Source organism: Miscanthus floridulus, chromosome 8 (assembly GCF_019320115.1).
Source record: "Miscanthus floridulus cultivar M001 chromosome 8, ASM1932011v1, whole genome shotgun sequence".
In the NCBI taxonomy this organism is placed as follows: domain Eukaryota; kingdom Viridiplantae; phylum Streptophyta; class Magnoliopsida; order Poales; family Poaceae; genus Miscanthus; species Miscanthus floridulus.
In genome coordinates, this window is record NC_089587.1 from 5,503,560 (window position 1) to 5,626,545 (window position 122,986).

Below are 122,986 nucleotides of genomic sequence, written 5' to 3' on the forward strand. Positions count from 1 at the left end.
AACCTCAAAAAGCTAAAACCTAAACTCCTGCTGAAAATTAAACGACGGATGGATGCTCCTCCTCGAGGCAGCCCTGGTCCCCAAATGGGAAGAACCTATCCGGCGGCTGCTAATTGCTATGGAGCTTGTTCGCACGATATGAGCACGGACGCACAAGTTGACTGATTTGTTGAAAATTTCGTAGCACCTCAAACCTTTGACATCGACAGTACGGTAGAGCAGCGTACAGTGACCGCGACATATCTATCCACCACTGCTACAAGTCTGCTAGGAACGAAGAAGTTGACATATGAGTCATGTACATTATTGTGTTAGATGATCTCTATCCAAAGGCCAATTGGACCCGGATCCGTGCTCTGATCGGGGGCGCCCAACCCTACATGGTTGGTGGGCCTCCGTCACACTACGCTATAAAAGAAAGGTGGGGGCCGACAGTTCAAGTCACGAGGTTCACCTGAGCTACAGTCGTCCACCGACACAACCCTAATCCGATCTAAGAGAGGGTGCACAGCTAGTGACGGGAAGCACCACCACCACCGGCCAACGCCGCCACTACACCGCCGCCCTTTGACATAGCACCGCCACCGGATCTTCACCAAGAACCACGATGGCGAGCCCGTCTTCCTCGAAAGCGGCCGATGGTTTGCACCCCCTTCACCCCTCTCTCTCACTCTATCCATTAATCATGTACTGGTAGATGTTCTAGGACTCACTGTTTATTCCAAAAGCAAGTAGACACGCTAGATCTATAGCTAGTGATCCTGTTTTAGGTCTATCAATGGTATCAGATGCCTAACTAGGTGTAGATCTAGCCTATCGGAAAAGAAAACCGAGTAGCAGCATTTAGAAGGAGATGATAGATTCGTTTAGGGATCTAAACAGAGGGTTCATTGAACCCTAAACCCAATTCGGGTAAAGAAAAGAAGTAAGAGAAGGGTCTCGATTTTAAAAAGCAACTCAAACCCTAACCCTAATACGTGCAAACCGCTCGAGGAAGATGAACAGTAAGGAAACCCTAACCCTAATCTCGATCCTAACGCCATCCCCAACCCTAAATCGGATAGATCCGAGAAGAAAAGAAAGAAAAATCCAATCAAAGAAGAAAAGGGGAAGGGGAAGAGGCCTACTTCGCCACTGCACTGCGTTGCCGCCTCGTCAGCGCGCGAGAAGAAGGGTCGAGCCACCGCTGCACGTTGAGCGGGCACGTGCTCTGGCCAAGGGCACCGTGGCTAGGCCGCTTGACGGCGGCGCGCTCACCCGCTGGGGAGCGCGCGCGCCGGCGAGGAGGCCAGTGGCAGCGCCGTCATCGCCTCGCCTCACTCGGTGTCGTCATGGGGCTGAGAGAGAGAAGGTGGAGAAGAGGCCGGTCAGATCTAGGGTTTCGAGAGCTCCTCACCGCAGCGCGTGTGGGGATCAGGGCACCGCCGCCTAGACCGCTCGACGGCGGCGCGCTCACCCACTGGGGAGCGTGCACGCCAGTGAGGGGATTGACGATGGCACCATCACCGCTCGCTTTCGCTCGGCTGCTGTTGCTCGCTACGCTGAGGAGAAGAGAGGGGCGCGATGAAGAGAGAGAAAGGGAGGGAGTCGAATGAGTTAAGGTTTGGGAACGTGGCCGACCGAGGGGGTTTTGATCTCCCAAAATCGACGTCTGGCCATTGGATCTGGATGGACGACTAGAGCGCCTCGGTCTAGTTTGAGCCCAGGCGGGCGAGAGCTTTTTCGACCCAGGCCTAGGTTGCGGCCTGGGCGCAGGGGAGGCACCGCGAGCGCGTGTGCGCGGGCTGCCGCTGCTGTCGGGCCGAGTACTGTCGCTTCTGGGCCGCTTACTGCTGCTGCAGACCGGGCTAGAATGAACAGTAAATAACGTTTGAAGTTTATTTAATTTTCAGAAGCAGATTTGAATGAATTATGAAGGTTTAAAATTTCTGGTAAAATTATACCAACGTGTTACTTTTTTCAGAAAGTAGATATGAACAAAAAAAATGCTTCTGAAAAGTAGATAATTATTATTTATTCATGTTTCCGTTGTAATGTTAAAGTTTATAATCTTCTAATTAAATTCGAACCAACGGGAAAATTTAATTTCAAGAGTAGTCAATTTTAATCGGTAAATTATAATATTGTTATTTTTCTGACCAACGTTGATAATAGCAATATTATAATGTTTAATCATAAGTTTTCCATGCATTAATTCTATTTCTGCCCAACGATGATATAGAATTAGTGTATAAGAATATTGTATGTTTTAATTTTTGACCAACGTTAAATTAAAGCATGCAATTATAATGTCATATTTTCTCACTATCTCTGACTGTGTTTTTCAGGACTCAACCCAATGGCATTCATCTCACACATACCACCTCTAGAAGGGGGCAATTATAGAGTATGGCGAGAGAAGTATGAGCTCAAACTTGCGCTGTCCGAGAATGACTTAGCGCTAACCTTCCCGTGTCCTACTGAGCCAGTGGACCCGGTGAGGGAAGAAAATGAGTCTAATGCTGATTTCACTGCTCGGCAGCGAGATCATGCAGAAGTGCGGATGAAGTATGATCTCGAACGTAAAAAATGGGACATATCAAACCGTAAGTGCTTGATGGTGTCTAAGTCCGAATTTTTAGATGCTATAAGGGGGTCTATCCTAGACTATGATACCGCCACGGAGTACCTTAAGAAGGTGGAGAGTTAGTTCATTGGCTCTTCAAAGGCTTATGCTAGTATATTGATCAAGAAATTGTTTAATAAAAAATATACTGGTGGCGGTATCAGAGAGCACATATTGAAAATGAGCAACACGGCTTTGAAGCTGAAGCCAATGGATTTGGAGCTCAAGGATGAGTTCCAGATTCATTTGGTTTTTGCTTCCTTGCCAAAGGAATATAAAACCTTTGTTGTTAACTACAACATGCAGCCTGACAAGTAGGACATAGAAAAGCTCGTCGTAATATGTGTTCAAGAAGAGGAAAGGCTAAAGTCCTTATAAGGTGGCTCTGCTAACCTTATGAAGGACCATAAAAAGAACTTCAATAAGAATGCCAAACCTCAAGTGAAAGCCCCTTAGACTGAGCATCATTAGAAGAACAATAATGCTCCAGTTGAGAAGGATTAGTGCAAATGGTGCAAGAAGCATGGACACTATTAGAGGGATTGTCCAGACTTCCTGAAGAGCCTGCTGAAGAGAGGTAAGGATTTCATTACATTCATAGATGAATCCTTGTATTTAAGTTATGCAAAATCTACTTGGTGGATTGATTCAGGTACAACTGTTCACGTTGCAAATTCATTACAGGGATTCCGTACAAGGAGGACCCTGCAAAGAGGAGAAAGAAGAATTAAAGTAGCAAATGGAGTTGAAGCCATTGGAGATCTTTCTCTAGAATTAGTTGATGGTTTTCTACTTAAGCTTTTAGATGTTCTATTTGTATCCTCTTTGCGAAGAAACTTAATAAGTGTTTCACGTTTAGATGACGATGGATATGATTGCTATTTTGGTAATGGCAAATGTCAGATTGTTTATAATAATAAATGTGTTGGTCTTGCCTTCTGATAAGACAAGCTTTATTTATTATCACTTTCTGAGAATGTGAATGATGTAAGTACTGAGAATGAGAATGCTTCCTCGTCTATGAATGCAATAAATTAGCGAAAGAGAGTGTATGATGTATCTTCAAAATTATGGTACTGTTATTTAGGCCATATTTCAAGGGAGAGAATAGAGCGATTGATTAAGAAATCAATTTTTCCGCCTTTAGAATTTTCATATTTAAAACAATGCATAGATTGCATAAAAGGAAAGTATGTTAAGAAAATAAAGAAAGATGCCAAACGAAGCATAGAAATTTTAGAAATAGTTCACACAGACATCTGTGGTCTTTTTCCTGTGAAGAGTGTGGATGGTTATGATTCATTTATAACATTCACAGATGACTATTCACGTTTTGGCTATATTTATCCAATTAAGGAAAGATCGGAAGCATTAGATAAATTTAAAATATTCAAAGCTGAAGTAGAAAATCAGCATAACTTAAAGACTAAGATAGTAAGGTTCGACCATGGAGGAGAGTACTACGGTCGACACACCCCATATGGCCAAGTTTCTGGACCCTTTGTAAGGTACTTACAGAAAAATGGTATAGTAGCCCAGTATTCTACACCGGACGAGCCTCAGCAGAATGAAGTAGCTGAAAGACGTAACCGTACCTTAATGGATATGGTAAGAAGCATGATAAGTTACTCTACCTTACCGATAAGTTTATGGATGGAGGCGTTAAAACCGCCATTCATATTCTTAATCGAGTGCCAAGTAAGTCGGTGCCTAAAACACCGTATGAGTTGTGGACTGGAAATGAACCCTCACTAAACTATTTACGTATGTGGGGCTGTCCAGCTAAGTCAAAAGTATTTAACCCAAACATAGGGAAGCTGGACTCTAAGACAGTCAACTACCATTTCATTGGCTATCCAAAAAAGTTAAAACGTTATCGCTTCTATTATTCTGACAGACAAACGAAGTTTGTAGAAACAAGACATGTTATCTTCTTGGAGGATGATATGATCAAGGGGAGCATGGTAGCGCGAGAAATAAGTTTTGAAGAGAAGCGGGTATATGTGCCCACTCCTATGGTTCAGGAGCCATTCTTCATGCTACCTGTTCTTGTTGTACCAACAGTACAAGGCACTATAGTAACAGCACCTGTTGTTAGTTCTCCTGTAGCAACAATGAATGAACATGAGGAACCTATCCTTCAGGATCCTCATGAACCCGTTGCCACACATGAGGAAGAGCAACAACAGCATCATATAGAATAAGCGTCATCTAATGAGGCTCCTAGGTCTTAAAGAGTCAGGAGATTGTAACACCCTAAAATTTGCCTCTTTTGAAATAGAGTTAAAATAATTTAAGTTTAAATTTTTGTGCTCATAAAATATAGGAAAATAAAAATTTTCATTAATTTCAAATTCATCATAAGGTTTAGCAACTGGTTGTGCATACATGTTGGTGCATAAAGTTTATCGTGATGAGTGGTGTTGATCCAAAACTCCAAAGTAATTTGGAATGTTTTTAAAAAAGGGTTTGAAAATGGCTTTGAAATAAAAGAAAAGAAAGAAAATAAAATTAGAAAATAAAAGTGTTTGGAAAGTCTAACAAAATTATCCATTTTTATTTGAATAGGGAAGAATATTTGAAACTGTACTTGAATTTGATTTGAATTTGGCTTGGGATTTGAAAACTAGAAATAGAAAAGGTTTTTATTTGAAAATCTTCTATTCTTCTTTTTCAGCCCAACCCTAGGAGTTGGCTTAGTCTTCCTTTTCCTTTCCCACGCCCAGAATCTGGCTCAGCCTGCTGGCGGCCCAGCCAGCAGCCGCCCTCCCTTCTTCTCCTTCCTCTTTCCTCTCACGTCGGCCTGCCCCGCTTCGGCCTCCGCCCGCACGCGCTTCACTCTCCTCTCTCTCACTGCGTCGGGTCCCACCCGTCAGCCGGCCCCACTCCCTTCTTCCCCTTCCTTTCTTTCCCTTGCCCCTTTCCTTTCTTGCTCCCGCCGATGGTGCTGCCCCTACGGCAAGCCACCGTGCCCACATGGCAAGTGGCCAATCACCCGACCGCCCCGCTTCCCTTCCATCTATAGTGCCCATCAGGCCTTTAAAGCCCTAAACCAAGCGCTCCTTCTCCCCTTTCCTCTATCCACGCTCACGCTTACCAGTCGCCGGCGGCCATTCACCGTACCAGCGCCCCAATTCTCGACGCCGAAGCCACCCGAAGATCCACCGTGCTTCCCCGCGCCTTTAGGTACCTCCGATTTCATGTTTTGGTCACGGTTTCCTCGAATTCATCCTTACCCACATGCCACTCTCTCTCCAGTTCACCGCCGCTGCCGTCGAACGCGCCTTTGGAGTCTTTCTATACACTGCAACCACCTCCATACGAATCGCGGTGAGCTCCTAAACCCCCTCGTCCCCTTTCTTGTCGAGTTTAGCGCCTTAGAATGCCGAAACAGCGAGCTTCCGAGCCGCCAACAATGGCGCCACCGTGGGATGCCACCCCGACGTGCTCTCCGTCCCCGTATCGGTACCCCGTTGAGTTCATGAACACCCACAGATCATTTCTACGCATTTGGTTTCAGTAGGGGTGGCCGGAATTGCCTGAACCATGGACACCAGCGAGCTTTCCGCCGCTGCCCATGGCTGGCCGCCGCGCTTGGCACTGTAGCCGCCGGACGGCTCTCCCCTTCTTCCCCGTGATCTAATCAGCGTCATTCGATCATGATCCGACGGTCTAGAATCCCCGATACCCCTTCGCGTGGCTAAATTTCAGAAGAGCCCCTTGATTTCTTCAAAATAGAACCCACCATCCATTTCATATTTATCAGTTTATGCTTTCTTCTTTTAAAAGCGTATTTTGCTTGGTTGGTTCAAAAAATACGTTTTTAGTTCTTTACAGTTTTGCCATTCAATTTATTTAGGCTATAACTTTTGCGTTTTAAGTCCGATTTGACCCGTTCAAGTTGCGTTAGATTCATAGCGATGAGATCTACATGTTAGTAATAGTGTTTACTATATTGTTATTTATGAAATAACATGGTTTAAATCATATCTTGATTAACAGTTATGCAACTGGATTTTATAAATAAAATATGATTTGTTTTACTTTACTTTTATAATTCAAATCTAAAATTGACTTAATTCAATCTATATTATTTATGAAATATCTTATATATATATGAATTTATATAGTTAAAATAAATGAAGCCTATAGTTTTCTTTTTCCACGTATAAAGCAAATCTTTCGGTAGATGTATCTTTTCAACTGTAGCTCCGATTAGAGTGCTTCTCACGACTGTGTGTTCGTAGCGATGCGTAGAATCATGTTTCAAACCCTTTTACTCATTTTCTATGATTGGTGTACTATTCTGATATAGATGCAATTGTATGCTATGCATGTATGTGTATGGATGTTTGCGTGGTGTTCTACGATTACGTCCAGCCGGTGAGATATACGTGGTGATCCAGAAAAAGAAGAAGGACGTTGAAGATTAAAGCTTACCGAAGGATCAGTGTTGTAAGGCAAGTATAGCATGGGACCATCCTTGTTACCTATTCACTTTTAATCACTTAATTCATATTGCATGTGTCTACCTTGTTGCCAATAAGGATATCCTAGATATTTGATATCTTGTACCTTGATACCTTTGGGTTATTGCATTGGGTAGTTTTGCTAGTGCTTAACTAAACCATGATCTTGTAACTTGACTAATGGTATATGCAATAAACATTAAAACATGACTTTTTAGCAACATGGAAACAGGGGGCTAGAGTATTTGGCTACTTTCTAAATGCTTCAGATTCCTCTCTCTAAGGACTTATCTGTAAGCGATCATCCGGGACTTACAGTACAGCTATGAGGGCTATATGGCTCTGGCTTTAGCTCAGTATGAGGACCTTTTCTAGCTTGTTAGTGGTTACCTTTATGGCGCAAGAGGGTATGTTTCCTTTCCTACTAGGATGTGTGTACCATGCTGCGTGCCCACGCATGCCACTCCTAGAGAAGGGCCACATACGCCTAGCGGCCCTAACTTGTTAGACGAACCTTTGAAAGGCTTCATAGTGAACCCTGCCGACCTTCCTTGGACGTGGGTCAAGAGATTAGCTACCTCGGGCGAAAGGGTAAATCATGACTCACAGTGAAAGTATACAAGCTCTACAGAGTGTAAAACTGTTATAACAGCCGTGCTCACGGTCACGAGCGGCCTTGGACCCTTATGGAATAGAGATGATCACTACTGGTTAATTGTACTAATAATTAATTGTTTATGCTATTCATTATTCATGTTTATCTGATCATGTGTTTATGGGAATGATAAATTCTTTGCTACTCAATTGCTTCGAAAGATGACCTATTAAAGCTAATCGTAGTGAACCAGTGTCAGTCATTTTGAGCCTCATGAACCCCATGTTATGTTGTTGAGTACGATATGTACTTACGCTTGCTTTACTTTTCTATACTTTGGATAAAAATTCCGGATGGGTACTAGATTGCTGGTTTGGAGGAGTTAGGCTTGTGGTCAACCAGTCAATCGTCCCTGTGGATTTGGAGTCTTCGCCTAAAGATCATAGTCGACTTTCCGTTGTCTATACTCTAAGGTTATATTCCTTTTACTAATGCGTTATGTAATAAGTATTGTCTCTTGGTATTACCCTTATTTGTGGCTATATGTGAGATTTGCCTTCCTGGGCTCACATATAGTGTGTATCTGGTTTAGTCTTTAAAACCAGGTGCTACAGAGATCAGCCATTCCTGATGATTATGAAGTTTATGAAAGTGAGGAATTTCAAATGGAGGGTGATCCCACCTCATTTGAAGAAGCCATGAGAAGCGCTCACTCATCCAAGTGGCTTGAAGCCATGGAAGATGAAATGAAATCAATGAAAACCAACGGAGTTTGGAACTTAGAAATAATTTCTAAAGGAGCCAAGACAGTAGGCTATAAATGGGTCTACAAAACTAAACATGACTCCAAAGGGAATATAGAAAGGTTTAAAGCACGACTTGTGGCGAAAGGTTTCACGCAAAGAGAAGGCATACATTACAATGAGACATTTTCTCCAGTCTCATGTAAGGATTCTTTTAGAATCATAATGGCGCTTGTAGCACATTACGACTTAGAATCACATCAGATGGATGTAAAGATGGCGTTCCTAAATGGGGATTTGGAGGAAAACGTTTACATGGCACAACCGAAAGGTTTTGTTGTGGAAGGAAAAGAACGCATGGGATGCCGCCTGAAGAAATCCATTTATGGATTAAAGCAAGCTTCAAGATAGTGGTATTTGAAGTTTGATAGTACAATAAGAAAGTTTAGGTTTCAAGAAAATGTAGAGGACAATTACGTTTATGCAAAGTTCAAGAATGAGAAATATATTTTTCTAGTCTTGTATGTGGATGACATCTTGCTCGCTAGCAGTGATGTTAATCTACTACTAGAAACAAAGAAGTTCTTGTCCTCAAAGTTTGATATGAAGGATCTCGATGAAGCTTTGTTCGTCCTAGGAATAGAGATTCACCGAGATAGAGAAAAGGGGGTTTTAAAGAAGTTCTTGTCCTCAAAGTTTGATATGAAGGATTTCGATGAAGCTTTGTTCGTCCTAGGAATAGAGATTCACCGAGATAGAGAAAAGGGGGTTTTAGGACTATCACAAAAGGCATACTTAGAAAAAGTACTAAAGAAATATAGTATGCAAAATTGTAAGTCATCACCTACTCCCATAGTCAAGGGCGACAGATATGGGGAATTTCAATGTCCTAGGAACCAATATGAGATCGATCAAATAAAAGTGGTTCCATATAGTTCAGCTATCGGAAGTTTACAGTATGGTTAAGTGTGTACTCGCCCTGACTTAGCTTTTGTTACCGGGTTGCTTGGCAGATATCAGAGTGATCCAGGAATATAACACTGAAAATTAGTAAAGAAAGTTTTACGTTACCTGCAAGGTACGAAGGGTCTCATGCTAACATACAGAAGATCTTATTCTCTGCACATAGAGGGGTATACAGATTCTGATTATGTCGGAGATGAAAGAAAGTCCACGTCAGAATACATATTCACTCTCGTAGGAGGAGCTATATCATGGAAAAGCTCAAAGCAAACCATCACTATATCATCCACAATGTATGCCGAGTTTGTAGCATGTTATGAGGCCACAGGGCAGGTGAATTGGCTAAAGAAATTCATGCCTGGGTTGAAAGTGGCAGACGACATACATAAACCACTTAAGTTATATTGCGATAATAATCCAGCAGTATGTTATGCTCACAACAATAAGTCAAGTGGTGCTGCCAAACACATTGACATAAAGTATTATGTTGTGAAAGATAAAGTTCGGGATTATATAATTAGTCTTGAGCATATAAGAACAGAAAAGATACTCGCGGATCTGCTTACAAAAGGCTTACCACCCAGCGTGTTTAGAGAACACTTAGCCGGCATGGGTTTAAGGGAAAGCCTATGATTTCTGGACAATAAGGGCCTAGTTAAGAATCTGTTTCAAAACAGAGATACGCATTGTAGTTGTTTAATCTAATAGCAACTGACCGTGACGATGAGGCACGCTCTATGCACTGATCTGTAATGGAATGGGAACAAGATAAAGTAAGTAAGTTGAGTTTAAGTAATAAGGTGAGATCAAGGGGGAGAATGTTATATGATCTTTATCCAACTGGCCCAATGGCCAATTGGGCCCTTAGATCCGCGCCTTGGTCGGGGGCGCCCAACCCTACATGGTTGGTGGGCCCCCGTCACACTGCGCTATAAAAGAAAGGTGGGGGTCGGTAGCTCAAGTCAAGAGGTTCACCTGAGCTACAGTCGCCCACTAACACAACCCTAATCTGATCTAAGAGAGGGTGCGCAGCCAGTGATGGGAAGCACCGCCACCACCGGCCAACGCCGCCACTACACCGCCGCCCTTCGACACAGCACCGCGATGGCGAGCCCGTCTTCCTCGAAGGCGGCCGATGGTTTGCACCCCCTTCACCCCTCTCTCTCACTCTATCTATTAATTCTATACTAGTAGATGTTTTAGGACTCACTGTTTATTCCAAAAGCAAGTAGACACGCTAGATCTATGGCTAGTGATCCTGTTTTAGGTCTATCATATTGAAGTGGCCTTAATAATCTATTAACGACTTGCATGATTTCCTTTTTATTGACTTATGATGATGCTTATGCTAATTTGTTGACTTACATGATTTCCTTTTCAATGACTTACATGATTTCCTTTTCACTGACTTACATGATTCTCTGTTCGTTTCGCTGAAATCTGGCTTATGTTGATGCCTACGGTGATTTGTTACGAGAGAAAAACATGGTTTGTTCACTGCTGAAGAACTAGGCGACTCTATATAGTAACAGTTTTAGCTGTATATTAGAAGAAATACATATATTTATACCTAGTATGAGAGAAAATACACTCCTCTTTCATCATTTTGGTTTGTCATATCTCAGTCTCACCTTCTTGCTTTGAGTTTGGAGCCGTAAAACTTTCATTAACGCCACAACACTCATGGTCTAGTCGCCTGACCCTATTCATGTTGTGGCACGCGTGTGAACGTGTAGCTCACCATCCACCCTTTCTTAGAATCACAATAAATGCGCACAATAGCCAAGCAAAAAAAAAGGGATCCCATCATTAGGTGGTGTCAGAATTTTTTTCCTAATGTTTGTTTTCCTTTTTCTTCTTGGCTTTGAGAGCCTTGTAAGTTGTACATGCTGTAAATTGTTTTCCATATATAAAATACCAAAAAATCTGCTGACTTTTCAAAAAAAATGCACACAATGGACACCAATTATTTAAGTTGAGTCAATCTCTTGAGATTAATTTGTTATTGCACTAGCATTTATTACTGGACTTGAATTATTTGGTTTAAAGTTCAATCATACTCCCTCCGTTCCTAAGTCTCCGTCGCCTGAGCGTTTTTCGTTTTTCTACTAGTCTCCGTCGTATTAGCTTCTTTCCCGGTTTTCTCGGCAGTGCAGGCTTCTTTTCCGGTCTCCGTTGCCTCGTTTCATCTGCGCAGTCTTTACTACGCCGCCAGCTCTGTTAGCTTTTATACGAATCCGACGTTTCCTCCGTTTGCCCATGTACTGCCTCTTCCGTGACCGCGACACCGCGTCATCGAGTGCCCAAGCCATCATCGAGCCTCAGCGCCATCGTGGCCTCTTGAGCCATGGATGGCCTGTTCGGCACCGTCGACGAGAAGCTTGTTCATGGTGTGAACTGGGCGCCGGATTCATGCGACGAAGAAGAAGAGGATCAACAGGAATCGCCCGTGCTAGAGAAGCTTGTTCGTGGTGTGAACTGGGCGCCGGATTCATGCGTCGAAGAAGAGGATCAACAGAAGATTGCCCCTGCCGAAGAAGATGATGCTGACGTCTTTCATGCTCTAATGCAACTTGCATCAACTGAAAAAGCACGACCATGCAGGTACGTACGTGAGCGCGCGAAATTACGTGAGCGCTGCCGCGCAGGGTTACGTACATGAGCGCGCGGAGTACGTGTGCGGGTTAATGGTGTTTTCAGCGGCATCAGCGCGTGATTAATTGGGCAAACGAACGGACGCCGGGACATTAAGAAGACTGCGGCGATTAAAAGCAAATCGGCGCTCCTTTGCTGATACTTGGTCACTGTGCCGATGGTTAATACGTTGGAGACTTAGGAATGGAGGGAGTATCTAAGTAAGGCCCTGTTTGGTTCCTACGTGACCTCCTAAAATTCCTGTCACATTGAATGTTTGGACACATGCATGGAGTATGAAATATAGACTAATTACGAAACTAATTACATAACTTGCGACTAATTTACGAGACGAATCTTTTAAGCCTAATTAGTCTATGATTTGACAACGTGGTGCTACAGTAAACATGTGCTAATGACAGCTTAATTAGGTTTAAAAAATTCGTCTCGAAAATTAGCCTTCATCTATGTAATTGGTTTTATAATTAATCTATATTTAATGCTCCTTATTAGTATCTAAACATTCGATGTGACATAAATTTTAGAAGCAACTAAAGAACCAAACACCCCAAATCTAACAAAAACAGTTAGGTCACTATCATTCATACGAGCACCATGCAATAAATTGTACCTCCCGTTATAATATAATGCATTGCCATCCTTGCTACTTTTACCTGTCGATAGAACACCAGGGCATGTAGTTTAGTGATTGCAGTCATACGTAACTGGGAACAATTTGCTTTCTTTTCTTTTACAGAAAATATACCAGTAAAATTCTCATAAAAATACTTGTATAAAAATAATTGTCGCAGTGAAAGGAAAAAACAAGAAAAATACCATTTATTTGTGCCATAACTTGTTAGCCAAGTGTGAGCAAAATTCCACGTAGGACAAACTGGAGCTAGCAGACACAGTTGCAAATTCACAGCACGTGTCATTTAAAATCAAACAGATGTTTGAATTTTTTATTTTCTGCTTTGAAGTCGTAGCTACTATTCATCCTTTGGTTTCATACTGTTTCTTTGGTTCCATGTAGGACAAACTGGAGCCAGCAGACACAGTTGCAAATTCACACGCACACAGGAATAGAGACCTAGGGTGTTGTATGTCCTGAAGATTCAAACGCAACACAGTTGCGAAGACCTACACTACCGGATTCAGCTTCTTTGTCGAGTGCTCGGCAAAGGCCGATATATACTCGGCAAAGTCACTCGGCAAAGGGCGTCGGTAAACAGTTTATCGGCAAAAATCTCTTTGCTGAGTGCACTTTATCGGGCACTCGACAAAGACTTTGCCGAGTGCCAATTCGATACTCGGTAAAGAAAAGTGGTCATGACGGCGTGCGCCACCATGACGATGGCTTTGCCGAGTGTCAAGGTCAAGCACTCGGCAAAGGTTCCCGCTTTGCCGAGCGCCGTTGACTTAGACACTCGGCAAAGGTGGCCACTGTGCCGAGTGCCGGCGGCAAGACACTCGGCAAAGCATGTGATGTTTGCCGAGTGCCTGTCCCGTGGCACTCGGCAAATCTGTGATGTTTGCCGAGTGCAATGGCCTTTGCACTCGGCAAAGCATGTTCTCAGATAGTTCCCAGGTAGTCACTTTGCCGAGTGTCATGGCTATTGCACTCGGCAAAGTGACTGAAAACAACATTTTTAATTTATTTTTTATATCCCATCCAAACAAACAAAAGATATATATAACAAACATCACCAACATCACATATATATCATCAACAGCACATATATATATCACCAACACCATATATATATCACAAACGTCACATATATATCACAAACATCACATGTCTCACAATATATCACAAATAAGTTTACAAGTAATCTAAGTGCTCCATCATCTTCAATCACCTGCAATTAAAAAGAATAAACCAATAAGCACAGATAAACAAGAAGTACTTAGAAAGAGATGCAAAATAAACAAAACGTAATTACAAAATAAAATAGTATTACATATATTAGAAATAATCTTCATGATCGGGATTAGCTGGATCATAAGTCTCATCATCACTATCAATCATGTCGAAATAATCAACACTATCCGAATGAGCAATGTTGTCATTGTCATTGTCTAAATGTAATCGCTCAAGCATTTGTAAGTCCTTCACATTTTGCACCTCATCTCTAGCGTCCTCTTCAATAACCGTTTCATTGTCTACTTCCATTCCGATCGCTTCGGTTAAGTCTATCTCAAACCTTCCTTCTGGTCCCTCTTCTTGAAAGAACTCTCCGTCATATGTGTTTGGGTTTAAGTTGTAATCTTTATCATTTGGGATAGGCACTTTACCGTGTGGCGATACCCTATGCACAATATCCCAACCCTTAAGATGCATTTTGGTTTGACACGCATATGAGAGATAATAAACTTGTGTGGCCTATTGGGCCACAATATAGACATCGTCTCCTAGTAAGACGGAATCCTGTCGAATTTTGACTAGCCCAAGATTAGAATATGTCCGTCTCGTTACTTCAGAATCAAACCAATGGCATTTGAATATGACGGGATTAAAAGGTTTGGAACCATGAAACTTGAGTTCGCATATTTCTTTAATTCTTCCATAATACTCGACCTCATCAACGCCGGGCGTAAAAACTCTAGAACTTGTGGTTCTTCGATTGGGCCGACTCTGCTCGTAGCTTGTTGTGCGAAAGCGATATCCATTCACGTCATAACCAAAAAATGACCTGACCCTATAGGCAAAGCCATCGGCAACCTATCTCAACTCAGCACGCATAGACGCATCCCTCTAGCCCTGCAAGCTCAAGCAGGATACATCGTTATATTATTCGCACGTACGAGTAACTTAGAATGTCAAACTAAGTACGAGCTAAATTGGACGGTACCTTCAGTTTGAACCAAGAAATGAAATCGGGCATTCCATTTTCCGCACCCTATCTAAGAAGGATATCTAGCTGCTGCGCGGTAGGATCCCTTGATTGACGCCAGAATTCATGAAGAAATTCCCTGTACCAACGAGAAACAAGGGGGTTGGATGCAGAATAGTGACAGCGTATTTAACAAGTTTGTTGAGAACTTACTGCATGTACGGCGCCACTTCGTCAAGGTTGGTCAACACGTATAGCATGATATGGCGCCACTCTTCATGATTCAAGGTCTTGGGGGTTGATGCACTTGCGCTTCCGAGTTACCCTCGGAAAAGGCTAAGGTTCGATTCATTTTCACCAGCATTATAATGAGGGAGTGGATTATGCACGCTAGGGAGGTTGTCACCATAGTATGTTATTGTGAAGTTCGCCGCCTCCTCCAGAATGTATGCCTCTGCAATGGAAGCCTTGATTTTGCATTTATTTCTACATTTCTTTCGAAGAACCTTTAGACATCTCTCGATTGGATAGCACCAACGGCCCTACACGGGCCCCCCATTCGTGCCTCATACGGAAGGTGCAAAATCAAGTGCTGCATCGGATTGAAGAAGCCGGGTGGAAAGATCTTCTCCAACTTATAGAGCAACACGAGTGCCATTCTTTCCAAGTCAGCAATCACGGTCCGAGATAACTCCTTGGCACAAAGCTGGCGAAAGAAATAGCTCAACTCTACCAGCACTAGCCAGACATGCTCAGGGACATAGCCTCGAACCATCACCGGAATAAGCCGCTCAATCCATATGTGATAGTCATGACTCTTCATCCCTAAGACTCGCATAGTAGATAAGTTCACTCCCCTCCTCAGATTAGCTGCATACCCATTAGGGAACATTAACATCTAGATCCATTCTAGTACTTCCCTCCTTTGGGGCTTGCTTAAGACAAAATCGGCCTTAGGCCTTCTCCATGTCTTGCCGCGACTAGGAGGCTTCATATGTTGGTTTGGTCTATCGCATAACATTGCCAGATCCACTCTAGCCTTAACGTTGTCCTTTGACTTGTTAGGAATGTCCATGATTGTTGCCCAAAGTGCCTCAGCGACATTCTTTTCAGTGTGCATTACATCAATGTTGTGTGGAAGGAGACGGTCATCAAAATAGGGGAGCCGAGTCAAGCCCGACTTATGAGTCCACATATGTTGTTCTCCATATCCCATAAAACCACCTTCTAGATTGACCATGAGACCATCTATCTGTTCACAAACCGAGGCACCAGTCATTATCGGTGGTGAAGGGTCTGTCACTACGACACCTTTCGTAAAGTTCTTGATGTCTCGTCTGAATGCATGGTCAAGAGGGAGGAATTGCCGATGTTTGTCGAACGATGAATACTTGCCACCCTTCTACAACCAAATGAACCTCAGACCTTCCTTGCATACTGGGCATGGGAACTTCCCATGAACACACCAGGCGTAGAATATCCCATACGCCAGGAAGTCATGTAGGGAGTAGTGGTACCAAACATGCATTTTGAAGTTTTTCTTTGTAGCTCAGTTGTATGTCCATACCCCTTTCTCCCAAGCACGGACCAATTCATCAATCACAGGCTCCATGAACACACCCATATTATTCCCTGGGTGTCTAGGAATTATCAACGATAAGAATACGTTCTGTCATTGAAAGCATACGTTGGGGAGAGATTGAGGGGGATAACGAACATGGGCCAACATGTGTATGGGGCAGCCATCATTCCATAAGGATTAAACCCATCTGTTGCTAGCGCAACACGTACATTATGAGCCTCTTTAGCTTTCTCATGATGAATGACATCAAAGTGGGTCCATGCTTCACCATCGGATGCATGTACCATCCTGTCAGGATTGTATCGTTTGCCATTTTTGTGTCATGTCATCTATTTCGTGGATTCCTCGGTCATGTATAGCCGTTGGATCCTCAGTATGAACGAAAGGTGCCATAGGATTGTCACGAGAATATCAAGCTGCCTCTTCTGGCCATCACCAGAATCTACCTCTAGGAACCTAGAGGATTTACACTTTGGACAGTACTTTGCTTCCATGTATTCTTTCCTAAATAGGACGCACCCCTTCGAGCAAGCATGTATCTGCTCATACGGCATCTTAAGTGCATGAAGGAGTTTCTGTGACTCGTGCATGCTCTTTGGCAGAAGGTGACCCTCTAGAAGCAGGCTGCCAATAACTGTCAACATACCATCGAAGGCGTCTCGACTTAGGCTATACTGGGACTTTAACGCCATTATGCATCCAATGGCATCTAGTTGAGAAACCTTTGTCTGGCCGTGAAGGGGTTTCTGTGCTACGACAAACATGTCGTAGAACGCCTTTGCGGTTGCCTCTGGCTCCTCCTCTGTACGTCCTTCAACCAACTATGCCTCGTGATAGTCATTTAACATGTCTGCTACCCCGGCATCAGCATCATAATCCTCGACGCGTGGTCTCACCACCTCCTCTCTCATACGATCGGCTTCACCATGGTAGACCCACCGAGTATAGTCTGTCGTAAATCCATTCTTCCAAAGATGTTCCCCTATGACCTTCTTCGTTTGTCTTTTCCTGTTTGCACATTTGCTGCAGGGACAACAAATTTTATTTGCTCCTTTAGCAGCCACGCCAAATGCTCATTCCAAGAAAGCATCGGTCTTGTCGATCCATTCATTGGTGACCTAACCCTGACTTGCGTGGCCCGTGTACATCCACTCACGGTCCTCCATCCTCTAACATATATAGAGACGAGTAATATAAACATCAATTGCATCTACACGACATTCCTACTATCTAATAGGTGAGGATAGGTCATAATCCCACGCGAGGATCCATAGATGAGGTTAGTTTCCATGCTCTACTCCTATCCGAGATAGAATTTCGGCAGCACCTTCCCGTTGTTCTCCAAATACACGTCCTGCTAGGGAGAGTGTGTATCCAGAGAACAAAAGGGAGATGATGCTGAAACTCTGTCTCAGATTGGAGTATACCATGGAAACTAACCCCACCTACGCATCCACGGGCTATCCAAAAAACGTGGATAATTCAAAATAGATACGGTTTTAAATATGGAAATATCTGCATATTTCCAACCATATCTCTTTCGAACGGGAGACGCCTAACCGGGTTACGTGATCTACGACCATGATATGGAAAGAGGGGTTATACCTAGGGTGGCAGTGGAGTCAGGCTAGCGGGGCTGTGGCGGGTCGGTGTAGTAGCGAGGCGATGCGGTGCAGGCAGACCCGCAGCGGCGAGGAAGGCGATCGGGGTCGCCGAGGTACTCCTGAAACATCCTCAATTTTCCGCGAAGGGAAAAATCCACATAATGAATTATAATATGATGAAACCAATAGTTGATTCCATCATATTATCATATATCGGTCGATATCACAGTCATACATCGTAAGATTACAAGAATACAAGATATTACATCACTGGGGAACACACCTAATACAGAGTTAATCTAGCGGAAGACTATCGAGTGAAGGCTCCTCCTTCACGGGTCATCATCAGAGTTGGCGTAGTGCAGTGTAGATTCCATCTCTGAACCAAACTTGAGCGTAGGCACGAGACCTTCTAATCCTTCTAAAGTCAGCATCTCTGAGAAGCAGGAAAATCTACACACCGCCAGATGTGTGCAGGCCATGGTCAGCACCAATGAGATTTTGTGGAAAAGATAAAACAAGAGGATCTGATGATCCTAACATTTGGCTGTGGTTTGCATCCTTAGCGCACGAGAAGTAACATTAGTAATGTAATAATAATATCTAGTTTTTAACACATTCTCAGCCACACACATCCACATCCATCCATATCCATCCACCATCACATCCCAACCATAACCATACCACCATCACCATATCTCCTCTCACACACTCAGGTCGACAGGCCGACTTCCTCTCGGCACTTGTCTCAACGGCTCGCAGCCCCCAAGGCTCATGACCGGGAAAATACTCCAAACCTTGGAGGGAGAATAGAAGGACTCATCTCCTATCTAGTTTAAGCGAAACCCAGGAAAGGTCCATAGCCGACAAGTCGGCATATGTATCGATCGATCAACCAAACACTCTGCAGAGGTTTTACATACCCACAAGATAGCCATCCTCGACGGTGCCCCGTCTAGGCAGATTCCGGCCGCTTGCTAGCCTAGAACGATGCCACCCTACCTCTCAGCCCTGGTACATCCCAAGTCTAGTCTGGGATGGCTAATACTGTGAGTCGTAGACAGAGCCGGGGCCCTTCGGGTGTTAGGAGCCAGGTCCACAAGGCCTCCTAAAGTCTCGGAAGGGTGTGGGGGCAACCGCGCACCCCGTACCTCCTTGCACACGTTCGCCTAGCAGTAGTGGCATTGTTCTACCAAGTAGTCCGACCGTCCCGCACCATATAGGGCGAGTGGGATGTAAAGGATTCCTGGTGAGTCTGAGTACTAGTAAGTCCTTAGGGGTTGACCAAGCCAGGATGTCTTCATCAGGGTTTCCATTTTACGTGCTACCACAGCACCCCTACCCCGGGCTCCACCTCTCTGAGGTTCACACCCAAGGACACCTCCAATTACCATTTACCCGCCACAGGTATTCCATATCCAAGTGCCCAGGTAGCACCACATTGCAAGACTCGCCCCAGGCTCGTCGTTATTCCAGCTCGGTCGACACAACCCTCACTCTCCACGCACCCAAGACACACGTAGCACGCTCACACACCACCAAGTCTGGCACCCATAGCCAAACCATTCCCCGGGGGTTCACCACCAGCATCACATCCCCGATATAATGCGAAGTGGAGTTAATAATAAGTATAGTGGTATAATATGCAAGCAAGTAGGCAAGTAAGCATATATAAGCGAGCGAATGCACAAAGCAGGGTGACGTGGTAGAGTGGGTTGCATCAGGGTAATAATGGCTCAGGTAGTAGCATGCATCAAAGTACTATCAAAGGAATAATTATAAAGCGCTAGCAGTTCTAGATATTATGCAATGTCTAATATGATTCTCTAAAAGAGGGTGCTACCATGACACATGCGATGTAGTTGTAGTAGTGGTATATTTCTCCATCCGTTGGTGTTTAATCAGCGGGGGTCACCTCCTCCTGAGCTGACTCCATTTCGTAGTCCTTGTCGTCGCCCACGTTCTCTTGATCCGATCGTCAGCTACTCCGTGAAGCGACACGCAAGGCAAGAGAACACCCAACACCTGAAAAGACGACAAGACGCAGGAAGATCCAACAACACCAACAAGACGCAAAAGACACAAGGCTTAGCCCTCTCGGTGGTTGTCCGATCTCCTCGGGCCAAAGAAATACAAGTAGTGGTTTGCTAAGCATCAGCTTAAGTCATGGCCAAGCCAGTATGGCTTTAGGACAAACGGTTTAAGCCAGAGCTTATCCAGAGCAAACACCACGGCTCACGATCTTTCGATCCGGCGTCATTGACTTGACGGGGATTGGACGTCGGGCCTCAAGAAAGAAGAACGTCGGGGTTCAGCTCCTATAGCCTTAACCCGCAAGTCACAATTGGACACGAGTAGTAAACAAGAACGATAACACTTTTGTGACTTGGCTCCAATGTACTTCGGCTCGCCCGCTATGGTAGAAAGCGGTAGCGCAAAAAGATTGGACAGCAACGGGTTCTCTCGATCCTCACGACATAATAACGTCGGGAGCCGAGAAGAGAGTTGCTCAGCACAACAAAAGAAGTGGGGTTAGCTATGCACATCCATGTCATGTTCTCAGACACATCTTCAGGAGAGATGGTTCTAGACGGCCGATCGGGTCGACACACACGGGTCCGAGGGACGACATAGACTATAGCTTCGCTAACTAAAAAGAGATAGTCCGGTCTTTGATCCAATCGCCATGGACAAGGCAGGATCGAACAGAGCGGGCTAATAGGGCAATAACAGCATAAAACGGAGGTCTACTCCTTCCAGCACACACGCCATGACAGAAGATAGGGCATCGGAAGGAGCGACAAACACCAAGTGCGCAGACCACTCATAGGGTACCCGACCTGGGTGCACTGGCACTGAGATACCTCTCGGATCCGAAGCGGTGCGATTGTCACCGTGAGAATCGGAGAAACATGATGGTCAAACGGGGTACAAGCATACAAGGTTTTGAGCACGGAGAAGCAACTAAAAGCAAATGAGTGGCGTAGCTCCATGGTCATGGCAGGGCAAACTCGCGGCCACAAGCTATACCAACATATGTTGGCATCCATCGTTCTACGATTGTTACCTCCCAGGTCATCTCCCACAGGCTAAGTCGCAAAAGGCTCGATGTGAGCGGGTGATATCCGCATCGATATCGATATCGATATCAAATCTATCGCGACCATGTTCAAGGGCCAAAGGAAGGAGCTAACACTCGTGGTACTATGAAGCCAACTAAAAAGCGACGGGTCGAGTTACACTCGGCATCACGGTCATGGCGAGACGGATCCCGCGATCGTAACGTCCAAACGAGGTACGATCCCTCAGCCGGCTCGAAGGCTCGGCACACAGGCAACAACACCAACAATCAGCGATAAGAACCAAACATGACCGAAGACGCAACAACTCGACACGACTGAGGAGTAGCACATTCTATAGTTGGGGATAGGCAGACCTGCACAAGGGCATGGTGTAGATAGATATAGATAGATCAAGATCATGTATTGTAAGTGGACGAACGAGTATAAGAATGAGCAGGAAGGGGCTTTTGTCGGTGGTCGGAGATGTCACCGAGGTGGTCGGTGAGATCACCGTCGTGGTCGAAAGGATGGCCGAGGTGGTCGGAGAGCTTTGCCGACATGGTCGGTGAGATCGCGGAGGTGGTCGGAGTGATCATCAACGTGGTCGGTGAGATTGCCGAGTGGTCAGAAAGGTTGCCAACGTGGTTGGAAAGGTTGTCAAGGTGGTCGGAGACTACTTAAGGGTTGGTCCACATCGTGGTGCTTGTCTTTAGAAAAATTATGAAACTGGTTTCATAATTTTTCATCAACGTATGAATTTTCTACGAATTTCGGAGATTAAATCCATTCCTGAAAAAGAAGAGGGAGGCCACGGTTTCTACTGGGCCACCACTGGGCTACTGCCGGCCTTGTCTTACGCGAAGAGGAAAGGCAGGCCGGCCTATTTGTTGGCCCAAACTGCAAGGAAGAGAGAGAGGGCCAGCACAGGGCCACTGGGCCGATGTTGCAGCTGCTGCAGTTGGCCCAAGAGAGAAGAGAGGGTGCTGGTGCTGGGCATTGGGCCGGCTGGCCTTGGTGCTTTCCCGCAAGCCGCTCAGCAAGGTAGGGTCTAGGACTGGGGCTGCTCGCGACGTGCGTGTCCTCGGTGATGGTGTCGCGCGCGACGTTCTCCGAGGCCTTGGGTGAGCAGCTCACGACCGTGCCCAGCGGTGCTTGACCGAAGAGCCTAGGGACACAGACATAGTGCACGCTTGGCTCGCCATGACACTACTCCGTGCATGAGTGCCAGCGTGGCCAAGGTCGGCCTTTGGGTCTGTGTGTGCGTGCATCCGAGCGGTGGCCATGGTCGTGAGTGTGGTGGCAGGGTCCGAGGTCACGGAGGTGTAGGGTCGGCTGAGCTCACCATGGTGAGGCCACGATGGTGGTGCCATGCCATGGACGTGAGGGTGAGGTGGTATGTGTGCAGGCGTGGTCATGGCCACGACGAGGTTCGTCGACGGCGTGGCGTCGAGGCAAGGCAGGGTTTTATTAAGCGATGGCAGTGGCTAGTGTGGGTGTGAGGCTGTGAGCGCGTCGTGCCCAAGCTGTGACTTCGAGAGCTTGGCTCGAGGGCCAAACAGAGGGAACGGAAGGCGGGCAAGGTTGTGCCTTTGGACGGAGCTGTTGTGTGCACGGGTTCTTCGGGCAGCGGTGCTCGGCCGGGGGCTCGGAAGAGTTTGGCACGGCGTGTCCGTGAGGTGTGCGCTTGCTGTGCGAGTGCGGTTGCCTCAACCCTCGGCGCCTGTGACCGGTATGGACGAGGGAGCAGAGAGGAGGTTGGAAGGCCACGGCTTGGTGCCTATCTTGTGTCGCTGTGCGCTACACGCGCGTGTGATGGCGCCTGGCCGTGGGTGGCTACCGGTGCGGCATCATGCCCCCCGCAGGATTGGTGCTGGCGTGGTGCAGCGCATGCGACATTCGCGACCACGGCTGGTGTAGGGTTGTGCGGCTACGACGCGTGAGACGGCGGCAGCAGCACAACCATCCAACGGTGCCCGGGCCATGGCTTCATGGGCGCGCCTTGAAGGCTAGGTAGGCAGAAATGGCAACCAAGGGCTGAAAGGCGAGGCTTTGGCTCATGGAATGCTAGGGTGACGCGCATGCAAACCAAGGATGCCGTCATGGCATGTGCTACGTCCAGGTTGGGCCTGTGTCCGAGCGGTGGCCATGAAAGGCACCACCTTGGTCTTCTTGGGGCCGGTGTGTGTGCGTATGGCATCCCGGCCGTGTGGCGGTCGTGTGTGGCCACCAGCGGTAGAGACACCGTGCTATGCGAGCGTGGCAAATAGAGCCGGCGTCGAGGGCCAAAACAGGCAGGCTATCGAGGCAACGAGTAAAGGCGAGGGCTTTTAGGGTGGACAGCTCACCGGAGGGCTCGTCAGCGACAGATCGCACGGTGCCGGTCGGGCCCAACGCAGGCAGTCGTGCGCGCTGGTGTGGTGAAGGTGTCTGCGTGGGTTCGTGCGTCCTTTGTCCACGTGGGTCTCGGTGTCGCGGAGTGGAGCGGCTTGGTGTAGAGGAGAGCTGGGTGAGGCTGTGACGGGGTCGCTGCTGCGGCTGTGACTTCCCCGAGCGCGCTGGGTCGTCGTCGCCGTGCAGTTGCGGTAGGGGGTGAAGCAGAGGAGGTCCGGCTTCCATGGGAACACAAATCACGGCACGAGGGCCGATCTCAGTCAAGGACGACGACAGGGAAAGGGGGAAAAATGGGAGCTTTGGCAACGACGCTACTCACCGGTGAGCACGGAGCGGCATCGAGGAGATGTCGCGGTTGACGCCGAGCCAGAGCGGGGTCACGACGTGCGGGCTCCGAACGGCGTGGCTCGGCGACGGGGTACGATGGCGCGGTGTCGATGGCAAGGTGGCTCGCCGTGCGTGCTTGCTCGGCATCACGCCGTGGTTGCGTTGGCTTCTTGGGCTCCCGTCGCGGCGTCATTGGTGGGTGCGGAGGAAGGGAGAACGAGGTAGAGGAGGTAGGGCTCTGTGGCGGCCGGGAGAGGGAGTTCGGGAGAGGTGCCGGATGTCAGGGTACTTATAGCGCGCCAGCTAGGGCTGCCGGGGGGTCACGGATGGCGGCGATCCTCGGGGTCCGTGCTTCCTACCCACGCGGCGCGCATCGAGCGGGGGGTGCGGAGCTGGTGAAGCGCGGGTGTGTGCTTTGCCACCCGAGCGGTGGCGGCGTGGGAGCAGGTCACGGCGCGCTTGGCCTAGGGTTCCAGAAGGGGCATGCGGTGCGCGTGCAGGGCGCATGCGCGCATGTCCGAGCGAGCGGTGGCGGCTGGAGGCCAGGGCACTGCCCTTGGGTTGGGGCTGGGGCTGCTGGCCAGGCTAGGCCGTGGCTTGCTGGGCCGGCCGGCTGACTGCGCCGGTTGGGCCAAGGCGCTGGTGGGGCAGGCTGGGCCATGGCCAGACGGGAGGAGAGGCTGGCTAGGCCTGCTGCTTTCGTGGGCCAAGGTGAGGTGAGCGGGCTGACTTGGCTCCTTGGGCCGAAATGGCTTTCCCTATTTTCCTTTACTCTTTTCCATTTTAGATATTGTTTGATTAATTCCATAATCAAGTGTTTATATGCTAAACTTGATTAGCTTAGGTGTGGGCCCACTTGGGTAATATCCAAGGGTCTCTAGGGTCTACTACGGGTCTCGGAATCCAATGCCAAGGGTTGGCTTCGATGGGCATTGATTTACAAGGAAGGTCGATTGATTTTATGAATTAGATCCTAGGATTCGAATGAGGTTCAAAAGCAAGAAGATGAATTGAGAGAGAGAGGAAAAGGGGTTCTTAAGATAATCTAGAAGGGATCAAAAGGATTTGCTACGGACTTGTGCTCTCCAACTCAAAACACTAAACCAACAAAAGATCTCCGGCAAACTCCTACAAGTAATTCTATATGCATACAACAATTTATTTATAAATTGTTCTTTGTTTGACCTAGCATCTACATGCTCCACATATTGCAGGAAAATTTTTAAAAAGTTTGTATTTTTGGCTTCTCCAAAAACCCGGGTTGTTACAACTCCGGCTCCGCTCCGACGGGCTCTTCTCTGCAAAAAAAGAAACATAAAATTGTCAATACAAAATTTCGGCAGCACCTCCCTTGCACGATGAGGTTTTCAAAACCTACAAGAAAACCAACGGCACGATGGCCGACATGCATATATATATGAACGGCACGATGGCCGACATGCACAAGATTATGTAAGGAACACCTAGCAACGTAATCAGGATAAGCAAGGATCAGGAATTACAAATTCAGGATCTATATCCCATTACTAATATATTCCATAAGCTATATTAATTTATGACAAACATCAATCCATGCATCCACAATCCATCCATGCTAAACCTTAGATTTGCAACTATGCACCATAACCAGCGTCCACGAAGGCACCCTAACCAGGACATCTTAATCTATTCATGCATCCACATCCATCAGGCGGAGATGGCATAGGAGCTCACCACTGCAGAATGGTGACCGAGATGGCCAGATGCGGGTCGCCGCTACTGTGGGGCCGCCCCGCACCCCGGCGGCGTTGCTGCGGCGCCGCTGCATGAGCGCGCGAGGGCGAAGGCGCCGTTGCTTCGGCGGCCTCCTTCTCTTCCTCCTTCTTCCTCCTCTCCTCTCCTCCTCCTCCTCTCTTTCTCCTCCTCCGGCGGCGTGGCGCTGGCGTGGGCGCACGGGCAGGGGCGGCACTGGCGCGGGCGCGCGGCCACGCGGGCAGTGACGGCGCTAGCGCGGGAGGCGGGCAGGGGTGGCGCTGGCGCTGGCACGGGCGGTGGCGGCGGCGGCGCTGGCGCGTGCGTGTGTGCGGTGTGTGTGGGCCGGCCCAGACGACGGGGTTAAATCCCCCCTTTGCGAGTGCCCCCGATCTGGCACTCGACAAAGGTTTTTTTAATTTTTTTTTAATTCTTTGCCAAGTGCCACTTGGCATGGCACTCGGCAAAGAGGGTTTTTTAAAAAAAAATTAAAAAATCCTTGTCGAGTGACAGCCATCCTGACACTCGGCAAAGAGGCTCCTTTGCCGAGTGTCATTTTTTTGACACTCGGCAAACCATATATTTTTTTTATTTTTGACCTCCAAACTTTTTTTGCAGTCCTCGTAAAATATCTGGTACTCCATGTTCTAATGTGGCACATTTCTTGGACTTTTTCTATATTTCTTTAATTTATTTCATTTAATTGGATTTTCTTGGATAATTCAAATTATAACTACTAGTTAGTCGAATAATGAAAAAAATGAATGGAAAAATGATATTTATGTTATTTAGTATAATGTGAGGCCGTATCTAGGAACAGACCACCAATTTCGAACATCTTGTTCACGAAACATGACCACGAACTTGCGGTCGAGTTGTTTTTAAATTATATAAAAAGCAAACGAAGTCTGAAAATTATGAAACTTATAGAGATGTCAAGATATCATATGTGGAGGCTGTGATAAAAAAAATTGAGGAGGTTTCGCGCAAGTTTGTCATGTACGATGCTTACCACCTCGTCGGCCTCTTCACGAAATCATGAAACTTCTTCGGAGATTCTTCGGTTTGCAAGCATCGTACGTGACAACTTGCGCGAAACCTTCTCAATTTTTTATCACAGCCTCCACATATGATATCTTGACATCTTGACAAGTTTCATGATTTTCGGACTTCGTTTGCTTTTTATAGAATTTAAAAACAACTCGACCACAAGTTTGTGGTCATGTTTCGTGAACAAGATGTTCGAAATTTGTGGTCTGTTCCTGGATACGGCCTCACATTATACTAAATAACATGAATATCATTTTTCCATTCATTTTTTCATTATTCGAATGACTAGCCGTTATAATTTTAATTATCCAAGAAAATTCAATTAAATGAAATAAATTAAAGAAATATAGAAAAAATCCGAGAAATGTGCCACATTGGAACATGGAGTACCAGGTATTGTATGAGGACTGCAGAAAATGTTTGGAGGTCAAAAGTAAAAAAAAATATGGTTTACCGAGTGTCAAAAAATGACACTCGGCAAAGGAGCCTCTTTGCCGAGTATCAGGAGAAGACACTCGGCAAAGGATTAACAGCGGCTGCCGGCCGTTAACGGAGACGTCCCTTTGCCGAGTGTTCTGGTTTGCCGAGTGTTATTGTTTGCCGAGTACTCGGCACTCGGCAAACCACCTCTTTGTCGAGTGCTAGTTTTTTACCGAGTGCTTTCTCTCTTGCACTCGGCAAACAACCTCTTTACCTAGTGTCCGATAAAAAGCACTCGGTAAAGTCTGGGACACTCGACAAAGAAGCCGTCTCCGGTAGTGCTACTAACTCCACACCATTTGGACTGCAGTTTGATGCTGGCTTCGGAAGCTGCATGCAACACCACCACAGAAAACACCGTATATGCTCCTCTCTCTCTCTCTCTCTCTCTCTCTCTCTCTCTCTCTCTCTCTCTCTCTCTCTCTCTCTCTCTCTCTCCTTATAAATTGTAGGGCATGCAGTCACCTTGAATTTTATGCTCACAACTGATCACAGGCAGCAACGAACTGCTCACAAACAAGATATATATACATAAATATATACGCCGACTTATCTTGCTTGTTTTCTGCTTAAGTTGTATATATGTACATAGTACTTTACTTCACGCACCTTTTCCTTCTCCTCCGTGGAGCACCTTCTCCTTTCAGCTAGCTTGGCCGGCGGCAGCAGCTGGAAACGGCCGGCGAGGCCGCCGCCGTGGCAATTTCATCCGCCCTGCGGCGGCGGTTTCCAACACTCCGCTGAGTACGTGAAGATTTTGACCTCCAGGTATAGCTTAGCAAGCCATATATATCCATTACTTTTCATGATTATATATAGATTTCTCAATGAAACGTAACCTCTAATGCTCACTACTCTCCATGAAACATACACCTGTAGGAGGGCCTGACGGAAGTACAAAAGATTCTCCATCAACGTCAGAAGGACGACCGGGAGATGATGGTCACCATCGATAACCTCAAGCGCCTCTGCGTCGACCACTACTTTGAGGAAGAGATCGAGAGCGCCATGATGAGTGCTTGCATGGATCTCCTCCACAGAGATGATCTCTTCGATGCAACCCTTGCTTTCAGGCTCATGAGAGAGGCCGGCCATGATGTCTCAGCATGTCAGTGGATATATACTTACATGTAGAGAGAATCGTATTGCTAGCTAGTACTCTCAAACATATATATACGATGTTATATCATTTTGGAAATTAGAAAGGATACATATGTTCATATGTCCAAAGTATAAATGGTTTCTACCATCAATCGATGTGCGGCAGGTGATGTTCTATGGAGGTTCACCGGCAGCGACGGCGAGTTCAAGCTTCCTCTTAGCAAGGACATCAGAGGGCTCCTGAGTCTGCATGACATGTCTCACCTGGATATTGGAGGAGAGGTCACTACCGGAGACTGTGCAGTTACCGAGTGCCCAGACAATTACCGAGTGTCAAAAGTCGGGACACTCGGAAAACATTTTATTACCGAGTGTCAACACTCGGAAAACATAAACACCCGGTAGTAGACATCTTTACCGAGTCCGAACACTCGGTAACCTCAAACACTCGGTAGAACTACAATTTTACCGAAGGGGCGCACTCGGTAAAAAGAGACACTCGGTATTGAGCTGCCACGTCTCCTAGTGTACCAACCGTGCGCCAAACGGCATCACGGCATGACATGTTTGCCGAGTGTAGAAGTATTTGCACTCGGTAATAATAAAGTTTTACCGAGTGTAAGTTCACAACACTCGGTAAACACTATCTTTTACCGAGTGTAAGTTCACAACACTCGGTAAACACTATGTGCCATTATAAAAGTTCAAAATGACCTGTGTACCATTGAAAAAACGGAATTGCTTGTTTGAGGCCCTAAATGAATTCAAATCAAAAAGTGGTCAACTACAAAGTTTCAAAACTTTTTGAGATCTACAATTTTCATTTAGTAAGTTTTTCCATCCGAGGTCGTTTGAAAAATTTGAATTTTAAATTTGAGAGATTCAAACGTAGTTTTGCATGATAAGATGATTTCAAATCAAAAAGTTGTCAACTACATAGTTTCATAACTTTTGCAGATCTATAATTTTCATTTAGGAAGTTTTTCCATCCGAGGTCTTTTGAAAAATTCAAATTTTAAAATTTTCAAATTCAAACGTCGTTTTTGCATGACAAGATGATTTCAAATCAAAATGTTGCCAACTATAAAATTTCATAACTTATCAAGATCTACAAAGTTTATTTTGGCCGAACTCAGACATGCCCCTCCACTGCCATCGCTAGAGTTCCGGTCGTGCCCGCTCCTGCCGCTGCACACCTTTCCCTCTCATTCCACTAGTTCCCTTACATTTGAGAGATCTACATAGGCTGCAGAGTACTTATCCATCTTATCCCACTAGTTTATTTACTTTTAAGAGATCTCATAGGAGTTGGTCAAGCCCAAACCTATGAAAACATAGCGATGACCAACTCGCACCCACTCAGACATGTCCCATTAGACCACCATAACCCATCATGTGTAGTTTTTCCTAGTCATCTAAGAGTTACATGTAGAGTACAGAGTACTTTCTCCTCTAATACTACTAGTTTTTTTTACTAGGGCCAACTTTCAGAGTACTTATCCATCTTATCCCACTAGTTTATTTACTTTTAAGAGGCCTCATAGGAGTTGGTCAAGCCCAAACCTATGAAAAGATAGCAACAACCAACTCGCACCCACTCAGACATGTCCCACCAGGCCACCATAACCCATCATGTGTAGTTTTTCCTAGTCATATAAGAGTTACATGTAGAGTACAGAGTACTTTCTCCTCTAATACTACTAGTTTTTTTACTAGGGCCAACCTCTAGTACAGAGTACAGAGTACTTTCTCCTCTAAAAAAGTACTCTGTACTCTACATGTAACTCTTGTAAAAAAGTACTCTGTACTCTACATGCACAAATAAAAAAGTACTTTACTATTTCTCAAATTTTGGTTCGAACTTGTTGTTTTTCAAAATTTCAAATTTGAAAGGTTCAAATTTTGTCAAATGACAAGATGACTAAAATAAAAGTTGTAGAAATTAATGAGTTGAACAACTTTGGTATTCATCACTTTTTATGTTGAAATCATTTTGGGTCCCAAATTTTGGTTCGAACTTATCATGTTTTAAAATTTCAAATTTGAAAGGTTCAAATTTTGTCAAATGACAAGATAACCAAAATAAAAGTTGTAGATCTTGATGAGTTGAACAACTTTTGTATTCATCACTTTTACATCTGAAATCATTTAGGGTTTGAAAATTTGGTTTGAACTTATCAAATTTCAAATTTCAAATTTTAAAATGTGTAAAACATTGTTACATCCGAGTTTGATCAAACTTAAATGCTGAAGCATGATTTTAGAAATTTTTAGAAAAAAAAACATCACATTTAGAGTTAGTATGAGGGAGAACAACTAGTTACAAAGTTTACCTACAGATTAAAAAGAGAAATCACACTGTTCTAGATGATCCTTACGTAATCATAGTAAACAGTGTGATTTCTTTTTTTAATCTGTGGGTCAACTTTGTAACTAGTTTTTCTTTCTCATACTAACTCCAAATCTGATGATTTTTTCCTCAAATTTTCTAAAATCATTCTCTATCAATTTATTTTGTTGGTTTTATATGAACCCACCTGTCAGAATTTTTTTGTCCAGCCCGCCAACACAGCGCCTATCTCTATCCCCGCCTGGGCGCTCAGCCCAATTCCCCACCCTAGCGCACACTTCACCTCCGCCGCACGCTCTTTCGTCAAAGAAAAAAAAGCGACGCTGCCGCCAGTCCTGCAAGCGAGCCCAGCCGCACGCTCTGTTGATGGTGTTTGTGGACTTTGCATTGTGCTTGTGACATTTGTTGTAGCTATATGTTGGTTATAATGAGTGGATGTGACATTTGTGGACATATATGTGATATATATTGTCTATCTGTTGGTAACTGTGATATTCTGTTATAATTGTTGTTAATTGTGGCTGGATATGCACTGAAACAAACAAAAAAAATAGTGTGGACAAGTTTTACCGAGTGTTACACTCGGTAATGGTCATGTTTACCGAGTGTTACACTCGGTAAAACAGAAAACAGAACCAAATTGGTTCTGATTCTGTTAATTTTGCCGAGTGGTGCCATTTTTTACCGAGTGCCACGACCCCACTCGGATATATGTGCCATTTTTTACCGAGTGGAACACTCGGTTAACGAGTTACATGTTTACCGAGTGTTACTGGTACACTCGGTAAACTATATTAGGGAAAAATATTTGCGGAATTGTTTTAATCATGAAAATGGTTATCTGTTTACCGAGTGCTATGTCTAACACTCGGTAAACGACGCCGTTAACGGCAAGCTTGGGGACTGACGACCGTCACGTTGTAGTTGTTTACCGAGTGCCGGCTTAGCACTCGGTAAGATTTATTCTCCGAGTGCCCCGTTAGTTGACACTCGGTAAACTAACTTTACCGAGTCGTTGTTTACCGAGTCATGTTTACCGAGTGTGGCACTCGGTAAACAATTTACCGAGTGTTTCTCCATATTTGCCGAGTGTTTATCACACTCGGTAATTAATCAGTATCCCGTAGTGGGTGTTGCTGTACAAGGCAAAAGAGTTCTCAAGCAAGCACCTTGCATCTGCCATTAGGTACCTGGAACCAAGCCTTGCAGAGTATGTGAGGCAGTCCTTGGACCACCCTTACCACCTGAGCCTGATGCAGTACAAAGCCAGGCATCACCTCAGCTACCTGCAGAGCCTGCCGACCAGAGACACTGCAGTGGAGAGATTAGCAGCTGCAGAGTTTCAGCAAAACAAAATGCTGCATCAGAAAGAAATGCAAGAGATTAAAAGGTATGTAAATGAGTGCCCTATTTCTAGTTAATCACAGGCATGTATGCTTTTGTGCTAGACCAACTATGTAAAAGTGTTTAGAAAATGATATTCTACCTTTGTTTATCTAAGAGAAATTAAAGTGGTGATATGCTTTTCATTAATCATAATTGTGAAAGATTTTGTTTATGTGATGTAGATGGTGGATGGACCTAGGATTAGCTCAACAAATATCAGTGCCGAGAGACCAGAAGGTGCTGAAATGGTACATGTGGTCCATGACAGCCCTCCAAGGATGTTCCTTCTCAGATACCGAGTTGAGATCACAAAAATAATCTCGCTTGTCTATGTTGTGGATGACATATTTGACCTTATTGGCACACTAGAGGAGCTCTCACTCTTCACTAAGGCAATCAAAATGCAAGCTTAGAACAATAGTCTCAAACTTGCACAGTAAATTAAATGATATAAAGTAGTTGTCAAGTACACATGCATATGCACATTTTTTTTAGATTTTGGTATTAATAGTTGTTGGCACGCTGTAACTGATTTACATAATGATAAAATGCAATTGTAGGTGGAATACTGCAGCTGCTAATTCACTGCCTAGTTGCATGAGATCATGCTTCATGGCTCTTTACACCATTACGAATGAGATCGCAGATATGGCTGAAAAGGAGCATGGACTGAGCCTTGTCAATCATCTCAAGAAAGCAGTATGTTACCAAATTGCCTTTTCTTATACTTCTCAAATGGATCTTCATAAACAGTAATCGATTTAAAAAACACTGTACCTCCATCTAGGAATGATGTCCTATATTGCTGAAATTTCAACTTCATTGGTTAAAAACTTGTGCATTTCTAGAAAAAATTGGTTAAAAACTTGCTATATTTTTTCACAATGAAACTTATTGCAACTATGATAATTGGACCACACTTAATAACAATCACTAACATAGGAAACCTTTTCCACCATTCTATGCAGTGGGTAGTGTTGTTTGATGGATTCATGGTTGAGGCAAAATGGTTAGCAACAGATCAGGTTCCTACTGCAGAGGACTACCTAAGAAATGGTGTTGTCACTTCAGGAGTGCCACTTGCATTTGTACACCTACTTGTGCTGCTAGGGTATGATCAAAGTATTGAAGCACTCATTGACCACATTCCTTCTGTCATCTCTTGCCCAGCCAAGATTCTGCGACTTTGGGATGACATGGGCAGCACCGAGGTTAGCTGAATATACAGCTCTTAAATGTTTTTGCCATTTCCATATTAAGATTTCCAAACCCAATAGTTCTGCAAATTTAGTAGAAAACACTCGAACAGTCAACAATCGTTTGCAGGATGAAGCACAGGAAGGATTTGATGGGTCATACAGGGACTTCTACCTCATGGAGAACCCTAGATGTACCCCCAACGATGTTGAAGCATATATGCGTAGCTTGATTGCAAGAGAGTGGGAGGAGCTCAACAGGGAGTGTTTCTGTAGGAGGACCTTCTCCGCCAGCTTCACGCGGATCTGCTTGAATGCTGCAAGGATGATCAGTGTCATGTACTTGTACGACAAGGAAAAGAGGCTCCTTGTCCTTGAAGACTATTCGAGGATGCTGCTACTTTGAAGCTATTTTCCATGAAAATCCTTGTTTCATGATATGTCTCTCTTTATTAGTTGACACCAGCATACAAATGATGCTTTGTAAATATATTAAATATCCAGAAATAAAAAAAATGAATGAGCAAGATGATCAGCAGAGAAGGCCTTATTGACAGTTGTGACGTGCAGAATAAGAAGTGAATAGGCATTGGACCAATGCCGAGGAATGTATGCAAAGCGTCAATTACTTTTGAATCATGAAGAATAGTTAGTTGAATCTACAAGCTTGAATTATTATGCAAAGAAATCGTTCAAATCACAAGCTTAAGATTGTGTAGCTAGCCCTTGTGAAGAGATATCGAGAAGAAAGGCATACGAAGAAAATTAACACAAGTGGTTTCAGTAGATTTATGTGATTGCCAAGCAGCAGCTTCTTTTGCCAACGGTTTTCGGCTTTTCACAGCATGTGTCATTTAAAATCAAACAGATGTTTGAATTTTTAATTTTCTGCTTTGAAGTCGTAGCTACTATTCATCCTTTGGTTCTTTCTTCTTTGGTTTCATACTGGTTCTTTGGTTTCATACGGAAGAGAGCAGACTCTGTCCGCTCATGCATTGGATCAGACGCTTTTCTTGTACATGCTCGGCTAGCAATTGTAATCTGAGAATAACTGTAACCATATCCATATCCATTTATCTTAATTTCATCTCAAACCTTATGCTGGCCAAGAAAGTTAAGACTACGTTGCAACTGTTATGATCATGTCACCGGATTCTGTGTCGGTGTACATGCTGACTTGGAATATCAGTCAACCCAACTTAACATTCTCAATTGAAAACGCACGTTGTCCAGATTTGGAAACTTCAGGCACCACAGATATAATACAGGCAACCATACCAGACTCCTTGCTCGTTCGAAATGTCTAGGTAAATTTGATACTACCAGTATTACAGAAAATTTCGGTTCCACTTCCCAGTGCTAAGAGGGATTCATGCCTTGATTGTTGCAACTAAAGCCTTTTGACATCACAGCAGTTACATCCGGTGCAGTCGCTGAAATTCGTTGTGGGCACTGTCTACATGATTGCAACGCTCAAGTAATCACCAATCTGCAGAACAAGGCAGCACAGATAAATATTTTGTGCACTGACCAAAAACGTAATCCGAAGTAGCACAATACGGCATTCGTACATACCTGGAATCCGAGCTCTGCAAGAGTTTTGGCATCATCACCTCTTCCATGACCATACGCGAAGGTCGAACCCACCTTCAAACGTTCAACAAGACAGGTTATGAAAGGGCAACAGCCAACAATGTACAAAGTAATGGGCAGCATTTCAGAAATTTACGCAAGTAGGACAGTAGACGGCCATTTGAATGAACGAACAAAGTAATGGCCAGCATTTCAGAAAAAGTTCATGACCATCATGATGTTAACAGTAAACTTGCTTTAACAGACAATGGATAGGGCCTCGAGTTTTGTTAATGCATTCAGCTCATGCCATGTGTTAGGTGTGTAAACCTAAGAACACAGTTAAGACAACATAGTTCAACATGCTACTAATGTAATAGAGGTTGTGAAGAGCTAAAGTAGCAAATAATAGTTCAACAGCTCATGACCCAAATAATTGTTTCATGGCAAAAGTAGCAAATAGTTCAACATGCTACTAATTAAGACAACATAGTTAAGAGAAACAAGCGATAGATTCAACGGGCCTAAGGTCATAATGATAAGCCAACACATCAGCATTACACCTAGGGGGGCTTAATATTTTAGCATTTTAACTGCATAAGCTCATTTTACATCAGAATTTTGAATATCTTTTTTTAAAAAAAAAGTGGCAATTGTACCTGCATCTAGACTAATGTAAAAAGAACTTTCAGCTATGTGTGCTTTGAGAAATAATGTTTTAAATATTAGTTGCAGTACTGTTCCTAATAATCATGCAAATTCTGAGTTGTCATGTGTAGGAGACGACTGAGAACTGTGTGATGTGGCAGCCCCAGAAAGTGGAAGGTCTCTATTTCAAACAGAAAATACAGAAGAATGGGAAGGCGTTGATTCTAAGGGAGATGCATCATGAGCGCTGTGCACAAAGAATTAACAAAAAACATAGTTTCTAACTTCACAGGGAAACAAGTCTGCAACAAGTACCACAAGCTCAAGGGAGAATGGAAGGTAATTGTAGATGCAAAGTCTGCAAGTGGAATAGACGTTGTGAAATAATCCATGATGAAATAGAGGTTGTGAAGACAAAATCTAAGTATATCTGTCTAAAATGTTTCGTTAGATACAGGTTTTTAATTACACACTGGTGACTAATAAGTAATAATGACATAATATTATATGAATGGCAACAATAGAGCCAAGTGCAACAATGCTCCAATTGCCTTCTATGATGACATGAAGTTTATCTTCACAGGAAAACACCCACCAAGACAGGACGATGATTCCAATGGCAATGGGAGTAAGAGTCAAGAACAAGTAGATGTCAATGATCCTTCTCAGCACTATGATTCTGATACTATACCAGGTAGTCCTAAGGGGAAGGCTGAAGATTACTAGAAGAACAAAAAGAATGATTATGCCATGGTTCAAGACGTCACTGGTGCTACGAACAAGTCTGAGTCTATGCGCTTCACTCACGTCACTGACCCAAATAAGGGAATTTACAGGATCATCGATACATGGAGTATCTTTTGCTAGTGCTCCTTGATTTGCAGACTTATCTTGCTGAAAATGTTAGGATTGCTAGCATTGAGGGGCAGCCGGAGGAAAGCATCAAATAGTGGGTGGCACGGTGGGTGATGGATCACTATCCTATGGATTAAATTAAACTCTTTATATAACTTTGGTTAATGCTCATGGTAGTGACTGACTAGTTTACCTTCGCAAAACAAAACAAAAAGTTAGCTTTTAAAAGCATGGAAGCACTATGACATACTGTGTATTTTGGCACTTTGAAATTAAAGATGCACGGTATACATTTTGGCCATATGGACTATATAGGGCATAATGTATACAAGTCATAATATGCATTTTGGACGTATGAAACAATATATGGCACGGTGTATTTTCGGTGTATGACATGTGGAAGATTGTGTAGATGGTAATACTTGTGATGGCTCTCTTGTCTTGTATTGTATATATGACTTGGTATGGTACGTGTTCTGCAAATTTTCAAGCAGTTTGTGTTCATTTAGATGGATGGAGGCAAATCTCACCTATAAGGCAATTTGGTGAGTGTATCTCCATGAGCAAGAGTACCAAGCAGTTAAACCAAAAAGCTTGCCAGCAAAACCATGTTTTTAACTAGGAAACCAAACAGAACCTAGTAACCTTGCCCACACAGGGAAACGAACAAAGCATCCATCTTGCCTGGCAAGGCTAGTTTGCTCAGCGAAGCAAGGTGAGGTGGAGGCCAAAATTCTTACGGTTTTACCTGTCTGACAACAAAACGACCATTCTTGTCTGGGTATACAAATGCAAAAGAAAGCCTCGCGTTCCTTTTCCTTGCTGGAAGAGCAACCTCTTTCACCTGAAAAAACAATCATAATGCACTGATAAGATTTAACATGTTATTGACATGCACGCTCAGGCCCCACTAGCCATTGCTCAAACCCAAAGGTATGTTATTATGAGACACAAAATCCTACTTTCCTCAAGGTATAAATAAACATCTTTTTTTTCCCCTTAAAGTGGCACAGGCAAGTAAGTCTGTAGAAAGGACTTACAAGATCAGTGAGCTCGCGGAGAGTGGCATCCTTCCATGTGTAAATCTGAACTTCATCCTTTGGTTCCTTCCCTCTCACAGTAAACTCTTCATTTTGATGGTGACCAGCAACCTGAAAACAGTAACAACGATCAACTTTCTGCAGTAAATGGTGTTTTATTATCAAAATCTACTGCAAGACTTGTAAGATAAGATGTGCACAATATATGTAGCACTCTTAATGGTACATCTGTGCAAATCACCCACATAAAAAGTATTCCCAGCTTCTAGATTCTAATGTATCATGAGATTACCACTGTGCTTTCTAAGGGGTTAGGAATGACAAGTGGCCCACCTAGAATCTAAATAGGCAAAACAATTTCCATTGAAGAGCTCCCACTGACCCAGTAAACCTTCAGGCCAGCTAAATAAGAACTGACACTAGAAATGTGCTAACAGAACACCAAAAGCACAAATCCTGGAGCAGTGGATGGCTAAGATGTATTACTACACTCAACAACTCTATAAATAATTAAATATAAAGTGCAGGCCTGTCAATAAGAAAACATTTTATCCCTTGATTTAAGCATGTTAACTTTTTCCAGAATCATCCCAAAACAGGTAGACCGGATTATGTTTGTTCCCCGCTATGACAGTAACTAACTAGGGCCTTGTGCTTTTTAACTAAAACATCGCTGGTTATTCATTGGTTCCACCATCAAATAACTTTTTCCAGAATCATTCCAGAACAGGTAGACCGGATTATGTTTCTTCCCCTTTATGAAACTAATTAAGGCAGAATAGCCGTATTATTCCCTGAACTATTACTCAAGGCTCACTTTCATCCCCAAACTTTCAAAAAGGCCGTATTAGTCCTCAAACTCTACTTTTAGGCTCAATTTCATCCCAGAACTATGAAGATGATCATTTCAGTCCTCAAACTTTGCATTTTGGGCTCAACTTGATCCGTAAATTATCAAAATGTATTTCAGACTTTAAACTTTTATTTTTCAACTGAACTTTGTCTATCGTCCTACGTGGAACGTTGCACTGTTGCACCTGTTCATCTCCAACACCACCAGCGATTGGAGATAGAACATATAATATTCATAAAAAACTCTTTAGTGGCCATTAATAATCCCAAGCTGTTATGTTACCTTATAATGGTACTGTTTATATATATATCCGATTAAATGATTTTTGTGGGAGCAATTACAGTTGCTTGGAACGCTATTTATTCCCTAAGAATACATGGATATATAATGAAATAATAGCAAATCTATAATTTTTTCCTTAGCTACTTCTAGAGTTAGGCTCAACTAAAAATAATTAGTGTATAAAATAATATTTTTTATCCATAGGCTAAAAATAGTTCATATTTAAGAATATTTATATCTATATGCATCTTAGAATATGAATATAAATGTTGAAAGTCTGCTATCCTATTCGCTAGCTGGGACGACACTAGGGACAATAGTACCTAACAATAACCGTCCATCTCAAAACGTGGGTGGTGCTGGACCTATAACCCTATATTATTATAGTTGAGCCAAAATGCATTTTGTAATTCATGGATGAAATTGTGCCTAAAATATAAAGTTTTATTTATAGACAAAGTTGAGTTGAAGATAAAGTTTAAAGACCGAAATGCGCTTTGATAGTTTATGGATCAAATTGAGTCCAAAATGCAAAGTTTGAGGACTGAAATGATCATCTTCATAGTTCTAGGATGAAAGTGAGCCCAAAAGTAGAGTTTGAGAACTAAAATAGCCATTTTGAAACTTCAGGGATGAAAGTGAGCCTCGAGTAATAGTTCAGGGACCAAAACGGCTATTCTGCCACTAATTAACTAAGGTCTGTGTTTCACTAAAACTTCACTGATTATGCAATTTCACAATCAAATAATTATACTGTTAGCTATGCAACCATCTTAAAGCATAGACTTCTAAATAAATTCCAGTGTAAGTAAACTGCATTTAAAAAAAGCATAGTTTGGTGATGAAAAGCTTTCTGCTGATTCCACCATGCACCATAGGTACAACAAAATCGACTTAAAAGTTGCAGCAGTAACACAAACAAGTGAATCAATACTACAGACTCTCAAGTCCCACTCAACACACTAAAATAAAGTGCTAATCAGCACAGGTAACCAATAAATAAATTCGTAGGGACAGATAAGCATGCTTACCCTTGTGAAAACCCTGAGCAGCAGAGGACAGGTCTGCACACAAAAGAAAATGTTATCAGTAAAATTAGTCAGCATTCACATTCCTCTGGACGCAAGCAAGACCTAACCTAATGCTGTGGAGTTGCATATCTGTGTTCACCTACTTGTGAAATCGCAATCGACCATAAGGGGAATCCCATGAGTTACTAGAACTTAGAAGACTGACACCGGGAGCAAGGGGGGCAGGGGTAAAGCACTGACCTTCTCGCGGTCGATTGGTTCGGGGCGGAGGCGCGCCATCGGCGGCGGCCCGCGGTGCTGCATCGGCGGGCCCGGCCGCGCCGGCCTCATCGGCATATCGCCCATGCCCGCCATGTCCCCTCCTCAGCAACGAGGCTCTGCGAGTTTGAACAGAAGCATACGCATCAAACCAACCCTATTGGTTGCAATTAGACAAGGTTTTGCCAAATCGATCAGTGGGGAACGAGGAGTCGAGTTGACCTGCTCTACAGCCGGGTGGACTTCGACAAGGGAAGGCGCTCGCCGCCGCCGCCGATTCTTCGCGGGGAGAGGTGGAGGTGGGGAGGGGAGGAGCCGACGGCGTGGGTGTGCCTGGAAGAGAGGCGAACAAACCCTAAATTTTGCAGTTTCCTCCCTTGAGATCAATGAGAATTGCATAATTGCAATTCGGTCCACTTTAGATACCCATCACCGCTGCGGTCCGTTTTGGCGGTTAAACGACTCGAGTCTACGCTTTCGGTCGGGACAATGTATGCAAACTGCCCAGGATTACTAGAGGCTGATCTATTGAATAGGATCAGAGGGGAAGATTTTTTTGCGTTTAAGTCCTCCACCCGCCGTCATGTTTTTTTACGCTTAAGCTTCCTCACCTCATCCATTAAATCAGTATCTAGTGATTCTAATGGATAGTTTCTAAATTTGTACAGATTGGCTAGTTTGCACATGATATGTTGATGTCGGTTTTCACACCATTCTTGCCCTCAAATTCAAAAATTGTTTGAGAAAATAGTGTTGTCACTGCTTATGCAGCATGTAAACAGTACTACTCATCGACATGTATATCGTACAGTTTATATCTAAATGATTGATTACATACGGTCTACGGTCCTATGTGATTTTATACAGGTTCACGTATCTTACAAATTATGTGATGGACTGATTTGATGATGGGGTGTTTTGGCTCAATCGATGCATCGGACTAACGCATTGAGGCGTGCATGCTAGTACACGAAACTTCCATATGAGTGAATATATGCCCATCACCATGCACGAAACTTCCATATGAGTGAATATATGCCCATCACACACTTATGATATATAAGGTACAGGTACTCATAGTAGATTGATGTTTTCTTCTATCATAAATATAAGTTCATCTAGTTTGTTCTAGGTCTACCTTTTCAAATTTTGTCTAATAATATCTATAAAAGTATATTGTCTTGAATTAAAATGAGTATATTTATTGAAAGCATTATTCATGATAAATCTAATAATGTTAGTGTAGTGCTATCAATGTATGCATCATTCGATATGGTGATGACGGTCAAAGCAAAAAAAAAAGTCAACTTGGAACAAACTACATAGGCTTATAGTTGTGATAGAGATAAGGGTATGTTTGGTAGGGATCCAAACTTTCGTGAAACACTTCGAATACGGATTATTCTCTCAGAAAATATTTTGGATGATGTAACACCCTCGGTGTTACACTGTACAATCTTTTGTTAAAACACTGTATTTGCATCATGTTTATGTGATAGTGTATGAAATATAATGTGTAAATAAATTCATGTGACTTGAAACGTTTATCGGAAACACGAAACGAATGTTATATTTTATGTCGCATTATATCGCTTAAAATTCTAAACGAATTTTTATTAAACGAAAATGTTATAGAACGCATACCCAGCACTTTAGTAAAGTTTGTAGTACAAACTTCGTAGGCGGCGCTAAAATACTTGCGGTCGAGAATGGGATTCGCTAGATAGCTTACTTAATAGCTTGGAAACCGAAGTTGACGCGAATCCGAACAAAAACTTAGTTATTTTCTTAAGTCAGAAAATGGGTCGACGAAGCTAAGTTTGGGTATTTTTATAGGAGAATCGGGTTAAGTAGTGGCATGGTCTTAGGGTTTATTTTAGTAGTTTGATATACCATCTCGAGCGTTAAATAGTTAGTTTAGCTACTAGATCATCGAGTTAGATTTCTGAGCAGCTTTAAAAAGCGTGCACGACACGGTTGCAACGTCTGGGCGCGATCACTGCGCCGGCACTCGGTGTCGCCGCGCCCGCTGTCCAACGTGCACGCCGCACACAGGCCACCACACTAGCCGGTCCTGCCGCTGGCTCCGCGCTGCAGGCCGCGCCGCCGTTGCTGCGCCCCGGCACGCCACGCACGCACACGCACGAGCATGCCACGCTCGACCTGGCCGCTCGGCCACCACCGCCGTCGTCGTGGGCCCGCTGCTCTGGCCAGCCAGCTGCCACCGCTTTATCGCCCGCGCATCGCGTCACTACGCTGCTACTAGCCGTGGTCGCTTGTGCGAAGTCGCCATGTGCGCTCTACCACCACCATCGCGTCTGCCTAGCCGCTCTGCCGCCTCGCACCCCTCTGGCGGTACCGTGCGCGCGTGGCCACATTTGGCATTGCCCGCACGTCGCCTTGCCCCGACTGCCTTGCCATCACATTGGCGCTCGACGATGCTGCGCTGCTGCCTCCTCAGACCGAGGACATCCGCTGCGACGCGTAGGGCCAAGCCGCCGTCGTCGGTTTGCGATTTATGGCCATGCGACCCACCATCCTGAGCACGTTGGTCATTTCCCCATCGCCCTGTAGCCGTATATGTTTGTGCACCGATTGATAGCCGCGTCCTGCCACGGCAACGTCACGCCAAGTCATGTCGGTCGTCCCCTGTTCCTCTGTCGCCTTGGTCGCCGGTCCCGCGCTTGCAATTCAACCTGGTGAAGCCGCCTCAGCCCAATTAACTCCGTCCATAGCTTCGTGGTGTAGTCAGCCAGCCGCTCGACCCCATCGCATCATGATCCGAACTATGCCATGTTCTAATTTGGAGTTTTCCTCCCGCCGAGTCGTTAAGACCGTCGTGGCACGCGTCGACGGCAAAGCCCCACTTCAGTGCTGCTCGCGTCCAATTCGTTGCACCGCCAGCTTCGCCTCCACCTGCTAATCACCCTACGCACCTTTGCCTAATTGCTTCCACCTCCTAGCCATCCCTGACGAAGCCTTGCCACCGCCCGTGCACCGCCGCATCGTCCGCGCACACGCGGCTAGCTCGGCTTGGGTTGTCTCCGGTCGAACCACTGTGTTGTCTATGATCATGACGAGTTCCTTGAGCTCACTCGCTACCCTAAGTCCTCCGGTGTTGTTGTAGCTCATCGGAACGTCGTCGTTTTAGTGCAGGAGCTCCACCGTCGTGGACTGGCCTTACTGTGGCGTCCTAGCTCACGCTTCCTTCGCCCAGTGCTTCGCGTTCAAGCCTAGTAAGGTATCGGCTTCGTAGATAGGGCAGGGAGGGACTGGTGTGGCCGACGTAACCACCCGGTGCCAGCGCCGCCACGCCAGTGCGCGTGCGGGAGGCCGAGGGTATGGTCGTGGTAAAGAAGAAAAGGGGGAGGGGTCGAATTGTAAGTTAGCTGACTATTAGAATAGTGCGCTTAGTGATCATGCTATTACTGGAAAGTCTGAGGGCATTTTCGTAAGATGATCGGCGTGCGCGGGCCTCCCTGTCCTGGGTCGTTGTCGCCCGGCTGGGCCGTGCCCCCGCGTGGGCCACGCCGTGCGTCGCGCGCGCGCGTTGCGCTGAACTAGGCCGAACCGCTCGCGTTTTGGGTCGCACGGTAGAATTAGGTTTTCCATTTTCTAGTAAGGTAATAAATGCTTATTCAATTTAGTTTTGAGCTAAACTTTGATAATTTGTAGTAAATCTTATAGATGTCTAAAAATAGTGAAACAAAATTTGTTAGGTTCACAAAAATGCTATCTATCTGTTGGTGTAGTTAGTTTATAGTTATCTATGATAATGATAGGTTCATAAATTCAATTTAGAAAGCTTTGTATTATATAGCTAATTTTTTGTAGGGATTTTTGTGGCAAATTGATGATGGCTTTAGACATGAAATTTTTATAGTAGGTTCATTAGAATATTATGTACTCACTAAAAATTTTGTAGCACTAGAGTAGGTTGATAAATAGAGTAGCTAGTACTCCTTGTTTTATCATATATAGAGTAAATCGGTATTAAGAGTAAGAATACCCTTAGTTGTTAAGATGATAATATGTCATGCTTCATACTTGTTAGTGGTAACAGTAGGTAACTTAGCACCTTAGTCGGTGGAACTAGCTTAGAAGCTTGATAGATGTGTTTTATTTTAAGAGTTGTTGTTGTCGTATTACTAAATGTTGCATTATCATTTCATGTATGTAGATCACGAGTTGGTAGAGTTCATGCCTGTGGATGAATAGGATTATGAGAAGGTTATTAAGGAGTATGAGGAGGAGATCCTTGTGTAGGAGGGAGCCCCGGAGCCGTTCGGTGCTGACTTTGTTGACCCACCGCCTGCCCAAGGCAAGTCATGGTGCATAACCTCTATTTTTTAATGATTATTGAATATATATATGATGTGCAATTATGTTACAGGCATTTTATGAAAACTACATGCATAAATATATGCTTACCTTTGAGTCCTACTAGTATAGATCCTTGTTTCTTATCGATAGATGTTTATTTATATTCCGCTGTTTAATCTTTCGCACTTTGAATTTGGCAATGTAATAATGAATTTCTAAGAACTCTGGATGTATAAAATATATTAAGTATTGTAACTCGTTCTCATTATTGGATTCTTGGGGAAAATGTGGATCTTTCGGGCTCTTCCTTGGGGTGTGCCCAATGGATACCGCCTGTTGTAGCTTGCTTTCAGGGTGCTTAGTGTCTGGTGGAAGACGAGCGCCTCCATAAGTGTGTTATTTCAGACGGTTCTACCACAGTTGGTACCAGAGCCAATAATGAGTTTACGAGTTCATCACTCTTTTCCAAAACTTAAAATTTGACCAACAAAAGTTTTGCGAAAAGTAGGATGTGATAGAATTATGTAAATAAGTATAAACCCTAGCAATATGGTCTATCTAGGATAGCGGCACTGGTTTTATCTAATCAGTTTTTGTAGGTACATTGACTTACATTGTGTAAGAAATCGCATAGCATACGGAAAGTGAGTCTGCGATATGCCGAAATTTTGTGAATGTCGCTATATTCTGGCTAGAGTGAGCGTACAGGCCGATGCATGCATCATGATAATAGCATCTTGCTTAAACTAAAGTCCCCCTACATGTGTAAATTGGATTAGTAAATTAATAGGGTAACTAAAAGAATGCTTTAATAAATGTCTTGTCGTTTCTCTAATCTCTTGTTTTTGAATCTAGAGGGTTGTTCTAAAGGGATGGTTCCTATCTCTTACAGATGAATCTGAGGTCCAGACGTGGGAGCACCAGTGCCGGGGCGGGCCACGATCTTGGTGAAGGCCAAGGCAAAAGTGGTCAGGCCAATGAGCACAGCAACTGGGAGAGCCATGAGGCTCCACATCTAGCTCCTCCTCCTCCTCCTCTGCCACCATCGCCTCTGATGACTCACGCGGAGATGATGGCAGAAATGATGGCAGCTCGCCACAAGTTAGCCCGTCCTAGGGAGCTACTGGCACAGGCTGTCACTGGCTTCACCCGTGGAGGCCATAGGGGCAATGGTGGGAACGGGGGTGGTGCTCGTGGTCCTAAAGGACCCTGCTCTTACCAGGATTTTCTCAAGACCCACCCGCCCACTTTCACACCAACAACTAAGCCCCTAGATACGAAGCATTGGCTTCACATTCTGGAGCAGAAGTTTCTATTGCTCACCATGATGGACGAGCAAAAGGTGCGCTTTGCAACGCAACAGTTGTTGGGGTCCACGAGTGCATGGTGGGATACCTTCAATGCCATGCAGCAGCCAGATCACTGGGTGACCTGGCAGGAGTTCACCGTAGCATTCAGGAAATTTTATATTCCTGCTGGTGTCCTCAATAGGAAGCTAACTGAGTTCCTAAACCTATGGCAAGGTAGTTTGTTAGTGATGGACAATGTCAATAAGTTCAATCACTTGTCCTAGTATGCTGGAACTCATATGGATACAGATAGGAAGAAGAGGGACTACTTCTATCATGGCCTCTCTTACAGCATTTAGGAGAAATTATATACTGGAAACTATCAGACCTTTGGGGCAATGATGAATGCTGCCATCGCCATGGAGGGCTCGTAGCAGGATTCCTAGGTGGAATGGAAGCGAAAGTGGGTGGCTACGGGGTCTTCTAGCCATCCCCATACTCAGAAAGTACAGGTTGTTCAATGGATGCCCAATCAATCATTAGGCGAGCATTCGTTTCGACAGCCCCAGCATACTTCTCAGGCTTCTTCCACACAGTACTGTGCACCTACTCAGCAAGTGCCACATCAGCAGCCCTAGGGACAGTAGGTCCCACCTCGTCTAGGATAGGGAAACAAGCCGGGTGCTTGTTTCAAATGTGGCAAGGATGGCCACTATGCCCGTGAGTGTCCTCAAAACCAGCCAGTCCAGTCTGCTCAGCCATCGGCTAACTTTAGGCTAATCAAGCGAACAGTGATCAAGAAGAAAGTGTCAGCCAGCTGATCTGGACAGGTGAATTTCACAGATGTGGAGCAGATATTGTAGCAGGAACCGATGATGGTTGATATGTTTACTATTGATTCTCATCTAGCTTATGTGTTGTTCAATTCTGGTGCATCATATTCATTTATGAGCATGGGATTTGTAGACTGGCACAATATACCTCTTATAGCTATATCGTATGCCTATAGAATCAATACTCTAGGTGCACAGATGTGCATCAATACTCGGATGGATATAATGAGCTTGGTATTAGCCACCCACACTTACCGTCTCCAGTTCAGGATGCTACCTCAGCAAGGCATTGATGCAATTCTAGGAATAAACTGGTTGCGGGTATATGGGGTAGTATTGGATCTGAAGCAAAGAGTTGTGGAGTTATGGCTTCCTTCTTCTGAGGATAGGATGTCTCTTCTGGTACCCTTAGATCCAGTCTTACTTGTTGCTGCTCATGCTGAAGCCTCTCCTGATCTTACCTTTATTCTGATAGTATGTGAGTTCCTAGATGTTTTTTTCTGAAGATCTACTTGGGTTGTCACTAGAAAGAGAGGTGAAATTCTCCATTGAGCTAGAGCCTGGTACTGCTCCTATCACCCGACGCCCATACCGCATGGCTCCGAAAGAATTGGTTGAAATGAAGAAGCAGCTGAAAGAATTGTTAGAAAAAGGCTTCATTCATCCTAGCTCTTCACCATGGGGTTGCCCAGTCATTTTTGTGAAAAAGAAGGATGACACTCTTCGGATGTGTGTGGATTACCGCCCTCTTAATGCGGTAACCATTAAGAACAAGTATCATGTGCCTCGCATAGATACTTTGTTCGATCAGCTAGCTGGTGCCAAGGTGTTCTCCAAGATTGACCTCTGTTTAGGCTATCATCAGATCAAGATTAGACCACATGATATACCAAAGATAGTTTTTTCTACTAGGTATGGGTTGTATGAATACCTAGTGATGTCTTTTGGTCTCACCAACGCTCCTGCATTCTTCATGTACCTAAATAATTCGGTCTTTATGTCGGAGCTGGACAAGTTTGTTGTGGTGTTCATTGATGATATCCTGATATATTCCAAGAACGATGAAGAGCATGTCCAACACCTTTGGATTGTACTAACTCGATTGAGGGAACATAAGTTGTATGCTAAATTTAGTAAGTGTGAATTCTGGTTAGATCGAGTGCAGTTTTGGGGGCATGTGTTGACACCTGATGGTATTTCTGTAGATCCCAGCAAGGTACAAGATTTGTTGAATTGGAAGTCTCCCAAGTCTGTGCACCAGATTCGTCAGTTCCTTGGTCTAGCTGGGTACTATCAGCGTTTCATCCCAGATTTCTCCAAGATAGCTCAGCCAATGACCAAGCTGCTCCAAAAAGAAGCCAAGTTTGATTAGAGCCCAGCCTATGAACAAGCCTTCCAAGCTTTGAAGACATTTCTAACCACTGCTCTTATGTTAGCCCAACCAGATATTGACAGACCTTTTGATGTATATCATGATGCCTCAAAGATGAGGTTGGGATGTGTGCTTATGTAGGATGGGCATGTGATAGCTTATGCTTCATGCCAACTAAAAAAGCATGAAGTAAATTACCCTACTCATGATTTATAGCTAGCTGTTGTGGTCCACGCTCTAAAGATTTGGAGGCACTATCTATTGGGCAACCAAGTGCATATTTTTATAGATCATAAGAGCCTCAAATATAACTTCACTTAGTTTGAGTTAAATATGAGGCAAAGGAGATGGTTGGAATTGATTAAGGATTATAACTCGGAGGTACATTACCACCCAAAAAGGCCAATGTAGTAGCTGATGCTTTGAGCCAACAGTCACATTGGGTTGAAGAAACACCTTTGTCTCTCAACCATGCAGAGGTGCTGGCTCACATTGCCTTGACCTCATAATTGCTGGAGCAGATTATTCTGGAGCAGAGGCAAGATACTAAAGAAATTCCTCACATCAGGAAATTGATTGCCGAAGGGCATGGCCCTGATTTTAGTATTGATGAGCAAGATGTAGTGAGGTACAAAGATAGATTGGCGGTTCCATCAAATGAGGAGCTGAAAAGGAAGATTTTGAATGAAGCCCATCATTCAAAGTTGTCTATCCATCCTAGCAGCAACAAGATGTACTATGATTTCCGCCACTTGTACTGGTGGTCCAACATAAAAGCAGGATATCACTCAGTATGTCATGGAGTGCGACACTTGTGGGAGAGTTAATGCAGATCATATGCGTACCCTAGGATATTTACAGCCCTTGCCCATTCCTGTTTGGAAATAGGAAGATATTTCTATGGATTTACCCCGCATATCCAAGGGCTATAACTCTATTTGGGTCATTGTGGATCGCCTTACCAAGTCAGCTCATTTTCTCCTAGTGAATTCCAAATATTTTGCCCGCCAGAATGCCGAGTTGTACTTGGACCGGATTATGACCCTACATGGAGTTCCCCTTACTATTGTCTCTGATAGAGGATCAGTTTTTTATCTCTCGCTTCTGGGAGCAACTCCAGGAGTGTCTTGGTACTAGTCTCCTCCGCAGTTTAGCCTATCACCCCTAGACTAATGGCCAAACTAAAAGGGTAAATCAGATACTCGAGGACATGTTGAGAGCTTGTGCCATTTCTTTTCCTAAGAAGTGGAATGAATGCCTGAGGTTAGCTAAATTTTCTTACAATAATAGCTACCAAGAGAGCATTCGCATGGCACCATTTGAATCTCTATATGGAAGGAAATGTAGGATGCCACTTAACTAGGTTGAAGTGGGAGACCATAGATATTTTGGACCTAATTTCATCAAAGAGGCTCGAGAGCAAGTCATCATTATTCAGAGTCATTTGAAGGCAGCTCAGAGCCAACAGAAAGCCTATACGGACAAGCGAAGAAGGCCCTTATAGTTTGCAGTTGGGGATTATGTGTACCTCAAGGTGTCTTCTATGAGAGGGGTGCATCGGTTTGGTATCCATGGAAACTTAGCTCCTCGATACGTGAGTCCTTACAAAATTTTGAAGCAGTGTGGCCCAGTTGCTTACCGTTTCTAGCTTCTCGATATTTTATCGGTGGTACACGATGTGTTTCACGTCTCATAGTTGAAGAAATGTTTGCGGGTCCTAGATGAAGCTGTAGAAATTGAAGGACTTTCACTCCAGCCTGATTTGACTTATATTGAGCACCCTGTCAAAATCCTAGATGAAAAGGAAAGAGTGACAAGGAATAATATGGTGAAGTTCTACAAGGTGCAGTGACAAAACCACTCTAAGGATGAGGCCACGTAGGAACAAGAGAGCTACATATTGAAGCATTACCCCCACCTTCTCTCTAGTTCTGATAGGTAGTTAAGTTGAAATGTAATCCCTATCTCCTTTCTCACACTAGGCACATGAAATCTCGGGACAAGATTTTATTTTAGGGGGGTAGATTTGTAAGGTGTTACACTGTACAATCTTTTGCTAAAATACTGCATGTGCATCATGTTTATGTGATAGTGTATGAAATATAACGTGTAAATAATTCTTGTGACTTGAAACGTTTATCGGAAACACAAAACGAATGTTATATTTTATGTCGCATTATATCGCTTAAAATTCTAGATGAATTTTTATTAAACGAAAATGCTATAGAATGCATACCCAGCACTTTAGTAAAGTTTGCAGTACAAACTTTGTAGGTGGCGATGAAATACTTGTGATCGAGAATGAGATTCGCTAGATAGCTTACTTAATAGCTTGGAAAGCGAAGTTGACGCGAATCCGAACAAAAACTTAGTCATTTTCTCAAGTCGGAAAATGGGTCGACGAAGCTAAGTTTGGGTATTTTTATAGGAGAATCGGGTTAAGTAGTGGCATGGTCTTAGGGTTTGTTTTAGTAGTTTGATATACCATCTCGAGCGTTAAATAGTTAGTTTAGCTACTAGATCATCGAGTTAGATTTCTAAGCAGCTTTAAAAAGCGTGCACGACACGGTTGTAGCATCCGGGCGCGATCACTGCGCCGGCACTCGGTGTCGCCGCGCCTGCTGTCCAACGCGCACGCTGCACGTAGGCCACCACGCTGGCCGTTCTTGCCGCTAGATCCACGCTACAGGCCACGCCGCCATTGCTACGCCCTGGCACGCCACGCACGCACACGCACAAGCATGCCACACTCGGCGACCTGGTCGCTCGGCCACCACTGCCGTTGTCGTGGGCCTGCTACTCTGGCTAGCCAGCTGCCGCCGCTTCATCGTGTCACTGACCCCGCGCATCGCGTCACTACGCTGCTACTGGTCGTGGTCGCTTGTGCAAAGTCGCCACGTGCGCTCTACCACCACCATCGCATTCGCCTAGCCGCTCTGCCACCTCGCGCCCCCCTGGCAGTACCATGCGCACATGGCCACATTTGGCATTGCCCGCATGTTACCTTGCCCCGCCTGCCTTGCCGTCACATCGGCGCTCGACGACGCTGCGCCACTGCCTCCTTAGACCGGGGACATCCGCTGCGACGTGTAGGGCCAAGCCACCGTTGTCGGTTTGCGATTTATGGCCATGCGGCCCACCATCCTGAGCACGTTGGTCATTTCCCCATCGCCCTGTAGCCGTACGTGTTTGTGCACCGATTGATAGCCGCGTCCCGCCACGGCAACGTCACGCCAAGCCATGTCGGTCGTCCCCTGTTCCTCTATCGCCTTGGTCACCGGTCCCGCGCTTGCAATTCAACCTAGTGAAGCCGCCTCAGCCCAATTAACTCTATCCATAGCTTCGCGGTGTAGTCAGCCAGCCGCTTGACCCCATCGCGTCGTGATCCGAACTGTGCCATGTTCCAATTTGGAGTTTTCCTCTCGCCGAGTCGTTAAGATCGTTGTGGCACGCGTCGACGGTAAAGCCCCACTTCAGTGCTGCTCGCGTCCAATTTGTTGCACCGCCAGCTTCGCCTCCACCTGCTAATCACCCAACGCACCTTTGCCTAATTGCTTCGACCACCTAGCCATCCCTAACGAAGCCTTGCCACTGCCCGTGCGCCGTCGCACCATCCTCGCGCACGTGGCTAGCTCGGCTTGGGCTGTCTCCGGTCGAACCACTGTGTTGTCTATGTTCGTGATGAGTTCCTTGAGCTCACTCGCTACCCCAAGTTCTCCAGCGTTGTTGTAGCTCACCAGAACGTCGTCGTTTCATTGTAGGAGCTCCGCCACCGTGGACCGGCCTTACTGCGGCGTCCCAGCTCATGCTTCCTTCACCCAGTGCTTCGCGTTCAAGACTAGTAAGGTATCGGCTCCGTAGATAGGGCGGGGAGGGACTAGTGTGGCCGGCGTAACCGCCCGGTGCCAGCGCCGCCACGCGCGGGAGGCCAAGGGTATGGTCGTGGTAAAGAAGAAAAGGGGGAGGGTCGAATTATAAGTTAGCTAACTATTAGAATAGTGCGCTTAGTGCTCACGCTATTACTGGAAAGTCCGAGGGCATTTTCGCAAGATGACCGGTGCGTGGGCCTCTCCGTCGTGGGCCGTCGTCGCCCGGCTGGGCCACGCCGTGCGTCGCGCGCGCGAGTTGCGCCGAACTGGACCGAGCCGCTCGCATTTTGGGCCGCACGGTAGAATTAGGTTTTCCATTTTCCAGTAAGGTAATAAATGCTTATTCAATTTAGTTTTGAGCTGAACTTTGATAATTTATAGTAAATCTTATAGATGTCCAAAAATAGTGAAACAAAATTTGTTAGGTTCACAAAAATACTATTTATCTGTTGGTGTAGTTAGTTTAGAGTTATCTCTGATAATGATATATTCATAAATTCAATTTAGAAAGCTTAGTATTATGTAGCTCAATATTTGTAGGATTTTTTGTGGCAAATTGATGATGGCTTTAGCCATGAAATTTTTATAGTAGGTTCATTAGAATATTATGTACTCACTGTAAATTTTATAGCACTAGAGTAGGTTGATAAATAGAGTAGCTAGTACTCCTCATTTTATCATATATAGAGTAAATCGGTATTAAGAGTAAGAATACCCTTAGTTGCTAAGATGATAATATGTCATGCTTCATACTTGTTAGTGGTAACAGTAGGTAACTTAGCACCTTAGTCAGTGGAACTAGCTTAGAAGCTTGATAGATGTGTTTTATTTTAAGAGTTGTTGTTGCTGTATTACTAAATGTTGCATCATCATTTCATGCATGTCAATCACGAGTTGGTAGAGTTCGTGCCTGCGGACGAACATGATTACGAGGAGGTTATTGAAGAGTACAAGGAGGAGATCCTCATGCAGGAGGGAGCCACAAAGCCATTCGGTGCTGACTTTGTTGACCCACCGCCTGCCCAAGGCAAGCCCCAGTGCATAACCCCTATTTTTTAATGATTATTGAATATATATATATATGATGTGCATTTACATTACAGGTATTTTATGAAAACTATATGCATAAATATATACTTACCTATGAGTCCTACTAGTATAGGTCGAGTAGATTCTATGCTCAGGGTATCGGTAGCGTGAGTAATCTGCCGTTACTCACAATAGGTGATAATTATGATCACTCATGATAAAATGGTGGAAAGAAAAAATGGTGATCGGGCAGGGATATGGTTTGGATACTGGTGGGTGTAAGAGGTTGTGTCCTGTGACTAACAGTGCATAGCTTGGTTACACTTTTTCCCTGTCTGTATTGGTTAAGGACCGACCATTGCAATGGACGCTAGGCATGTCACAGATTTATTATCCCGAGCACATACTTGAGTATAGGCGCAGGGATGACTTGTTGCTCTCTTGTCGTGGGTTCTGACTCTTTTTGGACCGACTGATTAGAGGAGAAGATGGTGGAGGTCCTTACACCGCATTAAGTCCGGGACTTAGGAGCGGGGGCTTGGAGTCCAAGTTTGGATGGGGACCTGGACCCCTTGATAAGAGGGTGATGGGTTGATCTTGCTTGTGCCTAGGGTATAAGCGAAGCGTGCGTTTTCGAGGTACCCAGCTGGGCACATTGATTCGTGAATCGCTGTCGTGTCGGTACGACTTGTCTTTACTCTAGCATCGTAGTAAGAACTGAAAGATGAAAGGTGATGAAATAGAACTGATTGCTCAACTCTTACTTGAAAGTAGAACATGTGCTTACATAGAATGACTAGATAATAAATTAATCATGGCTGCTGATAATAATATAAATAAGGATTCACTATTAGTATTACTTTCTACAAAAAGAAACCTAGCAAACCAATAAGCTTATCATATTCCTTAGAGTCGGGAAATTATTCTCACTAGTCGGATAAGTCTTACGAGTATATTGTGTACTTAGGGTTTATTTACCCCTATTGCAGGTAATGCTTGAGGAGTACCATTGTGTGAAGGATTTTTCTGGTGGACACAGATGGATCCTTGTTTCTTGTCGATAGATGTTTATTTACATTCCGTTGTTTAATCTTCCGCACTCTGAATTTGGTAATGTAATAATGAATTTATAAGAACTCTGCATGTATGAAATGTATTAAGTATTGTAACTCGTTCTCATTATTGGATCCTTGGGGAAAAATGTGGATCTTTCGGGCTCTCTCTTGGGGTGTGCCCGATGGATACCGCCCGATGTAGCTTGCTTTCGGGGTGCTTAGTGTCTGATGGAAGACGAGCGCTTCCGTAAATGTGTTATTTCGGGTGGTTCTGTCATAGATGACAAATTAGAATTCCTTTATGAGGCCGTTTGGCTAGAAGGCCATATTCTAATTCAAAAGAAAATGTATTTTCACAAAATCGTATAAATGAACTTTTTATGGCGGAGAACAACTTAAATACAACCTATATTAGCTTATTGCACATATAAAGGATTAACTAAAAATATGACGTTAAAAGGAAGCATTAGAATCATTGTGAAAACCATGTTTTCACCATCACATTCGTAGGCAACGCATCACAGATCATTTTGAGCATAATTTTATTCACTGTTATGCTATTTGGCTCTCATTCTACCTGTCCTCGTACGAATCTGAAACAATACATGATGTCAAACGCACCTTAAGTATCGTCACAGTCCCTCTAGCTATAGATAATTGATGTTTTAAGGGACGCCTTGAGTCAGTCATTCTAAACTTTCATTGCATGGTAGTTTTTCGAATGGCGAGTTTGGATATCTAAATACCATATGAATAGATTTTTCTTGAAATGTAGTTTCATAAAAACACTATACACTTGTTGAATTTTATAAAAACCTTTTCTGCAAAATATCCTGATATGTTGTGCCTTGGAGATTGTGTCGATATTATGGCCCCGTTCGTGTGCCCTTAAACCCGGCTTGATCCACTTATTTTTTTTCATCCGGAACAGTGTTTTTCTCTCACAAATTCCTCCAGCATTCCTCCAAAATTCAGACAAGCGTATCTTAAATGTCACTTGTGTTTAATTAGAAGGCTTCTTTGAGCAAGTATAAGTATAATGGAGGGTTGTTAGTAGATTTTTATGTTAAGGTGGAGAAGAAAGAGGGGGAGAGAGAAAGGAAGTGGATTGTAAATTTACACCTAATGCACAAGAACAAAAAAAAACTTTATGAGAGAAAAGATACTCCTTCAGTTCTAAACTGTAAGTCGTTTTGACTTTTCTAGATACATAACTTTTATTATACACCTAGATATAGGTACGTAGTAAAATCAATATATCGAAAAAGACAGAACAACTTACAATTTGAAAGAGAGAGTAGGTTCATAAGTGAGCCGACTATTATATGTGGCTATATTGTTAGCCTGCTCGGCAGTATAGACGGAGTATTTATGATTTTTTATTAATATTTTAATAATAACTCCATTTAGTTTTTTTAAGTAACCATTTGATTTAGTGGAGCCCAGAGATCTAGTACAATAAAACCACGTGTTATTGCGTATGGCCCGATAAAACATGCCAGTGTAGCACATGATAGCCCTACAGCGCCAACACCAAACCGTCTGGCACATAAGGGGCATGTAGAGAGAGGCTACACCACCAACCCCTTCCTCTTGCCTATCCCTCTCCCCTTCCCCTTTCCTGTGTCACCGCTGATAGACGATTTTGATCGACGAAGATGTTAAAGCTAAAAAAAATGATTTTGGATAAACCTAAATAGGTAGGGCTGAATCGAAGTATCATTATACTCCCTCCAACCACTGAAAAAGTGTGTTCAGAATTGCCTTTGATTCCACCATTACCAACTTTGATTGCATTTACTTGTTTCAAACGGTGAGTTTTAATATCTGAACACCACATGCTTAGATTTGTCTCGAAACGTATTTAATATATGTTTATATTATTTTGTATCAAACTAAGAAATGAAATTCTGGATCCATCGGCATACCCAATGACCATTCACACCGATGATCTCAAAAGCACCACTAGTTCAGTCTGTGGTATTTGCATTCAGATGAGAAACATATTACGACGCTCAGCTATAGCTATGAATTTAATTTCAAACAAGTTGATGCAAGGCCGTGTTTAGTTCACGCACTGAATTGGCGCCGCCAAAATTCAGGCGGTACTGTAGCTACAGTACCGTTTTGTTTTTATTTGGTAATAATTATCCAATCGTTGACTAATTAGACTCAAAACGTTCGTCTCGTAAAGTACAACTAAACTGTGCAATTAGTTTTTAATTTCATCAACATTTAGTACTCCATACATGTACCGCAAGTTTGATGTGACGGGGAATCTTCTTTTTACATAGTGTCAAATTCTGGAATTGGGGGAAACTAAACATGCCCAAATGCAGATACGCAATGAAATCATGGTCATGATACATCGGCACACCTAACGCCCATTCACACTGCTGACAATCTAAAAAACACACTAGTTCAATCAGTCTACATTTTGCGTTCAGATCAGAAACACATCATGGCACTGGCGTGTTCATGTTCACTCTAGCTGTGATGAATTTAGAGGGTATTTGGATTCGGTGACTAAAATTTAGGAGGCATGTCGGAAGGACGTTGCATGGGGTATTCGGATACTAATAAAAAAATAAATTACATAATCCATCAGTACTCCACGAAACAAATTTTTAAGCCTAATCAATCCGTCATTAGCACATGTTTACTATAGCAAAACATTGTCAAATCATGGACTAATTAGGCTTAAAAGATCCGTCTCGCAAATTAGTCGTAAACTATGCAATTAGTTTTATAATTAGTCTATATTTAATACTCCGTATATATATCTAAATATTTGATGAGACACCTACTAAAATTTTGGAGGGGCAATTTAACACAAGTCGCTACAAATGCAAATGTGCAATAATAATGAAATGCAACTGCTTTGCCTATTCTTCTGCGAGAAGGAAGGCAGCAGGTGGGGTGCGCGTGGCGTGGCGGCCCTTTCAAAGGGCGAGCGAGGGCCGAAAGCCGGCAGCTGCTCTGCTCTCCTGCCCCCACGCCCCGCCCGCTCACGCCTTCCTCGCCCACGCCACCAGACGAACCACCACCTCGCCTCGCCGGCGCCACAGGTCACAGCACAGCACCCCATATGGCCGGCGGCGACGACGCCGAGGGCCACGCCGCCGAGGCCCCGGCGCAACGCGCCCCGGACCCCTTCCTCCGCTTCCTCATCCCGGCCCCCAAGCCGCGCCGGGCCGCGCCCACCGCGCTTCTCCAGCCGCCGCACCGCCTCATCACGCCGCCGGCCCCGGTCCCGCCAGCGCTGCTGCTGCGCCCCGAGGAGCGCCTCTTCATCGTCCCGCCCACGCGCCCCGACTGGCTCCCGCCTCCTCCCCGCAGTTACCATTCTCCCTCCTCCTCGCCGGGGCCGGGCGCGGTGGTGGTGCGCCCCCCGCCGCCGCCGCCGCCTTCTTCCCGCCGTTACCATTCTTCTTCCGCCTCGCCGGGTGCGGCGGTGCGCCCGCGGCCGCGGCCGCCCTTCCCGCCGTCGAACGACCCCAGAGCGCGCAATGCGGGCCGCTTCGCTCAGTTCGCTGGTGTGCATGTGAACGGCGCGAGGGACAGGAGGAGCCCCGTCCCGCTCCCGCACGACGGCGGAGCCCGCTTCCTCCCCGTCACACTCCCGCACGACGGTGGTTTCCAGAGGCCCAAGGCGACGGCGGCGCCGTACAAGGAGAAGGAGAAGAAGGCGTGGGTCGCCGTGCAGAGGAAGGCCGAGGGTGGTGCCGGTGACGAGGATCGCGCGGCGCTCAGCGAAGGCTGCTCCGGCGGGGACGAGGGGGGCGCTGAAGCCGAGGACGTACTCCAACCGGAGGGCGATGGCGAGCAGCAGCAGGAGGACGACGGTAACCGTCGCCTGCTTCTCAGTGACCAGCAAGACGACGACGTGAAGCGCCCTCTGCCCACGGATGGTATTCAGGACTGTTCCCCCCGCGCCGGCGGCGGTGATCGGCCAAGCGAGGTACGAGAAATCAACAAACTTTCGACAATGGCAGTTGAAATGCAATCCATTCATCGGAGCAATCACATTTTCTGAAACGCTGGCATTTGCTTCTGTTCATCTCTTCTCAGGTCACGCCTCGGCCGAATCAAGTTCCAGGCCTGCAGGGTAGAACTCGCAGGCCACCGGCGGAATGCCGCCACGACATCGACGCCTTCACGCCTGGCTTGCTCGCGCTCTACGAGTCTCTGAAACCATCGGAAGAGCACATGTCCAAGCAGAAACAGCTTGTCGACTCCCTCGCCAAGTCTGTCAGCAAGGAGTGGCCCAATGCTCAGATGCATCTCTACGGATCGTGCGCCAATTCGTTTGGAACGTCGCATAGCGACGTGGATGTCTGTCTCGAGATGGAAATCGGCACCGAGGGCGCGGTTGAGGTTCTTCTGAGATTGGCAGATGTGTTGAGGACCGACGGTTTCGAGAACGTGGAGGTAAATCCTTCCTTGAGTTTTGCAACTGAATTATACACTGTGTTTGTCTATATTTCTAAAGTCTCATCAAAGTTTTACACCTGAGTGGTTATGTGCATGGTTTGTCCATCTCTTGACTTGAGTTCAATACTTACTGCATATATCATCATCTTTGAAATATAAGACTTGTCTTCTCTGCCTCCGCCTGATTGACTATTGGTTCATGCTGTTCCTCTCGGTATTTGATAATTGTACTTTGAAATTCATGTAGGCAATTACCGGTGCTAGAGTTCCGATTGTAAGGATGTCCGATCCAGGAAGTGGTTTCTCCTGTGACATATGCATCAACAATCTCCTCGCTGTTGCCAACACCAAGCTTCTCAAAGATTATGCTCAGATAGATCAGAGGTTACCTCAGCTGGCCTTTCTTGTGAAGCATTGGGCCAAACAGAGAGCCGTGAATGAAACATACCGTGGAACGCTCTCTAGCTATGCGTGAGTAAAAATTATGTATACTACATTCATATTTCCCTCTTGTTCTCGCCGTCGTGCAATTTTCTTTACAAATCTGGGTTCTGATCTTTTTTTTTTACATGAACCTACAGGTATGTTCTTATGTGCATTAGCTTCTTGCAGCAACGCGAGCCAAAGATTCTACCATGCCTTCAGGTTTTTTTCTACCCAATTTTGTGGAATTCATTATTTTCCAACTATTATTTCTATATTTTAGAATACTCCAATTAAGATCACTCGTCAATTCTCCCTGCATTTGGTTCATGGTGCTAATGTAGGTAAAGCAGCCAGCTTTTTGGAATTTCAAGCCCTTTGATTTATTTTTATTTTATTTTCATTTGATAGTCGAGTGCTATGGTCCGGGATTTGCACAGTTTCACACTCCATATGATTGCTTCTTTTCGGATGTCTAGCTCATCCTTCCACTATGGTTGGTTGTTTTCTCTTTTTTCCCCAACTTAGATTTTTTTTCTTTTTCAGTTATACATGTGATTCAACTAGAACTGTGAAGTTCATTTATTTAGGATTAAAATGGCTCACCAAATTTCATCCCCAGCACACATGTCATATTATGAGCCTCATGCTTTGCACTTGTTTGTCAATTTTGTACAACTAGGTGGGTCTAAACGTCCATGCACAACTCTTCTGACCCCTTAGGGCGCCGCTAAGGCGCGTTGTATTAAACTTTTTCTCTACCTTAATACAAAGACGTGCAAACCTTTTGCGTGATCGAGAATTTTGTCATGATGCAATGCAACCAAACAATTTCTGCAGGCCATGAAACCAACGTACACCTTGACCGTTGACGGCACTGAATGCGCCTACTTCGACAAAATCAACCAACTCCAAGGTTTTGGCGCTGACAACAAGGCCAGCATTGCTGAATTGCTGTGGGGGTTCTTCCACTATTGGGCATCCCAGCACCACTACAAGCGCGACGTCATCTCCGTCCGCTTGGGGAAGACGATCAGGTAATGATGATGATATCAAGACTCGATTGTCTTTTCCAAACCACAATCTTTGAGCAAACATTAGATTCCGCTGAAATTTTATGCAACTTTTAGGTTTCAGATAATTTTATTTATATTATAGGCTCGTTTTGTTAAATCTTAGCTTGTGACTTGTTGTGGAATGCCAGCAAGCAGGAGAAGAGCTGGACGACTCGCGTTGGGAACGACCGCCATCTGATGTGCATCGAGGATCCGTTCGAGATCGGCCATGATCTGGGCCGTGTGGTCGACCGGCAGACGATCAGGATCCTCAGGGAGGAGATGGAGCGAGCCGCCGCCGTGCTGCAGTACGACGACGACCCCTGCGTCACTCTGTTCGAGCCCTACGGTGATGAAAACTGTTTGATTGATTGATCGGCATGTGAACTGAGAACCCCCGGTTGCTGCTGCTTAGACAGTTCTAGCAGTGCAGAAAAAATGTTGATGTCAGTCGTTTGAACTGCGCATAAATAAGTCTTCAGATGATAGTGATGAAAGTAGAAATTGTATCAAGTGCATTTAGTTGCCACAAGAATTGTGCAGGCAGCAACAGTTCACTGTTGCCATCACTTCTGCACTTGCACGTTGTATGCTTTGAACACTTTGGAAAAAAAAAAGGCAGCAAAACCTCGAAGCTGGCTTGTACAGTTGTACTGTACCGAGTTATAATTGGAAAGGATCTACTACATTTTTGCGATCCCACTTTCCATGTTTTCTAGACAACTTCAATAATAGCATTAACCTTCTCGTAGTTCTTGACAGTTAACAAGAAAGAAATTGAGCACTCTGCAAGCGCTCACTTAACTCCATTCTACGGGTGCGAAGTGTTGGAAAGCGTGGCCACTACTACCATTCTCGCTTCCAGGAATCTGTGAGGTATATAATTCCTAGGACAAAGGGAAGTTAACACCCTGAGGCTACGACCTATGTAGCCAAATGATCTTGTATAGCCTTGAACCCCTGGCTAGTATCCGCTCCTGCACATCCCCCTAACAGAGGCATAGAGCTTAGGCCGGCTGACCAACTTTCTGTACGAAAGAGTGCACAAATGACCTTTCCACGGTTTTGTGACTCCTTTTGCATCTTCATATTTCCAGGTTTTTGTGGCTCATTTTTTACATCTTCATCATCCCACCTCTTCTGATGGTACATCTTCACGTCGCTTTTGCCTCGATGTACTCAGCCTGGTTAAAGTTTTTGTTGAACAGCATGACCGTTGGAGAAATAAGTCGTAGCAAAGCACTTCCGAACCGACTCTGGAATGACAACATTGTTCAGGTTAGGACTAGTTATTATGACAGTACGTGCTAAATGTAAGGTATTCTTATTCAACATATAGAAATGGCCATACCCACTGAAACAAGACAAGAATCCACCAGCATCCTGGCAAGCTACCTTTGTTGCGGAGAAGCTTTCAAGATGAAACAAGAAAAGAAAATTCATCATTGTCAGAAAGCCTTTCAGATTTCAAACCAAGGACTTGGGACTCTCCCTAGTTTACTTGCTGGGTAGCCAATCTCAGCCTTTGACAAGTGGCATCATTCAAAAAGTGAGGGTAGACAGTAAACTGCATTCTTATCATTGACAGTTTAGATCTCAAATTCATTAAAGGCCTGGTCCTCTCTTTAATTGTAGAACAAATTCATGTGGTCTCCCAGCAATGAGTTGAATGAAGAACAGAAGAGGAGAAGAAATAGGCATACCATCAAGAGAAGGGTTCCAATGGAAAAGCAGACACCCATTGATTGACTCAAATATCTCAAATCCCTTCCAGCCTAAAATAGGACGAAAAAAACAAATAGATGTCAGTACATCGTCCATCAAATGGTAGGCAAGCATATGCTTGCCTTACAGATATACTACTACCATGTCATAAATGTTGAAGATTGTTCCCCTTACTATACTGCAACTGCTATGTGTTTTTGTCTGGAAATAGTACAGAGAGCTCTATTGGTCTGCTGCTTATTGCAAAAGCAATCCAAGCATGCAGATTAATGTGGCATGGTGTATTTGGTCTGTGCCCAACCACTGAAAAATTTAGGTAGCCCCAGGAGTTTGGATGATTGCCAAAATTTAGGTAAAATCCATGGCTTATGGTTCATATTACATGCATTTTCCTGCAAACGCTTGGCCAAATGCATGTCAAACCAAAAGCTCGAATAAAATTATTGCTAAAGTTTGGCAGGGCTAATTTGGGTACAAATCAAACAAGTTTAGTCAACCAGTGTAATTTACATGAGAATCGGTGTGTCAGATAAATGAAATAAAAAAAGATTATCAGCTTACCAATAGCGTTCCCTCGAGGCAGTGTATTGAAGGAGTCACCAGCAATACACTGAAATACGGAGCCAGTACTCGGTGCATCTGTTGACAATATAATCCATTGATAGAAACTAGTGCCTAGTGGTGAAGCAAGAATAATATATAAAAAAAATCTAAAGCAATGTATCAGACCTGCTGGACGACCATTTGGTCATTGGTAAAGACACTGGGGAAAAGCCATGGAACAAGTGTCCCTACTGCCCCCAAAGTCAACCCAGTTGTCGCTCCAATGATCACAAGTGACTTCAATAGCATCCTTGCCTATATTAAAAAGTTTGCTTTAGGATCTTTCAAAGTAATGAACAAAGTGTTCATACGGTTTTACTACAGGGAAAAGGAAGACCTGTGAAAATACACTTCCATACAAAGCATAGTACGTTTGCTGATAAACTAACTGCTTAGGAGAGGCTAACTGTATCATTGATTCACTGGGTGTAATGAGTTCCATTTAGCTGAACCATATGAAATAAGGGGGTGTTTGGATCCGGTGACTAAAATTTAGGTGTCACGTAAGGGTGTCGCATGGGGTGTTCGGATACTAATAAAAAAATAAATTACAGAATCCGTCGGTACTCCACGAGACGAATTTATTAAGCCTAAGTAACCCGTCATTAGCACATGTTTACTGTAGCACTACGTTGTCAAATCATGGACTGATTAGGCTTAAAAGATTCGTCTCGCAAATTAGTCGCAAGCTGTACAATTAGTTTCGTAATTAGTCTATATTTAATACTCCATGCATGTGTCCAAACATCCGATGGGACAACGACTAAAGTTTATGAGGAGAAACCAAACACCCCCTAAGATTCATAGTTGCACATGGACACACGATCATGAAATGACACATTGCTATCAATGCCAGTAAGGGTGAAATTTTTGTTATCTGCATAAATTCGAACACAGTAATCAATAGGTACCTTGGTCAAATTCTGATTAGCACCATATATCAGCTCAGGCATGAATGACTGTGCAGTTTGAGACAGAGGCTCGCCCCAAACAGTACACATGCACAAGACATTGATCATAACCTTCAAAAGAATTAAGTAAATGGAACATTTGTCAAAATCCCTTTTTATAAATATTCCCTCGCGAGCAATCATTTCATGAGTTACAAAGTACAAACCTGATGGGCTGCAAGAGTTATTGCTCCCATAGAAGTTGCAGAATATGTTAGCAATGCATAAAACGCCACCTACAGAAAAATTTGAAATAATTCATTACAGTGACACAAGGAAAGGATGCAAGATTGCCAGGCCTGAAAATGTTACCTTGGACGTCATTGTCACAAAAACAGGAGCTGCAATTTCAAATATCTGCAATAGCTCTCTTACAGATGGAATCGTAAATGAGAAAGCTCGAAAACCCTTATTGCTTAGATTTTGCATCATCATGAAAGCTGCAACAGCCTGATAGCGTGTCAAAAAAATAGCCACTCTAGAAAACAATTGAATAGTCAATCATGAAGAAAGAGGAAAAAACTTGCTGATAAGCAATGTAGTTTCCGATATCAATATGAACCACATAGGCTTCTGAAATGGAGTGAAAAAGAAAAAACTTTTACTAATGTGTGTTCCACTTATGAGCAAGTCGGATGATGTGCTTATTAAGCTAAATAGTGGGTGATCAACAGCTCTGTGGAATCATTCTCACTTGCTCACTGCTTATTAAGCTACACAACGGATGATCAACAACTTTGTCATGCTCAAGTTGTTACATTCTTGTTGGGATGTGGCCTGCCTGGGCCAAGCCTATGGCATAGCAAGAAGAAAGAATCATCTTTCTAATTCTTGCTTGCCCCTCATTGATTATCTCATTTCCCTTAAATTGAGAGGAGCATCCTTCCATAGATACAAACCATTCTTTTCAAGTTCTTGTGTGCCCCTCATTGATTATATCCTTTCCCTTAAATTGAGATGAGTATCCTTCCATAGGTACAAACCATTCTTTTTCAACTAAACTAATCAAAAACTTCATTATCTCTCAATTTCTAGCATAATGTGCAAGATGGCATAACAAGTCCTTCTACCTTAAAAAACATTCTCAAACATGCCTTCCTTAAAAATAGAGAGGAGTGCCATATAACAAGTTAAAAGTGACATCAAGGAGAAGTCACGTGGTGATTAGAAAAGTGTCAAGTGTGTCTGTACCTGTGAAACCATAGTTGCCCAGGCAGCACCAGCAATTCCATAGCCACAAACAGAGCAAAGAAATATATCTCCAACACCATTTATAACACTAGCAGCTGCCAACGCCTTCAAAGGACCCCAAGAATCCTTCATGCCCAGACTGAGTTATAACAAACATACTATATAATAAGAGAAGCATCGAATCAAGAATAGTTGTAGTATAAAAGACTAATGGTGTGTTTGGTTTGAGGAATCATTGCATCCCAGATGAGGTGGTCCATCATGAATCTGTTCCTTAAATTAGGTGGAATGACTTCATTCCTCATACTAGTACTAATTATTAGCCTGTGAGGAATGAGGTGATGATGCATCACCATATTCCATTCCAAAAAACAAACAAAAAAAGTGAGGAATCATTCCTCAAACCAAACACAACCTATGTGTTTATTACTATCTGAACTATTGTATTCATGTAAGCGTGTAGCAGTATAGCCCATGTCTGTCTATTTGTGGCAATACGAAGAATAGGTGATTACAAGTGATGACTATTCTTGAAAGTACAAGTGTCAAACTCAAAGAGATGCCAACTAGTGTTCAACTAGTTCTCACTTCACTGGAGCTCTTGAGACTTATATCGAGGTTTTCAATGCTCTACCACAAATCCGCAATAATAACATTAAAAGGCAAGTAGGGATCTCGACTGGAGATATAACTTTTAGGTCTCATTCAAAATTCCGCATCATGACTTGGATTAACTTTTAGCATATTTTCTTTTGTAGTAAATTTACTTTTCAAATCTGAATAACACAAGCTGTAGTTTGACAAAGGAAGAAACATGGGACAAATCTAGCAGGTACAAAATAGAAGAACTACTAAATTATATCCAATAAATAAGAGAAAGAGAATGAGCACAAGAAGTACCTAGCACTTTGAGCAACTAAGCCAACAAGAACTGCAGGCCATGCAAAGCCTCTTATCTGAAAGCAAATATACATATTGATATGTTACTGCACACAAAAAGTAAAGGTTAACTCTATACCCTATAATATCATGTCGACTTCATATGCAGGATTTTTTGTGTAGCATGCCTTCCTTTTTTGTCTGCTTCCCACTCTCATGCACAAGCCTCTGAGGTTTTATTCATCATACAACATAAAACTGAACTTTGAACCATATCCACTAATACTATTGATCCCTTTTACTGCTAATGCTCAATAAAAGAAAACTCAAAACCACAAGATGCTAGCTTTACCCAGGAATATTTCCTTTCCTATCAATAAAATTGGGGCGATACCGCGATAATATTGCAGAGAGAAATGTTGAACTATAGTTACCTGTGCATATGTATTGGCCGAAGAAATAAGTTCATAATTCCCAGATCCAGCAAAAGCTGCAGAGGGGAAAAAAAAGGAAAGAAGTTATAATATTTATATAGTTAATAAAGCAATGTATCATGAGGAGCAAGAAACTATATGCCAAAGAATAAACTGACAGGACTAATTCAAATGTGTCTTGTACTTTCTAGATTCTAACAAAATGTCCTAATCTGACAATCGATTTAAAATAAGATCAGTAGTAAAGATAAAAGAAGCACATAATCCCTATTCGCATGCTTAGTTGGTTGAGTCTAGGACAGGGCAGCAAAGCAGAAAATGAGATAACACAGTGTGAAAAATAAGCCATCAGTTTTTTTTTTTCATTAGAAAATACAGAAACGATCAGCACTTCCAAGGAAGTATGAAAAACAAGATGATAGTTGCAGGTTCACAGAATACTTTTCTGTAGAGTCTTACCAGTCAATACTTGAGTACCAAACACCTTGGTGAACAAAAACATTCCTATGCCACAAGCAAGAGCAAGAAACAGTAACATAGACACTTGATGTTGTGCAAGTTCTTCATCCTGTGTAAGGTAACTGCAAGCAGATTAGATAACCGATACAGCAAGAATGCAAAATCCAAGAAGGCGATTGGCATTCGACACACTGTTAAAGACTACTCACAAGCACTGAGCACACAAAGTAGGAGCATAACAATGTTACCAAGTAACAAAATTCTTGCCATGAAACAAGCATTCACTGCCAGGTAGTATCCTATGTATGCCGTGGTGTGAGTATCCTATGTATGCCGTGGTGTGAAGTTCAATATTCTTCATAGTAAACCAAATGTACAGTCAGATGCTCATGTGGAGAGGGGCAAACTTATATCAAAATAGGTAGCCATGTAACTACTTTGGCAAGAACTTTAAGTGGGTAAAAAACGACAAAAAGAAGTATTGGTCGTAGCTAAGGTGATATCCTCTTCGGCTGACAGAGTGGACCACAAACTGTTCTTCAAACAAGCTAAGTTGCTAACACAGAAGAGCAGTACATATCACTATATCAGATAGAATTAGATAGGGGATGCACCTTTTTGGCTAAGGAGGTGGCCACCATGTTCGATGTTGCGACCGAAAGGAACATGAATATATAGCTTAGGTAGTCGCAGAACACTGTTCCGGGCCCTGAAAAGGAAGGAGAGCAAAACCAAACAAAAATAAGAAGAATACATTGAGCACTTGAGCTGCCCGTCCTGTGAGACAGAGCTATTTTGCGAATTTACAGATGGAGCTATTTTGCAAAGCTATGGACATCATATATGAATTAAGATATGTATGAGGCGCGTAATCACCGCGTCTCGGCGATTAGCTCGCTACAAGAAAAAAAACACAGAAAGTAATGTGCAGAATTCAGCTAGAGAAACGTTTGTGTTCGGGGTTGGATGACGAAGAGCCGCTGGGCTGTCTGTCACAACTCACAGTTTTGCAGGGCGATGCTTGTAAGGAGAAGATGGACGACAGAGCATAGGAAGGGAGGAGGGCGAACCTAGCGCGGCGAGCTGGAGCGCGGAGGTCTGGCCGATGACCATGGTGTCGATGAGGCTCATGAGCGGGCCGCAGATCCAGAGCCCCAGCGCGGGGCCGGCGAACACGACGATGTCCCGCACCTGCTCCCATATCCCCGCCCCCGCCGCCGCGTCGCCGTCGCCGTCGCCGCCGTCCTCGCCGGCGCAGCAGACGGCGCGGGCGAAGCGCGCCTGGCTGCCCCCGAGCCGCGGCGGCCGCAGCAGCAGCAGCCGGAGGCGGGCCGCGGGGGGAGGACGATGAGGAGGAGGGCCAGGGAGGCGGAGGCGGTGGAGGGAGGTGGGCGCGGAGACGAGGGCGGGCGGGCGGTGGGCGGCCGAGAGTAGGCGGAGGTGCGCGGACATGGCTGCGTGCGTGCGCGAGCGCGCCGCCGGCCGCCTTACGCGCCCGTCGTCGTAGCCTCGTAGGGGAGGGAGGAGACTCGGAGTCGGAGTAGTGTAGTGGTGGTTCGCTGGAGCGGAGCGCTCGCCCCTTGTTCCCCTTGTGCTGCTGCTGCTGCGGCGGCGGCGTCTCAAGGCAAGGTAGGTCCGCCGCCGAAATGGTGTGGGACGCCACGGCCCACGGGTGGGCGCGACGGCGGCGGCGGTAACTGGTAAGGTTTGACGTGCACGTGCTGCTCTGCTCCCTCCGGATCGTGTGGAAGGGAATGGGATTAGCCGGGGTGCGAGCAGGAGAAGAGCAGCCAGCCGCCGTTGCTGTCGCTGTAGCTCAAACTGCTGTGCACAAGAAAGTGCAGAGGACGCGTACCTATAGCATTGTACTGTACGCATACGCCAAGGACATGTACGTGTACGGGTATCCCTCGCTGGTTCTCATCCGGTCACCCTCGTTCTCCTCGCTTAGTTCTAAACTTTATTAACCAAATTTCGTCCTAGTTCGTAAATAAATAAGGTAAAATTACGGAGCTTGCAAAGTTGCAATGCGCTGAGCATTTTTTTGTCAAAATTCCAGAACGGAAATTCATCCTCATTGAATGATTGGCGTACTGATACGGTGTCTCCTCAGGGTATGTTGCTGTACTGGGGAAGCCAAATGTTAGCAAGAGCACTCTTATACGTCATGTTTGCTTCGCTTATAAGTCGTACTTTTTCAGCCAACGAACAGTATTTTTCTCTCCCAACAAATCAGCCAACAGTACTTTCAGCCATGTCTGCTTTTACGCCATGTTTGCTTTTAGATTGATGAAATGCTTGTAGAAGGTGTGGGAAACAAAGATGTTGGACTTCCTGTACTGCTGGTATTGAACAAGAAAGATCTCATAAAACCAGGAGAAATTGCAAAGAAACTTGAGGTACGAACCTGATACAATTGTCGAAAGGTGTTTCCCTGTTTCATTGGTTTTGATTTCTGGACGACCCTTTTGACAGTGGTACCAAAAATTTACTAATGTTGATGACGTTATACCAATAAGTGCCAAATTTGGTAATGGGGTGGATGATATCAAGGAGTGGATATTGTCAAAGCTCCCTCTGGGTCCTGCTTACTACCGCAAGGTATCAGCAAAGATCATTCAGATTTTTCTAATGGCATCTCCCCTGTGCTTTGTTTACCTTTAAATGTCATTGTCTGTCCTCGTATATTATAAACAGAGATAGTCAGGCTCAGACGCTCAGAACATTTTAGTAAATATTTTTGTCTGTGTGGTAAAGAGTGTGCTCCTGAATATCATTATAGTTGAACTTGATGTGCCCATTCCAATGTTGAATCCTACAAATCTTGTGTAAATCTTAGTTTGATGGATGGAGGCACTGGCAAATCATCTTTTTGCAGATGGCATAGTAGTTTGCTTTTTTCCAGTATTGGTGAACTGAACAGCGTGAACTTGAAACCGCTAATGTATGAACTAGCACGAAATGGTTACTATTTTCCTGCTAGGCTGCTGCAAATCAGTTGCGAAGAAATATTTTCTCGAAAGCCAGAGATTAGGAACTTTCCCGACATATTTTTACTTCGTCTATATGATGATAAATAATAGGTTTACACCCTTTAGTACATTGTTATCACCCGCTTTGTTGCTCTGTGGTTTCTCTCTCTTAAAAGAGTATATGCTCTGTAATATGATTCCTCAGTTGGACCCTTTTTTTTTTTGTTAGATGCTGTACCACATGAGATGATTTGAGATTAACAGAGCACGTGGTTCACCATGTTTCAGGATATAGCTAGTGAACACCCAGAGAGATTTTTTGTTGGTGAAATAGTGAGGGAAAAGATTTTTGTTCAATACAGGCAGGAAATTCCTTATTCATGCCAGGTATATCTTCTGGCGTTTTCCCTAACAGCTTGATGCAGCATATTCTCCATCTTGATATTCTTTATTTCTAATATGTCATTTTTTTTGTGACAGGTTAATGTTGTCAGTTACAAAAGTAGGCCTAGTGCCAAGGACTTCATTCAAGTTGAGATACTTGTTGAGAAAGAATCACAAAGAAGCATTATACTAGGAAAGGTAAAAAAAGTTAAGAATACTATAATTATACATGATGTGGGCTGGAAATTTAAAAATACATACATGAGATAGAAATTAGAATTTTTTTCAATCTAAGATTAAATCTATTATAAAAAAGGAAATAGGCCATGAATTCCCCCCGGTCCCCGGTCTGTGTTGTCTAATAGCAAAATATTCCCTTAACATGTCTGATCGATGCAGGATGGCAAAGCCATAAAGATGTTGGCAACCGCATCAAGGCTTGACATTGAGGATTTCCTACAAAAGAAAGTCTACCTTGAGGTTACATCTTCTTCACTTGTTATGTGGTTGCTGTGGACTTTGCCATCTCCTGCTGCAATGCGGACTATCGTGGAGAAGTTCCTTGTCTTCTAACAGTAATCCGTGACTCCCTCCTTGTACAGATAGAGGTCAAAGTGAAGGAAAACTGGCAGCAAGACGAGCGACTTCTGAAGCGGTATGGCTACGGCGGCGAGATTCAAGCACTGTGACTATGACCGATGCGCTATCACTACAGCCAAGGAGGAGAGGGGGCAGCAGGCGCACTACGGCCAGGACGCCAGTGTCAGAGACATCGGCCCTTACAAGAACCTCGTCAGGTTCACCTCCAGCTCCTTCAATCTCACAGCTTCACAGGCTTCTCAGCCTCGACCCTGCTAACCAAGCTGAGCACTGCAGCATGTGGACTTGCGGCCTCTGAATCACGACCAGAAGCTGGCACTGTGGCTCAGCTCAACGTCTACAACCCTGCATCATGCATGTACTTCTGTGTCTGTCTCCTTCAATTCATCTGCACTACAAATACTTGCTCAGTTTCAGTCAGAGATTCCTTTTGTGTCCATTTCGACTAATGCAGTAGTTGAATGCCATAACTGTATTCCACATGAAGGGGATTCTGCAGCATGGTTTGCCCTTAAACTCAAATAAACAGCACATTGTCAAAACATGGACTAATTAGGCTTAAAAAATTTGTCTCGCAAATTAGTCACAATCTGTGTAATTAATTATTTTTTTAGTCTATATTTAATACTTCATGCATGTGTCCAAACATCCAATGTGATAGGGAGTAAACTTTAAGGGGAAACTAAACAAGGCCTGGTTACATTCAACCCATTGTGTAAAATGAATTATATTCAACTATTAGATAAAATGGTCTTAAATAACATATTGAATGCTGATAGTAGACACTTGATCCTAAACAAAGCACAATTCCAATATTCGAATCTCCTGGTATGTCATTGTCCTTGTGCGCCAAGTTTTTTCCTTCCTGCGCAGAAAAGGGAAAAAAAATGCAATGAGATTTAGTGCTGGAATTAGGCAGCAAGAGTGCAATTGTACAGAGAATTTTCATGCCTACCCACTCTAAGATCTTCAATTTGGTTTAGTTTGCCAAAGAATGGATGGTATAACTTTTATTCGAGATTTTCCTGTGACACGGAATTGAATAAGTTGTATGGCTATATGGAAACATAATCTATACCAATATGTAGAAAATGAGAACTATTCCTGCTGCATCGCCTATAAAACAGACATCGCTGAAGCTGTAGAGCTCCTTGTTGATGGGGATGGCTGCAAGAGCCGACAATTTGGTATTTTCATTGAGGGTGGACTGTAATTTCTAACTTTGATATGCTTCACGATATCTGATTCAAAACCTTCCAGATATCTAATTCTCTATTGGGGCCAAACCCCTAGCTAAATCTGCTAGGCCCTCCTGGAGTCTCTCTCTCTCCCCACCTCTTTTCTTCTCCCTTTGTTTCCAAACTTTTCTTACCTTCCATTAGTGAGTTCGAGCGTCCAGCCAGGCAGCCAGCAACAATCAGATGCAGCCAAGCAATTCGAAATTCACAAACTGGGGCTGTTGGAGTGGTTATAAATTCACAATAAATAGGGCAGTTGGGATGGTTAGTGGATCACACACAATCTCCAAAAACAACGGACAGTCATACAACTCGAAACAAACACAAGCGAGACACCCTCCAGGGATTACTTGCATGACTCACGCAGTAACCAGATAGTACAAGGTACTATAGTACAGTTGGCAAAAAATAAATATGCAAACTTAAAAGAGAAAACAAAAGGTTGAAGGATAAGAAAACACCTGTGGATCCAGACCACAAGTGCTCTTCTTATCCTGCAGAGTCAAAAAATCATCCTCAAATAGATAGTGCATGTTCCATGCAATAGTTTCCCGTGTCCAGGAGCCTATGGAATGCCAGCTATGCCGCAAACTCTAGTGATATATAATCTCTGCTTGCCAAAGGTATACATGACGGAAACCTACTCTCCCTCCCAGCCAAATCACATGAAGTCGTACTCGTCCGGATCATCATAGCCACCACCCCGTCCGGGGATGAAGTCATCGTCTCCTTTCTCGATGTGGAGTTGCTTCTTTTTCGCTCCTGCCAAAGAATTCCATTCAGTATCAACACCAGTGATCATGATGGTTACTAGATCTGGCTACAAAACATGAACACCTAGAGGTTCCTTGACAGTTGAAGCTCATTACCTTGTTTCTTTTTGCCTGCTGCAACCTCTTTCTCAGCCTTGATCTTCTCGTTAGCAATTGCTGTCACGGAGGAAGATATTTCTTTCGCGTCCGCACCTTTCAGCGATGTCATGGAAAGTCTCATGACATTCTTAAGGAGAGCCATGTAGTGAAAGCTTTTCTGCAAATGCAAACATGAAACCAACAAGGTCAGATATATCCTGCCGAAAAAGGGTGCAAAACCCGAGACATGCAGCTTTTACAATGTTATTAACATACCTCATAGGGGCGTAGTTTATTTGCAATAAGCTCCGCGTATTCCACAAAGTCACTCTCAGACTTCGGGATAAAAGTATCTAGTGACTTTTGTTCACCGCCTTTCTTTGCAAAAAGTTCTGTGGTTGACTTGAAGTCAGCTTCTTCCACAAGCCTGTAGCAAATAAACATTGTAACCATGCAAAAACCAGAGCTTCTTCCACCAGCAGCATCACATGGTTAAATTTGGATGCAAAGTACCAAAAATAACAGGCCATAAAAGCTCCATATACCTTTGTTGGCGAATTTTCTCTGAAGTGGGACTAAGAGGGGGCTCATCTGGTTCTTCAGCACTTGTTGATGCTTGCTGTTTTCCCTTTTTAGCAGGAGCCTTAGTGCTAGGTTTCGCCGCGGCCTTTTCCACTGGCGCTGGCTTTGGTTTCTACAGGATGCAGTAAAACAAAATGACAGACAGCGTTCAATCAGTGACAATTCAATATTATTAACTTATATAAGTGGTTGGCATCCACAAACAATCATGCAACTGATAGTATGATGCTCATTGTTTTGCAAATCAACACCAGAAATAATCACAATGGCTTACAATCACTGAATAACATTTCTTTCGATGTTTATTTTTTAATGAGAAACAACATTTTACTGGGAAATTACATTGCATAATTCAAGCCCTTGAGGATAACTGTTTGAGCTATTCAACTATTCATATAATCAGCTAATTGAATGTTAGTATGCAAACAGAATGGTAGTGAACGAGAAATCAAACCTACACTGCAAAGATGAAAGTATATAGAACCGTGCATATGCATCAAATATCTCCAAACAATTATTTTCCAACAACTAAGCAGTGGAAAAATAATAATTATTGACTAATGTTATCAGCATGCAGGCAATCGTGCTTATAACTGTCGCAACTACATAAAGATAGAATTGTGATGTAAATAAAGAAGAGTGAATTTACTATTGCCTACATTAACAAAGAACCAAAGTTAAATAAAAGGATTTGTGTGGTGCATCTATTAACAAATCATATATTTTCATTTACCTCCTCCTCCTCCTCCTCTTCCCATGATTCTTTAACATCATCTTCTTCAACATCTTCATCAGCCCACTGATTTTTAAGTGGCTCGACTTTCACAACAGGAGCAACTGGCTGGAAATCTTCAGAATCTGAAATGCAGTGTCAATTAGTTTCCATAACACACTAACAATGCGTATGAAAGTGCCCTAATAAACCAACATTAGAACATGATACCTAAATTTAATAAACTAACATAATTGCGCAAAGCAACCCTGGGGAGTTTGTTACTGTATACTCGCTTCCTCTAAAAGCTAGGTTGAATAAGGACATTGCAAAATTAATCAGGCATGAAAAGGCGCCTAACACAGCAGTCAGCAGGAGCCTATAAGCGGTAATTACTTTAGATATCATGTTAATCCAATCAGAGCACTTGTCAAAAATACAGGCAAAGACTTTGGGAAAGGATTACTGATTCACAATGGAGATCACTTTAACTAGCAGGAACAGATGCCAGAATCTTTAGCATTGGACACGGAACATCAAAATAACTGTTATTCCATGACGCTATTCTTAGTTGAAAAGCTAAATTAGACCTATACAAGAGATGCATATGACTAGATATATCCATGTCACTATGTCAGTACTACACACAAAACATCCCAAACCCATGACCATTTGCCTAAAACGGAACGGATATCACCGCAGCTCACAAACAAATCCTAGAAACCATAATCCCAAAAACTAAGCCCAAGCAACCAGACCTAAACGGGATAAGCCTGACGAAATATCGCGCGTGCCTAGGGTCCGTGGACTCCCTACTCTAGATTCGGAACCCGCAGTGGGACGGTGCGAGGCGAGGGACCCATCACGAACGGCGCATCAGAACACCGAACTACTCGCATCGGGGAAGCACCGGCGCACAGATCGGGGAGTCGAAAGAGAGGGAGAGGGAGAGGGAGAGGGAGAAGGAGGCGCTCACCCCAGTCCTCCATCGTGGCTCCTGACGGTCTCGAGATCCGATCGCTTCGTCGGTGTCGGCGGCAGCAACGGCGGCGGCGGGGCGCCCGGTGCGCGGAGGGCCGGCGGTGGCTAGGGTTTCCGCGGCCCTGGCGGCGGCGGCGGCGGCGGCGCGGGAGGGGAGGGCGGAAGCTTCTCGAGGGTTGTGGAACGGGGAGGGAACCGAACGGATGAGTCGAGTCGAGTCGCGCGCTCTGCTGTGCTCTGTGCTGGCTGCCGCTTTGGCTTTGCTCTGTCCCCTTCTGATGAGAATTCTGATCGCCCATTGGACGGCCACGATCTGCCATGATATAGGCCTTCGCACACGAAGGCGAGGCGGAAACGAACACCTTTTTTTTCCCCTCTTCTTTTTTATAAAAAAGTTAGGTAGTCCGTGCGTTGCTACGGGATACCTAACAATTTATACTAAAAACATATGGATCGCACGATAAAATAATAATACTGTTAAATTAAATACCAATGTTAAAGTGATATTTAATCCAAAAAGCAAAGTTTATAAATTTAACATTGTCACGGAATGCGTGGCATCGCAGGCTCACAAGCTCTAGAGCTTCCAGAGATTGGGTCGAATCCAACCTAGAGCCTCGGAACCCTGCATCTTTTTCTGGACGGGCTTCACTTTGGATGCGCCAGTAGCAATATCAACGATCTCTAGTCAATGGACCAAGTCGTATGGAACCCCATACAATGGCTCAGACATGTAGATTTTGTTCTTCTTGTACTTGGATACACTTGTTCCACAGAAGTTTTCATTGAAATGTTTAGACGCGAACAGTGTCTGATCACCGATGTCCCTCATCCTGGACCACTCCGGCGTACGGTCGTGGAGGTTGCACTTGTAGATCGCGCTGCTGTAGGTGAAGCTCTGTGTCTCGTGGAACGTGCTCACAATGGCACCCACAATGTACAACTCACAATTTGATTCCAGGTAGCTGCGGTGGCAGTCCTATAGGTGGCGACAGCGATGGCAGTAGCGTCGCGGTTGGAGTAGCGCCGGCGGCGTTGCTGCTGCAGATGGAGATTTCTCTAGTGCAGTCGATCGCCAAGAACTTGTCTTGGTGGTGGACGATGGACCCCACGGAGAATTTTAGTTTGGTGTCGAGCAGTGTCCATGCGCTGTCGACTCCAACCCAGCAGAACGCGACCTCCGTGGAGCACCCAAGCATGGCCATGGCCACGCACTCGCGGCTGGCGGCGTCAGGCGACGTCGAGAGCACGATCTCACGGGAAGAACACGTCCTTCATGTCTTCTAGCTTGATGGCTCTGTCTATGACATCATCGTCCCCGTAGCCGTTGGTGGGATGGAGGACCCACTAGCCGTGGACCCTAGACACGCGTTTCGATGAGGACGCCGTCACGACGTGTTCGCCTGCTGGCGGGAGTTCAACGCGGGGGGCACGGGCACCGGCGAATGGATTCAGCAGCGTCACAGACGCCGTCTCGTCCATGAGCGCCAGCCACCCACACGAGGAGCCGCACGCCACCTTGCCGCGCATGTCGGGCAGCGTCTTGGACAAGACCTTCTTCTCCGGGACACAGTAGAAGCCGACATGGTCCGAGTCGGGGTCGAACGGGAGCAGCAGGAGCGACCTGAAGGTCGCGAACGGGACGGCGACGCGCCGTGGGGAGCAAGCGGATCGGAAGGACGCCGCGTCGTGGCCTGACGCGAGACGCTGCCCGATGGACTCGAGGAGATCCTCTAGCAGGCCGGATCTCTAGTCAGGAAGAGGTAGGGACCTTCTTTTGGGGTTGGGAGGCTGAGCCATGGAAGACAGATGACATCAACTATGATTCACGCAAGAAATGGTGTCTGGTGTCTACTGTCGCGATGGACCATGGATTGAGGAACGGGGATATGAGGAAATAATTCAAAATGAACAGACCCAAAGGCAATTTCAGCAAGAAACAGCAAGCGAGGACGATGGAACACGTAAGCGTGAAACCAAATGAAAGGAGAAAAAAGTTGTCCATTTTGCAAATGCAAAGAGGGAAAGTAATTAAATGTATGCAGATTTTGCAAGGTTCTCAGAAATGCAAAGAGGTTCCTTTTGTCTTAATTCTCTTTCCTTTTGTGTTAATTCTCTTTCCTTTTGCTCGTTGTCATATATGTTGGTGCATGCAAACATGCAATGCGTATATGGATAGTACAATAATTTTCTACTTTCTATTTTACCGTGATTCCTCTATCACATGGCAGACAATATTCAATCAAGCAGCATGCGGGGATGTCGTGGGATCGCAGGTGTGGATAGACGGACGAACCAAAACTAATGTCGCACCAAAAAAATGTTCACACTTTGTTCTTTTTAGTTGTAGAAGATAAAATTCTGAGACGAAGTCGAAACAGAGCCTGTTACAGGATAAAAATAAAAAAATATTGCAGACTTATCTTCGCAAAAAAAAAAACTTCAAGGCAAATACCATCTCATCTTCCTACCAATACAATGAGCATACACGACCCATAAGCGGACTTTTCGCAAAAATTGAGATGTGGTAAGCAGTGACCTTGTCTAAAAGTCACGACGGCCGATGCGGTAAGCAGCGTTTCTTTAAGACCTTTGGATGTGCATATATTTATTTTAATCCACATATATTGAAGTAGATTGAAATATATTTAAACTAAATTATATTTCATTCTACTACAACGCATATGAATTAAGTTGATACACATACATCAAAGAAGACCTAAGCGGTCTTTTAAATGGTCTGGAAAATCACAGTGAGTCAAACGTTCTGACGTGGTAAGCAGTGACCTTGTCTGACGCAGTGATGTGGTAAGCAGTGATGCACTGCAGCCTTCATTAGGATCTATTGTTTCAGAGGATCTGACCTAGCAATAGTAAATACCAAATTATCTAATACAAACTAGATGAAAAACTCTCGGAACTCATCACTAATCAACCTAACCAAGCTCTCCCTAGGAGAGAAAAGAGCCTGTGCTCACACTGTTTATTTACATACATTGCAAAAAGAAAGGGGGAAAAAAGAACGAATGGGAATGATCTACCGCTACTCCTGCTCTGCTGCACAACCGTTCTACGACTTGAGGACTGCTCCTTCGGTGATCCTCCACCCTCCGGGCTTCGAGTAGCGCATCTCGTACCGAGCAGTGTTCTTAGGGTCTGCTACGTCGGTAAGTTGGCCCACCTCCTCGATCGTCGCCTCCATGGTTGCCCGTCGACCGTCCATGGAGACGGTGATGCTGTCGATCGTCACATCGGAGAGTGTGTATTCCCAGAACCAACCGTGACGCTCAATCTCTGCCGCTCGGTCCGTCCATATCTTTAGCATGTTGCCATCGAGGATCTGTTGGAGGATGAATTGGAAACAATATCATCGGCACTCGCAAAGAACTATACAGTGGCACTGGATTAATACAAGGACAGGTTAAATAAGAAGGCTTCACCATTTGAATGTTCAAAGCCAAAAAAGCATAAGTGGTTGCTGCATTTATCTCATATTCTCGTATGACTAGAATTCTTGAATGTAATAGCATAACTTCTAAGACTACATCCAATGTGTCTCTAGCAACATATGTAGGGGATTGTTTGGGACAGACCAACAAATTACTAGCTAGCTATGAAGATCAAATTTTTGGACCTCACCTCCTGCAATGCCGTGACAGTGTGTTCTGGCCCCAAAGCCTTGGACTTGATACTTCGCCACTTGCGAACAATATCTTCAGCCAACTTTGCATCCATTCTAGGAATGTCTAGTAGCTCTTCATCTGCTGCTGGACCTTCAACAAACAATGATGGAAGGATTAATTTTCCTGCCAGACGTTTAGACAGTTAATAAATAATATAGTTTCTATAAGCCTTTGATGCATGCGCTTCTATGTACATAACATATAGAAATAGGAAGTATTATGGTCCTGGACACAATTTATGTGGAATATTTGGTACGCAGCTTTACCAGAAACATCAACCAAAACCCAGTGACTTGAATAAAGTAATGCTATTTGATACTACAAGTTTACTCACCATCACCGGAGTCAGCAACTGCCACAGTCGCATACTCGCTCCTAAGAGCAGGAAGTGACTTCTTAAGAGGCAAGCATTTCAGACCTATTACTGCAAATAGTGCAAACAGTGCACCAGCAGAGATAATCTTCAAAGCAGCATTTCTGGAATCGTGGATAGCGTCTCCAGCAACACTTTCTTGGGCAAGTTTTTCAAGAGATTTCTCAAGATCATCGCTTGGGGTATCCTTGCCTGATCTGTCTAGCTGCTCTATCAATGGGAAAACCTTGCTGAAAGCTTGAAGAGCACTTGATTTTACCGTACCAAGCGCAGCAGTAGCTGGAGAACCAAGTTTTGCTATAGCAGCAGCTGTGGCCAAATGAGAAGCCCCACCACCTTCCATCCTTTCTAAGTAGCTTAAAACTTTTGGGTCGTCATAATAGTCTCCCAGTCTGAACTGCATCCCTCGAGTATCTCTGCTCCTTGGGAAAACCTCGGAGAGAAGCCAAGTCTCCAAAAGCTTGCAAAGCCCTGGAAGAAGATCATTCTCTTCATCGATGCTAGAGTTATTCACCACAAACTCAATAATTTTGGGGTCCCTATATGGCGAGGGCTCATTATCAATTCCAAGCCACATTCTGCAATTGCTGATATCTCCCACCAGTAAGGAGCAGAGTGCCCGTTCTAATGCAAGGTTCATCTCATTTTCATAAGGATATTGAGAACCTATATTGAACTTCTGAAGTTGTTCGAAGAGGTCATCTGCCATCATAATGAATTGTGGCCTTTTACTTGCAATTGCTTGAGCAATATGGGCAAGTGCCACACTATAGACTTCAAACCATTCAGGTGGTATGCTATTCGGTGTTTTAGAGAAGAAATCCATCTGAGATATATAACATAAAATGAGCGAGGACTTTAAACATTGTGTTCAAGTAAAATGGACAGACTACAGCATGCTGCTGCTCATTAAACTTGATAGACACAAACCTGCTCGGCTGATGTCATCTGCAAAAAAGCCTCATTCATGAAGGCCTCACGAGAAAATCCTCCTCCAACAGTAGCAATACCACCTTGGCCAACACTCCACAATATGTTTCTTGCACCTTGCAGACCTTCTTGGCGTTTATTTTTATGTTTTTCATCAGTAGGAAGAGCAAGAAGCTCCAATACACAGCGAGGTGTAATCTCCTCCAAAGTTTCATCAATCTGTGCAAGCAGTTCAGGTGCAAGATTGCTTGCACCAACCTCCTAAAGTAAAATGTTTCCGTTAGTATTGCTTCCCATGATATCTCTCTAATCAAGAAAGAACCTACAAACTGATCTTCACACACTGATCTAATAACAAGTGAAAAGAAACTGATAGCTAAGAATGCAGCAGTGGCTAAAAGCTTGATGCCAGATTAGTTTTACAGTGTAATGGGATAATGGCTGTGCCATGATGTAGCTAATGGTTTCAAGCTTTTGAAAACTGACATTGATGCAAGGCCTATAGGAGTATAGGCTCTAAAGTACAGTAAGACGTACTGTTGCAACTGATGCTTAACCCCAAAAGGGACTTTATTTACCAAAGAAAACAAGTGGTAATCAGTATCAACAGCAAGCAGTTAGATAAAACCTGGAGCACGCTGATCTACAACATATGGTATATACAGTGGTAACAGAAGACATATTTCGTCCCTAACAGTGAACATGTCACATTGAGATTACCCCATATCACGCCCTGTTCGGCTTACCCCATATTCGGCTTGCTCGGCTTCTTTTTTTAGCCGGAACAGTGTTTTCCTCTCGCAACAATTCAGTCGGAACAGTGTTTTTCAGCCAGTTTCAGTCAAGTTTCAGACCAGCGAACGGGGCCACCTTAAGACATATTGGATCTGCAACCTTAAAACAAATCAGTTCACTTGCAGGAGCTTGAGTGCCCTCTCGAGCACCTCACAACAGCAGATTACATCTGGAGGTCTTGCTGCCATAGCATCCCTTGATAGGTCCACATAAGCCAATGCCATTGCTAGCACCACATCCTGCTTGAACCGCTTAGGTGGACGGTCCTGAAGCAACTGCTCTCCAGTTGCTAGCACCAGTTGTGCCTCCCCAGCCTCCTGAAGCACACACAGCACACCTGGAACCTTCTTGGCAAGTTACCGAAGAGAGGCAGCAAACAGTTACATGCCAGCGTTTAAAAATTGTTGAGGAAACAGAGAGCATTGTTTGCACGTTTGCTGTCCTATAGCCTCACCTTATCCCAGGCAACATCCATGGTGAGTGCCGCATCACGGTCCTCGGAAAGCGCACGATCGTACTCGGTACGGGAGCTCTGGTTTGTGAGAGTATCATGGGCGATCTGCAGCATTTGGCGACGCCCAACGAGAGCTTCCGTGCTGTAGCCGTACTGAGGTGGCTTGGCTATCCGCGACTCAAACGCCCTCCGAATGCCATCGCATAGGAAATGTGGCTCTGCGCCAAGAATCTGAGCATAGCGACACCAGCAGATTATTTTCGCAAAATCAAACATGCAGGTTGCAGGTTATGTTTATTCCGTCCATTGGAACACAACAATGCAACTCTCTACAGAAGACTGTCTATTCTGAATTAAATAGGGTGCAATGTAGGTTGCCAGATAGGATGGATTTGAAACCCAAATAACTAACATTGATACTAGACCACCTCCACCAGACATACAGAAAGCAGTGAAGAATGCAATTTTTCATGAGACTCATGTGCTCGAAAGCCTAGCAAGAAACCTTGAAAACGGAATAACGAAACCAAGTTCTAAGGTTCAGCTTGTCTAGAAGACTAGAACTTTGGAACACGGTATCATACCCGGCTAAAAAGCTTATAACCTAGAAACGAACCTGGACACGGAATAATCAAGCAGCGGATGCTGAAATGCGGCGTTTCTACAGAGCAGTATTCCCCCCTGCTACTGCTAACAAGGCTCCTCCATTCTGTCCCCACTATCAAAGTATCAATCGAACGATTACCCACGAGTGGACTCACGGCCTGACCTTGTAGAAGTCGACCGGGAGAGGCAAGGCGCGGTCGGCGGCGTCGGGGAAGAGCGGGACGAACGGGGACGAGGAGGGGGCCGCGGCCGGCGGGTCGGCGGAGGCGGTGGCGGCGGGGAGGAGGTGGAAGTCGGCGAAGAGGCGGTCGGCCCAGCGGCTGGCGGCGCGGCAGGCGGAGGGGCCAGGCGTTGGCGGCCTGTGGCGCCTGCGGAGGGGCGGCTGGGAGAAGGCGAGCGGCGCGGAGTTGGGCCGGGCCAGGAGGCTGTGGACGCCCTCCATTGCCGGTGGAGGCGGCGAGATTGTGAGCGATGGGTGATTATGCACAGGACCTGCCACACTCGTGTCAAGTGTTAGTGTAAACTCCCCCCAGTCCCATAAACTGACAAATAATATTTTTATCTTATCTTTATAACCAAATATATATATATAAGAGTGTATATTAATATTTAATATTTATGCTACATAATTGGTATCACTAGACGATAAATCGTTGAATATATTTTTATTTTCATAACAAATTTACTTGAAGATATAAATGTTGCTATATTCTTTATAAATCTAGTCAAACTGAAATAAGTCTGCCAAGCACAAATCCTATAGCGACTATTACATTGGGACCGAGGAGTGTGAGTACACATTAGTGGTCACTTATGTAGGGTTTAGGTTTTAAGTACATTTTTTCAACCACGAACTTTTCTGATCTTAACATAACTAATTTATTTTAAATAAATTAAAATAATGAAACCAACACAAATTTTTTTAAACAATGGCATCTATTGGTTGGTGATCAATCTTGAGTTATTATAATTTATTTATTTATGTTCCAAATGTTTTATTGTTCGAAGTAGTGTTCATTATTTATTTAACTAAGTTTATATCCGTGCATTGCAACGGTCAAAAGTTAATTCAATACAACAACAATAACCCGTGGACCAATATGATGCAAACTAAACCAATCTTGACAAAAAAGCAAAATCAAAGGAGACTTATGAAGCATACAACTAGGGATGACTTTGTCAAAATACAAGTAGGTTCTAGCGGCATGTAGTATAGCACATGTGTACAACAATACGAACGAACAGAGGAGAGCGGAGGCACGCACGTTAGAGTGTCTGATACAGTTGATGACCTTACCTCCTCCGTCCGGCAACCACGGCGTCGCGGTTCACTTGCAGTGGAGACGGGGCAAGGGGTAGAAGAGAGAACAATGAACTAGGTGAGGAGAAATTTGGATATTTGAGTGGGCTTTTCACCTAAATACTATTAATTTTGTGGATTTTATCCAAACGTCATCCAATTTGTGGACTTCGACATATCAAGGCGTGCCACCTGATAAAATGACATTTCACGTTATTGTTATCCATTAATCAATTCCCGCCAAAAAAATATTCGGTCTTTCCAAAATGGCCCCTAGCACCATAGTTATTGCCTACTCTCTCTCTCTCCTGCGTGGATTGGAGTGCCGCCTCACCCCACCCCCAGGCCAGCGCCGAGCGTCCCTAGCATAGTCGTCACCGTCTATAGCCCATGACCAAGTGTTGTCGCTGTCCATAAACCCGTCGTTGCCTCGCCCTGCTCTCTAATGCCACCCAAATCCGCCGACAGTCCCACACGCACGCGCTCAGACAATCGTTGTAGCGTTCTCTTTGGCATCCATAGTAGGGGGCACGACAGTGTCGACGAGTGACGTGTGGTCTTGCCACAGTCCACCAAGGAGGCCAATGAGGACAAGGAGTCCCGCGAGAGGAGCGGCTGAAAATCTATCTCCCATGAGGGAGCATCAACTCGGGCGCAAGCTCTATCTCTAGGCACGACAGAGAAGAGCAACGGATAGATGCAAGCATGATAGAGGTGGCAGGGCTATAGTCAGATCCGCGCTAGGGCTTTCAAGCATGGGGGTGGCACTCGGGCTTCGGGCACGGTGCAGCACATGGGGAGGCGGAGCTGTGTGTGGTGGGGCTTGGGCAGCTGACGGTGTGGGCGGCGGCAGTGTGCCAACTTTCTAAGGGAGCAAAGACACCGAACATGTGAAAACGAAGGAGAGAGATAAGGTGACGCAACATATATAGGCAAAACAGTCATTTAGATCGGTATTTGGCTAGAAAAGATTAAATGAGACATAAAATCACCAAATAACATTTTAGTAGGAGTCCAATGCTACGTAAGGATAATTGGACCAAACTTACAAATTTGATAGCATCTGGACAACGACTACATTTACAACACTAGATAAATATACTATGAAAAGATGATGTATGATAAATCTAATGATTTTTGTTTGGTAATATAAACATTAACATTTTATATTTTATATATAGTATATGAATTTGGTTAAATTTTACATAGTTTGAGTTATGATAAAAGTAAAAACGTCATTTTTTTTAAAAGGGGTAATTTTCTCGTGGGTAGGGGACGAAGGAAGGAGGGTTTTAACGTGCGAAAGTCCGGGCCGAGCAACCCGTGAGAAATTTGGATAATTGGGACTCAAACATAATCAAGTCGCAAATATCCTATTTTCTCGCAGCGCGTACGTGTTCATGCAATCGTGCTCCTCCTTCCTGACTTCCTCGTCTCCATCTTGGTCCGCGATGGGGCGCAACCGCGATCTGGGCGGATGGAAGCAGCCATGGCCTCGTCGTCCAGCGAGACAGAGGAGACCGGTCCTCTCGCCGGAGTAGTGCAATCGCCGGATGATGCCAAGGACTCCCTCGCCGCCGCTGCCGCCGCCGGGCGAGCGTATGCGAGCAATTAGCTCTGGATCGCCAGCTTATAGAGGATTGCCTGGACCACTACAACCGTCTGCATCCGGTTCGTGCCTTACCGATCATCTCTGCCTCTTCTTTATTTAGGCATTGTCTTGATGTCGTCGGATACATCTCAATCCATACGTGCTGTGATAGACTGGAGTGGAATAAAGATGCTAATCCGACTACATTTTTTTTATAATTCGGGGGGGGGGGGGGGGGGGGGGGGATGTTTGAGATACAAATTTCGCTACAATTTTGCGTTACAATAACATTGCCGTAGCTAAAATGGAGCACCATGCATCTGCAATTTCCTTGTCTTTCTTTGGTAATCTGGCCTTCCATAGGCCGGCTTCTAACTTGCACTCCGTCAGCGCTCCCGTTATTGTTAACCGATCTTCTCTGAACACTGCGTTGTTCCTCCTCTTCCAAATGTGCCAACAGCATAGCAACAGGAAGGTTCCGAAGTGCTTGCTTGGAATATGGTCTGGCGATCTGATCTCATACAGTTTTTGAACCGGCCAAGTTGCCTGTGTTTCTATTTGGACAGCTGCCCAGAACTCCCGCGCCGCTGAGCATCCAAAAATGACATGGGCCGGCGTTTCCTCTGCAGCCTGACAGATGTCACACACCGTTGTGTCCACAATTTTCTTCTTGATCAGATTTGTTTTGCACTGGATTCTCCCATTTGACACTAGCCATGCAAAGAATCTCACTCTCGGTGGTGCTCTGTTCTTCCAAACAAAGTTTGCCCAAGGATCCTGACTTGAATTGGCTTGTTTGAACGTCTTGTATAGCATAGTGGTATCTAGGTCGCCATTCCTTTTGCACAGCGGACTCTGCCGTCGGTCTGTAGCTGCACCTAATTGTTGCTGCTGTAGTAGCTGTGTTACTTCAGATAATTGGAGCAGCGCTGCTGTCGATTGTCGAGGCGCGAGGCTGGCCTGGAGGCCGCCCTCGCATGCTTGCTTGACTGTCATCTCTTTCATTCTGCAGTGACTAAACAACTCCGGAAATTTGTCCGCCAATGTGTCATTTCCAATCCACACATCATTCCAGAAGGAGGTGGAGATGCCATTTCCTATGACGACAGTTGTAATTGCACGGTAAACAGGCAGCAGTGATCTCAGCATTTCCCAGTGTTGGCCATGTAAGTCTCCTGTCAGTGAAGCAACACATGCATTGCTCTGTACCCAGCGAGCCCACGAGGATGGTTGATCAGAGTGAAGTTTGTGAATCAATTTCAGCAGTAGACATGTATTTTGAATGTGCAGATCCTTTAGGCCGAGTCCTCCTGTCTCTTTTGTATCACAGACATTGTCCCAGGCAATGAGACATTGGCACCGCTCGCACTTTGTTTCCCAGACCATAGAAAGGCTCGCCGTCGCCGATCAACTTGCTCAACAACGCCTGGCGGTATTGCTAAAGCACACATTGCATAAATCAATTGGCTATCCAAGACCGAGTTCACCAGGGTTGCCCTGCCCATATGGTTCAGTATGCTCGCTTGCCAACCAGACAAATACTTATCAGTCTTTGCGATCTGCGGTGCGAAGGCAGTGAGACGGAGTTTGTTGCTGGACAGGGGCAGACCTAGGTAGGTTTGTGGGAATCCTTCTCGACGACACCCCAATGCCGAGATACACTCATTCACTACCTCTTCCTCCATGAAAATCGGGACCGCAGTGCTCTTAGTGTAATTTATTTTCAGTCCAGTTGCAGCAGCAAACTGATCAAGAATTGTTTTCAGGGCCTGCACATCTGTTATCTCTCCACGCACGAGCAATAGGGTGTTGTCAGCGTATTGTAGTACTGGGCAACCCACATCATCCACAACCGGATGCCTGATCTGTGATTCGTTCCTGATGAGGACCTGCAGCACGTCGGCGACTAGAATGAATAGATATGGTGATATCGGGTCCCCTTGCCTAAGCCCTCGCTTGCAGGTAATCCAAGGTCCAGGACAACCATTGACCATCACCGCAGACTTGGAGGATGCTGCCCATCCATCTTCTCCACTTGCGATTGAAGCCTCTTTCTTGCAATATTATATCCAACGCTTCCCAACTTACTGTGTCAAAAGCCTTGGCGAAATCTAATTTGATGACCAATGTCGGCTTCCTGCGTTTGTGGCAATACTGAACAAGCTCCATGGCATATACAAAGTTCTCCGTTATCGACCGTCCCTTGATGAAACCGGTCTGGTCTATGTCCACGAGCTCCTTGATCTGAGCCTCAGTTGCCTTGGGCAGATGCAGGTATAACTCTTCACAATCGAACGCCCAGATCGAGTTCCCTGGTATGCCAACGATTGATTTGAAGTAGTTGGTGAGGGCCTGCACCTTCATCTGATGGCTGGTTACCTGCATCCCATCGACCTCAATGCTCCGGATGGAATTCTTCCTCAGCCTGGCAGTGGCATGTGCATGGAAGAAGGCAGTGTTACTGTCACATTCCTTGACAGCCTTGAATTTGGCACGCTGCTTCCAATATGCTGCCCGCTGCTTTAGTTCCGAAGCAAGCCTGATGTAGCACTGCTGCCGAAAGGCCTTCTCATCCTGAGATAAACAACGATGCTCCTCGAACATATCAAATATTTGTATTAGGAATTTACAGTTAGGGATAATGGCAGGTGGCGCCTTGTTACGCCGAGACCAAACCTTAGCCTCAGCCCGAATAGCTTTCGCCCAGCGATGTTTCCAGCAGCATCGGAGTGTCCAGGTGCCTGAGTCCAAGCCGGGAGGACAGTAGGCAGAAATGTCGCCCTGTTCGCTTGACTTATAAGTCGTACTTTTTCAGTCAATGAATAATATTTTTCTCTCACAACAAATCAGCAAATAATACTTTCAGCCATGGCTTATCAGGCAAGCGAACATGGCAATGTATTGTTCAGAAGTTGTTGGGTTTAGGGATGAGTAGCTAGCAGTGGGGTGTGATCCGAAGTCGGCCGTGGCAGACCACGGAGGGAGGAGGAAGGGAAGAGGCTGCCAAAAGGCACATTGTGGAAGACCCGATCAAGGCGTGCAAGAGTCGGATCGTCACGTTTGCTAGTCCACGTGAAGCGGCAGCCAGTGAGAGGCAGTTCAAGGAGGGCCACCTCGTTAATTTTGTCATTGAAAGAGGCGATGAGTCCCGAATTAGAGACAGCAGTGTTCTTGTCTAACAACGAGGCCTTACTTGCTATATACACTTGCCGATCTCCTTACCCCGTGAATGATTGGATTGGTTTTGAGTCAGGAGTCAGGACAATGAGTATGAGCCTGTTCTTGGCCGCGTGTCCCGGAATCCCCATTTTCACAATGGCATTTGCTGGACTCATGGGAACTTCATACACCCTGTTAGAGCCATGGCTGAAAGCACTGTTGGCTGATTTGTTGTGAGAGAAAAATATCGTTCGCTCGCTGAAAAAGTACGGATTATAAGGCAAGCGAACAGGCCGTATAGCTTGGAAGAAGCGCTCTGGTCTCTTCTCGTCCCTCCTTGCTCCACGGGCTGTCTTCTTCTACGAGCTTGCTCACACAAATGGTTTCGATGGAGTCGTCGCATGCACCCCCGTAGGTACCTTTGCGATTGCATCTTCTCATTAGTACCTTTGCGATTGCATTCTAATCCTGTCTGTATAAACTAATTTTTGTTGTTCCTTCGGTTTTCAGAGGAACCAGCCTACTACACTGTCTTGGGTTTCCCTCTCTGGTGGGCTACACTTCGTAGTGGCAAATGTATGACCCCTCCCCCTCCTCGTCCTCTCAAACCCACGGAGACCCTCATGATTGTTCACTCTACTCGCTTTTATGTAGTGGATTCCTTTTGCAAGACACATGCTCATGTCGATCTGGTATTCCACGTCGTGGCATACAGAAGATATTGGCTTTGTGGACATAACAACGTGGGGGAAGTCTGAGAAATGTGCTACCTTCGCTCCCAAACGTGGCATCCGGACCCTGGAGAATTTGCATTTGGCTATCACCATCCTTACCACCCCTACCCTACTAAGCACTGATATTATCGATCATTGTGGATGGGAAACTGGCTTCTTAGCTTGCTACTTATTTGGTGCTTAAGATAGACTTGTCGTTATCGTATATTTGGCTTGCTGGTTGGAATGACTGTGTGTACAGGGAACTTAACCTGATGACCACTTTCCATATACCGAGTTACCTTTAAAGCTACAAATTTGGCAAGTTTCTATGTAACTAGGAAAAACGATGGTATTCTTCTGCTGGAGACGTGGAAAAACCTTAACCTTCGTCAGTTGCAGAGACGAGACTCTGTCCAAGTAAAATGGACAGACTACGAGTCTACGACATGATGCTGCTCATTAAACTGGTAGACACAAACCTGCTCGGCTTATGTCATCTGCAAAAAAAAAACTTCATTCATGGAGGCCTCACCAGAAACTCTCCTCCAACGGTTGCAACACCTAGACCTTCGTGGCGTTTATTTTTAGCATAATGCTCTCATCAAGACGTCCGGAATGGACGGACGCCTCACTCGCTCACTCCCCTACCTAGCCCCTCGCTTCGTCCTCCCTTCCGCGCTCGCGCCCCGTGCCTACCCCGATGCACGGCTATGGCGCTCCCCACCCCTGGCGTCCCACTCGTACAGAAACGAGCTGTACTTCCGATTGAGAAACCCCTTCAGTCTCGGTTTCCCAACCGGGAGCACGAATTCGGGACTAAAGGGCCCCTCCTTTAGTCCCGGTTTCTCGCCCGGGACTAAATGTCCACTTTTAATCCCGGTTGGTAATACCAACCGGGGCTAAAGAGACCTCCCGACCAGGGCACGTGGGCCGGACCTATTACCAAACAGGACTAAAGGTTTTCTTTTTTTTTCTTTCTATTTTCAATTGATGATTCGTTTTGCTTTTCGAATAGTTTTTCGAATACGCATTCTACGCTGCTAATAATATACGTATTCTACACGCTTATAATGTTCGAACAGTTTGTACAAACTAAAGTATGAAACTAACGTATATATTACATGCATATACATATATTGTACGTTATTTTATGTACATATAATATGTATATATATATTACAAATAAAGCTCGCATTGTATATTCTATCATATCCTTGGATAGCAAATCCACTACATTTGGTTTGGCTTCCATGTTTCGTTCACATCATTGTAGAACTCGCTGGCGGGGTTTAAGACCTGATCATTAAGAAATCCTGCTATGGTCTCTTGAATTGCTTTCAGTTGGTCACGTCATATGACTTTTTCCTTCAACCATAGAGTCTTCAATAAAAATTAAAGGAAAAATATTAATATATATATATATATATGTGTGTTGGTCACGTGATTACTTATATATATGAGCAATAAAAGAAATTGTGAATATATGAATATATTTATATAACGTACTTTGAGGATCTCTTCAGGAGTTCTTTTTGCGTACGCCATGATGAACTCGCAAACATAGTATCCGCAGTAGTTGTTCCCCTGTTCTTGCCTCAGAACCCACTTTTACGAGAAAAAAGATCCGTTGAATTGAAAGCATGCATGGTGTTAATTGAATTATATATATATAAATGTAGCTAGTACTTACTTTGTGTGCGATTACATCCAGTGGCGCTTTGCAATATTTCATGTGGTGTTTCCTCAATGAAACTTTTCTAAACACCGCGTCCAATAAAATAAAAAAATTGATCTGGCCTTTAATAATTGTTGCAGTTAAGAGATCGGAGTATATATAGTTGTTAGAGAGACCAAATTACCCTTGGATAATATCTATCATGTCTTGGTACTCTGTTTACTCTTTTCTTAACGAGTCTAAGATGCCCAATCGACTATTGGCCATATCGATGACCATCAATATCCAGTGATTGCTGCATATGTTTTTATACACAAATATGATCGACATTAACTAGAGTCAACATATATATATATGGGAGATAGCTTAGCTAGTAAGCAAATAATTGAACAAATGTCCATATGATCGACATTAATTATTTAACACTCACTTGAAGTTGTAGGAGAAGAGTATGTCCTTGTTTTGTTGGTTCACTAAGAACCTCATGAGATTTTTCTCGAGTTCAGCTTTCCATTGAGGCGGGGGATTAGGGTGTTTGAATACGACATTTGGACCAACGAAACCAACATTATTATCCTTTCTCTTTCTGAGTTCTGTCATCTCATATCTGCATATATAAAAATATAATGTGAGGATATATAATTTATATATATACATGTAGCTTTATATATACACTTTAATAGTAGAAAATAATCACACTTATAGACAATAGCAGCTAATGAGACTTTTGTCGACAGAGTCCATGTGACATAGTTGGTGCAATTCTAAAAACTCGACATATATAACGTCATCGCCACGGAAGTAATGTTGGTTTCTAACTCTGACAGAAACAAAGTTCTCTCCCCATTCACACGCCGCCATGTACCACTTGTTTAGCAGGTACATTTGCATACCCAGTTCACCTAAGGCCTCAGGGTTGTATAGACTCTTTCCATATTCAAATTTCTTCTAAGGATCCACTTTCGGAGCAGATGGTCCTTCAGCGAGCACTTGGGCAAGGTCCAAACCGGTATCCTCGTAAAATCGAGCCAGGTCCTCAAAATCGACGTCCAGTAAGTCTAAGTTTGAACCATATTCATTACGAATGACAAGAGGGAGGACTGATTGCTGCGATTGTTGTCCGAGTTATGCAACACATTTCCCTGCTCTAGTCTTTTTCTACGCCGCCTCAAATGACTTGGTGAGAGAGCGGTCGTAGTCCGAGTTTGACAGGGTCTTTTGATATTCTCATTTTTTCTGGTCCACCTTCTTTCTTAGAAGATCTGGAGGTAGGTAGAAGTACGGTTTCTCCGGGTTCTCCCTCGCTTCTCGTCGCTTTCTTACTTTTTTTAAGAAACTATTCACATCTTTTTGTACTACAACATTTAATTCCTTTTCACTTTTCTCGTAAGACAATTTTTGGGGAATAACTAGATTAGAGGAGGCTTTCTTCTTTGCCGGCTGGTGGGCCAACGGCTTCGTTTACGGAGTGGACCTCTTAGAAGCTGGCTACTTTTTGGTCATCAAGGGAGGCGGGGCAGCCGTTGGAGACCTCCTTGGAGGTGGCGCGGTGGCGGCGTTGCCACCTGATTGCCCGGAGCACTGTGATGATCTAGAGATTGAATAATTGGACTTAGGTTGGTGGAGGCCCTGCTGTGTGAGTACAAAAAAGAATAATTAGGTATAAGAAATTATTATTATTAATCATGCATGTCAATAAAAAATTAGTGAAATTTTTTTTGTTCACTTTTGTCCGCACCTATTGTCTGGCAGTTGAGGAAGCGGCGGTGGACTAGAGACCCCGGGAATAATGATGTAGCGCTTGCGCCATAGTATGAATGTCTTCTCTGCTTCTCCTAGAGTCTTCTCCCCATCACCTCATGGAATGTCAAGAGCCAGATCACTAAAACATTTGTTAACTCTATCCACTGAGACGCTAACATATCTAGGTGGTATTATTGTCCTATGGATTCTTGGTGTCTTGGTAGGATCTGGAGGAGAAAAAATACCGAGAGCCACCATGATTGTGGCATTCCCTTTTGGAATATGTAGCTCACATGATGTAAACGGTGTAGTGATGTCATCCACGGGGAAACATAGCATTGCGTCATCTTGATTTGACAACTTTATGGAAGCGTAGCTGCTTTTCAATTGATCAGGGGGCTAATATTATTGTTGATTCCTAGATCTGATGCATGCCTTTGGGCACACATTGCTATTTGCACTTGCTTTATGATTTCGTCCTGTATTCTAGCCTGCATGTCTTTTTCGTGCTCCTGTGCTTGAAGCAACGCCTCCCGTGACTCACGAACATATTCCTCCAACCTGTTGATCCGCGCTGCTTCCTCATCCTTCCTTCTCTGTCGGCTTTTGTAGGTATCTCTGTCGTTAGGAAAACCATGCTCCCAAGAAATGTTTCGTCCTAAACCTCTTGTTCAGCCACTGTGTTCAGCAGTCTCGATGACATATGTCAGTTCATCCTTCTCTCTATTGGGCCTGAATGCATCAATAGCTTTAGCTCGTAGAGTATAAGAAAATCTTTGTGTTGCTCTTTCGAGTTTTGGGCCATGAATCAGCTTCTCGGTCTCTAGGTCCAATCTTCCCCCATGAGCGAAAAACCAATTCTTCGCGCGTTTGGGTCAATTGAGTGATTCTGGTATGATACCCTTGGCAAGAATATCCGCTTCCATTTTTTTCCACTTGGGAATGGCAGTCGCGTAGCCACCTGATCCCATGCCACGGTGGTATACCTTCTGTCGGGCATTCTCTTGGTTCCTTCTCACCCGTTCCTCACCCTCTTCCGATATCTTATACTATACAAAATCATTTCAGTAGGGCCTCAACTTCGCGAGTGGGCCACTAGTATTGAAATTGGGCGTTAGGTTCTTCTTGACATATTTCGTGTATAGGGATTTCTTTCAAGTCTGGAATTATGTGGCCATCTTCTTCATAGCCCACTTTCGAACTAGCTCCTTCAATTCATCATCGTTGATATCATCATAATCATCCGCTTGCAACGTGAAATATCGAAGGATATCATCCTAAATTAAATTCTTATCAAGATCAGAGACAAAACTAACATGAGGCCCGTTGATCTTTTGCTTCCATTCATGGGCACAGATCGGAAGTCTGTCTCTTATAAGGCACCCAAGGTGTTGCACGAATTTCCTTGCATGTAGACCACGTGGTTCGCCTGTCTCGATATTGAATTCTAATATTATGTAGCGCTCCTCCAATGGCTTTTTTGGGCCTCGAATATTTTTGCTTTTCGCCGTTGTGGTCATCGATCCAGAGGGCTACGTATAAAAAAAGAATAAATAAATATCATGTGTACACATAATAAATGATAGATATTCAAATATATATATATATATATAATATTTAAATATATATATAAATATATATACCTCGTCGGTATTTTATTGCACAATATTTTCTTGAATATTTTTAAGAGCCAGGTATTGACTCCCGTCATCTACATCATGCTGGTCACCATTGATAAATTGAGTGCCGGTGTTGATAATATCCATCATTTCTTCATTCATGTTGTCTCTCGGGGCAGCCATCTATCTTTTACACCACTAGATATATCTATAAAAAATAAAAACCATATATCTATAAAATAGATCGAGTCATGTGCTTAAAATTAATTATCCAAAAATATTATACACAACAAAAATTATAAAAAAATTCCTAATAGTTACTGGACTTGGTTTTGCATTATTATACACAACAAAAATTTATAACCTAAACTCTTTTGTTTTACTGTATAAATATTTAACATAGTGTAAATAATAATTACAATTTGCACCATGCAAAAATATACTACTTGATTAAAATTATTAAAACTATTGCTTTTCGATAGGAAATAAGTTTTCACATCTTATTAACGTTGATCATTTGGTTTTTTATCACACATTCTCCACGAGAAATCCACCGTCAAGCAGAAAATTCATTTAAACCGTAGAAAATATGAAAACACGACAAAAAAATCTGAAGTCACAATTATTACATAATAGGTCTAATACATCACTATATATATATATATATCAAGCGGGCACAGTAGCGAACTTCTTCTTAACGTATATCCCTTGGTTATGATCGCGCCGTAACCATGGAGTGTCCTCATTATTTAGCTGGATGCTTGGGTCTTTGTTCATTGTGAAGGGTGGAATTCGGTCATCCTTTTCATAATCTTCTGATATGTCTTACTTGTCTTCAATTCCGACAATGTTTCTTTTCCCTGAAAGAACTATGTGGCGCTTTGGCTCATTGATTGGATCGTTGTTGTTTTTCTCTCTCTTCGATTTTGTAGACATATCCTTGACATAGAACACCTGATTCACATCCTTGGCAAGGACAAATGGTTCGTCTTTGTACCCAATATTGTTGAGGTCCACGGTTGTCATTCCATACTGGTTGTCGACTGCTACCCCGCCTCCAGTCGCCTTTACCCATTGGCACTTGAACAAAGGTACCTTAAAAGTAGGTGCATAGTTTAGTTCCCATATCTCCTCTATACGGCCATAATATGTTTGCTTATTTCCATTAGGGTCGGTGGCATCTATGTGGACACCACTGTTTTGGTTGGTGCTCCTTTTATCTTGGGCTACTGTGTAAAATGTATTCTCATTTATCTCGTACCCTTTGTATGTGAGGATATGCCACGATGGCTGCCTAGCCAACAAATACAGTTGCTTATCAATACTCTCATCACCCTAACATTCTTTTCGCAACCAATCGCTGAAAGTTTCCATATGCTGACACGTAATTCAAGCTTTAGACTTCCCTGGAAACTCGGATCGGAGCAACTCTTTATGTGTCTCGATATACGGATCCACCAAGGAGGAGTTTTGCAGAACTGTGTAGTGTGCTTTATTAAAATAATTGTCCTGCGTACCAATATATGGTTTCTTCCCTAGTGTTCTCTTTTCGCTTAGTCTCCCCTCGTGTCATGATTCAGGAACACCAATCGGGTCAAGGCCGGGAATAAAGTCAACACAAAACTCAATGACCTCCTCTATTCCATAGCCCTTGGTGATGCTTCCTTCTGGCCGAGCATGGTTGTGAATATATTTCTTTAGGACTCCCATGAACCTCTCAAAGGGGAACATGTTGTGCAGGAACACAGGACCGAGAATGCTAATCTCCTTGACCAGGTGAACTAGGAGGTGTGTCATGATATTAAAGCAGGAAGGAGGGAACACCAACTCAAAGCTGACAAGACATTGAACCACATCATTCTGTAGTTTAGCTAGATCCATTGGATCGATTGCCTTCTGAGAAATTGCATTGAGGAATGCACATAACTTCACGGTGGCTAGACATACATTTGGAGGTATAATTCCTCTTAATGCAACTGGAAGCAATTGCGTCATGAGCACGTGGCAGTCATGGGACTTTAAGTTTAGGAATTTCTTCTCTGGCACATTTATTATACACTTTATATTCGAGGAGAATCCAGATGGCACCTTGATGCTTGCTAGGCATTCAAACATGCTTTCCTTCTCTTCTTTGCTAAGAGTGTAGCTGGCAGGACTTAGTAATGGCGTCCATCATCTGTCTTCTCTGGATGCAGGTTGTCTCGTTCTTTCAAACACCATAGGTCCTGTCGTGCTTCAAGTGTGTCCTTAGGCTTCCCATACACACCCATAAAGCCTAGCAGGTTTACACAAAGATTCTTCGTCAGGTGCATCACGTCGATCGCGCTACGGACCTCTAGGACTTGCCAATAGCGTAGCTCCCAAAATATAGACTTCTTCTTCCACATGGGTGTGTGATCGTCGGCGTCGTTCGGAATAGGTTCGCTGCCATGTGCCTTTCCAAATACTACTTTCACATCCTTGACCATATTGAGTATATCCTCACCAGTTCGGTTGCCCGGCTTGATCTGGTGGTCTGCCTTACCTTTAAAATGCTTGCCTTTCTTTCTTAGGGGGTGATTCATAGGAAGAAATCGATGATGGCCAAGGTACACGACCTTTTGACATTTTTTCAAGAATATACCTTTAATGTCATCAAAACAGTGCGTGCATGTATTATATCCCTTGTTTGATTATTCTGAAAGATTACTTAGAGCAGGACAATCATTGATTGTTACGAACAACAATGCTTGTAGGTCAAAGTGCTCCTGTTTGTGCTCATCCCACACACGTACACCTGATCTGTTCCACAAAAGTAGAAGTTCTCCAACTAGTGGCCTCAGGTACACATCGATGTCGTTGCCAGGTTGCCTTGGGCCTTGGATGAGCACTGGCATCATAATAAACTTACGCTTCATGCATAACCAGGGAGGAAGGTTGTAGATACATAGAGTAATAGGACAAGTGCTATGACTACTGCTCTACTTCCCGAAAGGATTCATACCATCTGTACTTAAAGCAAACCTTAAGTTTCTGACGTCATTTACAAACTCCGAGAATTCTCTATCGATTGCTCTCCACTGGGACCCATCAGCAGGGTGTCTCAATATATTGTCTACCTTACGATCTTCTTTGTGCCATCGCAACAACTTTGTATGGTCTTTGTTTCTGAACAGATGTTTCAAGCGTGGTATTATAGGAGCATACCACATAATCTTGGCAGAGATTTTCTTCGTGGGATGTTCGCCCTCAATATCACCAGGGTCATCTCGCCTGATCTTATACCGCGATGCATGACATACCGGGCATGCATCTAACTTCTCGTACTCCTCGTCATGGTAGAGGATGCAGTCATTAGGACATGCATGTATCTTCTGGATTTCTAATCCCAAAGGGTAGACTACCTGTTTTGCTTCTTACGTAGTGGCGGGCAATTCGTTATCCTTCAGAAGCATCTTCTTTTGGATTTTCAGTAACTCCCCAAATCCCTTGTTAGATACACCATTCTTTGCCTTTTATTGCAGCAATTCTAGTGTGGTACCTAACTTTTTCTGCCCCGCATCACAAGTTGGGTATAGCAATGTCTTGTGATCCTCTAGCATGCGCTCGAACTTGATCTTATCCTTTTCACTTTCGCATTCTCTTTGTGTGTCACGAATGGCCTGACCAAGATCATTAGTGGGCTCATCTTCTACCCCTACCTCTTCTTCATCTTTCCCCATTACAGTATTATTGAAGGCACCATATTCAGCAATAATGTCATCATCGTCCCATTGTTCTTATTCACCTTCTTCCATTACAACCCCGGTTTCTCCGTGCTTTGTCCAGCAAATATAGTTTGGCATGAAACTCGACTTCAACAAGTGTGAATGAAGACTCCTTGAGCTAGCATATTCCTTCAAATTCTTACATATGGCACATGGGTAGCACATGAAACTATCGTGTTTGTTTGCCTCGGCCACACATAAGAAAGAATGCACGCCCTCAATGAACTCTTAGGAGCGGCGATCAGCATGGTACATCCAATGTCGGCTCATCTGCATTACATGACATACATACTATATTAAAACCTAGAACATAATTAGTTAATTATACGACATGCATGCCACCACATAAGGTATTAATTTATGAAAGTCTCGCTACATGTAGACAATCTCAACTACCACTAAAAAAACTAAAGCTAAAATATACTTCAGTAGCATAAGGATTTCACGATCAATCCCAACTAAAATAGACAGATCATGCATTTCTTCAACATCTATGGGCTTCTTTCGTAGGATCACTGCCTCATCAGCCACCGTAGCCGCCTATGCAAGAGAGTTTTGCACGTGTTCAACATACTCTTCCTCCCAGTACCAGCCTGAACATCCAGTGCCATCCCACTAAAATTAAAATAAAAAATTAGAACTTTAATCACAATCATCATAAAAATAAGTATAAATTAACCATAATCATCAAATGCGACAAAATAACTCACATTGTAATCTGGACACTTGTAGAAGATACGGCCCTTGTTGGGACACTCCTTCCTCACTCGGTACTCCATCACGATCTTCTCCTCACACTTGCCGTATGCAATGAGAGGGAGGTCCGGCCTCAGTCGCTTTGAAACTCGATGAGAGGCCGAGGACCCAGAAGCAGTTGTCATCTACTCTCTATACTCATTTTTAATATAATATAAATTTCTAATTTTATAAACAAATAAAATTAAAAAGCTCTAAAATTATCTATATCTCTAAACCATGAAGTGTGCTATGCATGCTAGAAATGAAAGCTGAATACTAGTTTTGAATAACTACTTTAACCTTCCTTCATCTAAATATGTAAACTTTAAAGTGATTTTGAGCTTAAATGGCTTACAAATAAAAAAATCCACCATAAAAAACCATATATATCTAGTCCACAAAATGCGATATGCTACTGATGAAATATGAGAGTATAAAGTTGGTAACCTTTAGAACCAAAGAATCGATAGAGGAATCGAAGAAATCTTGTGATTACCGGCGATGAGGAAAGAAGAGAGGTCGGCGATGAAGCAAGAACACTAAGCTCGAAGTGGCTCAGGCTCGGGGAGGAAGAAGGGGTATATAGGAGGGGATCTTTAGTCCTGGTTGGAGACAGCAAGCGGGACTAAAGGTCCCTTTCTAGTCCCGGATGAAGCCTCCAGCCGAGAGTAGACTTTTACTCCCGGTTGGAGGGACCAACCGGGAGTAATCGTTAACCTTTAGTCCCGGTGGGTAGCTCCAACCGGGACTAAAGGTCCCCTGCAGCAAAAGCCTGCCGCAGTAGCCGTTGGGCAGAGACCTTTAGTCTCGGTTGGAGCTACCAACCGGGACTAAAGGTTTCTCTAGTCCCGGGCGCGAAAAATACAGGGACTAAAGCCAAATTTCAAAGTGGATCAAAGGTCGTTTCTCTACTAGTGTCCTAACCCACCGGAGCACCCAACGCCCACGGATTCGGTGACCCTGCACCCCCCCACCCACCCCACCTCGGCGAGATCCAAACAAGCTACTGACCCTCCCCTAGCTACTCCGGCCGGCGTCGCACTCTCTAGATCCGGCAGCGTCTCCTCTCCCTCGGTCGATGGCGGGCACAGTGGCGTGCGGGCGCGCACCATCTAGCGAGCCTATGCCACCGCAGTTGGCCACCAGGTAGGTCATGCCCGCGCGGCGATGCTTTGTTTTCAAGTGGTTCTAGACGCTTTTCATACATGTTGCAAGCCCATGTTTCAAGTGTTTTAGTTGTTTCATATGTATGTTTTAATTGTTTCATACAAATGTTGCAAAAGTAGATCCAGATGTTGTATATGTTGCAATAGTTATACACGTATGTTGCAAGCTTCTATCCCCAATGTTTCATCTATTTTTTGTACACGTATGTTGCAAGTGTTTCATCTGTCTTCTTTTTGTATGTTGCAAGTGTTATATCTAGATATTTCAAAAGTAGATCGAGATGTTGCACATGTTGCAATAGTATTTAAATTATATGTTCCAAATGTTTTTATCTGTTTTAGACATATGTTGTAGAGGTTTAATCTAGATGGTGCAAAAATAGATCGGGGTGTTGTACGGCGCGACCGGTGGCTGTCGCTGCTGCTACGGCGCAGCCCTGGTTCAACCCACATGGGTTTTCACGTGCGGGGCACGGGGTGGCGCGGGTGCTAGGGCGAGACGCGTGGGGGCATGGGGCTGGATGCGGATGCGGGAGCAGCGCAAGTGTTAGAGCCACGTTCGGACACGACCAGGCGTTCAGGCGCTAGACATACCGTTATGTTTTGTTTTTCATTAATAGCGAGAGCAAGAAGCTCCAATGCGCAACGAGGTGTGATCTCCTCCAAAGTTTCATCGATCTGCGCAAAGCAGTTCAAAGTTCAAGATTGCTTGCACCATCCTCTCTTAAAGTAATAAAATGTTTCTGTCCGTTCACTACACCACAACACCAAGATTAGCGATGGACGGTCTGACGCTAAAAGTGGCTACAACGACAGACAGTCTGACGCTAAAAAGTTATAGCGACAGACTTCTGCAGACGCTGTAAGTCCTGTCGCTAAAAATCTTTAGCGTCAGACAGTACTTTTAGCGTTAGACAATCCGTTGCCCTGAATTTTTTTAGCGACAGATAGTCTGCTGCTACTCTTTAGCGACAGATAGCCTGCCAGTACTCTATAGCGACAGACAATTTGAAGTTACAAATGTTTTTAGCGACAGATGGTTTGACGAGATCATTTAAATGCATTTAAAAAAAATAAAAGGTCATTTGGTTGCAAATTAATACAAAAGTAACATCATTGTGCACATTTCTCATACAAATAGATTCATTCATGAACCTGAAACATAGATCCATGATCAGATAAAATTACTATGCTTCAGTATGATGTATTATTACAAAAGTAGGAATCACTCCATTTTAGATGCATGTCACCAGCTCCTATCTCAAGTTTCTTATCACAGCTCCTATCTCAAGTTTTCAGGAAGCTTTTTTCTCACTGAAAAATATGCAATTGCAGCCCATCAGCATCAGGATCATCCATGATACCAAATGCTGATTCACTACAGTCAGCCCTTCTATTGACATTGTAGTCTGATTTACTCCAAGGATCTGAAAGTACCGAAAACGGATTGTAGTTGAACTATATATTAAGCTCTATGGGAGGCAGGAAATAGAACTAATGGGGCTTAATGTTAAGCTCTTGTACCATTGAAATTTGGTGGAGCATCCAAGTTACTGGAAGTTGGGCCAATCTGTGGCCTTTTGGAGCTTGTAGTGCTTTCCCAGTGACTCTTCCGAAGATCTGCAGATTTCGAAGACAAATGAATCCTATAATACAGCAAGCAAATTATTTGTTGCAGAACTTTGCAAACAAGTACCTTGGCACTTAAATGGACTAACAAACTTTTGGTGATTTACTTTTTCCACTCAGTTTATCACTTGTATTCTCTTCATTTCTCAGTCCTGTTTGACTCAAAGCCTCCTTCGAAGAGTGTCTAGGCTCTACACGTGAAGAAAGTATGTGCAATTCATAAAAAGAGGTGCTTAGGCTACCTATTTGCACAAGTGCAGCATCTTGTATCTACACATTAGGAACAGAAGGAGAATGCTTGGGTGGGAATATAACTAAGTAACTAACCATTCTTCTGATTTCTAAACTCACAGACATCAATAAGATAGTTAGGCATCTGGAATCTCTTCCCACTTTCAACAGATTCAACTGACTTGAGGTATCTGCTGCCAAGCTCTTCACCATATTCATCCAACAAAACAATCTAAACAGAAATTTAATACAACGGTAAGATTTGTCACTCACATAGGTCCACAGCAAGCCAACGTTTCATTAGATAATCTAACAGGCAATAGCATCCTCCTATAGAATTGTTGGACACCTACTTAGAAAATAAAGTATTGGACACCAGTTCCTTACCTGCCTTGCGTGTGAGCCACTTTGCATGAGCCTTATGATGCCATCATGGTATTTCTTTGCCTTTTGAGTTAGTTGGGTGGTATACAAGGCATTCCATTCTACAAAGGGTGCACATTTCGCTTCAGCATTGTCAGTCTCTGGCTTGCCAGAGCTAGCAGTGACTTCTGAGTCAGTGTTCTCAATATCTACACATTACAGAGAAAAAACAAGATTCTCATGGCACTGAGAAGGAAGATGTGGAATATAGCTAAGTACCATGAAATTTGTGTGGACTAATAAATTTCTGAGATTTACTCAATGCACCCATTCCCATCTTATTACTTGTACTCTTCCCATTCATTGGTTTTGTGTGCACCATAGATTCCTCTGAGGTATGCTCTGCATGTACATACGGCATACCAATCAAGCCACAGTAGCACCCATTCAGTGAGTTAGAAAAGAAAAGAAAATGCTTGCTATACATCATTCTGTAATTGAGAAAATGAAACTAGGAAGTCTCATGAGGTGCAGGCCCACGGACTAATTAAAAGCTTCGTGACTATACTAGAGCATTTATGAAGTTACCTTTATTCTGATTTTTGGCCTCACAAATATCTACCAGATAATTAGGAAAATGGCATTTCTTCCCACTTTCAACGGATTCCCCTGACTTGAGATGCCTGCTGCACAGTACTTGGGCATCTTCATCGAGCAAAACAATCTGAGCATTCAGTTCAGGGAACATAACATGACACTTTAGTAAACTGATGATTGCAGGACTATTGAAACAACCTAGCATTACTAATCAGCAACATAAACTGCATCATCTCCAATCTTCAGAACATGCACAGAAACAACCATCAAAGGTGTAGTGCTTCTTACCTGCTTCACTTGAGGACCAATTTGCACAAGCCTCACCAAGCCATCATGGTACTTCTTAGCCTTCTGAGTCAGCTGGGCGGTGTAAAGCGCGGTCCACTCTGCAGAACAATAGGGCGTCCAATTCGTTCATCGCATAAGCATCCACAGGCCGCTGGACATGCGTCGAACAGATGGCACGCAAACCTTGGAACTTCGATTCCACCACATCGGCTCTGCCAGAACCCGCTGTTTCACCTTCGCCTCCATCACCGCAGTCGTGACTACTTCTGGAATTATGCTGATTTTACGTTTATTTAATTAGCTTCCCGGTAACTTCAATGCTCAAACTCCTTGATCAAATCACAAGTAGTGGCACATACTGAAAAGCTAGAAACCACAAGGATTAAAAGCAATCCAGCAAATACTACACTCAAGACCCAACTCAGGCAATCATTTCAACAGAAATGTCTAGGATAGATGATCCAGCCTTGAATTAGTGAGAGCAGCTATAGGAGAGTTTCATAATAATAAAACAAAACAGCTAGTTTGAAAATTACTTTTAATTGCTGTAGTTTACTCACTTTGTCTTGAAAGTAAAGTTTTCTGGAAATGAGCCAGGCAAAACACACCAAATGCCGTCTGTATCCAGTTCCAGTGGCCTTCCAATTTTTTCCACAAGTAATCGAGCATTTTGGATAATCTTTGCACCAGTATATGTCAGGATGGAACAAGATGAAATCATCACTTCTGTAGTATTACAGCAGTGAGTTAAATGTTATTTGCTGGTTCCTAGCATTATATAAGATAACCATGTTTGTTCAGTGTTTTTAAATGAAATGGCTAATCTGCAGTATCGGAATCAAGAGCCCAGTCATCTAAGCTGCCATCCTTCAAGCTAGACTACTTGCATGTATTTGCAACAAAATCATTCATCTTAGCACACAACAAAGTTTACCAATTTACGTGGTGGATGTACAGGAAGATTTCTCTCTTTCAGACAGGCGTCGTCGCTCTTCCTCCAGTAAACACAACAGCCTTTTGTTCTCGTCATCAAGAATCCGGCCTGTTGTCCTCACTCAGTGTAATGACCTTCAACAAGAACCGACGATGAAACAAGGCAGATCTGATATCATGGTTACTTTATGATCACGAACTGTATGGGTCGATAACTATGCTCAGTATCATAAATGAAATAAAAAAGACTGGCCAATAGTATATAGGAACATTCTCCATCTGGAAGTTATATTACTGTCACATTAAACTATAAAACTTGTTGGGTGAAGTAGCAAAGTTATATTACTGTCACATTAACCTACTAGTTGCTCCTTTATTAGTAGAATTGTGTCTGCAAGCAAAATGATTACACAGCTAGTTGCATGAGAATCAAATGACACAAGTGCACCGAAGATACATATCTGATTAACCTAGCATCTCTTCATGTACAGAAGACATTTAATAACAAATCTAGAATAAAATATCTAAAATCAGACCTATTTAAAATGCATGAGCATTCGAAGGATTTTCTAGTTATCAGTTATCACCTAACTCACCTACTAAAGACAACGCAAAAATTGTTCAAGAAAAACAAACCACTTTGATGAACCAACTGAATGCTGATTGCAATGAAAAACATGAGTTGTAACACTCCATACTTAGCATTCAATATACAAGTATAGATCAAAAAGAGACACAGAATTAAAGTGCGATTCAGTGAACTTTGCTTAGATGTACGTGGTAAGCATATACCTTCTTCAGCGTCAGCTTTCTCCGAAGACCAGCAAATCCGGACACCCAAGCGCTGATGCGAAAACCAGCAAATCCGGACAGAAACGCATTGTACCAACCGCCAATTGCTCCAAAATACGCCAACACGCGGAGTCGCTTCACAGCTACATGTCGCAGAAGTGGAGGGGAAATCAGAGCAGGAAAGGAAACCCTAACCTGATCTCGAGCGCTTGGCTGAGGCAGTCTACAGCTTCGACGAAGTCCTCGTCCTCGATGGCCTTGGCGCCCCTGTCGAAGAGCTCCTGCGCCCGCTCTAGGGTTTGCGGCTCCTCCTCCGCCTCGCTAGGCGCCGCCGCCTCGGTAGGCCTCGGGTTTGGCGCCGGCGGGGCCTGGGGCTGCTCCTCCTCCAGCGGCGCGCCCGTGTTCTCCGACAAGGAGGCCATGGGCGGCGTGCTGCGCGGCGGTGGCGGCTGGGTTCCCCTTCTAGGCGCGGGGAGCTGCGGGTGGAAGGGGAGGGGGAGGAAATGGGGAGGCTTGTTGCGGCTGTGAGTGTGGGCCGTGATGGGCTATTTGTCTTGATCGATATTGTGGGGCACGCGAGGTCAGCGTGGGGCCCATTTTTTTAGCGACAGACAGATTGACGGTACACTTGGCTTTAGCGACAAACGGTTCAACGCTAAATATGAATACCTATAGCGACAGACACTAAATCGCTAAATGAGGATTTAGTGTCAGATGGTCTCTGAGTTATCTTTAGCGTCAGATCATCCATCGCCAAATATAATTTTTAGCGTCAGATGTCTGACGGGGAAGCGGTGTTGTGGTGTAGTGGTTATTAGTACTGCTTCCCCCACCCCTTTGCGGCGCATGGGGAGACGGAGTTGCCTGTGTGTGGTAGCCTGATAGGGCTTGGGGCGGCCAGTGGCGACAGCGGCGTGCCAACTACTGGAGGGAGCAAAGACACCGAACAGGTGAGAAAGAGAGGGAGAGAGGAGATTAGGTGATTTGGCTAGAAAAAATAAATAAGACATAAAATCACCAAATGACATTTTAGTAGAAGTCCAATGTTACGTAACGGCAATTCGACGAAACTTAAAGATTTTATAGCATTTTGACAACGGCTACATTTATAGCTCCAGATAAATTTACTGTGAAAATATGTTACGAGACAAATATAGTAATACTTATTTGATAATATAAACATTAATTAATATTCAAGTATATAAATTTGGTTAAAATTTATATAGTTTGACTTACGATAAAAGTAAAACATCATTTTTTCTGATAGAGGTTTTGAACTTTTTTTTTGAGCAAAAGGTTTTGAACTTTGGATAAGAGGGAGAAATTTTCTCGTAGGTAAAGGGCCGAAGGAAGGAGGGTTTTAGCCGAGAGTTCGGGTCGACCAACCCGGAAACTGGCCTCACGAGCTTGTCTGAAGAAACTGGCCTGGGCTGGTTTTAGGTGCCACGGGCCATGGCCAGGAAACCTCCCAAACGCTTGGGCTGGGTTTCTCTGAGATGTGTGTATTTCGGCCCAATTTTAATCATTTTCAAATACATTTGACTTTCCTTGTTCATCTCTGACAAACATATTTGGCTGTCAACAGGAGGGAGTATATATACAGAATAAATCAAACACAAACAATTATTACTGCAATGAATGCTGATGCAACAGGTGGATAGATCGATTATGACAATTCAATCTCGACCTCCGTATTTTTTTTTTGTAAAATTTCTATCGTCTAGGAAAAAGTGCACTCGAATATAACGTGTCTTAACATATGTTAGATAAAGATATTTAACTTTCCCATCAACAAACTCTGTGTGCACTATGCTTTTGTGCACTGTGGAGTGTGGTTAGTTAAGTCGTATAGTTTGGTTTGGATCGAAACAGTTCTCCGTAAGATAAAATCACTAGCTGGACCATGTGAATGAATCTTCCATTTACCCACAAAGGCATACATAGGATAGGAATGTTCAAAGCTTTAAGACCCTAAACAGGGTCAGAGAATGGATGTTCAGACTAGTTGGGCTACCACCTTACATCAACGCAACGGCTTGATTACAGCCACCTGAATAAGCAACATAGCAGATTAGCAGCACACCTCCACCAACCTAGAGTACTCAGACTATTCATCACACTGAGATAGCACCACAACCGCACGCAGAATCGAGGAGTCCAATCCAGTCACAGAATGGGAATAGAGGAGCCCGCATGCATTATGGGCGAGATTACTACTTACTACCATCAAAACTGACTCTCTCTCCAAAAAAAAAATCCTGCCTGGTTCGCATGCCACCCCACACGTACTGAACGCCATGAAAACTTACTCTCAAAGAAACAGCCAGCTTGGGAGGTCACCCACCCCGAGCACTACTGGAGACGGCCTCTTTGCCGAGGGCCTAAGGCCCTCGCCAAAGGCCCATTAACCATCGGCAAAGAGTTCTCGGGGAATTTTGAGTCGGCGAAGAGGGTCTTTGCCGAGGGTCCTTTATCGGGCACTCGGCAAAGCCTTTGCCGAGGGCTGGAGCGGCACTCGGCAAAGAAAAGCAGCCGTCACGGCGCCGGCGCCTGGGACGGAGTCTTTGCCGACGGCCGTCTCCGTGGGCCCTCGGCAAAGAATTATTCTTTTTTTTTGAAAAATCTTTGCCGATGGCCTCCAACCATGGCCCTCGGCAAAGAAATGTGTAGAATTTTTCTAAAGAATCTTTGCCGAGGGGCAAAGAATTATTCTTTTTTTTGAAAAATCTTTGCCGAGGGCCCCATGGCCCTCGGCAAAGAAATGTTGCAGAAATTTTATTTTTTTAAAAAAAAAATCTTTGCCGAGCGCAATGGGACGGCCCTCGGCGAAGGACCCTTCTTTGCCGAGGGCCTTGGTCATTGCCCTCGGCAAAGAGGCAGAAATTTAAATTTTTTTTTGTTTTTTGCATTCCATCGACACAAGCATTTCATATATATACATATATATATCAACCATCACATATATATATCACACATAACCCATTTTCTCACAATATATCACAACCATAATTGTGAACCACAAATCACAATATATTACAACGACAAGTCACATGTTCATCATCATTCACATGTTTATTACGACAAGTTCATGAAATCCAAGCACAAGTCAAAACCATAAACCACAAATATTACAATAATGTCCAACCACATCACCTAGCACTAGTCCTGATCAAGGTAGCCTATGAGACGGTGGTGAAGGAAAGGCGGGATCACCCGGTGACGCACTACCAAATTGATTGGAACCCGCGGACGGAGGCTGCACAAAGGAGCAGAGATTGCATGTGTGAGTAATCCGGGAAAACAGTTTTGGAACTTAGAGATTGCATCTAGTAATCTAGGAATACAAAAAGATTAGACTCAATTGAAAATTTCGGCAGCACCTCCCCTGCACGGGGAGGTTTCCAAAACCTGCAAGAAACAACGGCACGAACGCCGACATCCACAACGGCACGAACGCCGACATCCACAACGGCACGAAGGCCGACATACATGCAAAACACAAGCGAAAAGTGAACTTTCATACTTACAGGAGTAGCTGCAGGAGTAGGAGGAGGAGGAGCTGAAAACTGCACAGGTACACCCTATGCTTGCCCAAGACTTTGCATGATCACCATCATCTCCGCCATCTGCTTCTGCGCGGCCTCGAACGCGACCTGCTGGGCCTGCAGCTGTGCGGTCAGTTCTGCGTTCTGCTCTTGACTTTGCATTTTTGTTTCTTGCAGCTCGGCCTGCAATATTTCACTCCAATGTATCAGTATTGCAAATCTAATTTAGGTGTGTAAATATCAACGTACGACGAGTAAAACAGGAATTACCTGGAGTGCCTGGACCTGCTGCAGTGCTGGAGAAGGCCGTGAGCGTATGGGCTGGCTAGAGCTCGTGCTCCGTGCTCGGATAGCGTCAAGGGAGGGAACAGTGGTGGAGTCGATGGCTAGGCCCTCGGCAAAGATTTATTTTGCCGAGGGCCGTTTGTTTGCCGAGAGCCAGGCCCTCGGCAAAGGCTTGTTTGCCGAGGTCCTATCTTTGCCGAGGGCTCCTGTGGCTGGCCTCGGCAAAGACCCTCTTTGCCAAGTGCCCGAAATGTAGCCCTCGACAAACCCATAAGCCCTCGGCAAAGAGGACGTCTCCGGTAGTGGAGGGAGACGATGAGTGCTCCACCGACTTGTACCCATCCGTAGGGGTGTTACTGAGGAAGACATTCTCTCATGTTTTCCTAGTACATTAGGGTCAGTGAACGAACGTCTCCTCCTGGGCACGTGTACCCATAAGCTATAATGCAAAGGCTTATGATTGGACCATCGACCAGGTAGAACCATGGTAACGCCTCCCTTACGTAGTGGTGGTCACCGGGAATCCACCGGTACGGCTCATTTGCAGCACATGGCAGGTCATAGTGTCCCTGTAGTCCATAGCATAGCACCACTGGGCTGAAGTCGAGATAATCGTAAATATGCTCACGGTATAGCATTGCTCTCTCAGCTTCCAAAGTGCTTGGAGCAGTGAGCGGCATTGGCCTAGCATAGGGCACTACGCCAGATTTACACATCATTGCCGACATCATCACTGTCAGATTTGTGAGAACCGACAATGATGTACCTTCACTGTCGGTTATGAGCTTAAAAATGAAAAAATAATTAGGTCTGGGCTAAAACTGGTAGTGAAGGACCACATCACTGCCGATTTGTGGCTTGAACCGACAGTATTTTTACGGCCACTCATCACTGCCGGTTTAAGCCAAGAGCCAACAGTGATTAGGCTCTATCACTATCGGTTCTAGCCAAGAACCAATGGTGATAAGCCTACAACACAAAAAGGTTGCAGCCGTCCTCTCCTTCATCCTCTCTTACATCCCGAGAACAGATGCGCGCGTTTGGACCCTTTCCTCCATTGTTGCGGCTGCTCTTCACCATGAAGCTAGTGCTTGGATTTTGAAGAATGGCTTGATCTTTTTGCTTTAAGGTTAGTAACAAACATCCACTCCTTTGATTTTGTTGCTTAATTAGCTTCGTTTTGATGGCTACATTGCTTGATTCTCATTCTAGTTCGAGCACTTTTTCAATTGGACATTTGTGCAAGGCTCAAATTATGGTGAATCCATCATCCAATCGGTTGGTGTCTATAAACATATTTAAAGTCCTAGCTAATTATTCCATGGTGGTCAAGATCATCATTGTTAGTATGTGATGCTATAATTAGTTCTTAGAAGTAGAGTAGAATAGATGTTCTTCATTATTGCACAATAATTATTTTTTACTACGATTTTTAATTTACAGGGCCGGGGCTACCAATTTCAATTTTTCAATAATTAGCGTACAATAATATTTTCTAAAAATGGTACTTTCGAGCTACAATTATTGTTCATGAAGCTCGATTTCTTATTAATTCTTTATAATTACTGTCTCGGTATTTTTTTGTGCAGAGATGGATCGAGAGTGGATGCATCTGTCCCGAACGGACAAGCGGTACATGCATGGCGTCAGCCAGTTTATCACCGATGCCAAAGCCTATGCTGGGAATGGAAACCCTATCTTCTGCCTATGCAAAGATTACAAGAATCATAGGAACTTTCGTCAAATTGAGTCTATACGATCGCACTTGATTACCAGGGGGTTCATGCTAAACTATACGATATGGACTATGCATGACGAGGTTGGTGTGAATGTTCTATAGGAAAACGATGATGATGTGGACATGCCTGATGTAGCCATCCACGATGCTGACGAGGAACCCGGTGTCAATACAAAACCTATGGCCACAGTTAATAATGTGTTTAGGAACACGCTAGCTGACGACACCGAGGATAACGATGGCATTTCTCAGCTGCTACGTAATGTAGAGATCGGATGTCTTAGTGAAAGACAGCTGAGAAAGCTAGAGAAAATAAGATAAGATGACAAAACACCATTGTATAGGGATTGTCCAATGAGCAAACTAGAAGCCGGCATCATGCTGTTAGAGTTCAAATCGACAAACGGATTACACGATAAAGACTTCGATAAGTTGTTAGGTATAATAAGGAAAATGCTCCTAGAAAAAATTGAGTTGCCAGAAAAGACATACTTGGCCAAGCAAATGATCTGCCCCATCGGTCTCGAGGTTGAAAAAATCCACGCGTATTCCAATGATTGCATATTGTACTGTAGAGAAAAATACAAAGACTTGGATAAGTTCCCCAAGTGTGAAGCTCCACGGTACAAGGAAGGGCCGTTAGATGAGAGTACTAAGACCAGAGGAGGTCCTATAAAGGTCGTTTGGTATTTCCCTATAGCTCCCCGGGTGCATAGGCTGTTTGCATGTGCAAAGTCAGCCAAGCTGTTGCGCTGGCATGACGAAGAGCGTAAGAAAGATACAATGATGAGGCACCCCGCCGATGGATATGACTGGAGGACTATCAATACTATATTCTATAAGGACATCGGTGGAGAGGTAAGGCACCTTTGGTTTGCTTTGAGCACAGATGGGATGAATCCTTTCGACCAGGTTAGAAGCAATCATAGCACCTAGCCAGTGACGCTCTGTATATACAACCTTCCACCTTGAGTCTATATGAAGCGGTCGTACATCCTGATGCCACTACTGATCCAAGGGCCAAGACAACCTGTAAATGACATCGATGTGTTTCTAGAACCAGTGATCGATGAACTAGTGGAGATGTTTGAAAAGGGTGTGCCGGATGTTTGGGATGAGTACAAAAAGGAACATGTCACGATCAAGGGAGTACTTATCGCTACAATCACCGACCTGCCAGGTCGAGGTTCGTTGTCCGGAGAGAAGACAAAAGGCTATACTGGATGTGTCGAGTGCTTGGACGACACCGATGCGGTAAATCTGCCAAATAACTCAAAGATAGTTTATATGGGACACCGTAGGTTTGTACCTAAGGATCACTCTTATTGCAGGAACAGAAAAGATTTCAACGGTACTATTAAGAAACGCTTAGCTCCAAAATATCAAGACGGACATGCGATACTTCAAGAACTACCCTTGACCACAATAGTTTGAACACTGCTCCCACCTACCCCGACAACTTTAGTTCAGAAATAAAAATGTACCATGACTGCTAGCCCCTATAAAATGGCCCTCGGCTAGGAGCTAGCCTCTCCATGCATTTTGGTTTCAGCCAGGCCTTATCAGTCATGATACAATGTTTTTCTCTCACAACAAACCACATATATCGTTATGCGTTGTAGTCCACCAAAATGGTGCACACAAGAGGTACTAGAAGATTGCTACTAAAGATAGAGCAACGCCGAAGATTGGAGATGCCACGAGGTTCACAGAGCCATCCGTTGTGGTGCGCATCTGGAAAAAGGTCATGTACAGACAAGGCAGATTCATCGATGCCACCTTGTCATCTCGAACTGGTATAGCTCGTAGACTATCTCAGTGCTGCTGTTTGCCCCTAGTTGGTGCTAGAAGAATGCTACTTAGGTGGTTACATTATAATGTGTTGATACACATTGATTGTAACATCGACCTGTACGCAAATAGGTCTTTGTTATCGTACATGGATTTTTAGTGTAAGATATTTGTTATCATATATGTAATTTATTTCTAATATTTTTGTTATTTTTTTATGTATTTCATTACTATCTAAATAAATATATCGTTGTTGTTAAAACTTTCCCACTGTACTATCTAAATAAATATATCCTTTACATATATGCACCTTCATTGTCAGTTCTACTTAAAATCCGACAGTGATGTCCATGCCCCCCTATATAAAACAAACCGTCGGCCACATACATCGATCCCACCCACCCACGAACTCTCACAGTCTCATTTCTCATGTTTCACTCTCACTTCTCAAGAAATCCACTCTCTCTACGTGATTTAGTCATGGCTCCTGTATTTTTCAATGGTATTGATATGTTGTCTTCTCCAATATTCTATCTATATTCATGTTTTTTTGCATTATATATTTATATATATTCTTATTCCTTGCATTCAATCTATATTTAATTATGTTACCACATTTTACTTGGAAGAATTTTTGTGCATATATTTTATGTTCATATTTTTTGGCATTTTATCGATCAGGTGGTATGAACAACGGACCTCCCTCACCACAAGAACCAGGTTTCCACCCTAGTGATGAGCCATTCACTCCTAATGTGGTCATTCCACGGTTCCCTGTTCCAGCTATTGTATGAAATATTTTCCAACATCTTTTGTTTTTTTATGCTAACAAATAAGTGTAATTAGTTTAATATCATTGTTGCATACATATATGTCGCAGACTATATCACCAATAGATTGGCTGTGAACAACACTTAGCTGGTTCTTAATCTCGGACATCGTCGAGAACACGGCATCTAATGCAAGTGGTCGGCTATGGACGTATGAACTCAGTTTTCCATTCCTTTGAGGGTGCAAATCATCGGAACCATATCCATGAGACGGGAAGACAGAGCCCGGACGTGATAAGCGCCTAGTTCAGTGTCGTGCGCATATGTTTAGAGGCACTTCGATGTGTTTGCTATGATGTGCCTGATTTCTCACACTTCAAGGCACTTGCTTTGAATGTTGGTGATATCCCCGTTCTGCAAGCAAGCGAATGGTTTGCGAGCTACAACTGTGCGGATGTGATAAAATGGTCACTTATACCTGAGTCGTGGTTATTTGTTGTTTATTATTGTAATAACATTCTCTAATTTTTTTTTCTTTTTCTCCACATGCAGATTGCGCTCTAGGATCTTACCTATGATGCATGTGGCTTGTGGGCCGTTCTAGACCAAGCTATGGAGCAACTCGGGTACGATTGGGGACTTCTGCAATGGTAACCTCGGCCAGCTCACTATAGAAGGACGCCAGTACTGCATAAGGATTACTAACAGGGGCAGTGGTCGTTTAGTAGATTACATCTATGGCCGATCATTCTTTCGGTATTGTGAGGCACGAGAGAGTGCACTCATACGGGCATTGGACTTCATCGATACAAGCGGATACATAATCCGTAACATCAATTACCATATATGGCTATAGAGGCATATTAGTGTGCGTGGCCCGATCGAACCCGGCAGTGATTCCGATAGTAATTAATGTTTATTAGGTTGGTTTTAAGGTCGTAGTTTAATTGAGTTCTAATTTTAATTTGTACGGCTTTGTGCACTTAATTATTGTCATGCATGTAATTCGTGTAATATTTGTTGGGCAACTAGAAATATACATTCCGATGTCGTATTCATCTCAACCTTTTTCTTAGGCTTCCACGTGCCACGTGTGAAGAAAACACCAAGTTTGAGATTTTTCGGAGATGCTTTGCTACTTTCTAAGGTTTAATTGAATTTCCGCGCGACGACATTGATTAATTATAGGTTGAACTGAGTCTACCCACGAAAAGATTCAGAATGGTGCCAAACTTTTACACAGGCTCTAATGTGCCCTAGGGATTAAAATTTTGTGGAGGTGGATGACAAAATCTATAGGGTCCAAGATGAAATTCACCCTCTTTTATCTCATTCGACACAGAGAAAAATATAATAAATAAAAAACTGATCAAAAAACCTCAGATCCTATGTGGGGTCTTAATTTGGGTGTACATGCTTATCAAAAAAATTTCAAGCCATTTCAATATAGGCTGAGTATACATGCTTCACAGAGGTACATATGACTTTTCATCGAACCATGACTATACACCTAGGTTATCAAAGTTTCTGTGGTTCATAGGCATTCCGGTGTTGTATTCGTCTCAAATTATTTCTTAGGCTTGCACGTGCCACGTGTGAAGAAAACACCAAGTTTGGGATTTTTCGGAGATGGTTTGCTACTTTATCAGGTTTAATTGAATTTTCGCGCGACGACACCGATTAATTATAGGTTGAACTGAGTCTACCCACAAAAAGACCTGGAATAGCGTCAAACTTTTACACAGGCTCTAATGTGCCCTAGGGATAAGAATTTTGTGGACGTGGATGAAAAAATCTATTGAGTCCAAGATAAAATTCACCCTCTTTTGTCTCATTCAACACGCAGAAAAATATAATAAATAAAAAAACTAATCACAAAAACCTAAGATCATGTGTGGGGTCTTAATTTGGGTGTATAAGCTTGCCAAAAAATTTCAAGCCATTTCGACATAGGAATACATATGCTTCTATTTATTAAGTATATAAAAGAAATTTTTAAAATATATAAACATCACTGCCGGTTTCAAAAAACCAGCATTGATGAGAATAAACCGACAATGATATTGTTTATCACTGTTGGTTTATTTTGAAAACCAGCAGTGATATATAAAAAATTAAAAAAAATGTGCCAGCCCTCGGGTTCGAGCACGGGTCTCGGACTGTAGATTTCAGAGACTTAACCGCTGCGCTAGTATAGGATGTGTGCCAAGGGTTATTTACTTTTTTCTTTTGACCTTTAGGCCGCTTAAAAAATTATAAAATAGAACAAAAAAAATTGGACCGCCTGTGACTCGAACATGCTAAGTTGAGTAGTCTTAACCGTTGCGCCAGTAGGAGGAGTTCGAAAGAAAACAAAAACTTATCCTACTTAACACCTAATTGTTACATCATATCACTACCAGTTTGGGGAATGACCCGACAGTGATGTACCCCATCATAGTCGGTTTACAAGCAGAACCGATAGTGATGAGCTATATCCCGTAATAAATTAATAATTTATAAAATTAAACAAAAAAATTTGGGTCACCTGGGACTCGAACACGGGTCTTAGGGGCTAAGTTGAGGGGTCTTAACCATTGCGCCAGTAGGAGGAGTTTGAAAGAAAACGAAAACTTATCCTACTTAACACCTAACTTAACACCTAACTGCTACAACACATCACTACCAGTTTGATGAATGACCCGACAGTGATGTACCCCATCACCGTCTGGGACTCGAACATGGGTCTCGGAGGCTAAGTTGAGGCTTCTTAACCATTGTGCCAGAAGGAGGAGTTCGAATGAGAGGTTCTATGGGCTTGGCGAGAGGTTCAGGATCGAACGAGAAGGTTGAGATGACCCGGTTTGCCAGACCGGGCGAAGGCCGCATGGTGCTCATCTACGGTTTTCTCCCCTAGCTCTGTTTGGTTGCTCATGTCGAATGAGGCAAGCCGCCGCTTCATGGCGCAACACGGAGCATTCTGGTGCATTTCACTGCACGTGCGATGCTTAGTTCCTGAGCCCCCGGGCGGTTCATGCCCTAACCGTCCGGGAGGTTCAGGCGTATGAGATGAATGCGCGTATGGATGTATGAATGATTTGTAATGAAATAGAGGGGGTTTTGGTAACGTTTACCTTGACGACTAGAGTGACGGGGCTTGGAGGGCTTCAGTCGGAAATGTCCGACCAGGACCTGTGCTCGTCGTTCGAGATGGAGTCGGCATGGCCTGTATGAGGCGTCCCTTTGCTCCTTTCCTGTCGTCTGGTGCCCCTCCTGGGTGATTCGATCGACTCAGGGAGGTCTGGTGGTCTCTTCTGTTGGAGATTCCTCGCTCTCTCTTCCTTCTTCTTTCTCACCGAGAGTGCCTGTATGCTGCGGTGATTCCTAAGTGAGAGGAAGAGTGAGCGAGGGGGAGGACTTACGGATCCTTTTACAAACCCGGAGCGTGATGTCGGATTGGAGGTGACGCTGGATCTGGTCTGCGAGGTCTCCTTCGGGATGGAGCCGTGTGTAGACTTTTTGGTGGATCTTTACCGGGCGAGCCTCGTCGGAGGGGAGGTTACTCACAACTGTGCCGGTGGAGGGTTCCGTGCCTACAGCTGCTCAAGTTGGCCAGTTCATAAAGTTTGATGAGATTTCTTCTAGCCATGGTGACCTTACCTCGGTAGCAGTGCCCCCACTCAGGAGCTGCCTCGACTGCATAAGAAGGTCAGGAGCTCCATGTTCTTCTACAGAGCATCTATAGGTGCGACGCCCTTGAGGTACCTGTTGTGTTTTGCTGAAGTTTTGAAGGAATGGAACCGAGCGATTTCTGGCGTTCAGGTGAAGTTGTTGAGTAGCCGTAGTAGTTTTTGTAACAGTAGAAAATGTAATGGTTAAGTCTATGTGGGGGGACCCCTGTGTAAAACGTTCGTGTGTGTTTTAATGACTGCAATTGGTTTTTGTTTTTGTGATGGAGTTGCTCCGTTCGGGGAAGCTTGTTCCCTTTCATTCCTTAGTTCTTCCTTAGTATTATTTTGTTTTAAATTTCTTTCTCTCTCGTACCTGCCCATTTGTTCCATAGGCTACAACTTTGTGAGCCCGGGGAGTGGCCCGCGAGTGGGATCCCCCCATCACTACCGGTATGTCATTGTTAGTTCAAAATCCGACAGTGAAGAGGTTTTTTGAACCGACAGTGATGTCCAGATCTGGGGTAGCGGGGGATCACGGAGGTACCCAGTGCAAAGGCATCCGCATCATGTTCCAGGAGCCGGTAGCGCTGGTCGCCTTAGAGGTGAGAGATGGCGCCATCGAGTGGGATCCCATAGGACGCTACCAAGTCGTCCATATCCATCAGTGATGCACCACGAGCAGTAAGGAAACCTTTAGCTATGGCGAGGTGTAGAAGTCGTGGAAGGTCCACAGCAAGGTCATTGGTGCCAAAGGATGACCGCAGATTAGCAGTCATGGCCTCTGAATAGGAATGTACAGCACAGGAACCACCTACACACAACAACAAATGTAAGTAAATTGGACCATAATAGCTCAGAGCCTCAGATACACTAGTAGAGAAACAGGCAGTACTCCCGGTTCTCAACCCCCTTCAGTCCCAGTTTTGGAACCAGGAGCATGATTCCGGGACTAAAGGGCCCCTCCTTTAGTCCCGGTTTCGCGCCCAGGACTAAAGGTCCACCTTTAGTCTCGGTTGGTAATACCAACCGGGACTAAAGAGGCCTCCTGGCCTGGCCACGTGGGCTGGCCCTTTAGTCCCGGTTGGTATTACCAACCGGGACTAAAGGTTTTTTTTCATTTTTTTGTTTCTATTTTCAATTGATGATTCATTTTAGTTTTCGAATAGGTTTTCGAATATGCATTCTACGCTGCTAATAATATACGTATTCTACACATTTATAATGTTCGAACATTTTGAACAAACTAAAGTTTGAAACTAACGTATATATTACATGCATATACATATATCGTTATTTTATGTACATATAATATGTGTATATATATATTACAAATAAAGATTGCATTGTATATTCTATCATATCCTTGGGATAACAAATTCACTTCATCTGGTTTGGCTTCCATGTTTCGTTCACGTCATTGTAGAACTCACCGACGGCGTTTAAGACCTGGTTATTAAGAAATCCTGCTATGGTCTCTTGAATTGCTTTTAGTTGGTCACGTCGTATGACTTTTTCCTTCAACCATAGAGTCTTCAATAAAAGTTAAAGGAAAAGTATTAATATATATGAGCAATAAAAGAAATTGTGAATATATGAATATATTTATATAACGTACTTTGAGGTTCTCTTTGGGAGTTCTTTTTTAGTACGCCATGATGAACTCGCAAACATAGTATCCGCAGTAGTTGTCCCCCTATTCTTGCCTCAGAACCCACTTTTACGAGAAAAAAGATCCAGTGAATTGAAAGCATGCATGGTGTTAATTGAATTATATATATAAATATAGCTAGTACTTACTTTGTGTGCGATTACATCCAGTGGCGCTTTGCAATGTTTCATGTGGTGTTTCTCAATGAAAATTTTCCAAACACTGCGCCCAATAAAATTAAAAATTAATTTGGCCTTTAATAATTGTTGCAGTTAAGAGATCAGGGTATATATAGTTGCTAGAGAGACCAAATTACCCTTGGATAATATCTATCATGTCTTGGTACTCTATTTGCTCTTTTCTTAACGAGTCTAAGATGCTCAATCGACTATTGGCCATATCGATGACCATCAATATCCAGTGATTGCTGCATATGTTTTTATACACAAATATGATTGACATTAACTAGAGTCAACATATGTATATATGGGAGATAGCTTAGCTAGTAAGCAAATAATTGAACAAATGTCCATATGATCGACATTAATTATTTAACACTCACTTGAAGTTGTAGGGGAATAGTATGTCCTTGTTTTGTTGGCTCACTAAGAACCTCATGAGATTTTTCTCGAGTTCAACTTTCCATCCAGACGGGGGATCAGGGTGTTTGAATACGGCATTTGGATCAACGAAACCAACATCATTATCCTGTCTCTTTCTGAGTTCTGACATCTCATATCTGCATATATAAAAATATAGTGTGAGAATATATAATTTATATATATATACATGTAGCTTTATATATATACACTTTAATAGTAAAAAATAATCACACTTACAGACAATAGCAGCTAATGAGACTTTTGTCGAGAGAGTCCAGGTGGCATAGTTGGTGTAATTCTCCAAACGCGACATATATAACGTCATCGCCACGGAAGTAATGTTGGTTTCTAATTCTGACAGAAACAAAGTTCTCTCCCCATTTACACGTCGCCATGTACCACTTATTTAGCAGGTACATTTGCGTACCCAGATCACCTAAGGCCTCAAGGTTGTATAGACTCTTTCCATGTTCAAATTTCTTCCAAGGATCCACTTTCAGAGCAGATGGTCCTTCAGCGAGCACTTGGGCAAGGTCCAAACCAGTATCCTCGTAAAACCGAACAAGTTCCTCAAAATCGACGTCCGATAAGTCTAAGTTTGAACCATATTCATTACGAATGACAAGAGGGGGGACTGATTATTGCGATTGTTGTCCGAGTTGTGCAACACCTTTCCCTGCTCTAGTCTTTTTCTGTGCCGCCTCAAATGACTTGGTGAGAGAGCGGTCGTAGTCCGATTTTGGCCAGGTCTTTTGAGATTCCTGCTTTTTCTGGTCCACCTTCTTTCTTAGAAGATCTGGAGCTAGGTAGAAGTACGGTTTCTCTGGGTTCTCCCTCGCTTCTCGTTGCTTTCTTACTTTTTTAAAGAAAGTTTTCACATCTTTTTGTACTGTATCTTTTAATTCCTTTTCACTTTTCTCGTAAGATAGTTTTTGGGGAATAACTAGATTAGAGGAGACTTTCTTCTTTGCCGGTTGGTGGGCCAACGGCTTCGTTTCCGGGGCGGACCTAGCTGCTTCTTGATCATCAAGGGAGGCGGGGCAGCCGTTGGAGACCTTTTTGGAGGCATTGCAGACCTCCTTGGAGGTGGCGGCGATGGAGACCTCCTTGGAGGCGTTGGAGACCTCCTTGGAGGTGGCGACGGTGGCGGCGTTGCATAATCATTGCCCGAAGCACTATGATGATCTGGAGATTGAATAATTGGACTTAGGTTGGCAAACGCCCTGCTATGTGATTACAAAAAAGAATAATTAGGTAAAAGAAATTGTTATTATTAATCATGCATGTCAATAGAAAATTTGTGAAAAAATTGTTTCGTTCACTTTTGTCCGCACCTATTGTCTGGTAGTTGAGGAAGCGACGGTGGACTAGAGACCCCGAGAATAATGATGTAGCGCTTGCGCCATAGTATGAATGTCTTCTTCGCTTCTCCTAGAGTCTTCTCCCCATCACCTCCTAGAATGTCAAGAGGCAGATCACCAAAATCTTAGTTAACTCTATCCACTGAGACGCTAACATATCCTGGTGGTATTATTGCCCCATGAATTATTGGTGTCTTGGTAGGATCTGGAGGAGAAAAAACACCAAGAGCCACCATGATTGTGGCATTCTCTTTTGGAATATGTAGCTCACATGATGTAAACGGTGCAGTGATGTCATCCACGGGGAAACGTAGCATTGCGTCATCTTAATTTGGTAACTCCGTGGAAGCGCAGCTGCTTTTCAACTGATCAGGGGGGCTAATATTAATGTTGATTCCTAGATCTGATGCCTACCTTTGGGCACTCATTGCTATTTGCACTTGCTTTATGATTTCGTCCTGCATTCTAGCTTGCATGTCTTTTTCGTGCTCCTGTGCTTGAAGCAACGCCTCCCATGACTCACGAACTAATTCCTCCAACCTGCTGATCCGCGCTGCATCCTCATCCTTCCTTCTCTGCCGGCTTCTGTAGGTATCTCTGTCGTCAGGGAAACCATGCTCCCAAGAAATGTTCCGTCCTAAACCTCTCGTTCGGCCACTGTGTTCAGCGGTCCCGAGGGCATACGTCAGTTCATCCTTCTCTCTATTGGGCATGAACGCACCAATAGTTTTAGCTTGTAGAGCATAAGAAAATCTTTGTGTTGCTCTTTCGAGTTTTGGGCTATGAACCATCTTCCCGGTCTCTAGGTCCAGTCTTCCCCCATGAGTGAAAAATCAATTCTTCGCGTGTTTGGACCAATTGAGTGATTCTAGTGTGATACCCTTGGCAAGAATGTCCACTTCCATTTTTTCCCACTTGGGAATGGCAGACGCGTAGCCACTTGATCCCATGCCATGGTGGTATACCTTCTGTCGGGCATTGTCTTGGTTCCTTCTCACCCGTTCCTCACCCTCTTCCGATGTCTTGTACTGTACAAAATCATTCTAGTAGGGCCTCAACTTCATGAGCGGGTCACTAGTATTGAAATTGGGCGTTAGGTTCTTCTTGACGTATTTCGTGTATAGGGATTTCTTCCAAGTCTGAAATTGTGTGGCCATCTTCTTCATAGCCCACTTTCAAACTAGTTCCTTCAATTCATCATCGTTGATAGCATCATAATCATCCACTCAACGTGAAATGTTGAAGGATATCATCCCAAATTAAATTCTTATCAAGATCAGAGACAAAACTAACATAAGGCTCGTTGATCTTTTGCTTCCATTCATGGGCACTGATCGGAAGTCTGTCCCTTACAAGGCACCCACAGTGTTGCACGAATTTCTTTGCATGTGGACCAAGTGGTTCGCCTGTCTCGATATTGAATTCTGATATTATGTAGCGCCCCTCTAATGGCTTTTTCGGGCCTCGAATTTTTTTGCTTTTCGCCGTTGTGGTCGTCGATCCAGAGGGCTACGTATAAAAAATAATAAATCAATATCATGTGTACACATAATAGATAATAGATATTCATATATATATAATATTCAAATATATATACCTCGCCAGTATTTTCTTGCACAATATTTTCTTGGTTATCTTCAAGAGCCAGGTATTGACTCCCGTCATCTACATCCTCCTGGTCACCATCGGCAAATTGAGTGCCGGTGTTGATAATATTCATCATTTCTTCATCCATGTTGTCTCTCGGGGCAGCCATCTAGCTTTTACACCACTAGATATATCTATAAAAAATAAAAAAACTATATCTATAAAATGAACTCCTACAGGACGTGCCACCTCAAGGATAGTAACATTTGTAAAAATCATTTATGTATCTGTACTAGTGATAGAATCTAGCATAAGCCTTATTTAAGTTTAAAGGTTTCTAGAGCGTTTAACACTACTCTGCTTGCCGAGAAGGTTGCTAGTGTTGTGTCGTTGGCATTTTTCATGGTCGTGGCCATGGCCATTGTGTTCTCGTCTTTTACTGCGGCAGGTAAGTAATTCACATGATATTTCTGTAGGTTAACATAAGAATAGGAGTGTACACACATAATAATCGGGACAATATCGGGACGTGTGAATAAATAACCATCCGTACTAGTTGACCTTGCTTACGTGATTATCTCGACGAGCATTTCTCCACCGGATGACACCGTACTTGGCCACGGAAGAGCTCCGATTCTACGAGGAAGGGAACACGGTCTTCCACGACCATTGCCGCTCTCCCTCGTAGAATCAAATCTCCTCCTTGACGTCCGTTACCGCTCGGCAGAGAACATGCTCGCTGAGATAAACATGGTCCGTAAGTTCAACTAGTACGGATTTTCTACAATTTTCTAACTAGTCGTCATAAGCTACCGCGCAAAAAGGAGGAAACGACGAGACACCGGGCTGCGCCCGTGCTCCACTGAGCTCGATGGCTCAGCGCAAAATCGCATTACAAGATTGCCGGCACGAGGGCTCGGCACACGCATCCATCCGATTACAAAAGGTTGGAGCAATTAATCCATCATAAACGGATTATATATGGTGGCGGCGGTGGCTCACATCCAAGGTGTCAAACGCGAGGTCCAGCTCCTACAGCCAAAAAACATGTTAGAGACTTAGACTTTACTAAAAACATGTTACAGAAATATGCACCAATTGAAAAGGCTACGAGATGTCTATGAGGACTTCACCAATATCAAAATGTTTGTGCTTACGGTGAATGAGTGTGCATGTATGTGAACGTCTATGTCTAATATTTAATTTGGGGAAGAAAAAAAGTGGATCAAGAGCAAAGTAGTCACCGATAATGGTAACACGAGGACAGCTCGATGGGGTCAACATACATACATACATAGTAGTCACATGGATGTTTATGAGGATTAGCGCTCGGTCATTATCTCTATCCTAATCCTATCCATCCATCCATCATCCATGTCGGTCTCACCAGCTTTAGCTAGTCGTATTATAAAATCCCAACGTACAGTTCTTTTTGTTTCTTTGTTCTCCGCCTTGTTTAATTTTTTGGTTAGCGTATTCAAGTCGGTAAGTCGGTATGTATATGATCATTATATGGATACCTTATCCATAAACTCCGTACCGAAATAATCACCATACCGGACGGTGTGATAATGTATGGGCTCTCGACTGGAGTGAAAATGAAAAACATGTATATATAGAGATACATATCTACTCCAGAGGCCATTCTCGGTAAGTCGGTTCGGTAATTGTTTTGCAAAAAAAAGAAGCCGAAACCAGAGGCTGATGATTCTAGGCTCTATTCCTGCCCAGAACCACCCTAAACGAACGAGCCCTAAGTGATTTCTAAGCCATTTCATTCTAAGTGATTTCTAAGCATTGCATTCGGTGAGCTACTGACAGGCACATACAAGAGATCAAATGAGCCCTAGCTAGTCGTCGTCTTCCAAACACAGACAATTGATGTCAAGCCGCAAGAAATCGAAATGAGCAACACAAACCTAATTGATGGCTCGGGGCTCCTCCTTCGCTGCGGCGTCGCTCGGTCCGGTGAGGCAGCGCGTGTGGGGAAGGCTCGGGCGAGCTCCGGTGAGCAGCGCAGGGAAGCCTTGGGCGCGCTTCGGTGAGGCAGCGCGCGCGGGGAAGGCTCAGGTGAGCTCCGGTGAGGCAGCGCGGGGAAGCCTCGGGCGTGCTCCGGTGAGCACGAGCGAGGTGGGCCGGGGACGAGGATGGCCCGTGCTCCAGCGAGGACGAGCGAGGTGCGCTGGCCGGCCGGAGAAGAAGTGCGCGTGGGGCCGGTGACAGCGTGCGCACGTGAGGCGAGGCTAGGGTGGCCTAGGGGCGGCGGCGCTGCTGGATCGATCTGGTGGAGAAGATGAGGCGTGGCGGAGACAGAGAGGATTTATAAAGGGAGACCTTTAGTCCTGGTTGCATCTACCAACCGAGACTAAAGATCTTTTAGTCCTGGGTTATCATTAGAACCGGGACTAAAGGTCTGATCTTTAGTCCCGGGTGTAGTCACTGCCCGGGAGTAAAGGGCATTTTGGCGGGCTACGAAAACGCAGCCCACCTTTAGTCCCGGGTGAAGCCACTGCCCGGGAGTAAAGGGCATTTTAGGCCCGGGAGTAAAGGTGATCTGCAGTTGGCTTTCTCCAGTTTCCATAAGTTTTTTTCCTTTTTTATATATTTCTTTTATACAAATATGCATAGAGTTATTAATTGCCTAATAAATAAAATATTATCCAAAAAAATTATAAAAAAATTCCTAGACTTGGTTTTGCATTATTATACACAACAAAAAATAGTAACCTAAACTCTTTTGTTTTACTGTATAAATATTTGACACAGTGTAAATAATAATTACAATTTGCATCATGCAAAAATATACTACTTAATTAAAATTATTAAAACTATTGCTTTTCGACAGGAAATTAGTTTTCACATCTTATTAACGTTGATCATTTGGTTTTTCATCACACATTCTCCACGGGAAATCCACCGTCTAGCAAAAAATTTATTTAAACCGTAGAAAATATGAAAACACGACAAAAAAATCTGAAGTCACAATTATTA

General features: G+C 44.1%; 6 protein-coding genes and 3 pseudogenes across 6 annotated transcripts; 4 read left to right on the forward strand and 5 right to left on the reverse strand.

The window, feature by feature from the left end:
• The first annotated feature begins 24,474 nt into the window (after positions 1 to 24,474).
• LOC136468469 (terpene synthase 2, chloroplastic-like) lies at positions 24,475 to 33,515 on the forward strand (annotated as a pseudogene).
• A 632-nt stretch (positions 33,516 to 34,147) lies between these two features.
• LOC136470964 (histone deacetylase complex subunit SAP18-like) lies at positions 34,148 to 40,034 on the reverse strand. The gene is made up of 7 exons (XM_066468695.1): positions 39,871 to 40,034; positions 39,631 to 39,767; positions 39,391 to 39,423; positions 37,225 to 37,335; positions 36,933 to 37,028; positions 34,685 to 34,756; positions 34,148 to 34,598 (listed from the first exon to the last, which is right to left on the reverse strand). Exons 2-7 carry the CDS (start codon positions 39,742 to 39,744, stop codon positions 34,566 to 34,568), a joined length of 459 nt encoding a protein of 152 aa, XP_066324792.1. The 5' UTR covers positions 39,745 to 39,767; positions 39,871 to 40,034; the 3' UTR covers positions 34,148 to 34,565.
• A 16,282-nt stretch (positions 40,035 to 56,316) lies between these two features.
• On the forward strand, positions 56,317 to 60,032 carry LOC136475565 (UTP:RNA uridylyltransferase 1-like). Its single transcript, XM_066473062.1, has 6 exons — positions 56,317 to 57,379; positions 57,490 to 57,849; positions 58,100 to 58,323; positions 58,434 to 58,497; positions 59,116 to 59,312; positions 59,480 to 60,032. Exons 1-6 carry the CDS (start codon positions 56,507 to 56,509, stop codon positions 59,703 to 59,705), a joined length of 1,944 nt encoding a protein of 647 aa, XP_066329159.1. The 5' UTR covers positions 56,317 to 56,506; the 3' UTR covers positions 59,706 to 60,032.
• Positions 59,955 to 67,367, reverse strand: LOC136475566 (protein DETOXIFICATION 46, chloroplastic-like). The gene is made up of 14 exons (XM_066473064.1): positions 66,642 to 67,367; positions 66,186 to 66,280; positions 65,572 to 65,680; positions 65,113 to 65,168; positions 64,700 to 64,755; positions 63,800 to 63,938; positions 62,921 to 63,058; positions 62,776 to 62,844; positions 62,570 to 62,680; positions 61,785 to 61,913; positions 61,617 to 61,694; positions 61,034 to 61,105; positions 60,682 to 60,741; positions 59,955 to 60,586 (listed from the first exon to the last, which is right to left on the reverse strand). The coding sequence occupies exons 1-14, from the start codon at positions 67,021 to 67,023 to the stop codon at positions 60,485 to 60,487; spliced, it is 1,596 nt and encodes a 531-aa protein (XP_066329161.1). The 5' UTR covers positions 67,024 to 67,367; the 3' UTR covers positions 59,955 to 60,484.
• Positions 67,326 to 69,616, forward strand: LOC136468470 (GTPase ERA1, chloroplastic-like). Its single transcript, XM_066467034.1, has 8 exons — positions 67,326 to 67,521; positions 67,685 to 67,740; positions 67,857 to 67,970; positions 68,047 to 68,172; positions 68,832 to 68,930; positions 69,024 to 69,125; positions 69,327 to 69,407; positions 69,530 to 69,616. The coding sequence occupies exons 1-8, from the start codon at positions 67,326 to 67,328 to the stop codon at positions 69,614 to 69,616; spliced, it is 861 nt and encodes a 286-aa protein (XP_066323131.1).
• A 1,461-nt stretch (positions 69,617 to 71,077) lies between these two features.
• On the reverse strand, positions 71,078 to 74,164 carry LOC136470965 (uncharacterized). Its single transcript, XM_066468696.1, has 6 exons — positions 73,887 to 74,164; positions 72,932 to 73,056; positions 72,162 to 72,310; positions 71,893 to 72,043; positions 71,635 to 71,794; positions 71,078 to 71,527 (listed from the first exon to the last, which is right to left on the reverse strand). Exons 1-6 carry the CDS (start codon positions 73,897 to 73,899, stop codon positions 71,427 to 71,429), a joined length of 699 nt encoding a protein of 232 aa, XP_066324793.1. The 5' UTR covers positions 73,900 to 74,164; the 3' UTR covers positions 71,078 to 71,426.
• A 2,513-nt stretch (positions 74,165 to 76,677) lies between these two features.
• Positions 76,678 to 81,193, reverse strand: LOC136470966 (protein ACCUMULATION AND REPLICATION OF CHLOROPLASTS 6, chloroplastic-like). Its single transcript, XM_066468697.1, has 7 exons — positions 80,896 to 81,193; positions 80,127 to 80,357; positions 79,792 to 80,016; positions 78,878 to 79,138; positions 77,909 to 78,773; positions 77,531 to 77,664; positions 76,678 to 77,231 (listed from the first exon to the last, which is right to left on the reverse strand). Exons 1-7 carry the CDS (start codon positions 81,172 to 81,174, stop codon positions 76,962 to 76,964), a joined length of 2,265 nt encoding a protein of 754 aa, XP_066324794.1. The 5' UTR covers positions 81,175 to 81,193; the 3' UTR covers positions 76,678 to 76,961.
• Positions 81,194 to 83,521: 2,328 nt separating this feature from the next.
• Positions 83,522 to 87,639, forward strand: LOC136468472 (uncharacterized; annotated as a pseudogene).
• An 11,797-nt stretch (positions 87,640 to 99,436) lies between these two features.
• On the reverse strand, positions 99,437 to 103,440 carry LOC136468473 (uncharacterized; annotated as a pseudogene).
• Positions 103,441 to 122,986: the final 19,546 nt, after the last annotated feature.

Excerpts from the sequence above, each read along its gene's own strand:
- LOC136475565 (XM_066473062.1), top strand. The coding sequence starts at position 56,507 with ATGGCCGGCGGCGACGACGCCGAGGGCCACGCCGCCGAGGCCCCGGCG. Across the intron at positions 57,850-58,099 it reads ACGGTTTCGAGAACGTGGAG|GCAATTACCGGTGCTAGAGT; the intron begins GTAAATCCTTCC and ends AAATTCATGTAG. Across the intron at positions 58,498-59,115 it reads AGATTCTACCATGCCTTCAG|GCCATGAAACCAACGTACAC; the intron begins GTTTTTTTCTAC and ends CAATTTCTGCAG.
- LOC136468470 (XM_066467034.1), top strand. The coding sequence starts at position 67,326 with ATGGGATTAGCCGGGGTGCGAGCAGGAGAAGAGCAGCCAGCCGCCGTT. Across the intron at positions 69,126-69,326 it reads GAAGCATTATACTAGGAAAG|GATGGCAAAGCCATAAAGAT; the intron begins GTAAAAAAAGTT and ends TGATCGATGCAG. Across the intron at positions 69,408-69,529 it reads AAAAGAAAGTCTACCTTGAG|ATAGAGGTCAAAGTGAAGGA; the intron begins GTTACATCTTCT and ends CTCCTTGTACAG.
- LOC136470965 (XM_066468696.1), bottom strand. Across the intron at positions 72,044-72,161 it reads GAGAAAATTCGCCAACAAAG|GCTTGTGGAAGAAGCTGACT; the intron begins GTATATGGAGCT and ends TATTTGCTACAG. Across the intron at positions 71,528-71,634 it reads AGCAGGCAAAAAGAAACAAG|GAGCGAAAAAGAAGCAACTC; the intron begins GTAATGAGCTTC and ends ATTCTTTGGCAG.
- LOC136470964 (XM_066468695.1), bottom strand. The coding sequence starts at position 39,744 with ATGGCGGGCATGGGCGATATGCCGATGAGGCCGGCGCGGCCGGGCCCG. Across the intron at positions 39,424-39,630 it reads AACCAATCGACCGCGAGAAG|ACCTGTCCTCTGCTGCTCAG; the intron begins GTCAGTGCTTTA and ends TTTTGTGTGCAG. Across the intron at positions 37,029-37,224 it reads TCCGCGAGCTCACTGATCTT|GTGAAAGAGGTTGCTCTTCC; the intron begins GTAAGTCCTTTC and ends TTGTTTTTTCAG.
- LOC136475566 (XM_066473064.1), bottom strand. The coding sequence starts at position 67,023 with ATGTCCGCGCACCTCCGCCTACTCTCGGCCGCCCACCGCCCGCCCGCC. Across the intron at positions 63,939-64,699 it reads TTAGTTGCTCAAAGTGCTAG|TCTGGGCATGAAGGATTCTT; the intron begins GTACTTCTTGTG and ends GTTATAACTCAG. Across the intron at positions 62,845-62,920 it reads TTGTGACAATGACGTCCAAG|GTGGCGTTTTATGCATTGCT; the intron begins GTAACATTTTCA and ends ATTTTTCTGTAG.
- LOC136470966 (XM_066468697.1), bottom strand. The coding sequence starts at position 81,174 with ATGGAGGGCGTCCACAGCCTCCTGGCCCGGCCCAACTCCGCGCCGCTC. Across the intron at positions 79,139-79,791 it reads GGGCACTCAAGCTCCTGCAA|GAGGTTGGTGCAAGCAATCT; the intron begins GTGAACTGATTT and ends ATTTTACTTTAG. Across the intron at positions 78,774-78,877 it reads AGATGACATCAGCCGAGCAG|ATGGATTTCTTCTCTAAAAC; the intron begins GTTTGTGTCTAT and ends TATATATCTCAG.